The sequence below is a fragment of the Lithobates pipiens genome, unplaced genomic scaffold (genome assembly GCF_037356315.1).
Source record: "Lithobates pipiens isolate NorthernLeopardFrog02 unplaced genomic scaffold, aLitPip1_a1.2 Scaffold_3, whole genome shotgun sequence".
Taxonomy (NCBI): Eukaryota; Metazoa; Chordata; class Amphibia; order Anura; family Ranidae; genus Lithobates; species Lithobates pipiens.
The window spans coordinates 81,625,158-81,769,336 of NW_027507790.1; the positions used below are offsets into that span (position 1 = coordinate 81,625,158).

Sequence of the window (144,179 nt, forward strand, 5' to 3'; positions counted from 1 at the left end):
GAAACTGGCCATACTGTCATGTCTCGAAGGAGGCCACCATGAGGCCCAGGACTCACATGCAGAAGCGCAGAGACGATTACCTGCAGTTCATCAATAGCTTTACCGTGGCTCTGAGAGTCTGCAGTTGGTCTGAAGGGAGAAACACTCTTGCTTCCATGGAGTCCAGCAATAAGCCTAGGTACTCCAAGCGCTGAGTCGGTATAAGCACCGACTTTGAGGTTCAACAGCCACCCAAATTCCTGCTGGGTTTGCATGGTGATCGCCACATCCTCCTTTAATTCTGAGGCGGAAGCTGCTCTCAGGAGGAGATCGTCTAGGTAACCTACGATTGCAATCCCCCGTTGTCGCAACACCAAAATTGGAGCCAATACCTTGGTAAAGACTCGGGGTGCTAATGCCAAGCCAAAAGGGAGAGCCATAAACTGGTAGTGGGCCTCCCTTACTGCAAATCGCAGAAACCTCTGATGCCTGAGGCATATGGGTATGTGCAGGTACGCATCCTGGATGTCCAAAGATGCCAGGTAGTCCCTTTGATGGAGTGCAGCGAACCGATTCCATTCTAAACCTCTGTACTTTTACAAAGCAATTGAGGGCTTTCAGGTCCAAGATTGGACATGCCCCTTCCTTTTTGGGGACTACAAGGAGATTGGAGTAGAACCCCTGAAACCTTTCCGATTCCGGAACAGGCACTATCACCCCACGGCTTAGCAGGTCTCTTACTGCCCCCAATAGAGCCTCCCGGCGAGCCAGGAGTAAGGGTATGTTGGAGGGGAAGAATCTGTTTGGTGGCCAAGAAAGAAACTCTAGCTTGTAGCCAGAGGAAATCAGTTTGCAGACCCATTGGTTGGACAGCCGAGAGGCCCACCGGGCTGCAAACTCCCGCAGGCGACCCCCCCACCTGAGACAGGCAGGGCAAACCTTTATGCTGTATCACTTTTGCTCGCAGGCTTGTTAGGCTTGCGGGTTCAGGGACACTTTTAGCCGAAGTTCTGGACAGATGAAAAAGCCTCTTGAGTGGAAAATGAGGGCCCTTGCCTGCAGCGTGGCTCCTTAGTCTTCCTGGCCTGTGGGAGCAAGGTACTCTTCCCACCTGTGACATTCTTAATAATGTCATCCAACGAGGCTCCAAAGAGCCGCTCACCAAGGAAGGGTAGATCTGTCAAGGCTTTTTCAGAGGCCTAGTCCGCAGACCAGCATTTTAGCTAAATCAGACGGCACAGCACCACTGCTGACACTGAAGCCCTGGAGAGCAAAGTAAGCGTATCCAGGGCCACGTCACAAACGTACTTAAGGCCGTGCACTAACTGGTCTGCTAGTTCCACGCAGACAGGAGTAGCCTGCTGCTTCTCCAAGTCACAGTGCAAAAGTTTTGCTCATTCAGCAAGTGTGTCTGCGACACTAGTGCTGTGGCCAGTACTGGTCATATTGCTGACCCCACAACCGTAAATAAGGAACGGACCACTGCCTCGGCCTTCCTGTCGGTAGGGTTCTTAAATGCAGGAGTCCCCTCTACCGGGATCGTGGTTACTTTGTTTAACCTGGATACTGGGGGGTCCACAACTCAGATGAGCTGACCATATTTTAAGAAGGCTTTCCTCAAAGGGGTTAGCGCACCGCCATTCTTTTAGGGACCAAGAAGGTCAGTTGCGGGCTTCCCCATTCCTTGTATATGAACTAATTGAAATAAGTCAGATACAGACACACCTTAGGTGTACGGGCTGGATTGCGGGATCCAAAAGGGGCCGCTACTTCAGCAGAGGAACCTGCTGTTTCCTGAATTTTCAGGGTATCATGCACAGCTGTGATAAGTACTCCAACTAGCACTTTGTCTTGTGCGGACCAGGAGGGGACTCATCCTCACTGTCCAATCGGTCCTGGTCAGCGTCATCTAAACAGAGCAGGGGCCGTCAGTCTCAGTGGGGCCCGAGTCTGCAACAGAGCTCTCCCCGGAGGACAGGGGGGCAGGGGGCGCTTTTTACCACCTTTGCGCCCGCACACCACCTCCACCCTGGTAACAAAAGTTTCAAGGACCGCGATAAAGCATCTAAAGGCACTGCACCGTTTGCAGACAAGCCGGTTGCAATTGCAGGGAGTTCTGAGGAAGAAACACCAGTTTCTGAAGCCATGCTGACCCACCCCGTCTGCCACACTTGAGGACTTAGGACAGGTGCACTGTCCCACTGTCCTCGCTGCTGCAGACTGAGGGGACCCCACCGCTGGACTCACCATCCCGACCGAGTGCTGCGCCATTCAGTTACAGGTGTCTGCATCCAGTATCAGCTCCCAGGTGTCCCGAGCAAAAAAACGCACCGTTCTGAGCAGCAAGGACCAGCCCTTGAGATATAAACCATGCTGGGCCACAACAAAATGGCCACTGGCCGCCCTGTATAAGGGACACAATCACAAGGAAAATGGCCCTGACCATGCTTTCCACTGAGGCACACAAAAAATAGGCGACAAACAACTGTACACAGTGAAAGTACAGAGATAATGGCGGAAGAACAGCGATATGGCGATCAGCAAATGCAGACCTCCAGACACCCAGCAGGGAGACCACAGACACCCAGGGACACAGACACACAGCGCAGCCCCCAATCTAAGGTGAGAGTCTCCCAGAGGACCCCTGGCTACAGGTACATGCACCACTCAGCAGCCCGTCATGCAGCATCCCCCCATGGGGGGGGAGAATAGGGACAGGGAGAGAAGAGAGGGACCCGCAATCGACCTCCCAGGGAATGCCCAGCTGCTCAATCCCGCGAGGCAGGAAGAGCTGTATTTATCATCCGGACGAGCTGGGGACATCCCATCACAGACCCACTCCTGAGCAGTCCGGGGTGGCTGCTGGCCATGGCACACTGTGACAAGGACATCGGTAGTTTGGTCATATGTGTGCCCCGGAGCTTTGCTCTCACCGACCGCCCCTGGAGCCTGAGGGACATGTCGTGGCCGAGCCAGCGCATAGCTAGGGTCTGCACACGCTCAAGGGCCAGGCTAAGGAGACTACAAGGATCTAGATTATCCAGCCTGTCACCCAGCTGGCTGTTGATAGCAGATCACAGGATCTTAAAATCTTGCACAAAAGGCAAGCTTCGACCAAAAAATCTCAGGACCGGTGGTCCTGCAGGGAGCCTAGGTCCTCCTTCACTAGGCAGAAAAAAACTGAGCTGCAGGAAGCAAGCTGAGGGGTTATTACCAGAGGGACCGCCCCCTGGGCAGAACTGTAAAGTTCTGTTTATTACATGTTCTGCCTAGTCCTCTCCTGAAGGTGGCGTAATAACCCTACTGTCAAGATTACTGGAGCTGTCCATCAAGGAACGAAAGAGAGCCATATTTGATCATGCATAAGGATAAGGTGGTATTGAGGTCTCATCCTGAATTCCTACCGAAGGTGGTGACAGGTTTTCATTTATTTATTTTTTGTTTGTAAAATCGTTTTTATTGAGTTTTTCATTGGCATACATAATTGCCCACGCAGGGGCCAAACATTACCCACACAGGGGCAAACTTCCAAATGTGGCAACAGGCACATTACATAACATACATTCTGCCTCTGATGCAGCAACCAACCGCAACAGGGCAAATCAACACAAACATAACCTTGTCTATCTATACCCCAATGTGGGGAGAGGGTATTGTAGGAGAATTTGTGCAAAGTGTTATAATGACCGGATAAGGTGTCATAGGAGCAGTTGGGTCAGCCTATAATCATACTATATCCATAACGATGAACTATGGGTTATTCACTACATCCGTTGCTGTAGTGTTATCATCCAACCAGCAGTTCCACACCTTCTCAAATTTCTGTGGGCAACCCCTGCTTGAGTAGGTGGCCTTATAGAGGGGCAAGCTAGCGTTCACCGGGTTTTTCCAGAATTTGATAGAGGGGGCAGACGGTTGTTTCCAGGTCATGGTAATGGCCTTGCATGCATAGTACAGTAACAGGGATATGAGTGTTTTTCGAACCCTGAGGATCGACATTTGCTCCACTAGCCCCAGCAGACAATATTTAGGATCATAAGAAATACTAATCTCAGTAGTCTTAAGTAGACCAATTTGTCCCTGGCTGAAACCAAACGGGAGAACGGAAAATCCCAAACCTACCTCCAGTCATAGTCATCCAGCTCCGGTATGTCCACCACCCATTTCCTGCGGAGGGAGGACAGCTCGGGGACGGCAGCAACCAGTAGGGACCCGTAAATCTGAGACATGGGTTTCTCCAGGTCTTTTACCCGAAGGATGGATTCAAGCTCAGAGTATTCCAGTACGACCGGTTGTCCCAAGAATTGACATCGATAAGCATGTGCGATTTGAAGATATCGTAAATGGGCCCATGTAGGTACATTAAATCTATCCGGCAGTATATGAAAGGGAGTGAGTTCCCCGTTGGTAACAACATGTTCGAGCGTCAGTATTTTATACTTGGCCCAGGCCTGCGGGTCCGGGATGGTACTAAACTGCGGAAGGCTAGGATTCAGCCACAGGGGGGTGTGAGGAGACCAGGAGTTTGGCAGGGATGCCCTCAGTGCCTCTCCCACCTTCCATGCCCTTATAGTGGTGTGCATAGAAGGGGTGAGGCAGTGAGGTGTTTTTGGCCCCCTGAATATCAACCCCCTTAAGGCCTCTAATGACCCCACTATAGCTGCCTCCAGGACCGTTGCAGTGTTGGTCAGGTCCGGCCGCAACCACCAGTGTACGGTTACAAGCTGAGTGGCTAGGAAATATTTGTGACAATCAGGAAGAGCCAACCCCCCCACCACCCACAGGCCTGGTGAGAGTGGTGTATTTAAATCTAGGGGATTTGGGTCCCCAGATGAAGGAGAGGAAAAGTTGTTTCAGAGAATTAAAGAAGGTTTTAGTCAGCCATTGTGGGGAGTTCCTAAATATGTACGTAAGTTTGGGGAGGATCTTCATTTTAAGAAGGTTTATGCGGCCAATAAAGGAGAGGGGGAGATTGCTCCACGCCTTTAATTTGGACTTGATCTCTCTCAGAACAGGTTCAAGATTGAGCCGGACAAAGTCCTTGTTCTCTCTTGAAATAACAATACCCAAATAGGTAAACCTATCCACCCATTGAAATGGTAATTGTTGGTTATCCTCGCGCTACAATGGTTAACCAAAAGAGCTAATATGGTTGCAGCAAAACACAGACAGAGGTGCAAACCCTCCCCTGAAATTATAATAATGATAAAGAATGGTGTTGCGCTCCACACAAAACCTAAATTCAATCCAATAATAGTGAATAAATAATCGCATGCAAAATCTAAAAAGCACACCTATGCGATTATTACAAAACAATTGAGTTAAACTGTATCAATACCCTATATACATAAAATCATTATAAAGTGACCAGTAAAATATTCAGGTAGTACACATATTCCTAGTATCATTTATAGAGTGACCAGTATAGAAATTCAAGTAGTACACGTATTCCTAGTAAAGTGCAAGTGAAACAATAGGTAGCGGAATCGCAGATAATAATAATAATAATCCAAAAGAGTGTGCAATCCAAAATGTGTCTCAATCCATAAAAGTGCATCCAAGTGAACAAAATATATACGTTTAAAAAAATTTGTATAGAAGTAAGATCCAATAAATAAACAAAAAAAGTAAAAATAGATATAAAACACAATCCAAAAAAGATTCTTAAAGTGTCTCTATTTGTAGAAAAAATAGCAATCCGTATCAGGTCATGCAAATAAGTGAGTCCACACTGTGCTGTGTAATAGACTAATTCTGTGAACAAACACGGGATAGTTCCACCGGTGATTTCACAAATCCTCAAGACAGGTGCTCGCACACTGAGTGCAGTGGGTACCTTACCTCACTGCTGTCAGTTAAACAGCAATACGCTCCAATGGTTAAGGTGTATGTCCTCAGCTGATATAGACACGCCAGGCAATTCACTCCAGGTACTCAGCCATGGACCAAAGATCAAACCCGGAAAAAAGAAGAGGGGCTCCAATAGTGAAGTAATGTCAAACAGGTTTTATTGTAAAAAGGACATAGTCCTGGGTACTCACATTTAGTAGCACAATTAAGAGCGAAAATTACAGCTAAAAAACGAACGGACTCCTCGTTCGTACCCCGGACGTCGCTTCCGGTATCCTCCTAGGCCAATCCTACGCGTATCGTCATTGATCACGTGACTTCATCAGGGACTAAAGCATAGGAGGTGAACGAACGTTTAAATAGTATCTATAATTCGCGGCCATTTTCGTGTAGCCCGTAATGCCTATTACTACTAGCGATCGTAAATCTTGCCACGCGGCCGTTTTCTAATAGTCTCTAGTACAGATCGCTTCGCAGCCATTTTCTTATAGATTCTTAGGGAGTAGTAATAACTGTTCGGTTAGCGGTGGCCATTTTATCGTAGTTTCCTCATCCACACTCATCTTAATCAGTAGATACTACGTTCGCCGCCATTATCCCATTGTTTGAATGAAAGAAATGTAAATAAACACATATCCACTATTGTGGACTGGGTTCATTTCAATTTAGACGCCCTGTAGTTAAGACGATTCGGGGACATAACTAAAAGGGGATCCTACACTCCAACTAGATGGCTCTAAGCATCAAGAATAGTATTAATAAAAATAAATTTAAAATATATTTTAATTAAGAAGTTAAAACGAAGGGACCATATATTAAAATAGTCATAAGATAATTGGCTTAAGACAAGAGGTATTATTTAAAATATTAGTAGGTTCTTTAGTTTATAGATGAGAGCAATTATATCTAAAACAAAGTATAAATAAAACTATACCTACAGCCCTACATCCGACAGAAGTCGGTAATTGCTCCAAACTTATCACACATTCTAGTGTAAGGATAAGGTGACCCAGACGATTTATTTAGCGATATTTAAGGTATCAAAATCGAACCAGCACATATATATACATGCGATTTAGTAGGTGGATACCAGAAAAGAAGTCCAGAGTTCCCATATCTCCCTTCCAGTATACCATCCTAAGCATATTAGATAAAAGTATATAAAACTATAATAAAACTACAAAGATATAAAACTACAGTACATAATCAGAACTATCTAAAAGTCACTAATAAAACAGTTGAGATCAAACTCAATATTGAGCCCCTGAGGTGTAAAAGTATCTAAGGTAAAAATCCACTTTGATTCTAATTGACTAAGTGTTCTAACTTTATGACCTCCTCTCCAATGCTTCTTGTAGGGCTCAATACCCCAAAATGTGAGGTGAGTGGGATCTTTGTTGTGGTGTGTCAAGAAATGCCTTGACACACTATGTTTGTCAAATCCATTGATAATGTTTTTGACATGTTCCTTTATACGCACTCTCAGAGGTCTTTTAGTGCGGCCTACATATTGTAGGCCACAACTGCATTGTAGAACATACACAGCTCCTTCCGTGTTGCAACATATAAAGTCTTTGATATCATAGGAGTTCCCAGTACTTGTAGAGCTAAATTTGAATTTTTTCTCAGGTGGGCGTTTTGTTTTTGTACACGCAAAGCAACGTTTACACGGAAAAAAGCCTTTTCCCGTGAAGAAAGTCACACCATTATATGGTGGATCGGGGACATTCCTAACAATCTTATCCCTCAATGTAGGTGCCCTCTTGTACACAAATTTCGGGCATTGGGGTAAGAGGTCCTTCAAATGTACGTCTGAGCGTAGAATATGCCAGTGTTTTTTAATAATCGTCTCAATCTTTCTATATTGGGTATTATAATTCAATATAATTGGTACTTTGCCAGATTCCAGCTTGGGAGCTTGTTTATCTGTAATCATATCCATTCGATCCATGTTTTTGACTTCCATAATCTTCATCCTAATTTCTTCATCCTTATATCCTTTGCTGATAAACCTTTGGCCAATTTTATCTGCTTGTGTAAGATATTCTTCAACCATTGTGCAATTTCTGCGTAGTCGCATCAACTGTCCTTTTGGAATGTTGCACAACCAGTTTCGGTGATGGCAGCTCATGACTGGCAGGTAGCTGTTCTTGTCAACATTTTTAAAATGCGTTCTTGTGCGTAAAGTCTTGTTCTCTTGTAAAATTTCTAAGTCAAGAAAAGATATAGATTCACTACTGACTACCCACGACAGTTTGATGTTCCTGTCGTTGTGATTCAATGTTTCCAAGAATGCGATTAAACTATCAATATCTCCTTTCCAGAATATGAGGATGTCGTCAATACACCTCTTATACAACATTAATTCTTCAGGTTTGCCAGGGAATACCACATCCTCTTCCCATTGAGACATAAACAAGCATGCCACGCTGGGTGCAAACTTAGCTCCCATCGCCACTCCGTTTTTTTGATGGTAGTACTCACGATCGTACCAAAAGTAGCTATTCTTTAAGCAAAAGTCTAAACATTTGACTAAGTATTTCCGCTGGAAGCATGGCAATGTACCATATTTTCTTAGGCCCCATTTTACAGCCTCACAAGCCTGATGATGTAGGATCACTGTGTATAACGAAGAGACGTCTGCCGATGCCATAATCCATGGTCCTTCCTCTTTTGATAATCCTTCTGTGATCTGTAGTACCTGTTTAGTGTCTCTAAGGTACGCTTTTGTTTGCTTGACCACTGGTTGCAGATATTTGTCAATGTATTCCCCAATTCTTGAAGTTAAAGAATCGATCCCATTAACTATGGGTCTCGGGGGTGGATCCACTTTGTCTTTATGAATCTTGGGAAGCGAATAAATGATCGGGGTCCTACATGCCTCAGGGATCAGATACTTCGCCTCCTTTTTATTCAAGATATTCCTCTTCAATCCAAGGTGTACCACCTGCTCCAATTCTTTTCTGCATTTAAATACTGGGTTCCTAGGTAGTTTTGTATATGTAGTACTGTCCGCCAGTAATTTCTTCATACTATCTTTATACTGTGTTTTGGAGAGGATTACAATACCTCCCCCTTTATCAGCGGGTCGAATAACTATATCATTCCTCTTTATTAATTTTCTAATGCCACTCTTTATACACTTGGGTTCCTCTAATTTCTTGATTTTTAGACCTTTCAGATCTTGTAAAACTACTTTTTTAAAAACTTCAACATGTTCATTATTCAAAACTATAGGATTAAAAACTGATTTGTTCCTTAATTCGCTACATATGATACCTTGATCCTCATTCTGAATTTGCTTTTTAATCGGGTTACTAGCTAGATATTTCTTAATATTCAGGGTCCTTACATATTTCTGTATTCCTACATATGTCTCAAATTTATCTAGATTCTTCGTCGGGGCATATTTAAGACCTTTATCCAGTACACCGATTTCTTCTTGGGATAGGGGCAGGCCACTAAGGTTAAAAATCCCCTCCCCTTTTATTCTCTTCTTTGCCTGTATTCTTTTTCCGGACCTCTTTCCTCTCTTCTTACAGGACTTCTTCTTAGGTCTCTCTGATCGTTTGGACGTCTCTGTGGGTAATTCTCTATGCCCCTCCCTAAAAAAGGCCTATTTTGATAGTAGTCCTGATAGTAATTGTGGGATCTCCCATCTCTATTTTCCTCATAGTGGTCCCTTAAGGGAGCATAGTAATTGTATGTGGATATTGGGTAACGTCCGTCAGAGTGGGAGTGATCTTGGGGTGGGCCCCAATTATCTCTATGCCCAGTCCCATAGTTATATGGAGGGCTTCTACCTCGTTGGCCATATATTCCTTGGGGTGGACCTCTATTTTTCCCTTTGGTCCTTAGGGTCATATGGTGGCCTATTATAGTTGCCATTCCTCGTTCTTTTATAATTGTTATTTTTCCAATAGGATTTCTTACCCCCATTGTGTGGGGTCTGATTTGAATATGGTGGTCTCCTATCAGTTCTTTGTGGTGTAGAGTAATTATGATCATTCTCTCTCTCATTATTCCTTGGATGCCTAAGTGGCTCCGGCATACTTCCAATTTGTGGATCATTCCGTTCTGATCTATATTGGGTGTTCTCTTGTTGTGTGGTTTTCTCTGGAGTAGAGAATGTAGAAATCGGGTCAAGATTACCTCTCTGCCTCTGCCATTTAAAAACATCATCATTTTTAAAATCATTAATGTCCCTTGTGTATTTCTTACTTTTTCTAGTCTGGACTTCTTTATCCTTCTTGACTAGGTCTTTATTCAATTGTGCCATAAGGGAAGTGAGTTCAGGCTTGTCCTTGTGTATTTCCAGTTCCCCCTTAATTTCTCCTATGGTTTGATCTATTTTCTTCAATTTTCTCTGCTTTCTTCTTAGCAAGAAATTGAGTAATTCTAGACCTTTTGCATTAAAAAAGGTGAACCATTCATCGATTAACTCTTGGTCAACTAGACCATCATTTGGTGTAATATCCCATCTAAGCCGTCTAGGCACTATACTGTCTCTCAGGTACTGCTCAAAGGTGGTTATGTCCCACCAGAGACTCACCTTTTTCTCCATATTATGGCCCAGTTTCCGCATCAGGCTCTCCAAGCCCCCATTTTTTATTGTATTAGAGTCTGAGCTATTAAAAACTTGTTCTAAGTCAATTTTTCTTTTCTCCATAAAGGAAAACACCTCCATTATGGCTGCAAGGATAGATGGGTGAATAAATGGAAATGGTAATTGTTGGTTATCCTCGCGCTACAATGGTTAAACAAAAGAGCTAATATGGTTGCAGCAAAAACACCGGACAGAGGTGCAAACCCTCCCCTCAAATTATAATAATGATAAAGAATGGTGTTGTGCTCCACACAAAACCTAAATTCAATCCAATAATAGTGAATAAATAATCGCATACAAAATCTAAAAAGCACACCTATGCGATTATCACAAAACAATTGAGTCATGAGCTGCCATCACCGAAACTGGTTGTGCAACATTCCAAAAGGACAGTTGATGCGACTACGCAGAAATTGCACAATGGTTGAAGAATATCTTACACAAGCAGATAAAATTGGCCAAAGGTTTATCAGCAAAGGATAGAAGGATGAAGAAATTAGGATGAAGATTATGGAAGTCAAAAACATGGATCGAATGGATATGATTACAGATAAACAAGCTCCCAAGCTGGAAGCTGGCAAAGTACCAATTATATTGAATTATAATACCCAATATAGAAAGATTGAGACGATTATTAACCACTTGCCGCCCGCCCTATAGGAAATTGACGGCGGCAAAGTGGTTTCATAATCCTGACCGGACGTCATATGACGTGATCAGGATTATGAGCCGCTGCGCGCCCCCGCGGACGTGCATCGCGGCGATCGTTGTTGCGGGGTGTCAGTCTGACACCCGGCAACTACGATCTCGGTAAAGAGTCTCCGACGGAGACTCTTTACCATGTGATCAGCCGTGTCCAATCACGGCTGATCACAGTGTAAATGGGAAGAGCCGGTGATCGGCTTTCCCTCACTCGCGTCTGTCAGACGCGAGTAGAGGAGAGCCGATCGGCTGCTCCTCTGACAGGGGGGGTCTGTGCTGATCGACTATCAGCACAGCCCCCCCGAGGATGCCCACACTGGACCACCAGGGATGCCACCAGACCACCAGGGAAAAGGTAATAAAGGTCATAATCCTCCCTAGACCACCAGGGATGCCAGTCAGCACAATGGGTGCCAATCAGTGCCCATAATGGATGCCAATCAGTGCCCACAATGGGCATCACTGATTGGCATGCATTATTGTTTGGCACTGATTGGCATCCATTACTATAGTATAACACCGATGCCGCCTATGAGTGCCCACCTGTGCCGCCTGAGTGCCCACCTGTGCCGCCTAATAGTGCCCACCTGTGCCACCTAATAGTGCCCACCTGTGCCGCCTATGAGTGCCCACCTGTGCCGCCTATCCGTGCCCATCCGTGCCACCCATCCGTGCCGCCCATCCGTGCCAGCTATCAGTGCCAATTTGTGCCACCTATCAGTGTCCGTCCGTGTCGCCCATCCATGTTGCCCATCAGTGCCGCCTATCAGTGCCACCTCATTGGTGCCACATTGGTGCCCATCAGTGCCGCCTTATCAGTGCCCATCAGTGTAGCCCCATCAGTGCCCATCAGTGAAGGAGAAAACGTACTTATTTACAAAGTTTTGAAACTGAAACAAAAAAAACATTTTTTTTTTTTTACATTTTCGTTTTTTTTTTATTTGTAGCGCAAAAAATAAAAACCGTAGAGGTGATCAAATACCACCAAAAGAAAGCTCTATTTGTGGGAAAAAAATGATAAAAATTTCATTTGGGTACAGTGTAGCATGACCGCGCAATTGTCATTCAAAGTGCGACAGCGCTGAAAGCTCAAAATTGGTCTGGGCAGGAAGGTGTTTAAGTGCCCTGTATTGAAGTGGTTAAAAAACACTGGCATATTCTACGCTCAGACGTACATTTAAAGGACCTCTTACCCCAATGCCCGAAATTCTTCTACTACTCTTCTGCTACTTTCCACTGTATCAAATGCCTTCTCCATATCAAGGGTGGCAATGGTCCTAGTGCCTTATCATGGGGGGCATGAATGTTAGAAAACAGTCTACAGATATTGATGTCAGTGGACCTACCTGGCATAAAGCCTGTTTGATCAGAGTCAATCAGAGATTTGATTACTTTATTGAGTCTAGGGCCAGAATTTTGGTCAATATTTTTAAATCACAATTCAGGAGTGCTATTGGCCTGTAAGAGGCGCACTGCTTGGGGTCCTTATTAGGTTTTGGAATGAGAACAATATGGGCCTCTCTCATAGAGGTCGGCAGGGAGTCAGGTTGAAGACAGGCTCGGTACATCTGAGCCAGCCTGGGGGCAAGCAGCTCTACGTGGGCTCTATAATACTCTATGGGTAGTCCATCTGGCCCGGGGTCTTCCCTGTTGGGAAAGACCCAATGGCCATCACGACCACCTCTGGTGTGATCTCCGAGACAAGCAGTAGTCGCTCCGTGTCAGAGAGCCATCCCAGTGCTAGCGTATCCAACGAGGTCATTGGTGTGGGGTCAAAGGTTTCCGGGAGTGAGGAGACATACAGAGAGGAATAAAACCTGGTGAAGGCAGACAAAATATCCTCCGGAGAGGTAACCAGTGTCCCTTCTGCCGTGAGTATTTCCGGTATAGCTGCGTCAGCATAGCTAGTAGTTTGCTGTTCTTATCACCATATTCAAAGTATTTCTTCTGCTGTCTTGTAGACCAAGCCTGGTAGTGTCTGAGACATGGAGGTGCAATTCCCGCCTAAGTGATGAAAGGTGCTCGAAGTTGGGGACCGTTGCCGAGGCCGAGTACTGATTCAGAGCCTCCTCAACTGTGTGCTGCAAATCAGACACTTTGTCCCCAAGTTCTGCTCTAACAGCCGCCACTGCAGAGATATACTGTCCCCTACCATAGGCTTTGGAGGCATCCCATGTCATCCCCAAGGAGGCTGACCCCGCATTGCGCACCCAGTAGTCCTGTAAGGAGGGAGAAACTCTATCGTGGACTGCCGCGTTATTGATCCAATGGGGCTCTAGCCTCCAGAGGGCTTTATTCTTGATCTTGGTGGTCCTAACAATTAATTTAAGGGGGTGGTGATCTGATAAGCCGGAGGGAAGGTAGCTAGCCTCCTGGACGTTAGCCAGGAGGAGGTCATTAGCAAACACCAGATCAATACGGGAGGATGTTTTAAATGTGGATGAAAAACAGGAGTACATTCTATCCTGGGGATGAAGCCATTTCCACACCTCCTGGAAGTCTGTTGCCTGGGCCCACGTACCAAGATCAGGATTAAAAGTCGATTGTGGGGAGGGCCTATCTAGATCACGGGACAATGTGGCGTTGAAATCTCCTATAAACAGGACACATGCTGGGGAATGCGGAGCCAACCTCTCATACAAGTTATACAGGACGTGCATCTGGCTCGGAGGAGGCAGATAGACATTAACAATGACATATTTCTTATTATAAATGCTCAATACCACCATCGCAAATTTCCCCTGGTCCAAGTGAACCTCATGGAGCACACAAGGCACTCGCTTACTAATCATTACTGATACCCCTCGAGAGTACGAGGAGTAGGTCACATGCAGCGCCCTTTGCACCCAGGGTTTTTTCAGAGCCAGAACCTTACTACCGGTCAAGTGTGTTTCCTGCAGCAGGACTATGTGAGGGTTATGTAGTTTTAACTATTGAAATAGTAGTGAACGCTTGTATTTGGAGTTGAGTCCCCTGACGTTCCATGATATAATAGTCAGCGACTCGGTATCTGAGGGAGCCATCATGGAACCTCAGGGGGGAAACAAAATCAGGATGATCTTAGATAACCAGTAAGTGTAGGCCAACCCAAATTCAGTACACATATTTATCAATATTCAAGCAGCACTAAATGTAAACTTAGCTTTAAAGCAAGAAACCCCCTCCCCACAAAACACATAAAACCCTACCCCAACATCATACGAACCGAGGTCAATGACCAAAACATTAGGCCATCGAGCCATAAAAACCGAAGCAGGGTTTCTTCCCATAACTGTAGAATCTTCAGATCACTGAGACCCCTGGATGGTGGGCCACAGATGGGTATAGTCCTTCCCAGTAGAGTCCGTATCAGTTTCGGAAGGGGGAACCCAATCTTGGAGGGGGAAACGGGGGGGGGGGGAGTAAACAGGGGGTGCGTTCAACCAAAAAGTGGATTAAGTCAGTGGCTTTCAGTGGAGCTCCTCAGGCAGGAGTAACGGCAGTTTATCCCGCAATGCAAGACAAATAAGCAATCATTAACCAGGATTTAATGGGGAGGAAAGGGCTGGGGACAGAGAACAAATGGTGCCAGGGGTCCACTCAGGTCAATTCTTTTGATGAAGAAGAGGGATACTTGGCTACCTCCCGTCGATCACGCTCAGCCACTCTGTCCCCCCGACCACACATGATCAACGGGCATCCAGCCACGCCGCCGCAGCCTCCGGAGTGTCAAAAAAGCGGGTATTACCATCAGTAATGCGTAACCTGCTGGGATACAAAAGACCAAACCGAATTCCTCTTTCTCTGAGCTGGCGTCTCACATCGGTAAAGGACTTGCGTCTCTGCTGTATTTCCTGAGAGAAATCCGGAAAATATAGAAGTTTGGTGTTCTCATATTTGATTTCAGGCATGGTACGAGCCGCCGCCAGGATGCGGTCCCTGTCGCGGTAATTTAACAGCCGTAGCAGGAAGGGGCGCGGAGGTGCCCCAGGCCTCGGAGGGAGTGGTGGGAGCCTGTGGGCTCTCTCCACCACAAAGGTGGGTGGCATCTCCCCCAGGTTGAACAGGGTGGACAAGAGTCTCTCAGCAAACTCAGCGGGTCTAGGGCCCTCAGCCCTTTCAGGCAGTCCAACTATGCGGATATTGTTTCGCCTGAGGTAATTTTCAGTATCTATTGCACGGTCTTGTAGCGCTTTCACTTGGATCTGTAAGGCCTTCACCTCTTTGGAATCTGAGCGGACCGTATCCTCCACCGTGGAGAGCCTATCCTCCACCTCAGCGACACGTGAGCGGAACTTATTCATGTCTTGGCGGATGAGACCAACATCTACACTCAAGAAGTCGATCTTTGCTGTCAGAGTTTCTTTACAGGACGTTATGGCTGCTAGGATCTCTGCACCTGTGGGAGCCCCCACCTTCCCCTGAGTCCACGGTCAACCGCGAACCGGACGCCATCATAGCGGTGGACCGCCTTGTAGATGAGGCAGCAGCCAGCGGGGGGCACGAGGTGAGCTGGAGCCGGATTTGGAACAGCGGGTCTTAGGGCAGCCCATCCGAGGCTCACCCCGAGATGTAAGAGGGTCCTGGGGGATCTGCAAGCTGAGAACTGAGAGCCTGCGTTTCAGCAACAAAGTGAGGGCTGTATCGGTGGTAGTGGTCCGGGTCAGGAGCAAAGTCTCTCCACCAAGGGGCAGCAGTCCAGTGCCCGGGTGCCGGTCACAGGGTAAACTGTAGAGGGGTAGTCCACTGCCCACACAGGAATGGGGCCCTCAGCAGAGCACAGCCTTCATGGGGGGGGGACACAGGGAGGAGAAGGGTAGTTCCAGGGCACAGGGTGAAACACAGGAGGACACAGCAGTATCACAGCCCTGATCCTGAGGGTAGAGGATGAACCCGGGGGAGCAGGCCTCAAGATGGCGCCTGTGAGCAGGCTCAATGAATCCCCCCCAGTCCCAGACCAACCTTAACCCAGGTCCCCCGACAGAGGTGCAGGAATCCGATACCTCACCACCCGCAGATTGGTGGAGACAGGATAGGCCTCAAGATGGTGGTAGGCCCCAGAAGCGCAGATCCGGCCGCGGCCCCGCCGCAATCAATTGGTCGGCCGGGCTCCACAATATTAGATGGGATGGCTGTAACTGATGCCCAGCGGCCTCTAGGATGGGCCCGAAGTCCCCTCTGCTGTAAGGGAAGGGAGGATGGCTCTGGATGATCAGACCTCAAGATGGCGGTGGCCGCAAGCTCCCGGGAGTGGATACCACTTTTCCCCGTAAATCTCCAAAGCCTCCTCACTGTCCTGTATCCCCCAGGGGGGGGCAGCCGATGCGGATGATGCCGATGCTCCACGATGCGCCTCTCTGCTTCGCAGATCGCGGCACCCGAGCCTGAGGATCCCGGAGGCAATGTAGGCCGCAAGATGGCGGCGGATCCACAGAATGTGAAGCCAGCCACAGCCCTGTAGAGCCTCAATCGGCTGGCCGCTCTACACAATTTCTGCTGGGGCCTGTGCAGGAGACTGGTCTGGTTGTGTAGGGAGAGTTTGGAGACTCTCCAGGCGCTAAGAAGGCAGGATGGATGCGGATTATCTCAGGATCTGCGGAGCTCCTCTAAAGTACGCCTTCTTCCGGCTACATCTGGACACACCCCCCACAGGTTTTCATTTTAACCAGGATATTATTCTGCCTTCTTTTTTCCCAGAGCCTCGATCTAGGGAAGAGAAGGCACTACATTCCCTTGATGTAGTGAGAGCGGTCAAGGTCTATTTAAAGGAGACCGCTCAGATTCGCAAAACAGATGTTTTGTTTGTACTGCCAGAAGGTCCTAAAAGAGGACAGGCAGCATCAAAATTTACTATTTCCAAATGGATTTGTTAAGTGATTGTTCAAGCTTATGGTCTAAAGAAGAAAATTCCTCCTTTTCATGTTAAAGCACACTCCACCAGGGCTGTTAGTGCCTCTTGGGCATTGCATCACCAGGCCTCTATTGCTCAGATCTGCAAGGCCGCAACATGGTCTTGAGTCCATACATTTACCAGATTCTATCAAATTGACGCAAAAGGTCATGAGGATATTTCCTTTGGGCGTAGTGTACTGCAGGCAGCAGTACGAGTCCTCTAGCCTCTTAATGCCCTACCTTTTTTGTTGCGTCTCCCTCCCTTCAGTTGCCATTGCTATGGCACATCCCACATAGTAACTACTATGGCTGTGTCCCCTGATGTATGAAAATAAAAAAAAGGATTTACAGCTTACCAGTAAAAATCCTTTTCCTTGAAGTACATCAGGGGACAGAGAGGTCCCTCCATTCTTTGGTATACATGTATATTGCTTGGCTACAAAACTGAGGTACTTGCAGTAGTGGGAGGGGTTATATAGGGAGTGCACTTCTTGTCTTAGGGCGTGCCAGTGTCCATCACCTGAAGGTGGCCTATAACCTACATAGTAACTACTATGGCACTGTGTCCCCTGATGTATTTCAATGAAAAGGATTTTACAGGTAAGCCGTCATAAAAAATCCAGTTTTTACCATGTTAAATCATTTAATTGATTGGATTCTTGTTTGGAGATTCAAGCATTGTGAACATATACAATTCAGGCATTCTGAAACCTCTACAAAACCTGAAAATTATTGTTTTGAGCCAGTTGTATTTCAAATTTTTTACTATTTATAAACATTTTGAGGGCCAGTACACAACATAGAAATGGAAGTGCGGATGCGTTCCAAATGCTTTTCGGCATGCACGATTTTGATGCAGTCCAGTGCATTTTTTTCCCTTACTTTTTTTTTTTTTTTAAAAACCTTAACCACTTGCTTACTGGGCACTTAAACACCCTTCCTGCCCAGACCAATTTTCAGCTTTCGGTGCTCTCACAATTTGAATGACAATTACTCAAATTACCCAAATGAATTTTTTGTCCTTATTTCCCACAAATAGAGCTTTCTTTTGGTGGTATTTGATCACCTCTGTGGTTTTTATTTTTTGCGCTATAAATGAAAAAAGACCGAAAATTTTGAAAAAAAAAAACGCATATTTCTTTGTTTCTGTGACAGAATTATGCAAATTATTAATTTTTCTTCATAAATTTTGGCCACAATTTATACTGCTACATATCTTTGGTAAAAATAACCCAAATTAGTGGATATTATTTGGTCTTTGTGAAAGTTAGAGAGTCTACAAGCTGTGGTGCGAATCGCACAAAATTGATCACATCTGATGTACTGGTGGCCTATCTCGCTTCTTGTGACCCGAACAAGTCAGGAAAGTACAAATACCCCCCAAATGACCCCTTTTTGGAAAGTAGACATTCCAAGGTATTTAGTAAGAGGCATAGTGAGCTTTTTGATGTTATTTTTTTCCCACAATTCTTTGCAAAATTAAGATTTTTCATTTTTTTTTCTCCACAAAATTGTCATTGTAATAGGTTATTTCTCTCACGTGGCATGTGTATACCACAAATGACACCCCCCAAAAAATTCTGCTACTCCTCCTGAGTATTACAATACCACATGTGTGGGACTTTTTCACTGCCTGGCCACATAGAGAGGCCCAACATGCAGGTAGCGCCATCATGTGTTCTAGGAACATAAATTACACATCTAACTTGTTGACTATTTATTACACTTTTGAAGCACCAGGACGACACGTGACACTGATGACAGATGGCACTGATACGTGGCAATGATGACACTTATACGTGGCACTGATGACAGATGGCACTAATATGTGGCACTGATGACAGATGGCACTAATGACACGTGGCACTGAAGACACGTGGCACTAATACGTGGCACTGATGACAGATGGCACTAATATGTGCCACCGATGACAGATGGCACTAATACATGGCACCGATGACACGTGACACTGACAACAGATGGCACGTGACACTGACAGGTGGCACTGATACATGGCACTGATGACAGATGGCACTAATACGTGGCACCGATGACAGATGGCACTGATGACAGATGGCACTTATACGTGGCACTGATGACAGATGGCACTGGGGACAAATGGCACTGACAACAGGTGGCACTGGGGGCAGGTAGCACTGGGGTGGATGGCACTGCTGGGGGAGGATGGCACTTTTTTTTTTTTTTTTTAACTCGAGGCAGAACGGCTGCCGCTGCAGCCGTTCATCTCTCCTCTCTCACACTGTCTGTGGGAGGAGGGAGAGCGGCGCTGAGAGATGATCTCATATGTTTACATATGAGATCATCTCCCATTGGACACGCCGATCACGCTGTAAACGGCCGCTGTGATTGGCCGTTTACAGCGATCTGCGTTTGCCTGTCCCGGCGAACACAGAACTTCCGCGATGCGCGCCCGCGGCGGCGCGCATTGCGGAAGTAAACATCAGGACGTCCAGGGACGACCACCCGGACGAACGCGCCTGCTCTACGGCCGTCATTCGGCTATAGGGCGGGCGCGAGGTGGTTAAAAAAGGAAATGTGCGCGTGTTTGTTTTGGTTATTTGTGCATTTTACAGCATTCCAGTGCAGGAAAAATGCAGCATGTGTGAACTATGCCATTGAAAACCCTATAACCTACTTGCAATGTGCTTTTGCAGCAAAAAAAATAAATAAATAAAATAAAACGCAGTGGACTGCATGTGGTATGAACTGGCCCCAATATATAAAAAAAAAATAGGATTTTTATAACAGCTTACCTGTAAAATCCTTTTCTTTTGAGGTACATCACGGGATACAGAGACTCAGTAATTACTGATGGGTTATAGGGTCCCACTAGGTGATTGGACACTGGCACACCCTAGACAGGAAGTTCAGTCCCCCTTATAACCCGTCCCCCTACTGGAGGTACCTCAGTTTTGTAGCAAAGCAATAGTATTAGAAGAAGGGAGGGACCTCTGTGTCCCGTGATGTACCTCAAAAGAAAAAGATTTTACAGGTAAGCTGTTATAAAAATCCTAGTTTCTTTCTCGTACATCACGGGACAGAGACTCAGTAATTACTGAAGGGATGTCCCAGAGCAATGCTATCTGAGGGGAGGGGAACCACACAACATAGGGTGTAATCAGACCTGAGGACCCTATACCACTGCCTGCAGAACACTATGCCCAAAGGCGATGTCCTCATGCCTTCTAACATCCACCTGATAAAATTTGGTGAATGTATGGACTAATGACCAGGTTTCGGCCTTGCAGATTTGAGCCATGGAGGCCTGGTGATGCACCACCCACGAAGCACTAATAGCCCTAGTGGAGTGAACCTTGATCTGAAAAGGCGGAATCTTTTGCTTCAAACCATAAGCTTGAACAATTACTTGTCGAATCCATTTAGCAATGGTAGATTTCGACGCTGCCTGTCCTCTCTTAGGACCCTCTGGCAATACGAACAAAACATCCGTTTTGCGAACCTGAGCAGTCGTTTCCAGATAGGCTTTGACTGCTCTCACTACATCCAAAGAATGTAGTGACTTCTTTTCCATAGAGCAGGGATTTGGAAAAAGAAGGCAGAACAATATCTTGGTTTAGATGAAAACCTGAGACCACCTTTGGTAGAAAACTAGGATGAGAGCGTAACACCACTCTATCCTTCTGCATTATCAGACACGGTTCTTTACAAGAGAGGGCCACTAATTCTGATACTCTTCTGGCAGAAGAAATGGCCACCAGAAAAATAAATTTCCTTGTCAACAGAACTAAGGGAATTTGATGTATCGGTTCAAAAGGCTGCTTCTGTAAAGCTGACAGAAACAAATTCAAATCCCAGGGGTTCAGAGGCGCCCTAACTGGAGGATTAAGGTGCGATACCCCTTGTATAAAGCTTCGGACCAAAGAATGTGAAGCAAGTGGACGCTGAAACAGAACCAATAAGGCCGAGACTTGGCACTTGATGGTACTCAAGTTCAATTTCATCTCTAACCCGTTTTGCAGAAATTCAAGGATTCATACCAGGAGACATATGCTTTCCAGACTCTGTGATAAATCATTCTGGAAGCTGGCTTTCTTGCATAAATCAAGGTAGATATCACAGGGCCCGAAAGCCCACGATTCTTCAGAATGTGGGTTTCAATAGCCAAACCATTAAATTTAGCGTTTGTAAGGTAGGATGAAATACCGGTCCCTGGGACAGCAGGTCTGGACGGGACGGTAGGGTCCAAGGAGAGCCTACCACCATCTTCACTATTTCTGCATACCAAGCTCTTCTGGGCCACGCTGGGGCCACCAGAAGCACCAACTTCTTCTCCTGCCTGATCCTGCAAAGAAGTCTTGGCAGTAGCAGAAGAGGAGGGAATGCATAAATCAGAGAGTACTGATGCCATGGAGTTACCAACGCATCTGTCCCGCATGCAAGAGGTTCCCTCATTCTTGACACAAAGTTGTCGACCTTGTTGTTGAACCTGGACGCAAAGAGATCTACATCCGGAACCCCCCCCCCCCCATCTCTGGCATATGGCCAAGAAGACGTCGGGGTGAAGAGACCATTCCCCTGGGACTAATTGCTGGCGGCTCAAGTAGTCCGCCTGCCAGTTCTCTACCCCCGGAATGAAGACTGACGATATGCATGGCACATGTCTTTCTGCCCAGATTAAGATCTAGTTTACTTCTCCCTGAGCTGCACGACTTTTGGTGCCCCCTTGGTGATTGATATAAGCCACTGCTGTGGCATTGTCGGACTGGATCCTGACAGGGCAACGCTGCAACCTGAGTGTCCAGACTTTTAGGGCTAGAGACGCCACACAGGTCTCCAGATTGTTGATGGGTAAGGCCCTCTCGGTCTTGGACTATCTCCCTTGGACAGTCGACAGTTCCAGGACTGCCCCCAACCCAAAAGACTGGCATCTGTTATTACCACTGTCCAGGTAACTGGTAAAAAGGATTTTCCTTTCCGCAGATTTTCGGGTATCAACCACCAGCTGAGGCTCCGACGTGTTGTAGAGGACAGATGCATTGGAAAATCTAACGCCTGAACCTTCTTGTTCCAGGCCGATAGGATAGTGTTTTGCAGTAGCATTGAATGAGACTGAGCGTAGGGAAATGCTTTCAATGAAGCCACCATCTTCCCCAACAACCTCATACAAAGACGAATAGAAGGACCCTTTTTTGTCCTGACTACCTGAATCAGTTCTCTTATAGCACTGATCTTTGCTTGGGGTAGGAATACCCTCTGCTGAGATGTATCTATGACCAGACCCAAATACTCTAGCCTTCTTACTGGTTTTAAAGAAGACTTCTCTAAGTTGAGGACCCAACCTAGGCATTCCAGGTAGATGATTGTGGTGATCAAATTTTGGTCCAGGCGGGCTACCGACCGGTCTATCAAGAGCAAGTCATCTAGGTATGCCATTATTGTTATACCTTGTGCCCTTAATCTGGCCAGAGGAGGGGCCAAGATCTTTGTAAACACCCGAGGTGCAGTAGCTAGCCCGAAAGGCAGAGCTACAAACTGAAAGTGGCGTTTTTCTACTTCGAAACGCAGGAATTGTTGATGAGCAGGGAAAATGGGTACATGCAGGTATGCATCCTTGATGTCTATTGACGCCAGAAGTTCTCCTCCTTGTAGGATGGAGACTACCAAACGAATCGATTCCATGTGAAAGGACCGTATCTTTAGAAATCGGTTTAGATCTTTGAGATCTAGAATGGGTCTGACATCTCCGCTTGGCTTTGGTACCGTGAAAAGGTTTGAATAAAACCCCATTCCCTGCTCTTGCATGGGAACTACCATGATAACTTTTTGCGACAATAGTCACTCCAACGTTAGAAGAAGAGACTTCTTTTTCTCTGGGTACATTTGATCTGAGGAAACGAGAAGAAGGGAATTCTCGTTTGTAACCTAGAGTTATTGTGGAGACCACCCATTTGTCCTAAAATTCCTCCTGCCAGAGCCCCGAGAACTTTAGTAGTCTCCCCCCCACTCGAGTGAGCGGGGGTGCTCTTTCATAAGGAGGTCTTAGTGTTTTGTCTTGAAGCCCTTCTCCCGCAGGACTTCTTTTGTCCCTGGGTTTGACGTGACTGCCTGGAGGCTGATGACCCTGGCTCTGGAGAAAGCGACCGTTTAAGGCCGGGTTCACACCGCTGCGATGCGGGAACGCCGCAAATCCGCGGCGTTTTCCCGCATCGCATTACTCCCGCCGGCAGTTCACACTGCCCTATGCGGACCGCTGGGAGTGTCAATGATATGTTAATGACACCCCCAGATCCGTCCGCATATCGCAGTGCGATCTGCCGACTCGCACAGGAATCTGATCGCCTGGTGTGAACCCCCATGCGATCAGATTCTGTTGCGGACCAAAAAAAGGGTCCCGTGCGAGTTTGCTGCGGGAGCGATGCGAATTCAGCCATACTATCTGTATGGCTGAACTCGCATCGCTACGGAGATCGGATGCGATTTGCGGTGCGAATCACATCCGGATCTCCCCCCGCAGCAGTGTGAACCCAGCCTAAAGGAGGGAAGTTTACTCCTTTTCTTGACTGGTAAAAGGGTGCTTTTCCCACTAGAGATCCTTTGGATATAATTATCCAAATCCTCTCCAAACTGTTTTGCACCACGAAAGGGAAATCCCGCCAGGAGTTTCTTACATGGTGACTCGGCTGACCAATTTTTCAGTCATACGATTCTACGCATTTGTGTACCAATCCAAGCGTAAGGCGAGAGGTCTGAAGGATAGAATCTGATAGCATCAACAGCAAAACACAAAGCCGCTGGTAGGTTAGCTAACCCCCGGGCTTGCTGTTCAGGTAAAGCTGTAAGCACCTGTTTAATATGGTCTCTCAAATATTGACAGACTCCAATTGCTGCCATTGCAGGTTGAGCTACTGAACCTGCCAATGAGAAAACATTTTTTTATAGGAATTCCATTTTCTTATCAGTTGGATCCCTAAGCATCTGAGCGTTTTCAACAGGACAAGTCAGGCTTTTGTTTATGGAGGAAATGGCGGCATCAACTGCCGGTATACCCCACATCTTAGTAGATTTTTCCTCCATAGGATAAAGTGTAGAAAACTTTTTAGGAGGAAAAAAAAATGTTTATCTGGGTGATCCCACTCAGAATAGATAAGCTTTTCCAGCAAACCACGAACAGGAAAAGCATGTGCAGTTTGAGGTTTCAGTGAACCCAGAGAAGAAGTGGGATCTTTAACTGACTCAGGTACGGGTAACTTAAACGTGGAACGGACCAATCCAGCAAGAATTTGCACCAACATCTTCTCATCCTGAGAAGCTGAAGAGGGCCCTTCTCCACTAGATTCCTCAGAAGTGGAATCATCAGTCTCCTCCCGATCCTCTGATCCCAGAGTTCCTCACTCTGAGGGTCCTGGGTGACAGAGGGGGGCCTAGTGCGTTTTCTTCCACTGAGTGAAGATGCGATTAAGGCAACTAATCTTTCCACTAAACAGTTTATGCTTGAGGAAAAAACCTCATGTGTAATGTACACAGGGGCTGAAGTGCCAGAAGCAGCTGCAGCCCCTGACCCCGCCGGCTCACCCTGGCCAGCCTCCCTGGGTCCTGTAGGGGGGGGGGGGAGGTGCTGCAGAGAGGGGTCCTCAGACCCTGAAGGGGACCCCTTAGAGCCCCTATTCTCCAAGGTACTTGTACCTCTTCTACCCTTAGTGCAAAGCAACAAAAGGCAGAGGTACCACAAAAAAATGCACTGACTGCTGAGTACTGTAGTTCAGCAACTGCCGCTGCTACCAAGACTCAGTCTGGTGCCTAAGTAAATGCTGCCTGGGAATGCCTGTGTCTTCCACACTCACATGCGCCTGTCAGCTCTGTGTCCCTCCATAGGCTGTGTGCATCTGAAAAAGAGTGTACTTTTTAAAGCCTGTGTAGCCTAGTGCTCAGTCTCCCCCTCCTCCGACCACTTAAGCCCCCACACCCCGCTCGCTTTTTAAAAACTAGCTTTTCCCGCACGGGCAGAGGCTCTAACCCTGCTGGCAAGGATGGAGGGGAGGGGGGCAGAGGAGAGGGAAGGGCCGGTGGATGTGAAGCCTCTGTAATGGCGGCGATGGACGGCAGCAGGTGGTGCGGTATGTCTCAGTCCCCTAATCCGTGGATGGAGAATCCCAGAAGGAAAAAAACCCCTTCCCTTCCCATCCTTCCTGGAGCATGGCTGGAGGAGCATAGCGCGTGGACACCAAGCAGACAGATCAGGCATGAAAAGGTATGAAAAGGTATGTGCTCTTGGCAGCCCCACTATACCCCACTACCCACGTGGCGACTATAGGCATAGCATACATTTACTTAAAAGGAGAAAACCCACTAGAATTAGAAAAATTCTTGAGGCGTCTCCCTTACCTTATCCAGCTGCAGGGTCTGAATAACAGACCCAATCTTCACCTCTCACGGTGGGCTCCATTAGGAAAAAAACCTTCAGAGACTGGGGCTCCCTTGAATAGGGGGATCCACAGTTCTGGGCCCGTAAAGCAAACAGCCAGGAACATGGCTGAAAAAACAAAAACAAATACTGGGTCCCAGGGTCCAGCTCTCTAAAAAGAGAAGCGTTACAGGTAAAACCTAGTTTATTCGGACACGAAGCCCGGGTACCATCCATTTCGGCCTGGAAAAATAGGATTTTTTTGTACTCACCGTAAAATCATTTTCTCTGTAATTCACCGACAGACACAGCTCCTCTCTTAGACCATTGGGTTGTATACCTTTCCCTTTAGGAGACACTAGGCAAAGTTGTAACACAACACTCAGATCTTTCAGTTCCGCCCAGGGGGCAGTACCCTAGGTATTAACCCTCCACCCTGCCTTGCAGTAATCAGTACGTCAACAAGCAGTATAATGTAAAGATAAAAGGAGGGGCGGGTGCTGTGTCGGTCAGTGAATTACAGAGAAAAGGATTTTACGGAAAGTGCAATAAATCCTATTTTCTCTTATATTCAATGACCGACACAGCTCCTCTTAGATCATTGGGACGTCCCCAAGTAGTGGCAAACGAGGGGTGGGAAAAACAGCATAAAAACCTCATCCACCATGGCAAGTGGGAACTAGTAAAACTGTACCCACAAAAAAATAGTGCGTGGAAACCTCCACCACAAAATCAGGGTACCCTCAACAGGAGTGACTACCCACAACCGCACAAAAAAAAAAAACGTAAAAAAAAATAAACTGCGCAAGTAATGCAACAGTGCATTCTTAAAAGAACAAACATCAAGTCTGACTTCCGAAAGGGAGCAGTGGTAGACAAATACACTTTCAAAGCCTGAACCACGTCCAGAGCGTGAAGGTCCACCTCCTTAGAGTGTTTCGGCCTATTACAGAGAGATGGTAACACAATGTCCTCATTAATGTGAAAAGCCAAGACCCCCTTCGGTAGAAAGGACAGTTGCGAACGCAACACCACCTTATCCTTATAGATAACCAGATAAGGCGACTTGCAAGACAAGGCCGCCAGTTCCGAAACCCTCCTGGCCGAGGTGATGGCCACTAGAAAGACCACTTTCTGGGAAAGAGTCAACAGGGGAAACTCCCTGATATTTTCAAGCAGCGGGGTCTTGAAGCGCCGATAACACCAGCTTCAAATCCCATGGGGGTAACAGTGGATGCACCGGAGGGACTACATGACGAACCCCCTGAACAAAAAGGTACTCACTATGAGTGAGACGCCAGGGGTCGCTGAAAAAAAAAAAAAGACAGCCAAAGCTGAAATTTTTGCCCCTTAATAGTGCTTAACGCCATTTTCTGGTCTACTCCTTGCTGAAAAAACAGCAGGATCCTAGATATGGAAAAAAGAGCGCGGATGCCAACCTTTCTCCGCACACATGGAGATGTAGGCCATCCAGGAACGAAAATATATCTTCCGAGAAGAAAAATTTCCGTGCTCTCAACATATTTGGGATCACCGAGTCCGACAGACCCGGTTCCTCAACACCTGGCTCTCAATAGCTGTGAGGTTAAAGCCGGCGATGGTAAAGCAGGATGGAGAATTGGACCTTGAGACAGAAGGTCCTCTCGTAATGGCAGTCGCCAAAGAGCGTCTACCACCAGACACACCAGGTCTGCGTACCAGGGACGCCGAGTCCAATCTGGGACCACCAGTATTACTGGGATCCTCTCTGCTTCCACTCTGCGAATCAGATGTGGTAACAGCTTCAGTGGTGGAAAGGCATAGATCAGTTGGTACTGATCCCACGGAGCCACCAGCGCGTCTGACACATCTGCCCATGGATATCTTATCCTGGACACGAATCTTGGCACCCTCTGAGATGGGGCCAGAAGATCCACGTCTGGTGTGCCCCACCTCAGGCACAGTAACCTGAATATCTCCGGATGCAACGCTCATTCTCCTGGGTCCAGCATCTGGCGACTCAGATAGTCCGCCTGCCAGTTTTCCACTCCGGGAATGTAAATGGCTGACAAAACCAGTACATGTCGCTCTGCCCACTGAAGTATGTGAGCGACCTCCCGTGCCGCGGCTGAACTACTCGCCGCCCCTTGGCGATTGACGTATGCCACTGCAGTGGCGCTGTCTGACTGGACCCTGATCGGACATCCTTGCAGTCTCATTGACCATGTGAAGAGGCACAGCCTGATCGCTATCAGTTCGAGCAGATTGATCGGCAACCTGGATTCTTCCGTCAACCAGAGGCCCTGAGCTGACTGAACCCCCGTTACTCCACCCCAGCCAAAAAGGCTGGCGTCCTGTGTGATCACTGTCCACTTTAGAAATAGGAACGACTTTCCGGCCTGAATCACCAGGGACCTCAGTCACCAGATCAGTGATTCTCTGACTGACTGGCTCACCTGAATCTGAAGATCCAGGGACAACTGAGATCTGTCCCATTTTGACAAAATCTCCTTCTGCAGGACTCTGGTGTAGAACTGGGCAAACAGTACAGCCCCAAATGAGACCACCATGAGCTCCAGGACTCGCATGCAAAAGCAAAACTTTTGCTTCCATTGAGTCTAGCAGCAAGCCTAGGTACTCCAAATGCTGAGTCGGTACAATCACCGAGGTCTTTAGGTTCAACAGCCACCCAAATTCTCGCAGAGTCTGCATGGTGATCGCCACATCCTCCTCTAATTCTGAGGTGGAAGATGCTCTCAGGAGGAGATCGTCTAGATATTGCACGATCGGGACCCCATATTGCTGTAGCAACACCAAAACCGGAGCCAAAACCTTGGTAAAGACTCGCGGGGCTGATGCCAGACCAAAAAGGGAGAGCCACAAACTGGTAGTGGGCTTCCCCGACTACAAATCGCAGAAACTTCTGCTGTCACAGGCATATGGGTATGTGCAGGTACGTATCCTGGAAGTCCAAGGGCGCCAGGGAGTACCCTTGATGGAGTGAAGTAACTACTGGACAAACTGATGCCATTCTGAACCTCTGCACTTTAACAAAGTGATAGAGGGCTTTTAGGTCCAAGATTGGACGTACCCCTTCCTTCTTGGGAACTACAAGCATATATTTGAGTATAATCCCTGGAAACGTTCCGATTCCAGAACCGGTACAACCACCCTGCGACTCAGCAGGTCCCTTACTGCCCCCAAGAGGGCCTCCAGGCGAGCCGGGGATACGGGTATGCTGGAAGGGAAGACTCTGTTTGGCGACCAAGAGAGCAACTCTATCTTGTAGAGTAAGGAAATCAGATCGCAGGTCCATTGGTCGAAAACCGAGGGGACCACTGGGCTGCAAACTCCCAAAGGCGACCCCCCACTCGAGACATGGGTGAGGACAAACCTTTGTGCGGTAGCACTTACACTCGCAGGCTTATATGCCTTGCGGTTCCAGGGATGTTTTTGTCTGTCCGTGGTCATCCCGTCAGGCTGGGGACATAATACCGAAGTTCCAGGCGAACTGAAAAGCCATTAGTGAACGGAAAAAGGGGCCCTTGAATACGGCGTGGCTCCTTAGCTTTCCTGGCCTGTGGGAGTAGTGTACTCTACCACCGGTGGCATTTTTACTAATGCCATCCAAAGAGACTCCAAAGAGCCAAGGAGGGGGTGATCCGTCAGGGCTTTTTTTAGATGCCTGGTCAAAAGACTATCATATTAGCCAAATCAGGCGCCTCAGCACCACAGCTGACACTGAAGCCCTAGATACAGAGGGAGGGTATCCAGGGCCGTGTCACAACGTACTTAAGGCCTTGCACTAGTTGGTCTGCTAATTTCGCGGAGACAGGAGAAGCCTGTTGCTCTCCCAATTTGCGGTGCAAACGTTTTGCCCGCTCAGTCAGTGTCTGATACAAGTGCGGATGCCAGTACTGGTCGCACCGGGGACCCCACAACCGTAAATAAGGAACGAGCCACTGCCTCGGCCTTCCTGTCCATGGGATCCTTAAATGCAGGAGTTCCCACTACCGGGATCATGGATACTTATATAACCTGGATACTGGGGGGTCCACAACCGGAGGAGCCGACCACTTGTGAGAAGGCTCTCCTCAAAAGGGTAACGCACCGCCATGTGTCTGGGGACCAAAAAGGTCTGTTGCGTGCGACCCCACTCCCTGTAAGTGAACTTGCAAATAAGTCAGGTACGAGAACACCATAGGTGAACATGCTGGCTTGCGGGACCCAAAAGGGACCGGTACATCAGCAGGGGGACCTGCTGGCTCCTGAATCTTCAGGGTATCACACACAGCTGTGATAAGTGCTCCAACAAGCACTTTGTCGCGCACGGACCCGGACGGGGACTCATCCTCACTTTCCGAAGGGTCCTGCTCAGTTATCTGACAAGACAGAGCAGGGGTCACCAGCCTCCGAGCCAGAGTCTGTGCCAGAGCTCTCCCCAGAGGACGGGGGGGGGGGGGGGAACAGGGGCCACCTTATTGCACCCATCTTCCCACACACCGCCTCCATCTAACAATGAATGAGTTGAGGACCGCCATCAGGGTGTCCATGGGCACTGCACAGTCTGCAGGTGACCCGGTTGCCATTGCCTGGACTTTGGGGGAAGAAACACTAGTTTCTGAGCCATGCTGACCCTATCCTGTCTGCCACCCGAAGGGAACTTAGGACAGTGACAGTCCCACCCTCCCTGCTGCCGCTGACTGAGGGGCTCATTCCCGCCAGACTCACCACCCTGGGGAGTTCTGCGCTGTCCTCAAGTGGTGCCTGTAGTCCCTGAGTGCGCCCAGGTGCAGAGGAAACCAAAAACAGAGTTGGTGATAACTGCTAGAACGATCAGAACAAATGTTCAGGCTTCCGTAAATTGGCCGCTCAGCGTCCAGTACACAGATGGGAAACACAGGGAAAAAAGGATATGAGAGCACATGAGCCATGCTGCTGTCAGGGAACACTGAAATATGTTCAGGCTTCCAGAAAATGGCCGCCAGTGCCTTGATAGGAATCACATAGAAAATGGCCGCTGAAGCCCAGACAGTCAGCCTGCTCTGCACACACCTAAAATGACCGCCATGAGGTAGATATAAAAAAAAAAAACCTGCAAAGCCACAGCGCTGCACCATTCCCAGGAGACCCTCACAGGCACCTTCCAGGAGCATACCATACAGGTCCCAGGACCACAGCCATTCAGCCAGCCCCCCCCATGTCAGGTGAGAGCCCACAGAGCCCCTATATAGGCATAGGCACACACACACCACTAAGCAGCCACATGCAGCATTCCCCCCCGAAGGGAGGGAGGGAAGATAGGGACAGGGGAGAGAAGATAAGGAGGTGAGGGGGCCCCAGAATCGACCTCCCAGGGAATGCCCAGCTGCTCCGCCCCGTCACAACAGGGAGAGCTGTACTTACCAGTCCTGAAGAGCTGGGAGACATTCCATTGTAGATGTACTCCTGATCGGTACAGGGTAGCTACTGGCCTCGGCATACTGTGACGCAGACATCAGTAGCCCGGTCATATGTATGCCCCGGAGCATAAAAGCTCACGACCACCTTTGGAGCTGAGGTATGTCGTGGCCTGCCGAGCCGTAGCTGCGACCTGCACACGCTCGATGGCCGGACTGGGGAGACTACAAGGATAAGTGAACCAGCCGGCTGTTGATAGAAGATTCTGCATAAAAAACAGAGACCTATGGGCCCAGGGTTCCTAGGTCTGTCTCCTTCACTAGGCAAAATAAAACTGATTACTGCAAGGCAGGGTGGAGGGTTGATACCTAGGGGAACTGAAAGTTCTGAGTGTTGTGTTACAACTTTGCCTAGTGTCTCTTAAAGGGAAAGGTATACAACCCAATGGTCTAAGAGAGGAGCTGTGTCGGTTGGTGAATATAAGGGAAAGACACTTTGAATGGATCCGGTTGCATAGCTGGCCCCAGTAAGGATATTCCAGTGGAGCTCAGCACAGCACATCTTACTTGTGACCAACACCTAAGACACTGGCGAAAAAACTGAGGTACCTCCAGTAGGGGGGAGGGGTTATATGGGGGATTGAACTTCCTGTCTAGGGTGTGCCAGTGTCCAATCACCTAGTGATACCCTATAACCCATCAGTAATTACTGAGTCTCTGCATCCCGTGATGTACGAGAAAGCAACTTATTTTATAGAGGGTTTATCAAATGACTTTGATGTCATAAAGCATTATGGATTTAAAAAGGTAACGATGGATCAAAAGTAGTGACTCCGACCTTTTCCTCGCCATCTTAACAGTGGGAATTTTTCCTTTTTTTTTTTTTACTTGGCATACAGATTTTTTTTTTTTTTTCAATAAACCAATTCAAACAAACACTTATCTTGAATATAAAGGGAAAAATATACAAAAAACATTCATCACTTGTGCAAATGCAGCATACTTCAAAGTCAGTCATAAAATAATTTTATTTCACATTACACGTTATAGCCAAAGAAATCAATTCTTATAACACGCTTGTTTACAAATTCATGGGAAGACCAGTGATTAATGGGTTATGGCTTTTCATGTACTACTTTAGTTTAGAATTTAACTTAAAGTGTTACTAAACCCAGCAATATGAAAATAGTTCCTCTGCCCTCCCCCCAAGCTTATAAATCTTCTTTTTACATTAAAATATTGCCACTATATACCTTTTTGGCTGATCTGTATACCATGGTCACATGATAAACCGCACAGTTTCTCCAGTGCTGAGGCTTCAGGTAGGAGATTTCCACTTCAGCCTGAATACACGCCCACACGTGTGATGCCAATATCATGTGACCTGGCTAGCTCTGAGAACAAGTAATTATTCTCTCCAGCATAAGACATAACTGAGCATGTGCAGTTTGGCTGTGTTAGCTGGCCTTCCCCAGATTGACTTCAGGAGGGAAGGATCTGTGCATACAGGATAAAAGCCTTTTTACACAATGCAGGGGATTAACCCCTTAAGTTCCACAGTGATTATAACAAGCATGCTTTGCTGCATATACAGACCGATTTTACGGTTGTGGGTTTAGTAACACTTTAAGTTGGATGTGCAGTCTGTGACAGCATATACTAGTCAACAATTCTGATGCTTTTCAATTTAAAATCAGTCATATATAAATAAAAAGGTAACTTCACTCCGTGTCAAGGTATTCAGAAAAGCAGCAATACAGTAGAATATCATAACTGGTTGATTCGCTGCCAACATTCTTTTGTTAGTGCTTTCACTTCAAATATACAATACACAACCTAAACCATAAAAGCGCACTTGTCATTAGAGAACTATGAGGCCTGCCATTACTTACCACCACTGGAAAAGACAAGATGCCTGGCCGTCTCAACAATTTTTTTTTAACACACTGATCCATAGGGGCTTGTGCAATATATGCTATGTTCAGATCCATAATGTGTACTGATGTGAATGAAACTATGATTTGCTATGTACCCATATACACATCTCTACAATCTGAACTTGCATTTAGTGAACAAAACAAGTAAAACATTAAAAAAAAAAAAACTATATCCGCAGTCCTGTGTATGAACCCAATTGGGATGCAAATAAACATTTGTGCTAACGTTTACATGCGTACAGAGTTCCTATTCCTCAGTGCTGTCCAGGGTCAGCATGTCAATATCAACAATGTGTGCCCAGTGGCTGCTGTGCCACTCAATAAATGTTGGCCCTGAATGAGAGTTAGGCATGTGGTGGCAGCAAATGCGAGAAATGACTGAAGGTGTACTGTGTAATCAGCTGGTGACATCCACTGATTTCACACTATTGATGTGAAACATGAATAGTAACCTCCCTATGAATGAGTCATTCATGCAGAGGTGGAGCATGCGCAAAACGAGCTTGGCCTTCAATGATTACACACTATTGTTTACTGGTCAGCCCTGAGCAGCGCGGAAATGTACGGGGGCTGTGTGTCCATACGAGTGCAGATGCAGCACAGACTGCCAGCAAAATCCTATGGAAAACCATATGTTCATGAGTTGCAAATTAGCCTGAATTCCTAATGTTTATACTTGCTCCAAGTCCGTGATCTGAATCCAAAGCATCAGCATTACAGCCAAGCAGCTTGCATTTTCAAGAAGAAGGGTCAGCAAAGGCAACCAACATTTTCCCCTCAAAACAAGCAGTTTTTTTGTGGGGGAATAGCCCAGTGCACTATAGCACCATAAAGAATACAGTGGTTATGTTATGTACATTAGGGTCTTTCATTTTTCCAAAGATGTGATTTTCATATGACTTTGCTTACGCCCCGAGTCTCAGTGATGTAAAAGATATATATGCCAAATTTCAAGAAGATTGGATAATATTTAGGGATAGATCACTTTTATCACCAACTAGTGAAATTTCTAACATTGAAGTGCTTTACACTAATGGTCTTCTCATGTATTTCTTTCATCTTTTGCAGGTAATTGAACTTTAAAATGGGAACCAAAAGAGAAATTTGGCTGCTAGAAAAGGTGCCTAGTGGTGAGTTTTTAGAAGCTCGGCTCCCTTCAAAGGAACAAGTACTTTTCGTTTTTATTTACTATCACAAGGAACTGAAAGAAAAAATTTCAGATGCTGCTAAATCTACCAGTACTAAACTACAGAAAGAGTGGAGGAAAGCAAATATCCCTCTTAAGACAGAGGAGAATATCCGTGCTGGTATACAGAAGCTGTACAAAAAGTACCAAAATCTGGGTAAAGAGAAATCGAGAAACATGGATAAAGCAAATGTGAAACGGCAGATTTGGAAAGGTGATCTCATCAAGTTATTTGACATTTCCCGCCAAAATGTGATGAACATGAATAGCGTATCACAAGAAGATAAAAAATTTCTTAGGTCACAAAGAGCAGATCGTATGAGTTCGTCATTGAGTGGAGTAGACAAGGTTTTCGCCAAGAAAATAAGAACTAAGTGTACAAAACAAGAAAAAAAAGATTCATATAAGAACATTACAAAGCCATCGCTGACTCAATAAGACAGTTATACTGGAAGACTCCTCTCCATCATCACAAGCACCTAGTGACGAATAGGCTGAGTTTTCGCCTCCAGCAACAAAAAAATTAAGTTCAAGTCCTAGATTAAAACCTCTTGATCAGACACTCACGTCTACTTCGGATCGAGAACAGCTAGGGTTGTCAATGACACCGCAGAAAGAGGAATTGCTCTGATAAAGTATAACGAATTGGTCAGGGATTAACAACAAAAAATTCATGTTGAGGGCAGTCAATTATCACAGAAAAGTCATCACCATGCGAATAAAACAAGGGATTGTATCATTCAAAGTTGATAAATATAACACGTTTTGCCTATCATATGACCTATTAATCTTAGTGTATAGTTTTTTTAATAGTATTTTAAGTTTGTGATTTCTAGTTTTCCCAATAAAAGGAATTACCGTATTTCCCGGTGTATAAGACGGTCCCCTAATTTTACTTTTGAGTTTTTGCCTGTACTTACCATATAAGACGGCCCCCCCTTCCGACGCTTCATATTTCTTCCTTTTTGCTGGTGCTGGAGCCATATCCTTCCTTCTTGCTGGAGCCAATCAGAGCAAGCGATTTATTCTATTAATGAATACAAAGTCGTCATATACGCCGGAAAATACGGTAACCTTGAAAAATCATATTTTATTGCTACTTTTACAAAACAAATTAAAGTGTGCAACCTCTAAATATTATCCAGTCTTGAAATTTAGCATATATACCTTTTACATCACTCAGACTCGGGGCTTAAGTAAAATCTGCAAAAAATTTACAGTTTATATTTTTCCATTGGAAAACGAAACACCCTAATATACATTGAAGAGAAAAACAGACAGACATCGAAAATTCCACAACCCAAAAGCTTTGTAATTGTCATATGTTAAATATTCAAACAATATTTTGTTAATACGGTTAATCTCCGACCTCAAATCCCAAGGTGTCCATTACATTGCATATCTACATTAGGCACAGTGAACAAGATGGCTGCTCTCGTTCCCTTTTCAGTCAGCATTAGGTATGCTACACTGTGCCATGTGTTTCTGAGAACACATGACTGGAAAAAACATTACTTTAAAAGATAAAGCATACATCCTTTAGTGTATTAACAAAAATTCACCAGGAAACTTTGGTATGGTAGGGGGCCTGGGCCTATGGGGCTCATTAAAATGATCAATTGTGTGCATTTACCAGTAATGACTAGAGCAAAAATTTCAATTATCTGTGGTTGGTTGATGATTCTTACTGCTGTAACAGGAAGGCAACTGCAAAATATCTCTCATAAGCATATGATCTTTGTGGGAACAGACACACCCTTCATTTGAAAAAGACATCGGCCCATTTCACACAGACCAATCGGGCCTGCCTGTCAGTTTTTTACGTGGACCTGATCAGACCATTGACACCCGCCGACATACAATCTAATAAAAACAGACTGATAGGGATCTGTTCTACATATGCCTAGTGGATTGGATGGTCGTCGGGTATAAACAGACAGGCGGTCCGTCTACATCTGACCACCCATAGAGAACAAGCAGCTGTGTCTGCTCTGCATAAACAAAGAGGAAATGGACAAGCCATCCGCCTGCTCCTTGGAGATCAGAAGATTCAGCCCTGAGCTGGCGGAATCCGCTCCATGTGAAAAGGGCCATAATTGTGCAAATTATCTTATCAAATAATGCCAAGTTTGAGACACTAGGTTTGATTTAATAAAGGGAAACAGACTTTGCTTTGCAAGTGCACCAAAGCTTAGTAAATGAGGGGGAGTTCAATCACTAAATCATGTAGGTCACAATTGCTGTTTTTATTTTATTTTTTTCCTTGCATGTGATTGGGTATTCTTTGCAAAGTCAAGTTTCACCTCATTTACTAAACTCTGAAGCAAATTCCCTTTACAGAGTGCGACTGCACTTGCAAATTGAACAGTCCATTTGCCTTTAGTAAATCGACCCCCATGTATTTAAGCTGCCTTGTGTTTATTTCCTGCAACACAGACCACAATATTTTGCCTAATTCCATTGAATACTACTGTATAACATTTTCAGAAATGTAATATATTGATATAGGTTTCAGACTGCAAATAGTATTAGATCAGCTATGTAAAATTAAATAAATATGATCTAGCGTGGCTGCACTGCCTTTACCACAGAAGCCCCTGCTCTGCTAAAAGCTTTCCATACATCGGGATCAATGTTTTAGGTTTCTGTCATGCAGAACTAGACCATTGCAATGCATTTCAAATACACTATAAAGGCTATGGTGCCTTCCACAAGGTTTTGCATGTTGGAAAGTTCTTATTAAAATAGTTTTATTACAAACTAACTTTCAATACAGACTTGGCTACATTTTAGGTAGAAAACCATGTTGAGTGCTAAAAGAGGGTTCCTGCATAAAACAATCTGAGATGTTTAATAATATTCCTAAATAGGCACAGCTTATTTGTAATACTTGATTTTCTTGAATTTTTTTTTTTTCTAGTAATGCATAGTAGTTGATTAATAGCTTTGCAGGACCTCTAAGGCACCTTCGTTTTTGGCAAATATGTTCAAATTGTACAATCAGACTGACAACATACAAACAGGCAGCTATTTTGTGGTGCAGACAGTGTACCAAGGAATTGGGTATGGCCGTTCTTGACACAAGAACGAGTGATCTCACTGTGATGGAAGCCAGGCTCTACTCGCCACCTTTAGCCAGAACCCAGTTTTTCTGTTACTGCTCCAGTCTGGTTTTAAAACAATATTCTTAGGGGGTGTCCAAGTCACTGCTGGATTGTCCATTTTAATCCTTAGTATTACATTAGAGACAAGGCAGCATTAATGGCTTCATAATAATTTGTAAATGGGATCAGAATTGAGATAGAAGAATTCATTGGTTATTTAACCTCCCCCCCCCCCCACCCCAGTCCAATATAAAAATCTAATAATATTTCTGGGTTGGCCATTTTTTTTAAATTGAAGAATGCAAATCCATGTTTTTCCACTTTTCTTCTCTTGATTCCCACCTGCAAATGACTCTTGTTTTTGTCTTTTTTAGCTCTTGCAGTATGTCATGTGTGACGTTCACAAAAGGAAAATGTTTTCAGGCAGAGCAAAAAAAAATAAAAAAAGTTTATCAGCTATTCAGTGTGCAATATTGAGATTCTAGTTCAGTCACATGTGCTGTAGAGCCTCCTGGCCTTGTTCTGTGTAACAATCATCTCGGTTGAAATCTGACCAAGCACCAAAGGATTCCTGGAAGCTGGCGCTTTTCTGTGGTAGGGGCATCCGCCTTTTATCCCTTGAGAAAAAGCTAAATCTATGGGAGAGAAAACAAAAAATGTACACTTGTTTCAGTGACAAAACTCAACTTCATCCAAATCTAAAAAAATAAAAAAATAAAAAAAAAGGAATACACAGTCCTTTATTTAATCGAGTAGTGCACGAATGTTGACAAAAACACACAGCAATCAAATGTCCAATAAATGAGGTTAGAGAGCTCAGCAATGGATGAGAAATGCTGACTGGTCCATATGATATATTGCATTCCCCCCCCCCCCCCCTTTACATTGAGCTGAGTATCATACATCAAGACATTTTTAAAATACACTGCTTACATGTAATAAGCATAAATTATTTCACGCAGGTGTTAATAAGTGCATCACTTTGAAGGATGTAGAAAACTCATGCAACATACTTTGATGTAACAATATTAATTTATTTTATTTCATCCTTGAACATGCAGTCTTATAGATTCTATTCCTTACTCTAAGTGCTTCCAGTCTGCAGACAATATTCAAATGCAGTTTGAATTCTAAAACACACAGAGCCTTTGCCAAGATAAATTCATTGGGCTGCCAATGTGGACATTGTCTGGAAATGCTAGTTTCTTGGCTTTTATACTAGTTTATGAGCCACTGACATAGAACATGAATGCATAGCATAAGTTTGAACTACACAGTGCCTCGAAAAAGCATTCATACCCTCTGAAATTTTCCAAATTTTGTCATGTTGCAACCAAAAACGTAAAATGTATTTTATTGGGATTTTATGTTGTAGACCAACACAAAAGTGGCACATAATTATGAAGTGGGAGGAAAATGATAAATGTTTTTCAAAATTATTTACAAATATCTGAAAAGTGTGGCATACATTTGTATTCAGCCCCCTTTACTCTTATACCCCTAACTAAAATCTAGTGGAAGCAACTCCCTTTAGAATTCACCTAATTAGTAAATAGAGTCCATCTGTGTGTAATTTAATTTCAGTATAAATACAGATGTTCTGTGAAGCCCTCAGATGTTTGTTAGAGAACCTTAGTGAACAAACAGCATCATGAAGGCCAAGGAACACACCAGACAGGTCAGAGATAAAGTTGCTTAAAGCACTGTTTAATCAATCAATCATCTGAAAATGGAAAGCATATGGCACAAATGCAAACCTACCAAGACATGGGCGTTCACCTAAACCAGTGATGGCAAACCTTGGCACCCCAGATGTTTTGGAACTACATTTCCCATGATGCTCAACTACACTGCAGAGTGCATGGGCATCATGGGAAATGTAGTTCCAAAACATCTGGGGTGCCAAGGTTCGCCATCACTGACCTAAACTGACAGGCAGGGCAAGGAGAACATTAATCAGAGAAGCAGCCAAAGAGGTCCATGGTAACTCTGGAGAAGCTTCAGAGATCCACAACTCAGGTGGGAGAATCTGTCCACAGGAGAATTATTAGTTGTGCACTCCACAAATCTGGCCTTTATGAAAGATTGGCAAGAAGAAAGCCATAATAAGAAGCCCAGTTTGCGAGAAGCCATGTGGGGGGACACAGCAAACACATGAAACAAGGTGCTCTGGTTAGATGAGACCAAAATTTAACTTTTTTTTTAGCCTGAAAGCAAAACTCTAAGGCCGCGTACACACGGGCGGATTGTCTGCCCAACTTAGTCCGCTGAACCGTGTTTCAGCGGACAATCCGCTCATGTGTGGGCTTCAGCGGACTTTTTCAGCGGACAGTCTGACGGACTAAGTCTTTCGGAATTTCCGTAATTTTGTCCGTCCAAACTTGGTTTTGTCCGTCCAAACTTGGTTTCAGCGGACAGTCCGCTCGTGTGTAGGCAAGTTGGATGGACTAAGTATGGCGCATGCTCAGAAAGGATTTACACGGCCGAAGGTTGCATTGCAGTGTATTGGACGTCGTATTTCTAGTCCCGTCGTACGTGCTGTATACGTCATCGCGCAAGCTTTCAGCGGACTGTCTGTTCATCGTGTGTGGTCAAGTCCGTTCATTCAAAAGTTGAACACGCTGTCTGTCGGATTGTCTGACCAACTTAGTTGGGCAGACAATCCGCCCGTGTGTACGCGGCCTAACACTGCACATCACCCTGAACACACACCATCTCCACCATGAAACATCATGTCAGCATCATGTTGTGGGGATGCTTTTCTTCATCAGGGACAGGGTCAGAGTTGATGGATGGAGCCAAATCCAAAGGCAATCTTGAAATAATTGCTTGTTAGAGTTAGCAAAAGACTTGACAGGGGTGGAGGTTTACCTTCCAGCAGGACAACAGCCCTAAAAATACAGCCAGAGCTACAGTGGAATGGTTTAGATCAAAGCATATTCATATGCTAGAATGGCCCATTCAAAGTTCAAACCTAAATCCAATTAAGAATCTGTGGCGGGACTTGAAAATTGCTGTTCAAAGACGCACTCTACCCAATCTGACAGAGCTTAAAGTGGTGGTTAACCTACCAATTTTCATAATCTTTTTTTTTTTTTTACTTTAATGGCCCCCTGTGAATATGCTTTATGAAAATAATGCTGTATATAACTTGTTTACACAGCGCTGATCACCGCTTCTCTCCTCTCTCAGCCCGGCAAATGCAGTGGGCGGGGCTGGGGATCCCCCACTGATGTCAGTCAGGAGGGGAGGAGGAGAGAGGCGGCCTGCCTGCTGCATTGATTGGGCTGAGAGAGGAGAGAAGCGGCGGGTCAATGAGTGCAGATCAGCGCTCTGTAAACAAGGTATATACAGCATTATTTTCATAAAGTACAGTCACAGGGGGCCATTACAGTAAAAAACTGATGAAAAATAAACAGTAATTTGAGCAGCAGGACAGGAGGGGACTGCGGATGATGGAGGCACGTACTGATGACTCTGGTGTCAGAGCGCGGCAATCATGATATATCATAGTCAGCGTACAGGGGGGGGGGGTGCATAGCCAGGGAGGATTAGACAGGTATTACAGGGGGGCAAAATTACACAGCACAAGCACTGTGCTGTATAACATGCTTTAAGGGAACAGAATCTTTATTTTTTGGGTTTGGGTCTAGATGTGCAAAGCTGGTAGAGACATACCCAAAAAGACTTGCAACTGTAATTGCAGTGAAAGGTGGTTCTACAAAGTATTGACTCGGGGGGGGGGGGGGCTGAATACAAATGCACGCCACACCTTTCACATATTTGCACACAATGCTGAAAACCCATTTATCATTTTCATTCCACTTCACAATTATGTGCCACTTTGTGTTGGTCTATCTGTAAAATCCCAATAAAATACATTTACATTTTTGGTTGTAACATTACAAAATGTGGATAATTGTAAGGGGTATGAATACTTTTTCAAGGCACTGTACTTACAAGTGAGAATGACAACGTCCACCTTAAGCATACACTGGAAATTGCGGTGGCTCAGCAGGAGCCAGAGGAATTTTGGTACATGTGTACCCCTCTCTATCTAAAGATTACTTTTTGGTGAACAGTCAGAGGTTAGATATGGGGCTTTTCTCTAGAACATAAGGGCTACTGTGCACCAATCATAAATACAATATCTGACAAAAGTGAGTACACCCCTCACGTTTGTAAATATTTTATTCTTTTCATGTGACAACACTGAAGAAATTACACTTTGCTATGATGTAAAGTAGTGAGTGTACAGCTTGTATAAGTGTAAACTTGCTGTCCCCTCAAAATAACTCAACACACAGCCATTAATGTCTAAACTGCTGGCAACAAAAGTGAGTACACCACTAAGTGAAAATGAATGGCTGTGTTGAGTTATTTTGAGGGGACAGCAAATTTACACTGTTAGACTCGGTTCACACTGGGGCAACTTGTCAGGCAATTTAGCTGCCTGACAAGTCGTGCTCCATTCTGTACAATGGAACCATTCTAATAGGACCAACACAAGTCACTCCGACTTAGAAAAAGGTTCCTGTACTACTTTGGGGACGACTTCAGGCGACTTGCATTGACTTCTATACAGAAGTCATTTTGCAAGCCACCACTGAAGTCGGATGCAGGTCGTGCTGCCTCAGTTTGAACCGACCCTTAAGCCCCGTACACACGAGAGGACTTATGTCCGACAGACTTCCGAAGGAGTTCTGCCGGAGTTCCGACAGAGTTCTGACGGACTTTTCGACTGAGCGGACTTGGCCACACACAATCACACTAAACTCCGACGGATTTGAACGTGATGACGTACGACTGGACTCGAATAAGGAAGTTCATAGCCAGTAGCCAATAGCTGCCCTAGCGTCGGTTTTAGTCCGTCGGAATAGCATACACACGAGTGAATTTTTCGAAGGGACCGGGTCCGGCGGAGTTCCATCGGGAAAATTTGAAGCATGTTCCATATTCTAAAGTCCGTCAGACTTTGGTAAATCAAAAGTCACTTACGCCTCAAGAATTTTTACTAAAAACACTGAAGATTTAAACTTTATGAGGTGAATACACCTTTATAGTGATTCCACTAAGTTCAAAAAAAAATATATTTCTCTATTCAATTTTTGTTTATATATTTGCTCAACAATTATTTTTTCTTTTTTCTTCCTCTCCCCCTCTCTCTCTTCCTTTTTTGTTTCCCTCTGTGGAGAAAAGTTTTGTGTAATCAATCGTACCAATTTCCTCCTTTGGAAACGGTGATCTCCCTATTTGGGACACACTTTACGAAGGAATGTAAGTATCGAGTGGTTGATACTATATGGTATTAAATAGGAATGTTATATCCGCCCCCACATTGTGGTCTCAGGAAATTTCCCTCCCCCCCTTTTTGTTTTTTTTTGTTTTTTTGTTTTTTACACCTTAGTACCTTGATGGGTGATATAACGAAATATGTTATATATATTTGGATATATGTATTTTATTTATACGAATGTTTATAGATGTATGTTTTTTTCTTTCTAGTATTTTATACACATATATGTTTTTCTTCTTTTACTTATTTATATTCTCTCCTTAGAATTTAGAACATTATTATCAGCTCCTGAAGAAGTGTCATCGTAGACACGAAACATGTAGAGCACCAAAAATATATGTAATCGTTGACTGTATGATTGATATCCTTGATCCCACATTTGTATAGATATATATTTTGTTTTTCTCTTTCCCTTTTGGAAATTTGAAATGGATTTTACTATGTTTGATAGGATGTCAATTAGGTCTTAAAATGTGTAGTTTTAAGGAGGAAACATTTTCCTTTTTTTGTGTAAAAAGGAAATTGAACTTTTCCCTGTTCTTTTTAAAAAATTGTCTTTCTTTTTTTTTTAAAAATAAATAGAAATAATTCTTTTTGAATATACTGGTTGTGTTCACAACTTTCTTTATGCCTAAAAAGTCCAACTGAACCCACATTTTTTCTTCTGAGGTCTTTTATGTGAAGGTTCTTTTATTCCTTTTTTTATTTTTCTTCCTTACTCCCCCTTTTCCCTGTCAATATTTATATTCACAAAGTGATAACTAGGACGCGGCATTTTGTCTATCAGTGTATCCACAGACACCACCCTGTGATAGATACACACTTGTTCAATTTTTATAAATCAAAAGTCCGTTGCAGCCCACACACGATCGAATAGTCTGACGGAATCAGTCCGTCGGACTTTGGATGTTGAAAAGTCCGCTCGTGTGTACGCGGCATTAGGCTGGGTTCACACTGCTGCGGTGATGAGATCGGATGTGATTCGCACCGCACTGCAGTGCAAATCACATGCGATCTCTGTGCGATGCGAGTTCAGCCATACAAATAGTATGGCTGAATTCGCATTGCATCTGGCCCAAACTCGCACAGGACCCTTTTTTTGGTCTGCAGCAGAATCGGATCTCGCATGGGTGTTCACACCATGCGATCCGATTCCTGTCTGAGTTTGCAGATCGCACTGCGATATGCAAACTGATTTGGAGGTGTCATTAACTTTTCACTGACACTCCCAGCAGTTCACATAGGGCAGTGTGAACTGCCGCCGGGAGGCATGCGATGTGGGAACCCGCAGCGGATTCGCAGCGTTCCCGCATCACAGCAGTGTGAACCCAGCCTTATACAAGCTGTACACTCACTACTTTACATTGTAGCAAAGTGTAATTTCTTTAGTGTTGTCACATGAAAATCTAGCATAAAGTATTTACAAAAATGTGGCTTTTGGTTATTTCAAAGAGCTTATGACAGCCTCTGCTTAAGTGCTTATACCCAGTCTGGCACAAAACCCACTGTACAACCCACATGGCATAAACATAAAATCAAGTGTAAAACCTGTGAAATGCTTACATCCTGGAAATGTCATGCTTAATGCAACTCCTCAGCACTTCTTTGATCATGAAAATTTACAAGCTGATAAAAAATTGTCCATGTCCTTTATAAAATTGTGCAGCAAATGGCTGGACTGTGGGTACAATGCAGATGGGGCTCTTGGGACACCAAGTCACCAGCAGGCAAAGCACGCTATTTACAGTCTAACTTGCCATTGTAGTTACAAAGCAGTGTGCTAGCTAGAGCAACGTGCACTCAAACCAAAGTTTTAGTGAAAACCACTGGTCAGCATCATATATTGATACATTGATCTTCACTTTTTCAAATTAAATAGAAATTAAATAGATGCAATCTAAAATGTCGAAAGAGTGCTGTGGTTCAAGAGTTTATGACAGCTATAGTAACATGCTAATGGCAGCTGCATCAAGGTATACCCTTGTCTATTGGCAAAGCTGCTTTATTGATGGTTGATAATGCTGAATATAAAATAGTACATGGGAAGAAAAATTGGTCCAGCTGGCACATTACTTTTTCCTTTCTACGTTTTTTTTTTTTTTTTTTAGTTAAAAGGGTTTAATGTCATTAAAGGCTTGACATTTAAGGCATGTTCAAATGACTATTAGTGCATTTACAGTGCCTTGAAAAAGTATTCATATCCCTTGAAATTTTCCACATTTTGTCTCGTTAAATCCAAAAACTTAAATGGATTTTTTGGGGATTTTATGTGATAGACCAACACAAAGTGGCACATAAGGCTTCATGCACATGGGACGTTTTTACAGCCTCTCCTGAACTAGAGTGCAAAAATGTCACTCTAGATGTGCAAAGCTGGTAGAGACATACCCAAAAAGACTTGCAGCTGTAATTGCAGTGAAAGGTGGTTCTACAAAGTACTGAGGGGGGGCTGAATACAAATGCATGCCACACTTTTCACATAGTTATTTGCACAAAATGCTGAAAACCATTTATCATTTTCCTTCCACTTCACAATTCTGTGCCACTTTGTGTTGTTCCATCATATAAAATCCCAAATAATTAAATTTACGTTTTTGGTTGCAACAAGACAAAATGTGGAAAATTTCAAGGGGCATGAATACTTTTTCAAGGCACTGTATCCTTTTCTTCCCATTATCCCTCCCCCAGCACTTTCAATATATTATACTTGCCTACAACACTTTTTTCAAGATCTTTGCTGTCCAGCTTACCAGGAGTCTCTACCAGAGATCATTTTAAAGGGGTAAAAACTTTATAGAATTTAAAGCGCAACCTTCACTTTGAGCATTAGGTCATGTTCAAAGCTATGTTATGTAATGCACATTAGGTATGTTATTGCACTGAGATGCCATTTATTTTGAATAGAACCCTAACACACTAAACGTAAGGCACCAACTACAGCACATCACAACACACTGGGGGAAATTTACTAAAACTGGAGCACTCAGAATCTGGTGCAGCTGTGCATGGTAGCCAATCAGCTTCTAACTTCAACTTCTTCAATTAAGCTTTGACAATAAAACCTGGAAGCTGATTGTTTTGCATGCAGAACTGCACCAGATTTTGCACTATGCAGTTTTAGTAAATAACTCCCATTGTGTTGGGGTACAATGCCAGATTGTTCATAATGCACTAGTTGACTTCGCGCTAAGCATGTTAATGTGTAAAGTAGTATACATTATTTCACCACAGATGTGTAAACCTGGTCTCATCATTCCACTTATTTCATATCTTCTTAATCAGGCGACTGTCAGATTTATTTTGGGGGAACAAATTTGAGGTGAATAACGTCAAATTTTAATTTTTTTTAATTTTTAGCTTTGCTTTCTTCCTTACTAAGACCTCAGTAATAAAACTAAAGACTCATACACGCGATCGGATTTTTGGACAACCGTTCATCTGTTTTTTTTGTTACATGCTAGTCTCATGTCGAAAGTGAAGAGGTTACTCGCCATACAACTTCAGAAGTGATGTAAGGTGTTGAATAGTTTTGTATGTGTTCTTTCATTTGAGCATGGGTAGTCTTACGCTTAAGTTTTTTTAGCCAAAAACCGCACTGATTAAACGAAAATTGTATGCTTTGTTCACGTACGACAAATGTTTTATAGTCTGCACATCCAGCTTTTGTCCGGAGAAAAATTGGCTGTCTAAAGCACCATACTAACGATCCGAAAATTGTCAGGTTGTCCTTCGGATGAAATTTTACTTCCGATTTTCGTATCGTGTCTACGGGCCTTAAATGTACCCAAATCTGATACCAAATTAAAACCAGACTGTCTGAAAAAATCCCAAGACTGAAGTAGTTAAGATAAGGCCCAACCAAGGGCATAAGGTACCAAGGGCATCTGCAAACTCCCAGCTATGGCAAGTATATAACCACTTTAATATCATCTTTTGTAATGACTGAAATAAATGGTTATGCAGTTAGACACGTCTGCAAGCTCAACCATCATGTCATAAGCCATGGCAGTTTAGTAAGGCTACTTCACCTGACTTTACAGTTTTAAGCAGTCACTGAGATTCTGGTTTACTAAAGTATCCTAAATGGGCAATATATGATGATGTCTACCCTTCCAGTGTAATACCGTTATCTTTATGAGAATATGATGAATTGGAGGCCAGGGATACCGAATGGCTTTCTGATTGGCAGCCAAATGCAAAACCATTTCTTTGTAACAATCCCACAATGAGCCAATCAGAATGCCACCAGCAAGACAGCACAACATACCCAGAACATGCACAAAAAAAAAAAAAAAAAAAAAAAGACACAGCAATACAAAAGCAATGAAAATGAATCCTACAAGAGAGATAAGCCTGCTGATTGGCTGCAAAGTGGGATCATCAGCAATCAACCCAGCTGCTACCATGGGCATAATGGCTGTAAACATCCTAATGGAAAGACATAAATAGACATGATGGCAATTAACATATGGAATGGAAGTCATTATAAACCACATATATAAAATGTAGGTGTGTAAGCGTACTTATATTGGTATATATATTTATATCTGCTAAACAAACTGCTCCCATAAGTTCCTGGTATCTTGAATGAAAACTTGCCTTCAGCAGACAACATACAGGTTATGACTACATTCAATTATAATACATCAAGATGAGGTGGCTTGGACATCAGTTAAACCTAAAAGCAATGACCATTAGAACATGATGGTAGCTGTAGTAACATGGAAAATCAATCTTGTATACTAAACTGCTTTTGTCAAAGGAAACTGCCTAGCGTAAAAAAATTTAATCTGAAATATTGTTGCAAGTTTTTGGTTATGCAGAATTGCAATATCTAGTAGTAGGGAAGCGCCGACGTCACCAATCCCACATGTCCTAGAAGGACGGGTTCTGATTTGAAAACCAAAGGCACGTTATCAGCAGATGCAGCAAGTGCATTATTTTAGATTTAATAAAATGTTATAAGGATTTTACACCATGTGGAGCATTTTGTTTTTTTTTGGGAGATATTCTCACGTGTAGCATGGTGCCAAGGGGTGATCCCGTGTAGAAGAACAACCGGATCTGGAAAAAGGCCTTGGCTGGGCTAAAGCCATAATTGCAAAATTGATTCCCTTGTAATGAGAGATCTACAGGAGCTGGTAAGCAAGCCTTTTAGCTGTTGGTGGAGGCACTGATGTTTAAAAAGATCACTAGAAGGTTGTGGATGGTGAAGACTGACACCAGGAGTTTTACTCATCACATCATTTGTGGACGGTTCTAATTATTTGAAATATTTTCACTTATATTAATGTTTGATTGATTAGCGAAATCCTATTTATTTGTTTGTTTGTTTACTGTGTATGTATCTCACACAGGAGGTTTTGCTGCTTACACTGTATAATCTGAGTCATATATTAGCATGTTTTTTTCACATTTTATAATTGCTGACAATGACATACAGTATCTCACAAAAGTGAGTACACCCCTCACATTTTTGTAAATATTTTATTATATCTATTCATGTGACAACACTGAAGAAATTAAATAACTCAACACACACAGCCATTAATGTCTACAGTACACCCCTAAGTGAAAATGTCCAAATTGGACCCAAAGTGTCAATATTTTTCGTGGCCACCATTATGAGTTCACCAGAGCTTCACAGGTTGCCACTAGAGTCCCCTTCAACTCCTCCATGACAACATTATGGAGCGGGTGGATGTTAGAGACCTTGCCCTTATCCACCTTCTGTTTGAGGATGCCCGATAGATGCTCACTAGGGTTTAGGTCTGGACACAGGCTTGGCCAGTCCATCACCTTTACCCTCAGCTTCTTTAGTAAGGCAGTGGTCACCTTGAAGGTGCGTTTGGGGTCATTACGTTGGAATACTGCCCTGTGGCCCAGTCTTTGAAGGGAGGGGATCATGCTCTGCTTCAGTATGTCACAGTACATGTTGGCATTCATGGTTCCCTCAATGAACTGTAGCTCCCCAGGACTGGCAGCACGCATGCAACCTTAGACCATGACACTCCCAGTACCATTCTTGTCTGTAGGCAAGACACACTTGTCCTTGTACTCCTCTCCTGGTTGCCGCCACACACGCTTGAAACTAGCTGAACCAAATAAGTTTACCTTGGTCTTATCAGACCACAGGACATGGTTCCAGTAATCCATTTCCTTAGTCTTCTTGTCTTCAGCAAACTGTTTCCAGGCTCGTTTTTAATCATCTTTAGAAGAGGCTTCCTTCTGGGATGACAGCCATGCAGACCAATTTGATGCAGTGTGCGGTGTAAGTTCTGAGCACTGACAAGCTTACCCCCCCACCCCTTCAACCTCTGCAGCAATGCTGGCAGCACTCATACATCTATTTCCCAAAGACAACCTTTGGATATGACGCCAAGCATGTGCATTCAACTTCTTTTGTCTACCATGGGGAGGCCTGCTCGGAGTAGAACCTGTCCTGTTAAACTGCTGCATGGTCTTGGCCACTGTGCTGCAGCTCAGTTTCAGGGTCTTGGCAATCTTCTTATAGCCCAGGACAGGGATATGCAATTAGCAGACCTCCAGCTGTTGCAGAACTACAAGTTCCATGAGGCATAGCATGACTCTGACAGCCACAAGCATGACACCCAGAGGCATGATGGGACTTGTAGTTTTGCAACAGCTAATTGCATCCGCTAATTGCATATCCCTGGCCTAGGACATCTTTATGTAGAACAACAACTCTTTTATTCAGATCCTCAGAGAGTTCTTTGCCATGAGGTGCCATTGTGGAAAAGTGTAATTTCTTCAGTGTTGTCACATGAAAAGATAGAATAAAATATTTACAAAAATGTGAGGGGTTTACTCACTTTTGTGAGATACTGTACATATGTTTATAGGACTTTTCTAAATGCATATGAATAAAATTCACTGTAGATTTATCAATGTTTAGGACAGTGCATTTGGCTAATCTGTATTTAGAGAAAACAGAATTCTGTGTGTTCAGGGACAGATTAGATACTCCAAACGCATCTCAATCCATATAGATTGTACATAAACGCAAATACATTTAAGAGAACTCTATGTGGCAAGCATAAACCGTGTTTATACTAACCAGATAATTTTCTCCTGCATTTAAATTGCCCAAACACAGGAAGCTAGTTTGAATTTAGCATAATTGCATTCCTCTAACATGCTTGTTTATCCATATGAAAAAAGCACTTACTTATAAGTATGCTCTGCATTGATTAGATTACAGACTCATCTTCAACCAGTTCCCAAATAAAAAATAAAATAAAAAAAAATCTGCCATTATTCAACACTACGCATTAATGAGATAAAATGTGCCCTATGGAACAAATCCAAAGGCCCAACTAAAATAAATCAACCAGCCCTCTGAGGCATTCTTGGGATCCTTCACTAAAAGAACAAGCAGGTTTTACTGCACTATATAGAGCAGGGATATCTATTGCTCATCTTCAGAGGCCACAAGCAGCTCATACTTTCCACACTTCCAGAAAGGTGGACAGGTCTGTTAATAGGTTATACAGTCAAAAGTGTCCAATCCCACTGCTAGCAACCTGTCATAATCTGACAAAATACACTCCGACTGAATGCTGTACCAACCATTGGTCACAAGTGCCTAAACCCAATGCCTGAAATCTAACTGGGGTATAGTAAATTTGATAAAAGAACTTTAGTTGGATGGCTTTATTTACAAGACTTTATCACTGGAGGAGTTTGGTGCCTGCATACAAGTCATCCTGAGTTTGTGGCCAACTATCCTTAACCAATAAAGGAATCATGGCAGTCCACTTGCTTTGCATTCTCAATTTCTTTATTAAATCACCGTTACAGGATGAATCACATTCATTCATCACGTGATCTCTCACGTGCACACAATAAATTGGTTTTCTTTAATGGCCAGCTCGCCCAGAGTAGTATATTTTGAACATGTAGATGCATTCCTTTTGTGATTACTATTCAACTGTTGCAAGAAAATGCAATGAGTAATAAAAAAAAAAAAAAAAAAAAAAAAAAACAACAGGCAGCAGTTTTACACATGAATGTATAAAACTTATGAGGGTGATAAAACATATGACATCATACAGGTTGCACAAATTAAACTCATGCGTTTCAGGGTCATTACATGCTCAATGGGTATGAAGTCAATAGAAGGCAAAACGCTCAACATGTATGAAGGTCACTTGACAGCAAAGGAAGGCCTTTTACCTGGAAAATACCATCATGGAGAGAAGACAGACAAGCCATGATGTGAAAATAATCAAATAATTGTATGCTGGGTGGAAACCATTGCTAAAAAAGATGAAAATTTTTTTCAAGACTGAAATTCTTTTTTATTTGTTCCAGTTATTGAGAATACTTAGGAGACATTTTACAAGCAGACTAAAAATAGTTATATATGTCCTTTTTTCATGCCATGTATTATCTAATGATACCGTTCACTGCTTTATACTAAGGCCTATCTAATGATACAAGTACATTAACCCATAACACGGAAGATTAATTGTTAATTTTACTGCCCCAATCTGACAGTGAAATGCAACTGGTTGCCATCTAACATTGCACACAATTTATGGCTCTTTTTCTACCTTACTTCATAAGCCAGCTACATAGGAAACACAACTATTGCCACTCCATATTACTGAATCTAGTCAATTACATAAATATGCTGAAAAAAGATGTCTGCAGCATCATAGAGTGGCTTGAATGACTATTTACCCATTCTGACCGATTTACATTTTGTAATGTTACAATTTGGGATTAAAATGCATTTTTACTGGGACTTGATGGATTAGTCCACACAACACGCTTAACACTTTGAAAGGGCAAAATATTTTTATTATGGCACAAAAATAAAAAAAAATAAAAAAATAAAAAGGAGGCATTTGCTAACTGCACATGTATTTACCCATGAGTCAATATTTAGCAAAGCCACCTTCACCAGAATTTTTCAAGCATTAACACAATTTTTTTTAAATCCGTTAAGGTCGGCTTTGTTTTTACCCAGTTACCCCCCAGGCCATATAAGACAAAAAATACGATCGCGCTCCCCAGTAAAAAAACTCAACCCACTAACAAAAACAAATAATAGTGAGATAAAAATAATTGTGATACATATACACAGTCAGTGCATACACAATGTAAACAATTAAGGTCAAACAAATAAAAAATAATAAGAAAATTCATTGAAATAAGAATAAATTAAATATAGACATAAATAAATTCATACGATTAATAAAAATTCATTGAAATAAGACTAAACTAGATATAAACATAAATAAATTCATACACTTAAATAACTTGTAAAGTGCTCGAAAATGAAAATGTGCAAACAACAATTTAAAGACACAAACACACGTGCCCAATAAACGTTCTCAAATGAATGAAAAAGAATATAAGTGCAAAAGTCCGTCAGTTGAAGGCATCTCTCCAATTAGACTCAGTGCAGTGCATAGACTTCCTTCACCACCACTGTGCTGGTTGATAGTAAAAATGCGCGCTTACCAAATCCTAAAAAGATCTGGGCATGCAAGATAAAAAATCTCAGAGGACCGTCACATCAGGACAACATCTCATCTCTCCACACGAATTTCAATGATGGGATTGCTCATAGAATATATAGACAGAAACTCCCATAGTGTGAATCCATATAAAAAACTTTTTATTAAAACATAAAAACCATACTCCCAAGCAGAATCAAATAGCATTAAATGCCGGCCAGCAAAACGAGCACCCAAAAGTCATGTGATAGCGTCAACACGTCGAGACCACCCTACGTCCATTTCGTCACATATGACGTCGTCTGGGGTATGCGATACCCCAGACGACGTCATATGTGACGAAACGGACGTCTAATTGGAGAGATACCTTCAACTGACGGACTTTTGCACTTCTATTCTTTTTCATTCATTTGAGAACGTTTATTGGGCACGTGCGTTTGTGTCTTTAAATTGTTGTTTGCACATTTTCATTTTTGAGCACTTTACAAGCTATTTAAGTGTATGAATTTATTTATGTTTACATCTAGTTTATTCTTATTTCAATTAATTTTTATTAATCGTATAAGTTTATTTATGTATTTATGAATTTTCTTATTATTATTTATTCATTTGTTTGACCTTAATTGTTTACACATTGTGTATGCACTGACTGTGTATATGTATCACGATTATTTTTATCTCACTATTATTTGTTTTTGTTAGTGGGTTGAGTTTTACTGGAGAGTGCGATTGTAGTTTTTGTCTTACATGCTTTGTGGGTGTGTATCACACCAGACTAAATCGCTGCTTTTGGGTATTTCGATTAATTTTGTCTTTTTTGAAAGTTTAGCGCAGTATTTTCCCTTCTACCCCCCAGGCCAATTCTGACATTTTTCCCCTACATGTAAAGATAAGTATTTTTTTTTTTTTTTTGGTAGAAAATTACTCAGAACTCCCAAACATTATATATTTGTGCAGCGATTTTTTGAAGGCAATTTTGTTTGGAAAAATATACACTTTACTGAATTTTAATGCAAAAACACATATATAATCCAATGTTTGGTAAAACATTAGAGAGAATGATAAGCTGAGTAAATAGATAACCAACGTGTCATGTTTTAAAATCGTGAAATGGTGCCAAACTACAGTACTTAAAAATCTCCATAGTTGATACTTTACATATTTTTTCACAGGTTACCAGTTTAAAGTTACAAAGGATATCTAGCGCTAGAATTATTGCTCTTGCTATAATATATGTGGTGATCTCTCACGTGCAAGCACAAGGGAACAGGGACGCTATAAAAAAAAATTTCTTCTTTTTACACTGTCCCTTTTCATTTTTTAGTTCACTTTTATTCCTATCACAAGAAATTTAAACATCCATTGTGATAGAAATAAGGCATGACAGTTTCTCTTTATGGGGGATCTCTCTACCCTACCCTGGAAAGCACGAGATAAAAAAACAAAAACAAACAAACAAAACACCACACTGATTTCAGCTTTCCAGAAAAATAAATAAATAAATAAAAATGTCAGTGATTACATCTGCCAGAGCTGGAAGTGTCTTCATAACGTTGCTTCCAGCCTCACAAGATCAGAGATGGCTGGAGACCCTCCGGTCTTCAGCCAGCTCTGTGGTAACTCGCCACCACCGCTTTGATCAGATCTCGGTCTCTCAGGTCATACCTTAGCCCTTGTACACCCGGTCGGACATTCCGATGGAAAATGTCCGATCAGACCACATTGTCGGATAATCCGACTGTGTGTGGGCTCCATCGGGCTGTTTCCGTCTGAATATCCTACGGACAAAGTTTTAGAACTGGGCTATAAAAACTTTCCGACAACATGATCCGATCGGACTTTGTCCGATTGTGTGTAGAGAATTCCGATTGTACAAAGTGCCACGCATGCTCAGATCAAATTCCTAGACCAAAGCTATTGGCTACTAGCCTGAACGTAGTCCCGTCGTAACAAAATAATGTCGTCACGTTACGTACGATTGGATTTTCCGACAACTTTGTCTGATCGTGCGTATGCAACACAAGTTTTGGACAAAATCCGACTGATTTTGTTGTCGGAATGTCCGACCGTGTGTACAAGGGCTTAGAGCCACCGGTGGGCGACGTCTGCTCCCGCTGCCTGTAAAAGCAATCCAGCATATATTTATATTAACATTATATGTTGGAGGGAATTGCTGGCTGAAAAAATAAATAAAAGATATCGGGATGATGCTGGAAGCTGCAGGCATCATCCGGATATCTTCACTTCAAGTTCAGGACATCATATGACTTCATTGGGATGGGACGTGGTTAAACTACTTCAGTCTAGCTTTGACTGTGCCACTGTCCTGCTTCTCCAAATCGCAGGGCTCTGTTTGTTTACTAGAATGCCTCGCTTTCGGCCCCCAATCCTGACAAATTTTTCTGTGCCTGCCTGCCAATGAAAAGCAACTCCACAGCACAATGCTACCCACAATAATACAAAGTTAGGTGGTGATCAGGGTTAGCTGCAAGGAAAAATTTAAAAAGTTTAATTTTGGTCTTATTATAGTAGGACCCTTTTCTACATGTGTGCCGTGTCTCCTGCATATTTTCCAACAAACTGCAATGTAATTGGACATGGGTGTTACGTTTTGTTTTTGTCTTTTTTTTAGTAACTTCTTATCTTGTGACACTTCCACAAAGCCTGGCATTTGGGTCTCAGAGGGTATTTGCTAGAAGCTGTGGATCGCTTCTTGATCAGAGCTACCCCTGGGCAGTGGGTTACTCCTCTCAATAATCAGCTTCTCACATAGGCAAAGGCAACCAGAGAGTTACTGTGGTTGGTATTATCTAGGCAAAGATGCAATTGTTCTATATTCGATCTTTAATTTAATTTGGAAGCCGATTGGTTGCCAAGGACAATTTTCACTTCCCCCCCCCCCCCTTCTCCCTATTTTTTTTCATTTATAGAAGCGACTTGGAACAGCAACACTACCATTCAATCCTGAAACGGTCTGCTTTTGGTTTTACTTTTAAAATGCTGTTTGCATTATCTACATTGCATTAAAAGATTATCTCTAATGATCTCATAATCATTATTCCATTTATACTATATTCTTTAGGTTTCATATGCATGTACTAGAGCTGCACGATTCTGGCAAAAATGAAAATCACAATATTTTTGCTTAGGATAAAAAGATCACGATTCTCATGACGGAAAATCTTTCACAGTAGTGAAGTCGTTTCACACAAAAAAATAAAATAAAAAATAAAATAAAAAGGGCTATATATATATATATATATAATTTTAACTTGAAACCAACAAATGTCAGAAAAAGGTTTAGTGTTTAAACTTTTTTCACTTACACACAGTCTATATTCCATTGACAAATTGTTACAATGTTTATACTTAAGTTCAACTGATAAAGAAGGTTTCGATTCTTGGCAGACTGCCCAGTTTTTCTCTTCCTTTCTTTTGACTGCTGTGGCTACAGAAGAGCAGAGAGAATTCTTTGCATAGAAAAAATTGTGAAACACTTTAGTCAAGATCGCGATAACGATTCTTGACAATTGTGCAGCTCTAGCATGTACAAGTGTATAACAAGGGTTTGTTATACAGCAGAAGCAATTGCTCCTTGGATATGAAAACTACTCTTTGTGATGGTATTTTGCACCAGCTCATTTTATCTACATGCACCAGGGACTTCCTAAATTATGACTGGGGATTGTGAGTCTGAAAAAAAAAAAAAAAAAAAAAACCTTGTACCCTTTAGCAACCATACTTCACCTTAATATTCTACCTTGGTTGCTATAGAACTTTGAACACAGTACCTAATGAAGCCAAAAGCTTAAGCAAGTTTATTCTGCAGCATAAGCATTTGCCAAGCAATAAGCACTTGTCAAGCACAATAAGCTGCCAGGACTCTAAGGCTTATCTGAATGTAACATTTGTAGCTGTATATAGTACAAGGCAAGAAACTAGCACTGATCTGTGAGCACATCATTTCAAAAAAGGTTAAGTAGCCCGTATAACAAAAATAATCCATAGATATTATTCACATAAAGGTCTGATGTGCTTGTCAGTACTTCACATATAAACTATTTGTCATCTCTGAACATGCAATAATGGCCAATGCAAGTTAATGTAACCCTGCCGCTATAAAGAAAGTTTTAAAGCAAGCCATATCTGTAAAATAAATGCTTGCTTTCTTTCCTGCACCACCAAACTCCAATCCTAACAAATGTTTTGCTGAAAACACTTCTGTTAGTTCCAATCTACTGGGTCCTCCGCAGCTCTCCCTGGAGCTACCCTCTTCGCCTATTACTGGATAGAGTAGAGACGTGGAGGTCAACAGGAGGAACCAGTGAGAGCCCAGGAAATTAACACTTCAGGAAGTGTTGGTTTCAGTGTGGACTTCAGAAGTAGCTCTCTCAGCACAGGAGCAGAGCTCAGCAGAAGAGGCAGCAGGAGAGGCAGGCATGTCTAGTCTTCTTTTACAGGTACGGTTTGCTTTTCTTTTTTTTTTATTCTGTAGTGACAGGATCAATTTATCTAAATTCCATACTGAATCAATTATAGGGGTTGACTTTGATAATTTTCTTCTAAAAATTCAGAGATCCTAATCTGCATACTTCTTCCAGGTTACCGATTTAGAAAATACTGGGGTCAAAAATGGCAGTGTCTATTATTCCTTAGTGTAGGGTTCTTTTAAAGTTTTATGTAAAACTGCAGTATCTTACTCCTTTAAAACATTTTTGCCAAAAAATCTACTAAAATCATCATTGCTGTAAGTATATTTTTAAATAGAAACGATACAGAACCCAGCTGAAGGGCATTACTTACAGTCTTTTGATGCCAGATTCCTGTGGGTTGGGTGCTCTGGAATGAATAATGGGTGATGTTTGTGGAAGCTTGGTTTCCTCATCCGTTTCTTCGCTGAAAAAAAAAAAAAAAAAAAAGTCAGCATTTCAGTTAGGGTGGTGGCACATGTATTATTAAATTCCTTATGACTAGTGGTCCACTAGGTTTGCTCCAGTGCTGTGCAACTTCATCTCCTCTCCTGCACATCTGGCAGGGTTAGAATATACAGCGCCAACTAACTGAATAGACACATGAAATGACCACAACTAGACACAGGTAAAAGTAATTCTATATTCTTACCAAAAAACACATTAATGCACTGTATTACAAATATGACAAGGTGCCTACCCATATTGTCTAAGCACTGCTCAATGCTGCAATCTGCCAATGAAAACACTGATGTTCTGAAACGTGGTTTTTGCATAGGGCTTGGACACTAACCACCCATGTGAGATGACTTAATGCAGCAATTGGCAGCAGTGCCATGGATTACAACATAGTTTGGAGGGGGGGGGGGGGGTGGGATGGGAGACAATGTGCACGCTTTTCATATAGAAGTACAGTATAACAGGGATTGAGCAGAATAGGCTGATAAGAGCAGTTAGTCTATGATGCCCACTATACAGTGCATGTTACATTATTTTTTTATATTCTGATAGACTACAAAAGCTGCTTTAACAAGTGTTCATCAAACTGGTTACAGGTACAATAACTGTTAGAGCAAGGGATTGTGGACTGCGAAACTCTGGGAAAAAAAAAAATCTCTAAAGCTGACCATATATTACACAAATTTTCCTATTCACTTTCCTTTAGATTTACCTTCAACTATGTAGTGCAAGGATCTGCCCGACTGCATAAAAATTGGGTGTTTAGGTTTGACCTCATATTATATGGGTCATTCAACCCAGTTGGAGCCGCGGTTCTTTTGTGACTCCCCCCCGCTAGAACACTCCGGTCAGCTTGTCGGCTGCAAGTTTTCCAGCATACTCGTTCGACAGAAGCCGGCCAAACAGCTGGCTTTTGTCGGACCAGCTGCCTCACACATGGGCCGAATGTCGGCTGGTTTTAAAGGAAAATTGTATGAGATAATTGTATAATGTATGGCCAGCTTAAAACAGATAAAGAATCAACACTGCAATAGCTCAGGACCAATCACAACAGCTAGGGAATGATCATGGCCACAGCCAGACAGTGACTAATCCCACTACAGCCAATAACTAATCACTATTATGGTCAGGAAGTGACCACTATCTAGCACCCTAGAACTAGGGAATGACTGCCATATGCAAAAAAAAAAAAAAAAAAAAAACACACACACACACACACACACACACACTACAGTAAGGGTATAACCATTATAATAATTCCAGCACAGCCAGGGATTTCTAGAATTTATTTACTATAGAGTGGTAATGATCACCACCATTACTACAAGACCCACAAAGTGACAGTGAGTATTATCGCTAGAGTCAAGGAGTAGCTTTTGGAGCCACTGCCTACATTTAGACCACATGCATTAGGCTCTGTCTCAATACTACCTTTTATAGTAAGCAATTTCCTCTTGTAGCATGAAAACCTTGGCTTTCAGCTCATTCCTCTCATGCAAAACATCCCGCAGCTCTTGCAATGTAAACCTGGGCCGATTTGAATCTTTAAGGTCAAACAGCGTTTTGTCTGAATCAAAGATGGGGTCTTCAATTATGGCTTCAGCCTGAAGAAAAGGTCAGAAGGTATGCATTAAATATAGCACCAAAAATGTGTAACTATGGTATAAACATATAAAAAGTACATCTTAAGCTTTTTTTTTTTTTTTTTTTTTTTTTTTTTTTTACAAAAATTTTTTAAGAAGTTATCAAGATTCAACAGTTGCAACAATACAAATACAGTGGGGAAAAATAAATATTTGGTCCTCTGCAGATTTTTTAAGTTTGCCCATTTACAAAGAAATGAAGGATCTATAATTTTTATCATAGGTGTATTTTAAAAGAGACAGAATATCAACCAAAAATGCATACAAAACATGATACAAAATATTATAAATGGAGTTACAGTTCAGAGCGTAGAAGTAGTATTTGATCCTCAAGCAAAACATGACAATACTTGGTGGAGAAACCCTTATTGGCAAGCACCGAGGTAAGACGTTATTTTTAGTTGGTTACCAGGTTTGCAAACATCTCAGGAGGGATTTTGGTCCACTCTTCTTTACAGATCTTCTCTAAATCCTTAAGGTTTCCTGGCTGTCGCTTGGTAACTCGAAGTTTCAGCTCCCTCCATACATTTTCTATAGGATTAAGGCTACTCCAAGACCTTAAAGTGCTTCTTGAGCCACTCCTTTGTTGCCTTGGCGGTATGTTTTGAGTCATTGTCATGTTGGAAGACCCAAAAAAAAACAAAAAACCTCAGTGCAGAACCGCATTATTTGATCTCCTGTAGATTTTGTAAGTTTGCCCACTTACATGAAGGGTGTAGAATTGTTATTTTAAATGATAGAGACAGAATATCAACTAAAACACATGTGATAAATGTTATAAATTGAGTTGCACTTCAGTGAGTAAAATACGTATTTGATCCCCTACCAACTAACAATAATTCTGGCTCCCACAGACTGGCTACAGTATGTTCTCATGTGGTACACAGATTAGTCCTGTCAATTTAAGAAGGTGCTCCTAATGACAACTCGTTATGTGTATAAAAGACACTTGTCCACAGAATCATCTTCTTCTTCTTCTTCCATTCAAACCTCACCATCATGGGCAAGACCAAAGAGCTGTCAAAGGACGTCTCAAGGCACTTGGGATCACAGTCAGCAAACAAACCCTTGATAACACAATACACCGCCATGGATTGAAATCCTGCGGCACCCGCCAGGCCCCTTCCTCAATAAGGTACATGTAAAGGTTCTTATGAAGTTTGCCAAGTTTGTTTTTTATTTTTAAAAACCATGTCTTGCTAAAGTCAGACTCCCTTGTAGTGATTATGCCCGTTTTTCTGTCTAATTGATACTTTTAAAAATCATGCAGAATGTCATCTTGCTTGTGGGCATTTGATTCCTTCTTCCCTCGCATTAGAAGGACCAGCATTCCTTGCTGGTTCCCACGCATGCGCAGCGGCAAGTGCACCGAGCAGCATAATCATCAATGTTTCCATCACAATGGGTGGCGTCTTCGTAAGTTCCACCGTCACGCCGTTGAAATCACGCAAGATTTTGCATCGGACCTCCACACCGACTCCTGGGATGAATTACACAAGATCCCAGTAGACAGTGTGGCAATCACCGAATATGATGCGGATACCTGCAGAAACACCAAGCACAGCCGCAGGGACTAAAAACTCACATTTTAAACCTGAACAGGTATGATTACAAAAATAAAAATAAACAATGTCCATTGTGAACTCAATGCTGCATTTAGAAACGACTGAGCCAATCTTATTAAAATGTGTGCAGAACCGCTTTAATTCTGCCACTGTATAAATCTAGTCATTGCTAGAAGCTAAAATACTATAAAGGACCATTAAACCAAAAATATAGTGCCCACTTTAGTAGTTCATAGAATATATATTAGGGGTGCACCGAATGGGTTTTTTGGTGCCGAAACCGATACCGAAAATGAAAAATACACTAGGCCGAAAAACGAAACAGCACCGATACCGAAAATGACTGTTTTTAAAAAATATTTTCATACAGCAGATGGTCAGAGACTGGGGACATATTACAGGAGATGGTCAGAGACTGCAGGCATGGTAGAGGAGATGGTCAGAGACTGCAGGCATGGTAGAGGAGATGGTCAGAGACTGCAGGCATGGTAGAGGAGATGGTCAGAGACTGCAGGCATGGTAGAGGAGATGGTCAGAGACTGCAGGCATGGTAGAGGAGATGGTCAGAGACTGCAGGCATGGTACAGGAGATGGTCAAAGACTGCAGGCATGGTACAGGAGATGGTCAAAGACTGCAGGCATGGTACAGGAGATGGTCAGAGACTGCAGGCATGGTACAGGAGATGATCAGAGACTGCAGGCATGGTACAGGAGCTGGTCAGAGACTGCAGGAATGGTACAGGAGCTGGTCAGAGACTGCAGGAATGGTACAGGAGCTGGTCAGAGACTATATTATATATATATATATATATATATATATATATATATATATATATATATATATATATATATATATATATATATATATGCCCTTTTAAAAAAAAAAAAAAAAAAAAAGTTGTCAAATACTTTAACCGCTTAACAACCGGCCCATAGCTGAATGACGGCTACAGGGCGGTTGTTTAATTCTGGGAGGCCGTCATATGACGTCCTCCCAGAATTCCGCTCTCGCGCGCACTCGAGAGCATCCGTGACCACCGGGTCCACAGGACCCGGCGCATCACGGATCACGGTAAATGCCCGCTCATCGCTGCCGTTTACCACATGATCGCTCCGTCAAATGACGCCGGTTCCTCCCTCCCCCTCTCTGTACCGATTGGTACAGCGGAGGGGGAAGAGATCTGTGTCAGCAGCGATGTGGGCTGCATCTGCAGTGCCCACATCGCTGCTCACCGAAAATTAACCCCTCAATTCCCTGCCAACACTCTGCAACGCCCTGCAATGCCCTGCAACACCCGCCAATACCATGCAACACTCTGCAATGCTCTGCAACACCCGCCAATACCCTGCAATGCTCTGCAACGCCATACTCTGAGATACCCAGCCATACTCTGAGATACCCTGCAATACCCAGTCATAGACACCCCGCCGCCCTCCGGTGCTTCTACCGACTCGCCAATACGATCAAAGACAGAATCTTTTTTTTTCTTTCTTTCAGGCTTCCCAGCTTAGAGGTGAGATGTGGGGTCTTATTGACCCCATATCTCACTGTAAAGAGGACCTGTTATGCCATATTCCTATTACAAGGGATGTTTACATTCCTTGTAATAGGAATAAAAGTGATAAAAAGATTTATTTTTGGGTAAAAAAAATGTCAAAATAAAATAAAGTAAAATGAACAATAAAAAATATATTTTTTTAAAGCGCCCCTGTCCCCATGTGCTCGCATGCAGAAGCGAACGCATACGCAAGTCCCGCCCACATATGAAAACGGTGTTCAAACCAAACATGTGAGGTATCGCTGCGAACGTTAGAGCGAGAACAATAATTCTAGCCCTAGACCTCCTCTGTAACTCAAAACATATAACCAGTAAAAAAAAAAAAATCGTCGCCTTTGGGGATTTTTAAGTAGCGACGTTTGGCGCCATTCCACGAGCGTGTGCAATTTTGAAGAGTGACATGTTAGGTATCTATTTACTCAGCGTAACTTCATCTTTCACATTATGCAAAAATTGGGCTAACTTTACTGTTTTTTTTTTTTTTTTTTTTAAGCACAAAACTGTTTTTTTTCCAAAAAAAGGCATTCGAAAAATTTCTGCGCAAATACCGTGCGAGATAAAAAGTTGCAACGACCACCATTGTATTCTCCAGGGTGTTTGCTAAAAAAACATATATAATGTTTTGGGATTCTATGTAATTTTCTAGCAAATAAACGATGATTTTTACAAGTAGGAGAGAAATGTCAGAATTGTCCTGGGTGCTCCAGAACGCCTGATGGCGCTCCATGCATGTTGGGCCTCTGCATGTGGCCACGCTGTGTAAAAGCCTCACACATGTGGTATCGCCGTACTCGAGAGTAATGGCAGAATGTGTTTTGGCGTGTAATTTGTGGTATGCATATGCTGTGTGTGAGAAATAAACTGATAATATGACAATTTTGTGAAAAAAAAAAAAAAAAAAGTAAAAAAAAATCTTGATTTTGCAAAGAATTTTGGGAAAAAATGACAACTTCAAAAAACTCATCATGCCTCTTACTAAATACCTTGGAATGTCTTCTTTCCAAAAAGGGGTCATTTGGGGGGTATTTGTACTTTTCTGGCATGTTAGGGTCTCAAGAATTGAAATAGGCCGTCAGTACTTCAGGTGTGATCAATTTTCAGATATTGGCACCATAGCTTGTGGACTCTATAACTTTCACAAAGACCAAATAATATCCACCAATTTGTACTTATTTTTACCAAAGATATGTAGTAGTATAAATTTTGGCCAAAATTTATGAAGAAAAAATTACTAATCTGCTAAATTTTATAACAGAAACAAAGAAAAATTCATTTTTTTACAGAATTTTCTGTATTTTTTCTTTTATAGCACAAAAAATAAAAAACCCAGCGGTGATTAAATACCACCAAAAGAAAGCTCCATTTGTGTGAAAAAAGGACAAAAATTTCATATAGGTCCAGTGTTGCATGACTGAGTAATTGTCATTCAAAATGTGAGAGCACCAAAAGCTGAAAATTGGTCTGGTTATTAAGGGTGTTTAAGTGCCCAGTGGTCAAGTGGTTAAAGCTGATCACCTTGATGATAAACAAAATGTCTAGCAACTTACATGACTCAGGCTACATTTTTGAACGTGTGGGGCCCTTTGGTGTTCATATGCTATCCCCACCCTGCAACCGAACAGCCTGGGCAATTTGTAATTGCAGATCTTATCACCCAAGCCTGCAGAAACAACCCCCCCACCCTCCCAGGTTCCCATTTAATCCCCCCAGGAACTTTTAACCTCTCTCTCCCCTCCAACCCCCCCTCCCCCTCTTTCTTTTTTCCCCCTCCTCTCTCATTCTCGTTTTTCTTTCGTGTCTGGCTAGCCATTTCATTTATTTTGTTTCCCCATGGTATGCCCTAAGCCCGCGGGCTTGGGTAACTTACAAGGCCCATGGCTCCTACCGTGTGGTTGTCCAGTGGAAGTAGCATATTGCCAAAATGTTTAGTTTTTTTGTTGTATATCCCCTGCATGGGTGTTCAGTATTTTTTTTTTTGACTGCAATAAAAATGATTGTACCAGGAAAATATAGAAATTACTACTTGCTCAGAGTTCAGTTCATGCTACTATTACCTGATCTTTTTTCTCTTCTCCGTTCTGCAGCTGCTCTCCTCTCAGTCTCTCTCTTAGCTTTCCAATTTCCAGTTTCATGTTAGTGGCCTCTTGTTCCTTTGCTTGGAGATATGCTTCCAGCTCCACCTTCTGTTCTATTAGCGACTTCCCTTGTGCCTCCACTACTGTGATGCGGTGTCGCAGGTCATGGTTAATCTTCATGAGTCGACTCTGCTGTTGCTGCAACTGCGTGGTTTATAAGAAAAATATACTATAGAAAAAGCGAATTTTAGTCAGTGACCTGCTAATGCTTTCTAGAAAACCCATTTAATGTGCATTTTATATAATCCATTGCAGCCATGTTTAAAAAGCCTTTTTTAGAATGCTTCTGTGTAGAACTACAACCTCCTGTCATATGACTATGTTCTGTGTAAGACTCTTGCTGAGAACCATAGAGAAGGCTTGCCAATCATCATTACATTTACTGCCAGTTTGTAAAAATCTGTGATTTTTACAACTGTCTGAAGATATCAGGATCCGATTATTTGTCTTGTTGACTTTTTAAATGTAAAAACAGGGAAATTACATGTTATGGGTATTTTCAGTGTTTCAATATAGTTGATTATACTGTTTAAATATAGATGATCTTTGTTTTTAATAGCAGTTGAGGTTGTCAGTAAATAATGTGCTCTGTCAGTAATTTTCCCATGTTTTGTCTATTAAAAAAATGCTGGGGGAGGTTGGCAACACTACTATGGAGGTTGGCAACACTACTATGGAGGTTGGCAACACTACTATGGAGGTTGTGCTTAAACACAGTGGTCTGCATCCAGTGGGCTTTGTTTCAAGTCCATTCAGACAATAAGGGGAACAGCCACTAATAGTAGTGAGTGAGGCCACTCTTTAGAATAAAGAATTAAATGGTTATAACTTCAGCCACCTATATCTCTGGACCTACTGAGCACTTTGCCATGATGTTTTTACTGAAGGCAACTCTAAAAGACATGCCGGTAGGTTAATTGGCTCCTGTCTAAAATTGTCCCTAGTATACTGTATGTTTGTATGAATGTGAGTTAGGGACCTTAGATTGCAAGCTCCTTGATTGCAGGAACTAATGCAAATGTACAATATACTATATATGTAAAGCATTACGTAAATTGTTGGCGCTATATAAAAATACCTGTAATAAAATAACAAAATGTATTTATGCATTTTTATTTTTTGCATGGAATAAAATTGCCTAGGATTTGGCTTTAATATTGAAAGATAAAATCCTGTCCGCAATTAAAAAAAACAAAACAAAGACACAGCATACTTATTTTATTTGGTCAACTAGAGTTCAGCTTTAGGCAGGGGTCCGGGGCCTCCCTGTTCTCTGTTTAAGGGATGAATCAGGCCCTAATTTTTGCATGAATTCGGACCTGAGCCAAAGTCACACAGGACCCCCGTGCAATTCGCTCCACAGCTGCCCCCCGAAGATGTGTGAACTGGCTCCATTGAGAGGCGGTTACAGTCATGCGAATTGGATGCAGGAAAACCAATTCACATCGGTGTGAACCCAGCATTAGCAATGCAGTTAAAAAAAAAAAAAAAAGCAATGAGCAAGGAAGCTTTCATTGATGTCCCAAAAGCAGAAAGTAATAAAAATGCCCTTAAACTCCAGGGTATATTATTGGAATAATATTGAAGAATAGACCCAACATAAAAAAGGGATATCTAATCCCCAAAATGTTTTTGGGGATTTATTTTTTTTGGCCAAAATAGGAAAGGGTTCAAACACCTGCCAGAATATTTTTCATCACCTAGGTCTCCTTTGGGAAACTTCCCTTCACTTCTTGTCCTTTAACAGGAAGGTAATCTCGCCTATATGAGCGAAATCCTTTTAATTGCAGTGCAATAGGTGTCCCCATGAGAAGAAGATTTTCCCTCTATTCCTTTTCGGGTGATAAACAAATGTTGATTGTTCCTCACTTTCAGTCCTGGTCACTAGGAAAACTAAGGAGGTAAAATCTAACCAATGGGGTGACATACAGTAATACAAACCTGAAAAGGCGTTCTAAACTAAAATTACAAAAAATGCGGGGGCGTGTCCAAGATGGCCGACTGAGCGGACGCACTTGCAGAGAGCTCCGGCCGACCATCCGCTGAAAACAACTCTTAGCCCTGCAGATACCGCACGTGGAGCAGCCTAACCCCGCAAGCACGGTCCCGGGAGGGGGATGACCAAAGGTAGGGGCAGTTCCGGTTGCCGCAGGACCCCCGCATCGGCCAAATCAAAGCCGAGGCCTAGCTCCGGCCTGTCTCCAGACCCGAAGCCTGCGGCCTGCATGGCGTCTCCGCCGGAGGATCCGGACCCGGCGCTGTCGGAGCAGTCGAATTTTACGGCGCTGATGCAGGCTATCACCACCTGCCAATCTACCCTGACGGGCAAGATTGAGTCGGTGCAACTGGATATCAGCCTTATCCGTAGGGATATGGACTCGTTCCGCGCTCGGCTGACTGAGGCGGAGCGGCGGGTGGGAGACTCTGAAGACGTGCTGCGGGATCACTCTGGGACACTCAGAACGCTGCAGACCAGGGTGAAGATACTGGAAAGCAGGGCGGAAGATTCCGAAAACAGGAATCGAAGGAATAACCTTCGCATTGTGGGACTGCCTGAGGGGGCGGAAGGAGCAGACCCCCACACCTTCACGGAAAATTTGCTTCGCACACTCCTGCCCCAGGCACCTTTTTCAAGTTTTTTCACGGTGGAGAGGGCACATAGAATATCAAAACATAGTGTAGCGCTAAACAAAATTATGAATGACCTAATTAGTGCATCATCATACAGTAATTAACCCAAAACACCTTAAATGTGAAGATTCGTGTAAAAAATATATAGGAATAAAATTACAATTCCAAAGAATATAAATAGAAAAAGTCTCTGTGTAAGATGTTGATCCAATCCAAACGTGAAATACGGGTCACCATCCACCTTCTCAAGATGAAGCTAGCATGCAGACACCCTGTGATATTCCCGTCACCTTTAGAAATAAAGGCTTACCAGATAATATGGATCCAAACGAATATATATTCGAAGGATCATGCAAGCTTGTACACTTAGAAGGCGAGATTATAGATGTAAAATGTCCAGGGAAGTAACAAGTCAGACTCCACATAAAGATGTCCTCAACTAGTTGTTAAATCCTCATCGGTACACTCCAGCACAAAATGTTGAACTCATACAAAGGAAAATAAGGAGCCACAATAGTGTAAATCCATTTAAAAGAAAAAATTTAATAAAAAGGTAATGAACTCACATGTAACCAAAAGAAATCAAGCGCTTATTCCATAAAAACAGTGCTACAGCAGTAGTCCCGACGCGTTTCGTCCTCTACAGACGTCATTCTTTTAAATGGATTTACACTATTGTGGCTCCTTATTTTCCTTTGTATGAGTTCAACATTTTGTGCTGGAGTGTACCGATGAGGATTTAACAACTAGTTGAGGACATCTTTATGTGGAGTCTGACTTGTTACTTCCCTGGACATTTTACATCTATAATCTCGCCTTCTAAGTGTACAAGCTTGCATGATCCTTCGAATATATATTCGTTTGGATCCATATTATCTGGTAAGCCTTTATTTCTAAAGGTGACGGGAATATCACAGGGTGTCTGCATGCTAGCTTCATCTTGAGAAGGTGGATGGTGACCCGTATTTCACGTTTGGATTGGATCAACATCTTACACAGAGACTTTTTCTATTTATATTCTTTGGAATTGTAATTTTATTCCTATATATTTTTTACACGAATCTTCACATTTAAGGTGTTTTGGGTTAATTACTGTATGATGATGCACTAATTAGGTCATTCATAATTTTGTTTAGCGCTACACTATGTTTTGATATTTGTTAATTATTCACTGTTTTATCCTTGTGATTGTGTTAGCAGCTTTTTTCTGTTTTTTGGATAGCGCAGTGTCACAGGGAACGTTTTTTTGTTTATATATTGAGAGGGCACATAGAATGCCTGCCGTCCGGACCATTCCGGGGGCTCCTCCACGCACATTCATTCTCCGCCTTCTCCACTTTCGGGACCGCGATTTGGTGCTGCGGGAGGCACGCAAGGTGGAGGCCCTTACCTATGAGGGGGCGCGCTTGATGATCTTCCCGGATTATTCCATCGATACTCAGAAGCTACGTCGGTCCTTTGATCAGGTTAAGCTGAACCTCCGCAATAGACGCATTAAGTACAGCATGTTGTTCCCGGCCCGACTTCGTGTGCAGGATGGTGAAACGGTTTGTTTTTTTACATCGCCGGAAGACGCTGCGACCTGGCTGGATACTTTGCCAAGGAACAGGGATGATCGGTGAGCTGCCCCTGGGGTGCTGTTTGTTTGCTTTACACCCATATCCTACATTCAATTTACGCGGCGCCCCTGCCGGACTCGTTGGACATGGGCCGGCTTGCGCTCCGCTTCGAGGCAGAGGGGGTGTTCTACTGTTTTATTTCCCGTTTGATTGCCTACTGTTTTTGATGTGCCTGAGCCTACCCTGACTCTGACTTTCATTTGTTGATGGCGCTCTGTCCCCTTTGTTTTGCAACAGTTCTTCCTTCAAGATTGTACCCCCGGCTCTTGCCGGGTGAACTTAGATAATCATGCCTCTGCAGGGCCCTTTTATCTGACAGATGGACTGGGCCGGACTTGCAGTGCTCAGACGGTTGCACTCATGGTGCTCATCTTTCCATGCACCCCCATGGTAAATGCCAGGGCGGTTTGGTTTGGGGTTAGGACACACCGAAGTTTGGGGGGTGGTGTCGGGGTGGGGGGTGGGGGGTTACGGTTATTGTGTTCAGGTACTTCTTTTGTATGTATTATTCTCCGTTTATATGTATATTGCTGGGGTCAGATTCTTGGTATAGGCTTGCAGTGTCAAAGGAGGAATTTTGGGAATGTCTATTTACTGCTGTGGGGGGTGGTGGTTCTCTGTGATTTTTACAACTGTCTGAAGATATCAGGATCCGATTATTTGTCTTGTTGACTTTTTAAATGTAAAAACAGGGAAATTACATGTTATGGGTATTTTCAGTGTTTCAATATAGTTGATTATACTGTTTAAATATAGATGATCTTTGTTTTTAATAGCAGTTGAGGTTGTCAGTAAATAATGTGCTCTGTCAGTAATTTTCCCATGTTTTGTCTATTAAAAAAATGCTGGGGGAGGTTGGCAACACTACTATGGAGGTTGGCAACACTACTATGGAGGTTGGCAACACTACTATGGAGGTTGTGCTTAAACACAGTGGTCTGCATCCAGTGGGCTTTGTTTCAAGTCCATTCAGACAATAAGGGGAACAGCCACTAATAGTAGTGAGTGAGGCCACTCTTTAGAATAAAGAATTAAATGGTTATAACTTCAGCCACCTATATCTCTGGACCTACTGAGCACTTTGCCATGATGTTTTTACTGAAGGCAACTCTAAAAGACATGCCGGTAGGTTAATTGGCTCCTGTCTAAAATTGTCCCTAGTATACTGTATGTTTGTATGAATGTGAGTTAGGGACCTTAGATTGCAAGCTCCTTGATTGCAGGAACTAATGCAAATGTACAATATACTATATATGTAAAGCATTACGTAAATTGTTGGCGCTATATAAAAATACCTGTAATAAAATAACAAAATGTATTTATGCATTTTTATTTTTTGCATGGAATAAAATTGCCTAGGATTTGGCTTTAATATTGAAAGATAAAATCCTGTCCGCAATTAAAAAAAACAAAACAAAGACACAGCATACTTATTTTATTTGGTCAACTAGAGTTCAGCTTTAGGCAGGGGTCCGGGGCCTCCCTGTTCTCTGTTTAAGGGATGAATCAGGCCCTAATTTTTGCATGAATTCGGACCTGAGCCAAAGTCACACAGGACCCCCGTGCAATTCGCTCCACAGCTGCCCCCCGAAGATGTGTGAACTGGCTCCATTGAGAGGCGGTTACAGTCATGCGAATTGGATGCAGGAAAACCAATTCACATCGGTGTGAACCCAGCATTAGCAATGCAGTTAAAAAAAAAAAAAAAAGCAATGAGCAAGGAAGCTTTCATTGATGTCCCAAAAGCAGAAAGTAATAAAAATGCCCTTAAACTCCAGGGTATATTATTGGAATAATATTGAAGAATAGACCCAACATAAAAAAGGGATATCTAATCCCCAAAATGTTTTTGGGGATTTATTTTTTTTGGCCAAAATAGGAAAGGGTTCAAACACCTGCCAGAATATTTTTCATCACCTAGGTCTCCTTTGGGAAACTTCCCTTCACTTCTTGTCCTTTAACAGGAAGGTAATCTCGCCTATATGAGCGAAATCCTTTTAATTGCAGTGCAATAGGTGTCCCCATGAGAAGAAGATTTTCCCTCTATTCCTTTTCGGGTGATAAACAAATGTTGATTGTTCCTCACTTTCAGTCCTGGTCACTAGGAAAACTAAGGAGGTAAAATCTAACCAATGGGGTGACATACAGTAATACAAACCTGAAAAGGCGTTCTAAACTAAAATTACAAAAAATGCGGGGGCGTGTCCAAGATGGCCGACTGAGCGGACGCACTTGCAGAGAGCTCCGGCCGACCATCCGCTGAAAACAACTCTTAGCCCTGCAGATACCGCACGTGGAGCAGCCTAACCCCGCAAGCACGGTCCCGGGAGGGGGATGACCAAAGGTAGGGGCAGTTCCGGTTGCCGCAGGACCCCCGCATCGGCCAAATCAAAGCCGAGGCCTAGCTCCGGCCTGTCTCCAGACCCGAAGCCTGCGGCCTGCATGGCGTCTCCGCCGGAGGATCCGGACCCGGCGCTGTCGGAGCAGTCGAATTTTACGGCGCTGATGCAGGCTATCACCACCTGCCAATCTACCCTGACGGGCAAGATTGAGTCGGTGCAACTGGATATCAGCCTTATCCGTAGGGATATGGACTCGTTCCGCGCTCGGCTGACTGAGGCGGAGCGGCGGGTGGGAGACTCTGAAGACGTGCTGCGGGATCACTCTGGGACACTCAGAACGCTGCAGACCAGGGTGAAGATACTGGAAAGCAGGGCGGAAGATTCCGAAAACAGGAATCGAAGGAATAACCTTCGCATTGTGGGACTGCCTGAGGGGGCGGAAGGAGCAGACCCCCACACCTTCACGGAAAATTTGCTTCGCACACTCCTGCCCCAGGCACCTTTTTCAAGTTTTTTCACGGTGGAGAGGGCACATAGAATATCAAAACATAGTGTAGCGCTAAACAAAATTATGAATGACCTAATTAGTGCATCATCATACAGTAATTAACCCAAAACACCTTAAATGTGAAGATTCGTGTAAAAAATATATAGGAATAAAATTACAATTCCAAAGAATATAAATAGAAAAAGTCTCTGTGTAAGATGTTGATCCAATCCAAACGTGAAATACGGGTCACCATCCACCTTCTCAAGATGAAGCTAGCATGCAGACACCCTGTGATATTCCCGTCACCTTTAGAAATAAAGGCTTACCAGATAATATGGATCCAAACGAATATATATTCGAAGGATCATGCAAGCTTGTACACTTAGAAGGCGAGATTATAGATGTAAAATGTCCAGGGAAGTAACAAGTCAGACTCCACATAAAGATGTCCTCAACTAGTTGTTAAATCCTCATCGGTACACTCCAGCACAAAATGTTGAACTCATACAAAGGAAAATAAGGAGCCACAATAGTGTAAATCCATTTAAAAGAAAAAATTTAATAAAAAGGTAATGAACTCACATGTAACCAAAAGAAATCAAGCGCTTATTCCATAAAAACAGTGCTACAGCAGTAGTCCCGACGCGTTTCGTCCTCTACAGACGTCATTCTTTTAAATGGATTTACACTATTGTGGCTCCTTATTTTCCTTTGTATGAGTTCAACATTTTGTGCTGGAGTGTACCGATGAGGATTTAACAACTAGTTGAGGACATCTTTATGTGGAGTCTGACTTGTTACTTCCCTGGACATTTTACATCTATAATCTCGCCTTCTAAGTGTACAAGCTTGCATGATCCTTCGAATATATATTCGTTTGGATCCATATTATCTGGTAAGCCTTTATTTCTAAAGGTGACGGGAATATCACAGGGTGTCTGCATGCTAGCTTCATCTTGAGAAGGTGGATGGTGACCCGTATTTCACGTTTGGATTGGATCAACATCTTACACAGAGACTTTTTCTATTTATATTCTTTGGAATTGTAATTTTATTCCTATATATTTTTTACACGAATCTTCACATTTAAGGTGTTTTGGGTTAATTACTGTATGATGATGCACTAATTAGGTCATTCATAATTTTGTTTAGCGCTACACTATGTTTTGATATTTGTTAATTATTCACTGTTTTATCCTTGTGATTGTGTTAGCAGCTTTTTTCTGTTTTTTGGATAGCGCAGTGTCACAGGGAACGTTTTTTTGTTTATATATTGAGAGGGCACATAGAATGCCTGCCGTCCGGACCATTCCGGGGGCTCCTCCACGCACATTCATTCTCCGCCTTCTCCACTTTCGGGACCGCGATTTGGTGCTGCGGGAGGCACGCAAGGTGGAGGCCCTTACCTATGAGGGGGCGCGCTTGATGATCTTCCCGGATTATTCCATCGATACTCAGAAGCTACGTCGGTCCTTTGATCAGGTTAAGCTGAACCTCCGCAATAGACGCATTAAGTACAGCATGTTGTTCCCGGCCCGACTTCGTGTGCAGGATGGTGAAACGGTTTGTTTTTTTACATCGCCGGAAGACGCTGCGACCTGGCTGGATACTTTGCCAAGGAACAGGGATGATCGGTGAGCTGCCCCTGGGGTGCTGTTTGTTTGCTTTACACCCATATCCTACATTCAATTTACGCGGCGCCCCTGCCGGACTCGTTGGACATGGGCCGGCTTGCGCTCCGCTTCGAGGCAGAGGGGGTGTTCTACTGTTTTATTTCCCGTTTGATTGCCTACTGTTTTTGATGTGCCTGAGCCTACCCTGACTCTGACTTTCATTTGTTGATGGCGCTCTGTCCCCTTTGTTTTGCAACAGTTCTTCCTTCAAGATTGTACCCCCGGCTCTTGCCGGGTGAACTTAGATAATCATGCCTCTGCAGGGCCCTTTTATCTGACAGATGGACTGGGCCGGACTTGCAGTGCTCAGACGGTTGCACTCATGGTGCTCATCTTTCCATGCACCCCCATGGTAAATGCCAGGGCGGTTTGGTTTGGGGTTAGGACACACCGAAGTTTGGGGGGTGGTGTCGGGGTGGGGGGTGGGGGGTTACGGTTATTGTGTTCAGGTACTTCTTTTGTATGTATTATTCTCCGTTTATATGTATATTGCTGGGGTCAGATTCTTGGTATAGGCTTGCAGTGTCAAAGGAGGAATTTTGGGAATGTCTATTTACTGCTGTGGGGGGTGGTGGTTCTCGGGGGGGGGGGGGGGGGGGGGTTGGAATTTGTAGACTATCGGGTGGACTCCTGGGTGGCGGGTTGTGGTTCTGGGGAGGCCGTGTCCTTTTATATGAGATGAGTTTATGGCTCCTTTAACCATTCTGTCCTGGAACGTGCGAGGCCTAAACTCGAGGCTCAAGCGTTCCCTGGTATTCACGTATCTCAAGCAGTACTCTCCACAGATCTGCATACTGCAGGAGACTCATCTGAGGGGTGGGAAGACGCTGGCCCTTAAGAAACCCTGGGTTGGGGCATATTATCACTCTACATACTCGGTATATGCCAGGGGGGTCAGTGTTCTGGTACACAGATCTCTCCAGTTCAGCCTTTTGGATCTCCATTTGGACCCGGGTGGCCGATATGTGGTGATCCATGCCATGTGTAATGGACTGGAGATGCTGTTGATCGGTGTCTATGTTCCCCCGCCAGCTACCATGGAGCTCCTCAACAAGTTGACCCCTATCATGGCATTGTACCCTGGTGCTGCAATATTGTTGGCAGGTGACTTCAATATGACCCCGAACCCCTCTTTAGATAGGTTTCGGGTGGGGGTGGGCCAGAGCTCCTCACTCATGGCCTGGATGGACCTCTATGGGCTCACTGATATCTGGCGGTGGAAACATCCTACTGATAGACAATACACGTGCCATTCTGCCACTTATGCTTCCTTTTCGAGGATTGACCTGCTGCTGGCAGACGCCTTGCTACTGCCCCGCACAGTCGGTGTGGAAATCCTGCCTAGGGGTATATCAGATCACGCTCCTATGCTGCTGCGGCTAGAGGTGGGCCCCAACCTGGGGCCCGCCTTGTGGCGGCTTTCTGGTTACTGGGTGGCGGATGAGCGGGTTGCCCCGGAGGTGGAGGGGGAGTTGGGAGCTTACTGGGGGGTGAATGCTGGCACCGCGACGTCCACGGTGCTCTGGGACGCTTTTAAGGCCTACGCTAGAGGTAAATATCAGATTGCCATTTAAAAGGCCAGGAAACATTCTAGGCTGGCACTGGCGGAGGCGGAGAGGAAGGCGCAGGAGCTGGAGAGAGCTTACACGCTGGGGGGTAACGGAGCGTCCTATACTGCCTTACGATCGGTGCACAGGGAGATCGCCTTGCTCAGGACAGAGGGTAGTAGAAAGATATTGTTGGCCCAATCACAGCGCATTTTCGAACAAGGGGAGAAAACGGGCAGACTCCTGGCCTGGTTAGCAAAGGAGAGGGCTTCTGTGGCGCATATCGCCAGGATTAGAGGGGAACAAGGTGAGGTGATATCGGACCCTTCTCAAATTAATGCTCGATTTGTACAATATTACAAGGCCCTCTATGCTCCCAGGGAGGTTTTTACTCTGGAAGCACTTGGTCACTTTTTGGACCGAGTTGACTTCCCGCAGCTCTCTGGTGGTGACCGTACCCGCCTGGAGGATCCGATCTCTCTTGAGGAGGTTCAGGCGGCTATTGTCTCCCTCAGGGGTTCGAAAACTCCGGGCCCGGATGGCCTACCGGCAGAATTCTATAAAACGCACGCTGAAACACTTGCGCCGCGGTTCCACGCCCTACTTCGCACTATGTTAACAGAGGGGAATCTGCCGCCCACTATGTCCGAGGCGGTGATAGTCGTTATCCCCAAGCCAAATAAGGACCCTGAGTGTTGCTCCTCCTACCGCCCAATTTCTCTGCTTAATGTCGACGCAAAAATCGTGACAAAGATTTTGGCAAATCGGCTCAATTCTGTTATCTTGACCCTGGTTCACGGTGATCAAATGGGCTTTATGCCGGGCAAGGGCACTGACATTAACATTAGACGCCTATATACCCACATTTCTAGGGCTAGGGTTGGGCAGGGACAGGGAGTAGTTGCGTCGCTCGACGCAGAAAAAGCGTTTGACTCTGTCGAATGGCAATTTCTCTGGGGAGTTTTAGAGCGCTTTCACTTTGGCCCTAAATTTATCTCCTGGATTCGGCTGCTTTATAACCATCCCGTGGCCAGAATTCGCACCAATGGTACGGTGTCTGCGGAGTTTGCGCTGGGTAGGGGCACGAGGCAGGGGTGCCCTCTATCCCCTGGCCTCTTCGCGCTGGCAGTAGAACCCCTGGCCATACTTTTAAGGGCGTCGGAGGAATTTGTAGGGCTGCGGGTGGGCCCCCTTAGAGAAAAAATTTCGCTTTATGCGGACGACGCACTTCTGTACCTCCCGGATGCATCTGTCTCCCTACAAAAGGCCCTGTGTATCATGGAGGAATTCGCTTCCTTCTCGGGGATTAGGATTAACTGGGATAAATCCTTGCTGTTCTCACTCTCTCAGGATCCTCGGGACGAGATCACGCCGACGCCACTGAAATTTGTTCACGGGTTCCGCTACCTGGGGATAGTGGTGCGAGGAGATCCCAAGCAATATCTAGCTGACAACGTGTACCCCATCTTAGATGACCTGATTGTCAAGTGCCAGATGTGGAAGTCTTTGCCCTTATCACCGGTGGGTAGAATCAACCTCTTAAAAATGACCTTTTTGCCAAAGTTCTTGTATGTCTTTCGGAACACCCCTACCCCGATCCCAAACTCCTTCTTCCTCAGGGCGGATCGGGTGATCACTACGTTTATTTGGGCCGGAGCGGTACCCAGGGTGGCGAGGCTTGCCCTTCAGCTGCCTCTTTCGGCTGGGGGGCTGGCCTTGCCGTGCCTGAAACAATACTATTGGGCGGCGGTGCTGGTGACGGTGAGGTGGTGGTTTGTACAATCGAGGTCCAATCCGTCGGTTAACCTGGAGGCGGCCATTCTGGGGTCCTATGATGCGCTTAGTAATTTGGTATTTAGGGGCCCTAAAGCTCACCCTACGGTCACGTCGACCATGGCGACGACGGTGCGTGTGTGGATGCAGGTGTCGAGGAAACTTAACGGTCCTCTGGAGGTCTCACCCCATACGCCGTTGTGGGGCAATCCGCAGTTGCACCACTTCAACTCTATCCCAGATCCTGCACTGTGGGCCAAATATGGCATTACGACCATACAGCATGTTATGCCTAGGGGGGTCCTCCTCAATTTTGATACCCTCAAGACGGATTTTGGGTTGCCGAATAAGATGTTTTTTCGATACCTGCAGCTGCGCCATGCGACACGGGCCCAATTCCCTACCCCAATCTCTGTCTGCTCGCACCAGATTGAGAAGTTTCTCATTTCCAAATATGCGGATCGTGTCCTCTCCTCCTTGTACCTCAGGCTCTCCACTTCGGAACCCGTAGAGGAGTCTGCGCTTTTTCGCAAGTGGAGGTCTGATCTTCCATCTGAGTGGGGAGGACTGGCAGGAAGGCATCCAGAATTATATCCCCCGGATGATCTCTGCGCGAGATAGATTCATTCAACTGAAGTTTCTTCATAGGGCCTACTACACTCCACAGAGACTCTCAAGAATATACCCACTAAGCTCCGATAGATGTCCGAAATGTGACGTGGCGGTTGGGACATTTATGCATGTAGTGTGGGAATGCCCAGCTATTCAGACCTTCTGGAGGGAGGTGGTGGGGGTTCTGAATTCGGTAGGGGGTCTCTCGGTGGGGATGGACCCTGTGGTCCTGCTTTTAGGGGTGTGTGACGGAGTGGTGGTGGGTACACATAGGCAATTGTTTGTATTTTATGCGGCATTTTATGCCAGGAAGACCATTCTCCTTAATTGGAAGAAGGCGGACCCCCCTGGGATATCTCAATGGAGAGGGTTGATTGACTCCGCTCTTCCACTATATAAGTTGACATATATGAGTCGGAAGTGCCCGTCTAAATTCGACAAGATTTGGGGTTCTTGGGTGGGAGTGTAGATGGTACAATCGTGGGGTGGTTGGTTATGGGATCTGGGATGTTCTCTTGCATTTACTTGATCAATAATGGATACTAGGGGAAGAATGTTGTATTGCTGTGGCTTGCCTATTCCTATGAGCTCTTTCCGGAGGCATGGCTTCTGGTTTCTTCCCCCCCCCCCCCCCCCTCTTCCTCTCATCCTCCTTTTTTCCTTTTACTCAATTTCCTCTCCTCTACTTTTTGACCTGCACCAGTTGATATGTAAAGTCTGATTGACCGACTGTACACTGAACACTATGTTATGTTGTGATGTACGATGCACTGTTGTATTGTACCAATGTCTGTTTATTTCATTCAATGGTGATAAATAAAAACTTACCTGTTAAAAAAAAAAATTACAAAAAATGCATTTAGCTTTAGATACACGTTGGGGGAGGAAATAAAACACAAGTTCTTGACACCTGTTGAGAGTTACTCTTACAAAAGTCTCCTGAAATTTCAAACAAGGACATGTACTCTAGGCTGGCCACCGCCAAACCATATTATGATATGCTCTGATATTGCTTATTGCATCATAAGGCCTGATTCACACCTATGCATTTTAGTGCTTTTTGCAGATTTGCACTACAGTCTACTCAACATGGTTTCCTATGGAATTCGTTCTGTAGTGCAGATCTGCACAATGCACGAAAAATGCATAGGTGTGAATCAGGCCTAACACACATTATACTAATTGCAAATTGTGGAAGCTTCAAGTTTTTCATCAAACTCCTTCAAGTCCACTAAAATAAATAAAAAAATTTAAATAGAAAGACAGCTTAAAAAAAACACATTCATAAAACGTGGTGTGCTTTACAAATGTGATTTGCACTCCACTAGCATTGGGAGTCTGAAATCGGTGAAGCATGGTTTGTATTTTTTGACCCAATGTACCAAACGTTTTGAAAAAGCAAAAACTGCACCTGAGCAACCAAGCAAGGGTATGTTCACATTTGAAAGCAAAATTAGGGTTGAGAAAAGAGTTTTCTGAATTGGCTCTTTAGGCTTCTTCTCCCTTTATTCCTACAGGAAGTATTCCAGTATTCCAGTACTCACCGCTTCTACATCCTCGTTTTTAAGTACAAGCTCTCTGTCTTTTGCTCTTATTTCATCTCTCTGTTTATCCACCACCTCCTTTAATTTTTTCATCACTTGCCTTTCTCTCTCAGACATGCCTAGAAGGAAAGAAAATACTTGAAGTTAGAAAGCAACCAAGCTGCTGCCTGTTCACTTCCTGGATTTACAAAGCTCTGCTGCTCTCATTGGCCCTCTTATGACTCATCCCCTCTCCCTTCCTGGAAAACTCTCACAAGAGAGAGAGAGCTGTGCATGATGTCATAACGCCTAAGCTAATTACCAGACAAGAAACAGGAAGTGGGTGGTATAAGGTATTTACTGTCAGAAAAAAATAATGTTTTTACTATCCAAAGTTAAAATAACAAAAAGGGCAGAAGATTTAATAGATGGAAAGATAAAAAAAAAAAAATTACTGAAGTCCTGCTTAACCACTTGTTTACTGGACACTTATACTTCCTTCCATTTCAGCACTGTCACACTTCGAATGACAACTGTGCAGTCATACAACACTGTAAACCCATATTCAATCATTTTGATCCACACAAATAGAGCTTTCATTTGGTGGTATTTAATCATCACTTTTTTTTTTGTTTAGAAAAAAACAAAAAGTTTTTCATATTTTGTTATAAAATTTTGCAAACAGGCAAGGTTTCTCCTTCACTAATGGGTACTGATCAGGTGGCACCGACGAGGCTGCACTGATGGGTGGCACCAATAGGCAGCACTGATTAGCAAGACTGATGGACACTGATAGATAACAATCGGTCCCCTTGGTGCCCACCACTGCTAACAGAAGCCGGTTAATGCTTTTTTTTATTTTCCTTAGGCTGACAGTTTGAAGCAAAAAATAAAAAAAATAAATAAAAAGAAGAGACACCGCTAATAACCGGCTTCTGTTTACTTCTGCAAATCAGCCGAGGCCCAAGGGCCCCAGGGGGTGCTCCCGCAGCGCGAGAACGGGAGGACGTACATGGATGCCCTCCTGGCAGTTTAAGACTGCAATGTAGTAGTCTTTCAGGTATAGCGTGCACAAAGTGGTTAACCTTTGTCGCCGCTGGCCATCATACGATGGCTAGGCTGCGCGGCTCCCGTTTTGGGTGGGCTTCATATGACATCCGTCCATTTAAACAGGAAATGCGCTCATCCATGTTCCTTCAGTGGCGGCGTGTTACGGAGACGCTGCTCGTCACGAGGGGGATGAACAGCCATTTGGCATGGCTGTATACCACGTGATCAGCTGTGATAAAATCACGGTCGATCACAGATGGTACTGCCCAATTTGCACAGCACATGTGCGCCACGCGTGCACGCCGGTGGCGGCATGTTCCCGGGAACACTGCTCGTCACGGACGCTGGTAAACTGTCATTGGACGGCGGCTGTTTACCACATGATCAGCTGTGATCCTTTCACAGCCGATCACTAAATGTAAACATAGAGCGGTAACGAGATGCTACCAGGTTCTCCTCCTCACACCAATCCTGTGTGAGGAGATTCCGGTAACATCTCGTTACCTCTTACAGTGTACACCAACACACACTGATTGCCCCCCCCCCCTCCAATAAAGAGGACCTGTCACAGTCCATACGAGTACCCGACGCAGTACATACGAGTACCCGAGTACCCAACTATCTGACGCAGTCCATACAAGTACCTGTCACAGTTCATATGAGCACCGAGTACCTGTCACCAAGCCATCAGAGTACCTGTCTCCAGGCCATCAGAGTAACCAAGTACCTGTCACCAGGCCATCAGAGTAACCAAGTACCTGTCACCAGGCCATCAGAGTACCAGAGTTCCTGTCACCAGGCCATCAGAGTAACCGAGTACCTGTCTCCAGGCCATCAGAGTAACCGAGTACCTGTCTCCAGGCCATCAGAGTAACCGAGTACCTGTCTCCAGGCCATCAGAGTAACCGAGTACCTGTCACCAGGCCATCAGAGAACCAGAGTACCTGTCACCAGGCCATCAGAGTACCAGAGTACCTGTCACCAGGACATCAGAGTACCAGAGTACCTGTCACCAGGACATCAGAGTACCAGAGTACCTGTCACCAGGACATCAGAGTACCTGTCACCAGGACATCAGAGTACCAGAGTATCTGTCACCAGGACATCAGAGTACCAGAGTACCTGTCTGCAGCTCATCAAGCTACTAGAGTACCTGTCTCCAGCCCATCAGAGTACCAGAGTACCTATTTGCAGCCCATGCCTCATAGAATATATGTTGGGGTGTTTGCTTTCCAAAATGGGGTAATTTTGTGGGTAATTCCATTGTCCTGGTGCTCAAGGTCCTTCAAAAGTGTGATAGGTAGGAATGAAATTATATATGTAATTTAAGCTCCTAGATAGCCTGAAGGTACTACTTCAATGTTGGGCCTCTGTATGTGGCCAGGCTGTGTACAAGTCTCACACATGTGATATCACCATACTCAGGAAGAGTAGCAGAATGCATTTTGGGGTATAATTTGTTGTATGCATATGCTGTGTGTGAGAAACAACCTGATAATATGACAATTTTGTAAAAAAAAAAAAAAAAAAAATCTTAATTTTGCAAAAGAATTGTGGGAAAAAATTGCAACTTAAAAAAAAAAAAAAAAAAAACACACCATGCTACTCAATACCTTGGAATGTCAACTTTCTAAAAAGGGGTCATTTGGGGGGTATTTGTACTTTACTCACTTGTTAGTGTCTCAATAAATGAGATACACCTGATGTACTGAAGGCCTGATCAGATGTCATAAATTGTGATCAATTTGCAGTGATTGGCACCATAGTTTGTAGACTCTATAAATTTCACAAAGACCAAATAACTAATTTGGGTTATTTTTACCAAAGATTTTGGCCAAAATTTACGAAGAAAAATGACTTATTAGCAAAAAATTGTGACAGAAACAAAGAAAAAGGCATTTTTTTTAGTCTTTTTATTTATAGCACAAAAAATAGAATATTAAAAATGCATTAAATAGCGTTTTTGGTTTGTGGTGCTCAGATGCAGTGTAATTCTGCTTCAAGAATGGTAGTCTTTTTTCAATTACAATTTTTTCCTCCTGTTTCTCTTGTTTTGCTTCCTGACTGTACTAAAGACATTAACCACTTAAGTCCCGGACCAATTTGCAGCCAAAGGATCAGGCCCCTTTTTGCGATTCGGCACTGCGTCGCTTTAACTGACAATTGCGCGGTCGTGCAACGTGGCTCCCAAACAAAATTATCGTACTTTCTTTCTCACAAATAGAGCTTTCTTTTGGTGGTATTTGATCGCCTCTGCGTTTTTTAATTTTTGCGCTATAAACAAAAATAGAGCGACAATTTTGAAAAAAAAATGCAATTTTTTGACATTTTGCTATAATAAATATCCCCCAAAAATATATAAAAAAAATTTTTTTCCTCAGTTTAGGCCGATACGTATTCTTCTACATATTTTTGGTAAAAAAAAAAATCGCAATTAGCGATTATTGATTGGTTTGCGCAAAAGTTATAGCGTTTATAAAATAGATGATAGTTTTATAGCATTTTTATTAATTTTTTTAACTAGTAATGGCAGTGATTAGCGATTTGTATTGTGACTGCGACATTATGGCGGATACATCGGACATTTTTGACACATTTTTGGGACCATTGTCATTTACACAGAAATCAATGCTATTTAAATGTATTGATTCCTGTGTAAATGACACTGGCAGTGAAGGAGTTAACCACTAGGGGGCAGTGTAGTGTTATGTATGAAGTTATGTTTTTTTTCTTTAAGTGCTCCCGACCCATGGCTGGGCACTTAAAGAATCACGTACCGGTACGTGATTGTGCCCAGCCGTGCCATTGTGCCGACGTATATCGGCGTGGGGCGGTCCTTAACCACTTCCCACCCGGCCAATGCACATATACAGCCGGGTGGGAGCCGCCTACTCCTGATAGGATGTTCAGGAACGTCCATCAGGAGGAGCGGGTTCGTGCCCGCGCAGCGGCGCGATCCCGATGCGCCTGTGTCACCGGGACACGGCGCATCTCAGATCGGTAGGAGGGCTCTGTGATTGGCCCTCCTGATCACATGACGGCCGTGTCCAATCACGGCCGTCATGTGATGTAAACAAACAGCCGGTTGCTAGGCAATCGGCTCCTCCTCTCCTCACACAGAAGTCATCGCTGAGGAGAGGAGAGCAGATTGCTGCAGCCGGCTGATGATCAGTGAGTATGAGCTGTTTTTTACAGCTTTTTACTCACTGATCTTCAGTCTAGTGTAAACACACAACACACCACACAGTGTAAACACAGTCCCCACATATGTCCCCATAACACACATGTCCCCAAAACATACATGTCCCCAAAAAATAAAAACACATGTCCCTAATAATAAAAAGATGTCCCCCACATATGTCCCACTAAAATCACTTGTCCCAATGATTATGTGCACACATATGTACGTGATCACCTGCACACATATGTACATGATCATTTGCGTACATATGTCCGTGATCACACAAACCAATTATTATACACTTAACGGAATTTTTTTTACCAAAAACATGTAGCAGAATACATTTTGGCTTAAATTTATGACAAAATTTGATTTTATTGGATTTCTTTTAAAATAGAAAAAAGAAAATATTGTTTTTTTTCCAAATTTCCGCTTTTTTGCGCTTATATCGCAAAAAATAAAAACCGTAGAGGTGATCAAATACCACCAAAATAAATCTCTATTTGTGCGAACAAAATGATAAAAATTTCATTTGGGTACAGTGTAGCATGACTGTGCAATTGTCACTGAAAGCGCTAGAGCGATGAAAGCTGAAAATTGGGCTGGGAAGGAAGGGGGCGAAAGTGCCCGGTATTGAAGTGGCTAAGTGGTTAAAGGGATTGTAAAGTAATTTTTTTTTTTTTTTTTAATAAACAGGTTATACTTACCTCCACTGTGCAGCTCGAGTGGCCCTCGAACCTGCTCTTCTGGGGTCCCTCAGCGGCTGTCTCGGCTTCCTCCCACAGGTACTTCCCAGGTTCATGCAAACTCCCTCGCATGGTGAGAAGCACCTGCGTGTGCGCTCCCATGATACAGCCGGCGGCTATAGCCCCTCGCTGTATCACACGGCCCCGCCCCCCTGGCGCTCCGCGTCAGTGGATGTGATTGACAGCAGCGCAAGCCAATGGCTGCGCTGCTTTCCATCCATCCACTCCAGCCAATCAGCGGCCAGGCTGAGTGGTGAAGAGGACGTCGGGGGCGAACGCGGGATTTTCGAGGGGTGAGGCAAGTAAAACGGGGGGGACTGGGGGCGCCGGCAGTGTCAGATGTTTTTTCGCCTTAATGCATACAATGCATTAAAGTAAAAAAACATTTACCTTTACAACCCCTTTAAGGCATCGTACACACAGGACATTTTTGGAACTCTCCCAAAAGCCTTTCCTCCTGGTAGCAGGCTTTTTGGCAGACAAAACACACCCGACACCTGTATAGATAAAAAAAAAAAAAAAAAAAAAAAAAAAAGTGTAGCGCATTAAGGCGCGTTAACAGGCGTCAAGCACTTGAGTGTTAATTCATTTAATTTGCCAGAATATTAAAGTGATTGTAAACCTCAGTCATGGAATCTGAGCAAAGCACATACAGTATAAAAAGCAATTGGTGGTCACTCTGACAGAGCTAGTAGCTAGCAGTTTACACATACCCTAAATATGTGGTGATGAACGCAAGAAACAGACTCCAAAACGCAGTTAAAGCGGTTGTAATAAAAAAAATAAAAAAAATGTTGTTCCTGTCCTATTAAAGCATGAAAAACATTACAGTGCTTGTGCTGTGTAATTTGTCCCTTTCTATAATCTAAAATACCTGGTTGTTCCTGCCTTGTGCTGTCCTCCCCTCTGTAAACTGACCACAATTATTGTGGTTGCTGATCCATGATACCGTGGTCAGTTTACATGCATCACTCCGCTGTCTCTCCTCTCCCTTCCTGTCAGCTAGTCTCTGCCGATCTGCTCCCTGCCCCTCCTGCTAGAATACCAAATACTGATAAAATAACTGTTTTATACCTAGAATCCCCTGTTACATAAATGTATGTGCCCCAGTGTATGTGCTTTATTATAATATGCATCTTTATACCTCATTTCAGAGAACCGCTCTATGCTCACGTGACCGCCCACCGCTCTCCTCCCGCGTGATGTCAGCGGGAGATCCTCAGCCCCTCAGATCAGGGGAGGAGAGCGGCAGGCGGTCACGTGAGCGCCGAGAAGCATTTTGAAATGAGGTAAAAAGCTGCAAATTTCTTATAAAGCACTTACACTATGGCACATAACTTAACTAACACACTGGATTCTAGGAATAAGACAAATGTACGACCACTTTACATTTTGAGACTGTTACAGAATAGGACATTTTTCTGTAACTTGTACAGCCCATAAAATTTTAGCTTTTACGGCAAATATTATAGATGTTTTAAATAAATTAAAAATCACATTCTAGCCTGACTCCATGTGACTCCCATCCTATTGTGAAATATCACCTTCCAGATATTTAATAATGCTAAAGCAGACATCCTGCTGACAGTATTAGTGACTCATCTGTATTCCCCATCAGGCAAACATGCTTCACCATTTCCAAACCAGGCTGTTCTATTCTAAGTAAAAACACAGACACGGAGATGTATTTCTGTCTAGAACAGATGAATGACCTAAGGAAGCACAGCTAAATTTAAATCCTCAGAATGGGTCCAATACAAGGACGACACAAATACAGTTTTCAGGGCCATACATGGTATTTAACCACTTCAGCCCCGGACGATTTTACCCCCTTCCTTACCAGAGCACTTTTTGCGATTCGGTGCTGCGTCGCTTTAACTGACAATTTTGCGGTCGTGCAACGTTGCACCCAAACAAAATTGACGTCATGTTTTCCCCACAAATAGAGCCTTCTTTTGGTGGTATTTGATCATCTCTGCAGTATTTTTTGCGCTATAAACAAGAGCGACAATTTTGAAAAAAAAAAAACAAAAAAAAAAAAACACTATATTTTTTACTTTTTGCTATAACAAATATCCATTTAAAAAAAAAAACTAAATTTTTTCCTCAGTTTAGGCCAATACGTATTCTTCTACATATTTTTGGTATCGCAATAAGCGTATATTGATTGGTTAGCGCAAAAGTTATAGCATCTACAAAATAGGGGATTTTTTTTTTTTTACTAGTAATGGCGGCGATCTGCGATTTATTTTTGTGACTGCAACATTGTGACAGACATATCGGACACTTTTGACACATTTTTTGGGACCATTCACATAGCGATAGGTGCTATAAAATTGCACCAATTACTGTGTAGATGTGACTGGCAGGGAAGGGGTTAACACCAGGGGGCGCTGCAGGGGTTGTGTTCCCTGGGAGTGATTCTAACTGTGGGGGGAGGGGACTTACAAGGGGAGGAGACCGATCAGTGTTCCTCTGTAATGGGAACACACCATTGGTCTCAACTCCTCTGTCAGGAAGTGGATCTGTGTGTTTACATACACAGATCCACGGTTCTGCTGTGTTCCTGGGCAATCGTGGGTGCCCGGCGGACATCAAGGCTGCCGGGCACGCGCACTGGGTCCCAAGCAACGCCGCGGGTGCGCACGCACCCTAGATGGTCGGGAATGGGAGGACGTCAAATGACGCCCGCCCAGGATGGGAGATCCCATCTGCGGGCGTCATATTACTATGGGCGGGTAGGGAAGTGGTTAAAGTGCACTCAACCTGAACCACACGTGCCAGATGAATTAATGCATACTTACCTCCAGACTAGCTTTTAGCTGTCCTCTAAAGGTAGCTGCGGTGGAATCACCTGGTTGGAGGTTACAACCCTCAAAAGGCAAGGCAATTATAAAATTAGGGAACAGTTTAAAGTGAACCAGTACTCAGATCACACACACACACACACACACACACACACACACACACACACACTCTACAGTATTTACGTAAGTATTTACATATTATGAAAAAGCACAAAAATATCTACCTTTTACTACAGGTAAGCCTATAATAAGTCTTATCTGAAGCTAACCCGGATATCTCCTAAGAAATAACTCAAGGAGCCATGTCACCCGCCAAAGCGGTGTACGCGGACCGCTGCCGGGGCTTCCATCTAATGCAAGTAATTCATAATGAGCTAGCATGCTATGCATACTACTAGAGCATTATGCCTTTGTCTTACAGGGTTTTTGTTTTTTTAGTTAGTGGGTTTACATCCACTTTAAAAGCAGTAGTAAAAACAATACAGCAAATTCAGGAAAAAACATATTACAATATAATGGACTTTCAAAACACAATGGAATGAGCTACAGAGTGCCTTATAGGTGTTCTTACTATTTCTGCAGCTTATTTGCAATTTTGCCAAAACCTGTTAGTTTTTTTCAGTACTTTAATATATAAATATCCTTAAAAAAAAAAAAAAAAAAAAAAAAAACACAAGTCCTGATCGGGATTGATGGTCTCAGAATTTCTTATAGCTCTTGGATACTCAGCTGGTTAGATATATTCAATCAAATTCTTGAGTCTGTACACCTGCTGTGGCTATTAGGCCGGGTTCACACCGCTGCGATGCGGGAACGCCGCAAATCCGCGGCATTTTCCCGCATCGCATGACTCCCGCCGGCAGTTCACACTGCCCTATGCGGACGGCTGGGAGTGTCAATGATATGTTAATGACACCCCCAGATCCGTCCGCATATCGCAGTGCGATCTGCCGACTCGCGCAGGAATCGGATTGCATGGTGTGAACACCCATGCGATCCGATTCTGTTGCGGACCAAAAAAAGGGTCCCGTGCGAGTTTGCTGCGGGAGCGATGCGAATTCAGCCATACTATCTGTATGGCTGAACTCGCATCGCTACGGAGATCGGATGTGATTTGCGGTGCGAATCACATCCGGATCTCCCCCGCAGCAGTGTGAACCCAGCCTTAGGTGGATGTTATATTACAGAAAATGGAAAGGGAGAATTTGGAACACCCAAAAGGTGAGTGGGAACAACCAAAATGATCAAATAACCAGTGTCAAGTTATGGCAGGGAGATCTCAGTGGTATGGTAGCCAAGCTATATTGGGGCAGATTCAGCCCTTTTTGGTCCACCTATAATTTAAACATCACTTACCGGTGGAATGATCCTATAAGTAAAGGAGAAATGGCTACCTGCCAGAAAAAAAAAATTAACACTAGTTGTGCTTACCTTCATGCTTCTGAAACTCCTCATCGGTTAAAGTGACATCTTTTGAGGACAGGTTTGATAGTAGTTGTTGGTTTTCCTCTTGTAGCTGAGCTATTTGACCCAGGAGGTCTTGCGCTTCGCCCCTCCATACATCTTCTACCAGTTCCAGCTCCTGAAAGATCATACTATTACCGATACAATACTTTTTACCATGGACATGTGCATGTGTGGGTATACTGTCCAATTTCCAAAGCTGGATTCTGGTTTAAAGGCTGAGAGCCTGAGCCAGGTGCTGGTCCAAGCTCCTGGGTTGATCCCGACCATACGGTCATGATCCTTCCCCAGCCTGGACAGGCTATGTTTTATCAGCCGACAGCAGGGTTCAGTCTGCTGTTGGCTGAAAACCGGTCACAGGAGTGCAGAACGAACTTCACTTCAGTGATCCATAAGAGAAGTATAGCCAAACGAGTTGTGTCTGTACTACTACGTCTTTAAAAGATGTGTACATTTGTACTTTACTATAGATTACTATTCCATATGAAATAATATACCTGGCCAAGGTTAATGTGTTCATTTTACTGTGAAAACTTTTAATGTGACAGTTACTTACATAATAACTGACCTTTGCAAAAAAAAAAAAAAAAAAAGGCTTTATAGGTGACAATTTTTATCTTTGCTTTCTTCAAGCTAAGGGCTCGGGGGAAATCGAATACTTCCAGGTATGTAAAATGCCCCAATCCATATTGTGGTTTCACCCTCCAGCCCACTGTCACTACAAGGCATAGTAGTCATGTAGGGGCTACTGGGAAGAACCAAAAACATGGAACCAGGTATTCAAATCACAAAAAAAGTGCATTAGATGCAGAAAACTTTCCAAATCACAAAGAAGTGTGTTGGATGCAGAAGACTGTTCAATAGAGTGAAGGTATGTAGCACAGTTAAGTATTTACAGTGTTGCAGTTTAACTTAGCAAAAGGAGCATAAACATGAACATTTTTGGCCAAACTGGTGGCCCGTTAAGGCAGCAGGGGAAAACAGGAAAGCCAAGTAAAGACCCCAAAGTGTCTCTAGAGTAAAGTGGGCCTCTTACTTTGCCCAGTATGGACCCAATAAAATATAAAGATGTATGTTAGTATAGATCTGCTTAGTTTTATCAGATATGGACTAGCTATCTGGGCACCATGTCTGATACACTTGACGGCTTTTTCCCCCTTGGTTTCCACCCCCGTATTAGCGTGCCTATGGACAGCAGCATTTTAAGTCTGGGGAAGGGGAGTGTTAGATGCACTAGCAGTTCTGGATACACTAACAAATTGAAGCCAAACTCTTCAGTTACCAAGCAGTTTTAGCAACAGTGTTTTTTTTCCCCTTTTGGGATAAAGGTTTTACATGAATAAATAAGGCCCCTTTTACATGGGCACTCCGATCAGGTCTGCCTGTCAGTTTTTCAGGTGGGCCCGATTGGATGCTCCATTGACGCCTATGCGAGCGGCGGCAGCTTCCACATACGAAAAAATTGGGCACAGCCAATCACAGCGGCCATTTAGCACTCGATCGGCGTGTCCAATGAGAGGTGATCTCATATGTAAACATACGAGATCATCTCTCATCGCCGGTTCTCCCTCCTCACACAGGCAACGTGTGAGGAGGGAGAGATGAAGGGCTGCAGCGTCAGTGAGAATAATACACATAGTGAAACACACACACACGCCCACCTATCCCCAGTGCCACCTGTCAGTGCAATGTGTCCCCAGTGCCACCTGCCGCACGTCATCAGTGCCACGTATCAGTGTCATTGTCACGTGTCATCAGTGCCATCTGTCATCAGTGCCACATATTAGTGCCATCTGTCATCAGTGCCACGTATTAGTGCCATCTGTTATTGTCCTGGTGCTCCAGGGCCTTCAAAAGTGTAATAGGTAGTGAACAAGTTAATTTATGCTCCTGGAACATGTGACGGCGCTCCCTGCATGTTGGGCCTCTCTAAGTGGCCAGGCTGTGAAAAAGTCCCACACATGTGGTATCGTAATACGGAGGAGTAGAATGTATTTTGGGGTGTCATTTGTGGTATACACATGCCATGTGAGAGAAATATTACAATGACAAATTTTGTGGGGGGGGAAAAAAAAAAATCTTCATTTTGCAAAGAATTGTGGGAAAAAAAATGACAACACCATAAAACTCACCATGCCTCTTACTAAATACCTTAGAATGTCTACTTTCCAAAAAGGGGTCATTTCGGGGATATTTGTACTTTCCTGGCTTGTTCGGGTCGCAAGAAATGAGATAGGCCACCAGTACATCAGATGTGATCAATTTTTTATGATTTGCATCACAGCTTGTAGACTCCAACTTTCACAAAGACCAAAGAATATCCACTAATTTGGGTTATTTATACCAAAGATATGTAGCAGTATAAATTGTGGCCAAAATTCATGAAAAAAATAAAATGTATAATTTGAAATTTTTTATCAAAGAAACAAAGTAAAAAGTGTTTTTCTTCAAAATTTTCGGTCTTTTTTCATTTACAGTGAAAAAAAAAAAAAAAAAAACGCAGAGGTGATAAAATACCACCAAATAAAAGCTCTATTTGGTTGAAAAAAAAAAGGACAAAAAACTAAATTTGGGTACAGTGTTACATGACTGAGTAATGGTCATTCAAAGTGTGAGAGCACCGAAAGCTGAAAATTGGTCTGGGCAGGAGGGGGTTTAAGTGCCCAGTAGGCAAGTGGTTAAGTGGTCCCTAAACAAAAGACCGATGTTCATTCTTTTGATCTAAATATATGAAGTGTTACAAGGTTTCGCCTTATCTCCTACTCTAAAGTGGGGTACACACTATAACAAAATCGGGCGAATGATCATCAGATTTTCCTGGTTGTTTCACAACAAATCGGAACCGATTAAGGGTCCTTTCACACGGGGCGGATCAGTTCTGATCCGCCCCGTGGATGTCCGTTTGCTCAGTGGGGATCACTCCGCCGATCCCCGCTGAGCAGGGAGATGACAGCTCCGTCTCTGCACACTGCGCAGGGACGGACCTGTCACAGCGCCGCTCTCCCCTATGGGAGATCGGATGATGACGGACCGCAGTGCCCGTCGTCACCCGATCCGATGACGGATGGAAAAATAGCTTTTTCCTCCGTCACACTTTTTCGGATCGGAGCGGGTCGGATGTCAGCGGACATGTCACCGCTGACATCCGACGCTCCATAGAGCTCTATGGAGCACCCGTTCAGGTCCGCCTGAAAAACTGACAGGCGGGCCTGAACGGATCGTCAGTGTGAAAGGGGCCTAAAGAAAATTTGTATGAAAATTCTCGTACGACAAAGGCCCCTTTCACACATGCTGACCGTACATTAGATCAGTTCAGTCACGTTTTTTATCATCAGTTGTTGTCAGTTTTCATCCTTTTCATTTCAGTTTTTCATCCGTTTTTCATCAGTTTATGTCCTTCTTCATCCATTTTTTGTCAGTTTTTCATCAGTTTTTGTCAGTTTTTATCCGTTTATGTCCGTTTTTCATCCGTTTATGTCAGTTTTTCATCAGTTTTTGTCAGTTTTTCATCAGTTTTTGTCAGTTTTTCATCCGTTTTTGTCAGTTTTTCATCCGTTTTTGTCCACTTTTTTAGAACCGTATGCAATCATTTTTTCATGAATTATGTGGATTTTCCCATGATTCCTTGTTTTCCCCAGCATGCATTGTGCTTCCCATGCTGCTTTGTGGTTTCAGCTGGCTTTGTGCTTCCTGATTCCTTGCTGTAGTGTATGTGCTTATTTAGCAATGGATTTGGACAGATTTTTTGAGCATGTGACATTATTTGTCATGCTATCTTATTTGAGGAGACAGAAACGCATGAGCAGGAACAAATCTGCAATAAGACGCAGGTACTGGACACATCCCATGCTGCTGAAGAGGCCCACTGAAGGGTTTTTTGCTCTGCACTATGCAGATCTGCGACAGTTCCCGCAAAAATTTTTGAATTTTACGCGAATGTCTCTACCAACGTTTGAATTTTTATTAGAAAAGTTGCAACCCCGTTTGGAAAGGATGAACACGGATATGAGACGTTGTGTGCCTCCTGAGGAGCGACTTCTACTTACCCTGAGGTAAGCCAGCCAGGCTTTCTGCTTATGTCCAGCATAATGTAGGGTTCCTTTTATTATTTGTTCTACTCTTCCCAGGTTTCTGGCATCTGGAGTATCCTATACGTCCCTAAACCACTACTTTTTGTTGGGAATCTCTACAATTTCTGGAATTGTGCACGACACCTGTCAAGCAATATGGGAGGAGCTTCGGGGTACTGCAATGCCTGTTCCAGATACATCTATGTGGCAAGAAATTGCAAATGGGTTTTGGAATAAGACCCAATTCCCTAATTGTGTTGGAGCCCTGGATGGGAAACACATCCGAATTCAGATGCCACCTGGATCTGGCTCACAATATTTTAACTATAAGAAATACTTCTCCCTTGTGCTTATGGCAATCTGTGACAGTAATTATAAGTTTGTAGCTGTAGATATTGGGGCGTATGGATGTACTGCAGACTCAAGAGTGTTTACATCATCGAAAATAGGGAGAAGACTACTTGAGGGCCACTTCCATTTGCCATCAGACAAACCTCTTCCAGGAACTGTGGGGCCAGATATGCCACATGTACTTGTAGCTGATGAGGCATTTGCACTTTCTATGAATCTCCTAAGGCCTTATGCCAGGCACAATCTAACTCCCCCCAAAAAAATTTGTAACTATCGGTTGAGTCGCGCAAGGCGACTTATTGAATGTACCTTTGGCATTTTGACCAGCAAGTGGCGCATATTCCATACAACAATTCAACTGAGCCTGAAGAATGCCGAACTAGCTATACAAGCATGTTGTGTCCTCCATAACATTATACGTGAAAAAGAAGGAATTACTGTTGAGGAAGAGGACGAGATCGATTTACCTTCTGTACGGTTTACTGGACTGCGACCCAACAATTCAGTTGTTACCATGCGTGATACGTTTGCAAACTATTTCATGTCCCCAGAGGGAGAGGTTCCGTGGCAGTATCAACATGTGTAAAAACACTCACCAGGCACTTTATTGGGTATACCTTTGTTAGTACATGTTTGACCCCCTTTTGGTACCCTGCATTGTATTTGTTTTCCCACATAAACTGGAAATGCAATAGTTTTAAGAAATAATGCATTTTCATGTTAGCAGTATAGCAGTCTTGTAACTGCTATCAGTGTATAAAGCTTGTAGTTTTCATTCTCCTAGTGCCAAGATCAATAACCATTGACCCTATGACCATCACATTCTTTTGTATCAGTTGTTTTTTTGTTATATAGAGTACAATAAACACAATAAATTATTCCATGCAGTCCATTATGTTTAATAATGTCAGTGACGACAACATAGAAACGCAAAAAAAAATTAAAATCGACAACCATATTTACAAAAATATATATAACCCAAAAAAAAAAAAAATTGCTGCAGTGCAAACTGGGTGGCCAACTAGAATGGGGGAGGCAACATAAAATGTTTTTTTTTTAAAGGTCTTGGTAATAAGGACTGTGGGAAGTGGGATAGGGATTGGATGACTGGGGAGAACTAAGGTAAGAAGTGGCCGGGGAACTGGAGGGTGCCACTTGAGGTGGGGTTGCAAAATTTTGGGCAGTGGGGGCTGGAGCACGTTGGTGATGGGGAATAATGCCTGGGTGGTGATATGGATGGGGATAAGGATGCTGCGGAGCTTGCTCACCATATGGACGTTGGGGATGGGTAATAACTGGTGGCATGGGATCTCCAGATAGTGCAGCCCTTACGCACACACCAGTGAAATTGAAGATGGCCATGTGAACTTCCATTTTGCGTGCAGTCGGAACCTTTGAAAGGTGGTGATATAGGTTCTTCACAAAGCTTGCATCTTCATTATTGGGGTCTGCAAAAGGATCGTTGCTATCCGCCCGTCTCATTGCCGTCATCTCTTGCATAAAGGACAGCATAGCTCCATCCATGTCAGGCCTATGCTGTCCGTGTCGTTTGCTTCTGGAAGCAGTAGTAACAGAACGAATCTGAGGGTTGGAACATTTATTAGTACATTTTATTCTATCAACATTTCAAAATGGGACATTTTATATAGGATACTTACAGGCACACGTTGTGGCACACGTCTTTCAAGCGTGGCTGTAGATTGTGAAGATGGCATTTCCTCAGGAGCTTGCTCCCTACCACCAACTCCAATGTCTTCCTCTGCCGCAGGCTGGGTATCCACTGCACCTCCCTCCTCTTCTGTATCAGAAATGTTGCTGGTGGTACTGTAAAATATTTGTTAATAGATGGATTACAGGTGAGTACAGTAGAGTTATTACAATACATGGATCCATGAGTGTCATTAAAGTGGACCACTTATACATATAGGTAGGTGCAAGAAATATCCACTAAACCTACACGGTTTGGAGATATTAGCAGAAAACCCGTAGACAACGGCGCCTAAGCGTGCCGTTTCTGAAGACGCTTGTGCCATGACTGGTGGATCCCACGTGCATGACGTCATTGTGGCTAGGGCCAGTCACAGTACCGAAGCCATGATACGCAGAAGTCACTCAGGGAGTGATGGCGGCAACGGAGGAGGGGAACGGGGACCACAGCGGGGGCTACCATCACAGGTAAGTAATTCATAATGAGCTAGCATGCTTGTACTTTTCTTTACTTTTGTACTTCCTCTTTGGAGTATATCATTTTTTTTACTCGGCCAAATAATTTAATATAGGGGAGAAATAATGTATTTACTTACTTTCTTAAGTTCATAACACTTCTCAAGAAGTCCAGTGAATCAAAAAAGGGGCTTTTTTTTTTTTGTTGATGGTCCTGCGCCGCTCCGGCTTTCACTTGCCTCCTCCTTTAGCTCCCGTCTGTAGCGGTCTCTAAGGGATCTCCACCGTGTGATGATTTTATCACCTGTATAGAAACAGTAGACACAATGAACTGATAGAACTCCAACATGACAATTACATATAATTTGAGGCCACGTTGCCTCGTGATCATGTGGCCACGTGACATGCCAAATGAAATGCCACGTGACATGCCACATGAAATGCCACATGAAATGCCACGTGACATGCCACATGAAATGCCACGTGGCCACGTGACATGCCACGTGACATGCCACGTGACATGCCACGTGACCACGTGACATGCCACGTGACCACGTGACATGCCACATGACCACCTGACATGCCACATGGCCACCTGACATGCCACATGGCCACGTGACCACCTGACATGCCACATGGCCACGTGACATGCCACATGGCCACGTGACAACGTGACATGCCACATGGCCACGTGACATGCCACATGGCCACGTGACAACGTGACATGCCACATGGCCACGTGACATGCCACATGGCCACGTGACAACGTGACATGCCACATGGCCACGTGACATGCCACATGGCCACGTGACAACGTGACATGCCACATGGCCACGTGACATGCCACGTGATTACGTGACATGCCACATGGCCACGTGCCATGCCCCATGGCCACATGGCCACGTGACAACGTGACATGCCACATGGCCACGTGACATGCCACATGGCCACGTGACATGCCACGTGATTACGTGACATGCCACATGGCCACGTGACATGCCCCATGGCCACGTGACAACGTGACCTGCCACATGGCCACGTGACATGCCACATGGCCACGTGACCACGTGACATGCCACATGGCCACGTGACATGCCATATGGCCACGTGACCACGTGACATGCCATGCCATGAAATGCCATGTGTTTAACTATGCCAAGCCACAAACTGCTTACCACGTATCCGACGTTGCTTATTACTAAACGACATCCAGTTCGGTGTGACCTCTTCAAAAATTTCCTCCCATTTCATGCTGGTGATATGGCGGTCACTGTATTCAGCACATGTTTTGTCCCATAAGCCAGGCCTGGCATGCACGAGCTGAATAAGCCTTTCATGTGAGACATCTCTGGCCATTTTTTCTCTTCTCTCCAGGCTGCTCTCCTCTCTCTCTCTCTTGGCAGGTCTCCAATCTCCTGGCAGGTCTCCTCTCTCTTGACACGTCTCTTTAAAACACACAGATTCAGGCAGCTTTCTTTCTATACACTCTCCTCTCCTCTCTCCACTCTCTCCACTAGCAGGATGTGGTTGTACATGTGACTGACCACTACCTGGGTCAGAGGTCACCTGTACATTAATATATATTTTTTGCTCAAAAACGGATGTCCGCGGAACGGATCGTCCGCAAACGACCGCTTTACGTCCGTTCCGTTTTTTGGACGGACGAGAAAAAAGGATATTCTTCCGTTCGGAAAAATGGAGCTGAACGGACCGGACGTAAAACGGTCGTTTGCGGATGGTCGTCCGCAAACGTCCGCAATGCCATTGACATGCATCCGAAAACGGATGTAGAGAAAAACGGACGAACGGTCCGCACATGTGAAAGGGGCCAAAGGCTTTTTTTTTTGTTTATCGTTTCTGACCATGCGCAGTCTTTCTGATTTTTCTTGTACGAAAATTGTTCATCTGTTCCCATACGAAAACATTTTTTTGCAGTTCATCCCTTCGGGAATTTTCGTACGAAAATTCGAAATCAGCTGTCGAACGTTGTGTACACATACTACACAAAAATTCTTTGGGCGAAAACGTTTGTCAAATTTTCTTATAGTGTGTACGAGCCTTAAGCGATGTTGTGGGAAACTTGGCAGGCTGCCTGTTTTTATTTTTTAGACAGCTTAGGCTCGGTTCACACAGGGGCAACACGACTTTCAACACGACTTTTGGAGGCAACTTGGACACGACTTGAACACGACTTTAAGTCGTCCCAGACCAGGCGACTTTTGCCGTGGCCAATCAGAGAATGAGCTCTCAAGGGGGAACTCCACGCCAAAATTAAAAAAAAAAAAACAAAAAAAAATAGCATGGGTTCCCCCTCCGAGAGTATACCAGGCCCTTAGGTCTGGTATGGATTTTAAGGGGAACCCCCTACGGTGAAAAAAATGGTGTGGGTGTTCCCCCCAGATCCATACCAGACCCTTATCTGAGCATGCTACCCGGCCGGCCAGGAAAGGAGGTGGGGACGAGTGAGCGCCCCCCCCCCCCTCCTGAGCCGTACCAGGCCGCATGCCCTCAACAATGTACCCCTACCCAATCACCTGTGGAAAAAAATGTAAAAAAATAAAATAAAAAAACACAACACACAAGGGTTAAAATAGTTTATTGCCCAGCTCCGGGGGTCTTCTCGCCAGACTATCTTCTGCTAGCTCTTTTACTAGCGGAGGAGCCTGGCTTTCTTCTTCGCCGCCGCCCTCTTCTTCCGACTTCGGGGACTGTGACATCATAATGGGCGGGGACATCATCCGGTGATGTCCCTATATAAGTTGCCGCACGCCGCGTCCCTGTCATTGTGAGCAGAGACAGCGGCAAGGCAACAGCTCCTGAAGAGAAGAAGAGAAGACGGCGACAGAAGACCGGGCCACCGCTTGTAAAAGAGCTAGAAGAAGGCGCGGTGGCCCGGCAAGAAGAACCAAAGAGGGGACAAGACCCACGAAGTCGGAAGAAGAGGGCGGCGGTGAAGAAGAAAGCCGAGCTCCTCCGCTAGTAAAAGAGCTAGCAGAAGATAGCGGAGGAGTCCGGCGAGAAGACCCCAGAAGACCCCCGGACCTGTGCAATAAACTATTTTAACCCTTGTGTGTTGCGTTTACATTTTTTTCCACAGGTGAATGGGTAGGGGTACATTGTACCCCATACTCATTCACATAAGGTGGGGGGCCGGGATCCGGGGGCCCCCTTATTAAAAGGGGGCTCCCGGATTCCGATAAGCCCACCGTCCGCAGACCCCGACAACCAACGGCCAGGGTTGTCGGGAAGAGGCCCTTGTCCTCATCAACATGGGGACAATGTGCTTTGGGGTGGGAGGCCCCGCGGCCCCCCTACGCCATTTTTCTGGTGTAGGGGGTTCCCCTTAAAATCCATACCAGACCTAAGGGCCTAGTATGCTCTCGGAGGGGGAACCCACACCAATTTTTTTTTATAAATTTGGCGTGGAGTTCCCTCTTGAGAGCTGATAATTCTGTGAGAGTCGCCTCCGTATAGATGGAAATCCGACTTGGAGGCGACTTCCATTGAAATCAATGGGTACCAGTCGCCTACAAGTCGGTTTGAAGTAGTACGGGAACCTTTTCTGAAGTCGAAGCGACTTCAGTAGTGTGCATTAAGACGGCTCTCATTCACTTACATTGATTTTTACATGTAGCGCAACTTAAGGCGACTAGGGGCGACCTGAAGTCGGATCCGAGTCGCCCCTGTGTGAACCGAGCCTTAGATCGTGAGGTGGGGGGGATTCTTTAACGATTATGTCATGAGAAGAGGAGGAGGAAGAAGAGGAAGAGGAAGAGGAAGAAGAGGAAGAAGAAGAGGAGGAAGAGGAGGAAGAGGAAGAGGAAGAGGAGGAAGAAGAGGAAGAGGAAGAGGAGGAGGAGGAAGAAGAGGAAGAGGAAGAGGAGGAGGAGGAAGAGGAAGAGGAAGAGGAAGAAGAAACTTATTGGCCAGATCACCAGGTGAAAATTAATGGAAAGAAAGCCTAACAAAAAGATAATGAATGCAACTATCGTATCTAAGAATTGGTAAGCTGCAATATAATAAATGTTTGCTTTTGGGTTTATTTCCACTTGAGGCTTCATGCACACTGGACGTTAAAATAATGTTATAAAAAACGCCAGTAGCTTTGCAGTGAGTTTTTTAACGTTTTTTGCAATGGTGTTTTTCCGTGTTTTTTTTGTTTTGTTTTTTCAAATGGATTCAAAACTTCAAAAAAACGCTGGTGAGCCACGTTTGAGCGTTTATCGGTATTGATCAGCGTTTTTCGACAGAGTGTTTTTACAGCTGAAAACTCCTCTCAGAATCCACTAGTTTTGGGTTTTTTTAAAGCCAAAAACTGCTGAAAACAGCCTATGTGTGCTTGGACTTTTTTAAAGCAGCTGTTTTTGGCGTCATACATCTATGTCCAGCGACGTCCACAAGTGTCTCGGTCGTCCGAGACTCTCCCTCCTGATTGGCTGAGACACAGCAGCTGGGCCATTGGCTCCCGCTGCTGTCAAAGTCAGCCAGCCAGCCTGCCTATCAGGAGACAGAGGGGGCAGGGCTGGGTTGGGCCACAAGCTCTGTGTCCAAATGGACACAGGGAGCTGTGGCTCGGGTGCCCCCATAGCAATCTTCTTGCTGTGGGGGCACTGAACAGGAGGGAGGGGCCAGGAACACCGAAGAGGGACCCGAGAAGAGGAGGATCCAGGCTGCTCTGTGCAAATCCACTGCAACAGAGCAGGTACACAGAACTTTTTATTTTTTTTATGAAAATAAATACAAAAGACTTTACAATCACTTTAAACCTCCCCAATTGCTTAGGTTTGAGGCCTCAATACACATGTGCATAGTTCAATTACTACGCACATACATGGGATCATTTAGACAGGAGCCAAAGAACCTACAAGCATTTCTTTCGAATGTAGGAGGAAACCCAGAAAGAACATGGAAACTCCAGACAGGGTGCCGGATGGAATTTGAACCGAGAGCCCCAATGCTACAAGGTATGAGTGATCACCCACTGATCCACTGTGCTGCCCAATATAAAAAGATAAACACCATTTAGCCAAATAATGTATTGATTACAAATTGAGGAGGAACTTCAGCTTTTTTTTTAAATATATATAGAAACGTGGCAGGCGACAACTAAATCTGGGTGTTCTATTTGCTGAAGAATGCTGCCTTCTGAATTTTTGATCAAAAGATCACTGGATTGATAGAACTGATGATGTAAAAGCAATACTACTACTTGTGTGGGTGAGGTAGCTGTTACTATGCAATACATAGCTACACTTTTCTCGCCCCCCACCCCATCTAAAAAAGTAGCTTTGCATTACTTTCCCATTATGCTCTGCACCCAGAAGGCTGTGAGTGGGTATGTCTTCCCAGAAAGTGTGGAAAGTGGACACTTAAGGACTACATCATCAATTGACTTCTTTTATACACTGGAGGGACCAGTTTAAAAAGTATCTATATCCAAACATTTTTACTTCCGTGTTCCAATATTAGAGATTTTCCTTCACTTCCTGTTCGAAGACACAACCTTTTTACCAGACAGGAAGTGAAGGAATCTCTCCAAAAAGAACCTCCGATAACAGTATAACCTGACAGGAGTCCCAATCCTTCCCCATTTTTTCTAAACTAAAAAACTGAGAAGAAAGACAGGGTGGCCACACTCAAGCTTATGTTCAAAAACATTTAATATTTGTCCATCCTCAAATGAGGCAAGAGCTGCAATTCTCTTCCTGAATCTGACAATGTTAAAGTGTTACTAAACCCAACGCAGTAAAATCAGTCTGTATATGCAGTAAAGCCCGCTTATTATACTCAATGTGTTACCTAAGGGGTTAATCCTTCTCATTGTGTAAGCGGACTGTTTGATCCTTCCCTTCTCCCACTGTCCCCAATCCATCTCCTGATAGTACAGAGCCTTAGGGGCACTCAGCACATGCTCAGTTTGGTGTCTATTGCGAGGGATTATTTTTTTATTAATTTTTTTTAGGGAGGGTCCATATGATTAGCACAGGACCAGCACTGTCCAGACTTAAAGGGGACTTTAAAGCTTAAAGGGGTAGAGTTGATTCTCCTTTGACTAATAGAATAATGAAAGGAGAATAAACTCTCCCCCTTTAAGCTTTAACCAGTTGCCGACCGCCGCACGACGATGTACGTCAGCAGAATGGCACGGGCAGGCATATTGGCGCACCTGTACGTCCATGCCTGCCCACAGGCAGGAGGCCCAATCGGACCCAATTTCTGATCTCTGCATTAGTGTCACAGGTGACGCTAGTTAGGCAAGTAGGTATTTAGGTTCGCCGTCAGGTACCCCCATATACTACCTAATAAAGGTTTTAACCCCCTGATTGCCCCCTAGTTAACCCTTTCCCCAGTGATCACTGTTACGGGTGACGCTGGTTAGGTTGTTCTTTTTTTATAGTGTCAGGGCACCTGCCGTTTATTACCTAATAAAAAAAACGCAGTGTTAACGGGATCAGCCCAGCCCACCCAAGTGCAGTATTGATCGATCAATCACTGTCACTTACAAAACACTAAACACACATAACTGCAATGTTCTCAGAGTCAGGCCTGATCCCTGCGATCGCCAACAGTTTTTTTGGCAGCGTTTTCATACAGTCGCTGACAGTCTAAGAGCTTTTTTACCTGTGAGTCTCACTAGTGTACCACTAAATTTAGAGCCCAAAATGGCAAATCGAATGTACACTAGTGAAGCGGCCTACACGTTTGAGCATGACAGATAGTGAAGAGGAAGTCACTCATCTGTCAGATTCAGGCTCAAAATATGATCCTGTATACGACAGCGGCTCCATGACAGATAGCTCTGACGACGGCGTTGTGGTCCCTGCCAAGGTCAGGCGTACTAGACCCCGATCATCTTCTTCTGTTGTTGAGGTGCAAGAACCGCAGGTCCCTCGTATGGAGCAGAGAAGCATTAGCGCCGCAATTCCTTCTGGTGAACTGGCAAGCACCAGCAGCCTAGTACACCCTGGTCGTACATCCAGCACTGCAGTATCACGTGGTGACGTGGCGAGTCCCATAAGTGCAGTTTAAGCTGGCGAGGTGGCAAGCACAAGTAGTGTCCCGCTGCCACCAAGAACACAAAGACAGGCTTGTCATGCCCATAGTGCCCTTCCTGCTGCATTCTCCAATACTAATTGGGAACCCACCACTTCTGCAGCACCCATACTTACCCCATTCACTGGCCAACCTGGCATTCAAGTGGAAACAGCTGATTTTACGTCACTTGATTTTTATTTGCCGTTTTTCACCAAAGATCTCTATAGATCTATTGTGGACCAAATCAATAAGTACTCTGGTCAATACATCGCCGCTAATCTCCAGTCCTCCCTTGCCAGAGATTGGAGACCAATTACTGTCTCTGAAGTTAAGATCTTTCTGGGTCTTTCCCTCGACATGGGCATAGTTAAAATGAGCATGTTGCAGTGATATTGGTCCACTGAAATAATGTGCCATATGCCCCTGTTCCATGACCAGGGCAAGATACGAGCAGATTTTGCGGTTCATGCACTTCAAGGACAATGAATTCTGTCGTCCTCATGGAGACCATGAATACGATCGGCTCTACAAAACTCAGCCCCTCGTAAACCACTTCAACCAACGTTTTGCAGACTTGTTTACTCCCCATAAAATTGTCTGCGTTGATGAGTCCTCGATTAAGTTTTCTGGCCGCTTGTCATTCAAACAGTACCTTCCCAGCAAGCGTGCCAGATATGGGGTCAATATGTATAAGCTCTGTGACAGGGCCACAGGCTATACATTTAGTTTTATGGTTTACGAGGGCAAAGATAGTCACGTAGAGCCGACAAACTGCCCTGACTACATAGGAAGCACTGGCAAGATTGTGTGGGACTTGGTGTCACCCTTATTCGGAAAGGGGTACCACTTGTACATGGACAATTATTACACGAGCGTGCCACCGTTTAGTCACTTGTTTGAACAAATTGGAGCATGTCGCACTTGTGCGACCTAATCGCTGGGGCTTTCCCCAGCGGCTTGTAGATTCCCGTCTAAGGCTGGGGGAGAGAGCCTGCTTGCAGTGTAATAAAATTGCGCGCTATGAAGTGGAGGGATAATAAGAATGCTTTCGTTCTTACCTTCCTTCATGCAGACACGACGGTGCAAATTACTACGGTGACTGGTGTTGTGGAGAAACACCTTTGTGTCCACGAATATAACCAAAATATGGGAGGGGTGGACATCAACGACCAGTTGTTGGCGCCATACCAAGTTGCCCGTAAGGCCAGACGCTGGTACAAAAAAGTGTCTGTTTATTTCAATTGGCTTTGCTGAACGCTCATGTGCTATACAGAGCTTCAGGGTGGACTGGATCCTTCCTTAAATTCCAGGAAGAGATCGTGAGAGCCCTTCTGTATCCAGATGGTGCTCCACCTCACCATCCCCAACCAAATGCAGTAAGGTGGCTGCATGAGAGGCATTTTCCTTATGTCCTCCTGCGCACCCCCTACCCAACGAGCCCCCCAAAGAAAATGTGTCTGCAGAAAGCGCGGATATAGGCGTGACACCCGTTATTGTCCCCGCTGTCATGACAATCCTGGTCTTTGCATTGCTGAATGTTTAGAAAGCTACCATGCACTAGTTAAGTATTAGCGTAGGGTACAGCATTGCACAGTCTAGGCACACTTTCACAGGGTCTCCCAAGATGCCATCACATTTTGAGAGACCCAAAACACTGGAACCATTACAGTTACAAAAAAAAAAAAAAAAAGAAGTGTAAAAAGTAAACACAAAAAATATATAAAATAAAAAAACAAAACAAAAAGAGTTGTCTTTTTATTGTTCTCTCTTGCTCTATTGTTCTGCTCTTTTTTACTGTATTCTATTCTGCAATGTTTTATTGTTAACCATTTTTTGTTTTCAGGTACACCATTCAGCTGCAGCACAGATTTATTTATCTTGATAGCAACAGCGTTTGCTCCCATGATACATAAAGCCATGACTCCAGCTCTGTCAGAGGTGATTTCACCAGTTAAAAAAAAAAAAATAAAAAAAAGGAAGAAGAGCATATACGCCGAAGCATGGGGGCAGCAGGGGTGGAGGAGCGATTTGCTCCTAACTTTTGTGGGAGGATGCCCCCATGCTTCTGCATATATAAATTTTAGGCCCAGGTTGCGTTAAAAAAAGTTTTATTTTTTACTATTTTTTTGTATTTGCTTTGCAGGTATGGCAAGTTTTACTGTTATACTGTAATGTTACTTTGTTTTAATGTTAACCATCATTTGCTTAGCAGGTAAGCCATTCGGCTGCAGGACGGATTTATTTATCTTGACAGCAACAGCGTTACATAAAGCCATGACTCCAGCGCTGTCGGAGGCGATTTCACCACCACAGTTTAAAAAAAAAAAAATATGCATATATGCCGAAGCATGGAGGCAGCAGGGGAGGAGGAGTGATTTGCTCCTTCATTTTGGGGCGGATGCCCCATGCTTCGGCATATATAAATAGTGCATGTATGCCCATCATTAGAAGTGGGTGGATGAAGGGAGGTATTCTAATGGTGGGCATACCCACTGATTAATATCTTTTTTTTTTTTTTTTTCAGCCCACAGACTGCATGAACAAAAAAAAAAAAAAAGAAGGATTACAATACATGCCCAACAAAGACCAGCAAGGCACTGGTATGTTGCTGAACTTTGAGCGGTTATACCAGAATGATGTCTGCGGGTTTAGGTATCATCTTAGTATAATTCTTTTCAGCCAGCGGACGGCTTTCATGTAAAAGCAATCCTAGCAGCTAATGATCCTCTAGACTGCTTTTACAAGCAGTGGGAGGGAACGTCTCTTACCCCCCCCCCCACCGTCTTCCATGGTTTTCTCTGGCTCTTCTGTCCCAACAGGGAACATGAGAATGTAGCCGGTGTTTCCGCCAGATGACCATAGAGCTGATCAGAGACCAGAATGGCTCCAATCATCTCTATGGCCTAAGAAACAAGAAGCTACGAGCATTTCATGACTTATGCTGCGTATACACGATTGGAATTCTCGTCGAAAAAGCTCTGATGATTTTCCCGACTGAATTTGTCTCAAGCTGTCTTGCCTACACACGGTCACACCAAATTGCGATTGTTTATAACGCGGTGACGTACAACACGTACGACGCGACTAGAAAAAGGAAGTTCAGTAGCCAATAGCTTCTGTCTCGTAGTTGAATCTGAGCATGCGTGATTTTTGGCATGTCGGAATTGCATACACACGATCGGAATTACCGAAAGTTTTTCCGTCGGGAAAATTGAGAACATGCTATCAATTTTTGGCTGGCGGAAATTCGGACAGCTAAATTCCAATGGAGCATACACACGGTCACATTTTCCGATGAAAAGCTCTTATCTGTCTTTTTCTGTCCGGAATTCCGATCATGTGTACGCGGCATTAGATTTCGCTGGATGTAAACAGCGCCATTGGGAAATTGGGAAAGCATTTTATCTTACCGATCTTGGCGATTGTCTGGATTTGTTTCCACATTTTATCTCTCATAGTTGAGGTATACCTATGATGACAATAACAGGCCTCATCTTTTTAAGTGGGAGAACTTGCACAATTGGTGGCTGACTAAACTACTTTTTTGCCCACTGTATTGCTCAAACATGCCATGGGCATATGTGAAATTACACCCCAAAATACATTCTGTTGCTTCTCCGGAGTACGGGGATATCACACGTGTGAGACTTTTTGGGAGCCTAGCTGCTTACGGGACCCCAAAAACCAAGCACCGCTTTCAGGATTGCCTATTGCAGATTCAGGCTTCCCAGCCTGGTGCAGGTCTACAATTTTGTTTCTGGTGTCCTTCGACAGCTCTTTGATCTTCACCATAGTGGAGTTTGGAGTGTGACTGTTTGAGGTTGTGGACAGGTGTCTTTTATACTGATAACAAGTTCAAACAGGTGCCATTAGTACAGGTAATGAGTGGAGGAGAAGAAGATACAGGTCTGTGAGAGCCAGAAATCTTGCTTGTTTGTAGGTAACCAAATACTTAAATTTTCCACCATAATTATTTGCAAATAAATTCTTTAAAAAAAATAATAATCAGATAATGAGATTGTCTGGCTTTGTTTCCACATTTTGTCTCTCATAGTTGAGTTATACCTATGATGACAATTACAGGCCTCTCATCTTTATAAAGTGGGAGAACTTGCACAATTGGTGGCTGACTAAATACTTTTTTGCCCCACTGTATGTATGACATGCTTGTTATTTAAAAAAAAATAATAATAATAATAATTTATCGGAAACTTTAAAATCACTTAAAGCGGTGTTCCACCCACTTTTACAACTTTGTCTTAAAGAAAACCACCCTTCCTTTTTGGATAACTATTTTTTTTTCTTCTTCTTGCTTGCCTTTTCTAAAGTACATAATGTACTTCCATCCTAGGCCCAGGGCATCATTTCCTCATTCTCCCCCGATGCCTTCTGGGACCTGTGTGTGTCCCAGAAGACGACAGGGCCATTCAGAAGGTGCCGCGCGACTCACGCATGCGCAGTAGGAAACCGACTGTGAAGCCTGAAGGCTCCACTATCAGTTTCCCTTAGTTAAAATGGCGGGGCCAAAACTGCATGCTCCCTGGATAGGAACATTTTTTTTGGGCTGGAAAAACACTTGAAAGGGGCTGTTCTTGTCCGGCATTTTGGGATCCCGGGCCATCCCAATCCATAATTGCTGCCACCATTCCACTCGCGAGCCAAATTCGCACTGCAATAGTGGCAAAACGCACCACGTGTTTGGGCGCCCTTCATTTTTAATGACACCTAAACGCGGTGCAGCTTTGCTGCGATAAATCACACTGCAAACCGCATTGCACAACGCCTGTTGCAAAAAAAAAAAAAAAGGGTCCTGTTCCTTTTTTGGTGACCAGCTTTGTGTGATGTGGTTTGCCACAATTTATCGCAGCAAAACTACTTCATGTTTAGGTGCCATTAAGAATGAATGGCACCTAAACAAGCTTGGGACATTTTGGCAGTATTGCAGTGCAATTTGGGATCGTGGTCAGAATGGCAGCAATTCTGCCCAAGAACCCAAACTGCTGGATGTGAATGGGGCCTCAAGCTGTGTATCACCACCCCAATCCCACAAAAACATCTATCGCCCTCTAAACCAGGGGTTTCCAAACTGCAGCTCGTGAGTCACATCCGGGCCACAGCTAAGGTCAGTGGCATACCCACATATGCACAGATTGAGGATTCCGGTCAGCAGAGGCTGCCTATAGTCTCTGCTTCTCCCCTCCCAACCGCTTTTTCATGTCCTATTGGATATACCGCAGTTAGCCCTGGTCCACACCAGTGCAGCCTTGAAATCACGCTACTTCAGCACGACTTCAACGCCGAATCTCAGTGTGACTTCATGTAATAGATGTGAATGCAAGTCACACTGAAATTGCACAGAAAGTGCATGAACCTTTTTTAAAGTCAGCAATTTGAACAGTTCAATTTCCAAAAATGGGGTGAGACTTGTCATGTGAACTTTGAACTGTCAAGTCACATGACAAGTCGCACTGGTGTGAACCAGGGCTTCATGATTGAAAAATTGATTTACCAGGTTGCCTGTTTTTTTTTTTGCTTTTTTTTTGCAAATCTCATACAACATGTGACTGCTACAAACATTGTGACCAACATGAGCAACACTAGTTTTATGATCAGCCTAATATGACACGACTAGCTTTGTTCTTCTTATAGGACAATGAAGTGTCAAATGTGAGCTGAACTGTACGAGACAAATCCAAGCTGGATTACTCAGTGCTGTAAACTGAGAAAAACTGCTGATTGTAAGCAATAACAAGTGCGGGCTCTGTAATGATGAGCAGGCTGAGCCTGTCACAGAAGTCATGGGGTGGATTTACTAAAGGAAAATAGACAGTGCACTATGCAAGTGCAGTTGCACTCCTTTTCCCCAGAGCTTAGTAAATGTGGTAAAGATCTGCTGATCATCATCATCCAATCATGTGCAAGCGAAAAAAAAATTAAAATTCTTTACAAAGTGAGACTTTGCAAGTGCAGTTGCACGTTGTAATGTACACAGTGTTTTTGCCTTTAGTAAATCAACCCCACAATGTCAGTATAATAAACTTTACAGTATCTGAGCCAGAGAGAAATCGATGACTACAGCTAGAGAGAACAATGTTAGTGTATACCAAGAACTCATAGTGTCACTGTACTAAATGTTAAAGAGGGATTCCGCCAAAAAAAAAATATTAAAAGCCAGCAGCTATAAATACTACAGCTGCTGACTTTTAATAAATGGACACTCACCTGTCCCGGGTTCCAGCGATGCCGGCAGCCGAGGCCGATCGACCGCTCAGGCCTCGGCTGCTGCCGCCGCCATTCTAGGTGAGGGAATCAGGAAGTGAAGCGAATCGGCTTCACTTCCCGGTTCCCTACTGCGCATGCGTGAGCCGCGCCGCGCAATAGGAAATCTCCACGCTGTCACTGGGACCCGTGTGTGTCCCAGCAGACAGCGCGGCAGGGCAGGAAATGGCGTAGACTCCCACGGGAGTCTATGCCCGGAAGTGGGTGAAAATACCTGTCTTTGACAGGTATCTCCACCCCCCTCCCCCCTGAAAGGTGTCAATTGTGACACCGGAGGGGGGGGGGGGGGGGTTCCGATCAGCGGAGGTTCCACTTTAGGGTGGAATCCCGCTTTAAAGAGTCTGAGCCAGCCTGAACTCTATGAATACAGCAGGAAAGAACAAAGCTTGGGCTTCGTTTAGACTTGCAGATGGGGGCTCAATTGTGCATTTGAGCAAAGCCCCCCCTCAAGCTGCAATAAGCAGCGAACAGGGATGTTTACCTGCCGTGGGTGTGAAGCTTCGTGCCTGTGGCAAACTTTATCCAACAAGGCAAGCCCTCCGAACACTACACATTCAAGTACATAGGGACTCCCCGCAAACGTGTGAAATGCACGTGGTCAGAAGTTCCATGCAAGTCTAAGGGCAGGCAAATGTAAACAGACGTGTATCCATTTACATATGTTCACCTTCGAGTTAGTCCAGATCCAGAAAATAAAAAATGGATCAAGTCTGCATCTTTTTTCCAACCTATTCAAGATGGATCGCATGTCTAGTAAAAGTCGCATTCACCGCTTCATCTTATACCCCTTGGTATCGGACAAACGATTGTCCGTTTTTTTTTAGGGTTTTTTGCACGCTAGTCTCGTATTGAAAATGAAGAGGTTACTAAACTTACGGAAATTCTCATACAACTTGGGAAGTGATGTAATGTGTTGTATTGTAATGCATTTAATTTCCGAGCATGTGTGGCCTTGGTCACTTTATTTTTTTTTCAGACAAATACTGTACTGATTAAAAAAAATAAAAAAAACACACAACACACTATCTGGTTTCGTATGAAATTTTTTTTTTTTCTGTCCCTTCGGATAATTTTGCATGAACTGCAGTGATCAGCTCTAAAAAGCTGTGTACCAACGATCAGCTTATCCTACGATCAATTTGAAAGCGGTATTTTATGTCCGATTCTCTGATTGTGTGTACTAGGCTTTAGCCAGCCTGAATTACATCCAGGGAGAACAATGTTAGCGTATGATGAGGGGCTATCATTGTACTACACTTGACAGTGTCTGAGCCAGCTGAAGCTCTATGACTTCAGCTGGGGAGAACAATGCTAGTTGTTGTTAGGTTGCCATTACACTACAGTGTTTGAGACAGCCTAAACAAAAACTAAAGCACGGGGGATCAATGTTAGTGTACGAGAAGAAGTCACGGTGACATTAACCTGCACACTATGGTGTTGAGCAAGCCTGAACCCCAACTACAGCAGGGGGATCAATGCTAGTGTATAAAAGAAGTCATGGTGCCATTAACCTGCACTCTACAGAATTTGAGCCAGGATGAACTTTATGACTACAGTTGGGGAGAACAACGTTAGATTTGTTGGGTTGTCATTATACTGAATTTTACAGTACCTGAGCCAGGATGACCTCTATGACTACAGCTAGGGAGAACAATAAATCATGGTGTCATTCATTGTACTACACGTTACAGTGTCTGGCCCAGCCTGAACTCTACGATTACAGCTTGTCAGAACAATGTTAAGCTGGTCATACATGGAGCTTCTTTTTTAAACTGATTCCCCATCCACACATTTGAGGAGGATGAAGGAATCCTCCCAACTGTGGTATTGTATTCGGACAGCAGGACTCCTCCGCTGTGGGCGAATCCTTTGGGTGCATGTGTTTAAATGACAGTGAATGTCAGGGTTGTCAACCTCCCGCAGCATTTTTTGTTACTGACAAAACATGGAAAATTTATTGGCGGATCGCATTTTTTTTTACTGGCAACCTGAGAAAATTACAGAACTTCTATTGAAAACTAACAAAGTGAATATTTGAACAGTATAAACATGATAGGGAAACACTGGTAATGCCTATAACAAAGTAATTTGCTTGATTTATACTTAAGTCAACACAGCATCAAATTACCCCTATATTTAGTGGCAGTTGTAAAAAAAAAAAAAAAAAAAAAAAAAAAAATTATATATATATATATATATATATATATATATATATATATATATATATATATATATATATATATATATATATATTATATATTCACTGGATTTTTACAAACTGTCAGTAAATTTACTGGAGGTTGGCAAACCTGGTGCATATCTGGTGAAGGGTGCATACACTGCTATATACCCATTGGGGACCAAGTCAGCCTGAACTTTCCCCTGGATGACAACAGGAAAGAACAATGCTTGGTTGTCATTGTACTACACATTACAGTGTCTGAGCCAGCCTGTACTGACTACAGCCAGGGAGGACAATGTTAGGTTGTCATGATCCTGCACTGTACAGTTGCCTGTTCCAGACTGGGGTTGGGAGAATGGAGTATATGACAGGAAGTCATCCTGATGTCATTGCAGACTTTGCAGTATCTGATACTGGAAGATCTATAGAGAGGAGAACAATGTCATAGTGTGACAACATGCATTCGTCATAGTGTGACAACATGCATTCCACAGAATACTGGTCTGACTCTATCCTGGCAGGAGTGATGATGAGGAGTTGTGTGATGATAAGAGTTGTGATCCCCCCTTTCTCACCTTCTGGTGTTTCTTCTCCTTCTCTATCCTGTCCATCCTCTCCAGTCTCAGCCTGTCCAGCTCCAGTCTGAGCTCTTCCATCTCTGGGTTGATGTTCCTGCTGACCAGGACTTCCAGGATCTCCAGCACCCTCACCACTTTGGGCATCAGCCTGCCTATGGCCTCGCAGCCATACTGATCAATTACTCTCTCAAACTCCTGGCCAACCGCAGAGGCGATGTCATACACATCCATGACCGTCAGCTCGGCCACATTCTTCTCCAGGGCTGAGATCTCTTCCATGGCTTCTTCCCTCCTCCCAACCTCCTTCCTGCCCTCAATGCAACCTCCTCCCTCCTGCCGCTGCTGGATGGCCGGGGGAAGGGCGAGCTCCTTGTGCGGAGAGAGCTCAGATCATGTGGGGGATCTCATATAACATGACGGACTACATCGTCCTCACCGCTCCCTCCAACCTACACTGGCCTTCTAATCAGGGCAGGAGAGCTGCCAGACAACTCCAAGCCTACCAACACGCGATCTGGATACATGACACCAGAGGGCGCTACTGCGCATGTCCAGCCTGGCATCTTCATTAACCCATTCACTGATTCAACTTTGTGCCCAGGCTTATCATGGCTCCCTGGAAACTTCCCAGCATTTGGAATGGGGAATGTTGGCTTCTACTACCTACTACGTAAGTGATCGGAAAGTTATTTTCCCAGCATTATAGTGTGTCTAAACCCAGAAACACAAATCTAATATATTCCAGCTTATCAATTTTATTTATTTATACCAGTATATTTAACCACTTAAGGACCAGGCTTTTTCTGGCACCTTTTGTTTTAGAAAATTACTTAGAACCCCCAAACATTATATAGTTTTAAAAGCTCAGGCCCTAGAAATAAATTAGTGGGTTTTGCAATTTTTTTTTTTTGTGCGCAGCATTTTTTCACCTTTTTAAATACACCTTTTTAAATACAAGAAATAATAATACATAACCCATTTTTTTTGTGAAATAAAAAAAAAAGATGATGGTACACCAAGTAAAATATAAAAGATGATGTTACGCCAGGTAAATGCGGGACTGGTACAAGTGTTCGCCTTTGCGCACAAGTACAGTGGAGGCGGGGCACATACCTTTTATGTGAAAAAAAAGTATCACTTTTATTGCTGTCATAAGGAATGTAAACATCCTTGTGACAGCAATAGGTGTGTGACATATGGGATGGGAGAGCCTATGCAACCCATGGAAGGCAGTGGGGGGGGGCTTGGCATTCACTCTCACTGCTTGTAAAAGCAATCGGGCGGCTAGTTAGCCGCTCCGATTGCTATTACAAGAGAACCAACAACCGGCTCTAAAAAAAAAAAAAAAAAAAAAAAAAAAAAAAATGGTACTGGGGTCATCCCGGTACAACCATTTGAAGACCGATGACATACCAGGTACGTAACTGATCAGCGATTGGATATTCAATATATTCAATTTATTATTATATTTAATAAATATATATATATATTTTAGAGCTGCACAATTAATAGTCAAGATTGCGATAAGGATTCTTGACGAAGTGTTTCACAATTCTTTCTATGCAAAGAATTCTCTCTGCTCTTCTGAAGCCACAGCCTTCAAGAGAAATGAAGAGAAAAACTGGGCAGTCTGCCAAGAATCAAAACATTCTTTATCAGTTGAACTTAAGTATAAACATTGTAACAATTTGTCAATGGAATAGACTGTAAGTGAAAAAAGTTTAACCACTTAAACACTAAGCTTTTTTCTGACATTTGTTGGTTTGAAGTTAAAATCATTATTTTTTTTTTTGCTAGAAAATTACTCAGAACCCCCAAACATATACATACATATATACACACACACTTTTTTTTATTTTTTTTATTTTTTTAGTACACCCTAGAGAATAAAATGGTAGTTGTTGCAATATTTTATGTCACTCTGTATTTGCGCAGCGGTCTTTCAAAATGCAATTTAAAAAAAAATAAAAAATTACCTTAAATTAATAAAAAAACAAAAAAAAACAAAAACAAACACTAAACAGTAAAGTTAGCCCATTTTTTTTTTTGTATAACGTGAAAGATTTTACGTTGCGAGAATCGTGATTTTTTTTTTTCCAAGCAAAAAAAAAAAAGATTGTTATCCTGGTTTTGGCCAGACACACACACACACACACACACACACACACACACACATATACAAACACACACACACTATGGGACGGTTCTAACCCTGGACAGTTTCATTTTTGCCATCCGTTTCCCTTTGGGGAGATTTCCCTTTACTTTCTGTCCCATAGAAAGGAAGTGAGAAGAAATCCTTCCAAAGTGAGAGAATCCCTGAATGTCACCAGAACTAGTGTCTCCATTTAAAGATTTCCCCTCTAGTCATGTTCTGGTGTCAGCGCAAAATTTGGTATTTTTTTTTTTACTTTAGGGACTCATTCATATGTGCGGCAGCCCATTGCCACCGCTCTGAAAAGCGGTCAGTGGTGTGGGGCAGTTGCAGCACTAGTAATTTTCACCATGTTCTCCCGGCATGGATGACACCCAGCAACACACCCCCCCCCCCCCTTTTCTGCCAGGAGAATACAATAGCTTTGCTGGAGTTGCAGGAAAAAAAAAAATTAAAAAAAAAAAAAAAAAAAAAATCGCATCATCTATGGTCTGCCTTACTTTAGTGCATGATTATCTTTCACAGCCGGTGCAGCAGACTGGAGATTTGAAAGTTGTCGTCTTCTTCACATACATTCCTTAGGATTAGAACCTCTCTGATCCATCCAGGAAGAAGAATGGATCAAATTCCTGTACTGCTGCACCAGCTGTGTGGACAGTGAACGCTAATCATTCACATAGGTGGGGGGGGGGGGGGGTGTAGGGTGTTAGTTCACATTTTCATACTTTGTGAACAGGTGAAGGTATACTTTAGCCCAAGAACAAAAATGTAAAGTATTGAATTGTACTAGTCCTTAGATATGGTGGCCCCATTACTTTTCTTTTTTCAGGCATATTTCACTTTATTTTTGCCTAATGAGCCTGCCGGTAACACTTCCATCCTTTTGTGCCCACTCATGGTGCTGTATATATCAAAAGGAGCAGTGTGGTCTCCCTATGACAGGAAGTGTATTAGAACTTAGGGTACACTACGATTGCTTGGGTAATATTACTAGATGCACATAACTATCATTCTCAAATACCAATAAGACCAGAGGCATTTTTTTTTTACTAGACAAAACTTTAAATGGCTGGCAGTGGCGCATTATGAGAGTGGAAAATATGCAGCACCGTCACATGGACACAGTGCACTCTAGTATGAAAGGACAATAATAGAATAGCCTAGGATTTGGAGAGATGTTGATTGAGGGGATACCTATTCACACACATAATCCTCATGTTGTGACTGATTCAAAAAGAACAACAAATCCACTTGAAAACAGGAAAAGGAAGTCTCAGACTTTTTTTTGCCATTTTAAATCTGCAGGAAAGACCAGGCAGAACATTTTAAACATACAGTCAGGTTCATAAATATTGGGACATCGACACAATTCTAATCTTTTTGGCAATATACACCACCACAATGGATTTGAAATGAAATTAACAAGATGTGCTTCAACTGCAGACTTTCAGCTTTAATTTGAGGGTATTTACATCCAAATCAGGTGAACAGTGTAGGAATTACAACAGTTTGTATATGTGCCTCCCACTTTTTAAAGGGACCAAAAGTAATGGGACAGATTAAGGGTCCTTTCACACGGGGCGGATCAGTGCTGATCCTCCCCGTGGATATCCGTTTGCTCAGCGGGGATCACTCCGTCTATCCCCGCTGAGCAGGGAGATGACAGGTCCGTCTCTGCACACTGCGCAGGGACAGACCTGTCACAGCGCCACTCTCCCCTATGGGAGATCGGATGACAACGGACCACAGTGTCCGTCGTCACCCAATCCGATCCGCAGACGGATGGAAAAATAGCTTTTTCCTCCATCACACTTTTTCGGATCGGAGCGGGTCGGATGTCAGCGGACATCCGACGCTCCATAGAGCTCTATGGAGCATCCGTTCAGGTCCGCCTGCAAAAACTGACAGGCGGGCCTGAACGGATCGTCAGTGTGAAAGGGGCCTAACCATCATCCGTCAAACTTGCACTTTTTAATACTTGGTTGCAAATCCTTTGCAGTCAATTACAGCCTGAAGTCTGGAACGCATAGACATCACCAGACGCTGGGTTTGATCCCTGGTAATGCTCTGCCAGGCCTCTACTGCAACTGTCTTCAGTTCCTGCTTGTTCTTGGGGCATTTTCCCTTCAGTTTGGTGTGCTCAATGGGATTCAGGTCAGAGGATCAACTTGGCCATTGCATAACATTCCACTTCTTTCCCTTAAAAAAAACTCTTGCTTGCTTTCACAGTATGCTTCGGGTCATTGTCCATCTGCACTGTGAAGCCCCGTCCAACGAGTTCTGAAACATTTTCTTCAGAATTCATTCTGCGGCTTTTGTCAGCAGTCAAATCATCAATAAATACAAGAGAACCAGTTCCACTGGCAGCCATACATGCCCATGCCATGACACTACCACCACCATGCTTCAACGATGAGGTGGTATGCTTTGGATCATGAGCAGTTCCTTTCCTTCTCCATACTCTTCTCTTCCCATCACTCTGGTACAAGTTGATCTTGGTCTCATCTGTTCATAGGATGTTGTTCCAGAACAGTGGAGGCTTTTTTAGATATTGTTTGGCAAACTCTAATTAGGCCTTCCGGTTTTTGAGGCTCACCAATGGTTTACATCTTGTGGTGAATCCTCTGGTACAGTCTTCTTTTGATTGTTGACTTTGACACATATACACCTACCTCCTGGAGAGTGTTCTTGATTTGGCCAACTGTTGGTAAGGGTGTTTTCTTCACCAGGGAAAATAATTCTTTGGTCATCCACCACAGTGGTTTTCTGTGATCTTACAGGTCTTTTGGTGTTGCTGAGCTCACCGGTGTGTTCTCTGTTTTTAAGGATGTTCCAAAACAATTGATTTGGCCACACCTAATGTTTTTTGCCATCTCTCTGATGGGTTGGTTTTGTTTTTTTCAGCCTAATGATGGCTTGCTTCACTGACAGTGACAGCTCTTTGGATCTCATATTGAGAGTTGACAGCAAAAGATTCCAAATGCAAATAGCACACTTGAAATTAACTCTGGACCTTTTATCTGCTCCTTGTAAATAGGATGAGGGAATAACACACACCTGGCCATGGAACAGCTGAGCAGCCAATTGCTTCATTACTTTTGATCCCTTAAAAAGTGGGAGGCACTGCACTGAAAGTCTGCAGTTGTTTGTTTCATTTCAAATCCATTGTGGTGGTGTATAGAGCCAAAAAGATTAGAATTGTGTCGATGTCCCAATATTTATGGGCCTGACTGTAGCTCTCCTGTTAAAACATATCTAAACCCAAGCGGAAGCTGCTTACCAGTCCTTACATGCGATTGTTGCAATGTTTATTTTCCTGGCTTTTTTCCTTTTATTTTAACCTGGTAAACCTGCCAGTAACACACTTCTTGTACTAGGATGTCAAGCCTCACTCACTGCACTGTGTTTATAAGGAGGAGCAATAGAACAGGATGTGTTTTAGGACTACAGAACAAGTTTCCCCCACCGTTTCACTCCCATAACATAGGGAGAGGGGATCTGCATTTAGCACCCTCTACCTAGGTAGGTGCTAGAGTAGTTTTTTTTTGGCAAGTGTAGGTAAATTTAGGCAGGCCTGGCTGGAAGGCCTGTTTGTTTTGTTTTTTGTGGGCTGAGAGTGGCTCAGAGTAGCAGTTATGACTCTCAGACAGCATCACCTCACTGTTACCTCCCTCTTTTTTCTAGATCAATAGGATTCTAGGAGAGGAGAGCCTGGCTGGGGAGGAGTTGTCGGGTGGAAAAACGGAGGATGGGGTACTAGGGCCCTTGAGGGAGCTCCCCAGTCTGTGGGGGGGGGGGGGGGGGCGATGTTGGGCAGGACGAAGCCCTTCAAGAAAGCATAAAGGACCTGAACAGGAGGAGTCAGTGAGGGCAGCAGGAGCTAACATTGCCAGGCATGTCTTCAGGAGTGAACCACTGGTGGGCTGGTGGGTGACATGTGCAGTCAGGAACGGCATGCCAGAGAGGACTGAGAGGAAACAGTCAGAGCTCGGTGTGGAGCCAGTAGGCAGAATTGCAATGTTATGAGCAGCGGAGTCAGGCAGCTGCAGCCAGAAGGGCTGGTAGGGCCTGAAGAGGAGGGACTGGGAGCAGTAGTCCCCCAGAAGGAGAGATAGCATTAACAAGACTTTACATATTTTCTGCTACACTATAGGGACCGTGGTCCTACAAGACTAGCTTAAACCTGTAAAAAGGCAGAGATAAGGACCCTACAGCTCTCTCCTGTTCATCCCATAACCTTTCTCATGAAGATCAGAGTATCTGTGTCACTTTTCCTACCATTACCATTAGTTCATAGTCTGCTTGGGTTCAGACTTTCCTAGTCGCAGTCCCACACTTTTCTAACCAGAAATGTTTTTCCTCTTTGGCATGGCATCTATCTTCTGAAGGTACACTTTTTGTGCTTTCCCTTGTTTTTCCATATTTCCCCTGCTCATGGTTCCTATCTGACTGTCCTCCATTTTCTCTGGATCTTTTTGCCATCTTCCTGGCCATTTTGACCCTTGACATGCTGTCTTACATGTCCTCCTCACACTCCCTTTCATGTGTGCTGCTTGTACACATGGGAGGTCTGACTTTAGGTTACTGCTGCCTCATACACAATGTCTGGATGCACCAGATGTTCAGCACATGCAAACTGTGTCCTGTGTCTCTGACAGCCATCTTGTCTTGGGAAATACTTTCCATGGTATGGCACAACACAAGGTGCAGATCTAGTGCATTGATGCACTTCCAACTGCAGTGTTTAAAGCAGCCATTGTGGGCACAGACTAGATCTTGTTGTTTTGCAGTAGGGATGAGCTCAGGCGTGTTTGCATGGAACACGTGCAGAGCCCACCAGGAAGTCGGCGCAGCGCTGCGCTAATCACAGGCAGTGAGATATTGCCCCGATGTGCGGCCGCAGAGATCGGGCAATGTCTCACTGCCTGTGATTAGCACAGCGCTGCGCCGACTTACTGGCGGACTCTGCACGTGTTCCATGCGAACACGCCTGAGCTCATCCCTATTTTGGAGCAATTGCTTTCAATTGGGATTATCTTTGTTCATGCTGCCTTGCCCATTCGGGTACTTTTTCATGCTACCTTTCTGTATGTATCTTAAGGCCCGTACACACGATCAGACTTTTTGAAAACAAACCTGCAAATTAGCTGTTTTAAGGCAACATGCAATCATGTGTATGCTCCATTGGACAAACTTTTTCGGTTTTCAGCGAACTTTTGTTGGCTGTGCGAACAGACAAACTTTTCGACAACATAAGTCCGATGGAGCAAAGTCCGATCGTGTGTACAGAAAACCATCAGACTTTACAAACACGCATGCTCAGAACCAATGCAAAAAGATCAGACAACAATACAGAAGTTGACCAAAGGTGGCGGTAAAAGAGCAGAAAAAACACGTGATTTGGTGAAAGTTGGCTGAAAAAGTCCAATCGTGTGTATGCTTAACAAGTTCAGGGCCAACGCCCTTTGTACAAAAGTTTACAGGAAAGTTTGTACAAAGTCCAATCGTGTGCATGAGACTTTACTTTCATGCTTTACCTGCCCCCACCCTTTCCAAATACTTTTTCTTAGGCATTCTATGTGCAGCAGCTTCAATGTGTCTGCTAACCATGAGCCAGTCTCTATAAATACAAGACCCTCTTATTCCCAGGTAAAAGACCATAAGTTAAGGTAAGAATTTAGATTGCATTCTTACTGGCTGATTTGTATGTTTGTTTGTTCAAGCCCTGCTTACTTCTGGTCCAAAAAATAAATAAAATAGAGGTTGGTTGCAGAACAAGGAGGTCAGAAGACAACAGCAAAAGCTCTTGTAAATTGAGCAGTTCCTCTTGCCCCAAGCTCTCATAGCTACCAAAGGGCAAGATGTGTTGGATCTAAGGGGTAGTGCCTTTGTCAGACAAGCTTGTTCGCACTTACTATCTAAGAGATACAAGTGTAAACGTGCCCAAGAACCTTATGTCACATACCCGTTAGGGAAACTTGAGATGAAGGTGGCCATTTGCACCATCCTGACCAAGCACCCCTGGTGTTGGAGACAGGGACTCTAGGGCAGAGGAAAGGTGCAGATGCCAGGAGGTTGGTGCAGCAAACTTGGATGAGCAGAAGTGATAAATCAGGTTACAAGCCAAGTTCAGTAACAGCCTGACAGATAGGTACAGAATCATGATAAAAGTCCAGGTCAGAGACTGGCCAGGGTTTGCAACAAGGTTCAAAATCAGCAGGCAAAATCAAAACTACAGGCTGGGGTCAGTAACATGAATTAATAGCAGACATAAGTAGGCAAAGGGAAACCAAAGAAGAGTGAGATGGTGCCAAGTCACTAACAAGATAGCACCTACAGTAATTGTGAAGTGGAAGGAAAATGATAAATGCTTTTCTACATTTTTTACAAATAAACATCCTGAAAGGTGCCAATTGTGGCAACGGAGGTGGTGGGGACAAATGAGCAGAAGTTCCACTTTTGGGTGGAACTCCGCTTTAAAAGGACTTGTCAAAAACCGGCTCTTGCATTTACCCGATACCCATTCACATGGGGGGGGGGCGGGATCTGGGGGCCTTGTCAATGGGTGCTTCCAGATTCTGATTAGCCCCCCGCCCACAGATCCTGACAACCTCTGTCCAGGTTTGTCGGTAAGAGGCCCTTGTCCTCATCAACATGGGGGCAAGTTGCTCTTGGGTGGGGGGGGGGCGCAGCGTCACAGGAGGTGGGTAGAGGGACAGGTAGGGAGCAGTGTCAAAGGAGGTGGGCAGTGGGATGCATGCATCACAGGAAGTGGGCAGAGGGACAGGTGGGGGGCAGCGTCACAGGAAGATGGCAGCTTCACAGGAGGTGGGCAGAGGGACAGGTAGGGAGCAGTGTCAAAGGAGGTGGGCAGAGGGATGCATGCGTCACAGGAGGGGGGCAGCGTCGCAGTAAGGGGCAGAGGGATAGGTGGGGGGCAGAGGGGAACCTCTCCAGCACTTTAGGCAGTGGTGGGGCCCATGCAGTGCAGTGCCAGTTAGGGAGGTGAGTGGTGGGGTGGGGGTGAAGTGGTGCTCATAGGCCAGGGGTGCGGTGGTCAGGAGGCGGAGGGTTTTAGGCAGGTGTCCAACTCCAACAGCTGCTGAGCTCCTCCTTCCTATCTTCTCTCAGTGAGAAAGCTGAGCCACAACGTGCCGCTCGAAAGATGAGACCTATGCCCTCATACCTCACCTCTGATGCTGGCTCCCCCCCCTCCTTCCCACTGCCTCCAGTCCGGTCTGACTCCCGCTCCATCCAGGCGGCAGGACGTGCACTCTGAATGCATCATCCATCCATCTGGGGGCTAGGCTCCCTGCTGCTCACTCCTATCTGGGAGCAGCCTCATCCCTGCACACCCGACCACCCGACCTGCACAGTGTGCGGGGGATCCTGTACAAGTGATGATGCATGTTATGTCTCCACTGCCCCATGTTGGTGTCCTAAGGCAAAGGTGCAAACAGTGTTTCCGAGCTAAATGAAGAGTCACCTCTGCTGCCCCCCTCAACTTCGACCTGGGTCCCATGTATCCTTCGGGATCTATGGTAGGGCCGGCCCTGCCTACAGTGAAACATGGTGGTGGCAGCATCATGTTGTGGGGATGTTTTTCAGTGGCAGGAACTGGGAGACTAGTCAGGATTGAGGGAAACATGAATGCAACAATGTACAGAGACATCCTTGACGAAAACCTGCTCCAGAGCGCTCTGGACCTCAGACTGGGCTGAAGGTTCATCTTCCAACAGGACAACGACCCTAAGCACACAGCCAAGATAACAAAAGGAGTGGCTACCGGACAACTCTGTGAATGTCCTTGAGTGGCCCAGACTGAACATCTCTGGAGAGATCTGAAAATGGCTGTGCACCGACAGTCCCTATCCAACCTGATGGAGCTTGAGTGGTCCTGTAAAGAAAAATGGGAGAAACTGCCCAAAAATAGGTGTGCCAAGCTTGTAGCATCATACTCTGTAATTAGTGCCAAAGGTGCTTCAACAAACTATTGGTTGTGAATGCTTACTGTATGTACATGTGATTTTATTTTTATTTTTTAAAAATAAATGAGCAAAGATTTCAAACAAACTTCTTTCACATTGTCATGATGGGGTATTGTTTCTAGAATTTTGAGAAAAATAATGACTTAAATCCATTTTGGAATAAGGCTGTAACATAATATGGATGCACAGTGAATACTTTTCAGATGTACTGTAGATGAAGCATTTGCAATCTATTTATAGAAGAAGCAAGTGCAAACCAGTTGTGGAACTACCAGGATCAGAAAAGTCACGCTTGCAACCTGCCCTGGTGTTCCGCCACTGTGGGGGCCCCAAGCAGTGTTACCAGTAAAAAAATAAAAATAATAATAATAATAATAAAAAGGTGCACTTTTCTGCTGTCCGTAAAAAAACAGCAGAAAAGCGCCAGTTACTTTTCTGCTGTTTTTGACGGACTGCAGAAAAAAAGTGCCCATTATTCCCTTTGAAGAATCAGGAAATTTCCTATAATATAATCACACATTGGTACTGAACCCTGTCAATTTTAGCTAAACTATTTCCCAATAAAAGTCTGACCGCTGTTGGCGCTGTGAGTAATATCTAGGCACCATTTTCTATATCTTTTGTGGGAATGCTCCGAGCTTCAAACCTATTGGCAACTAGTCCTTTGACTCATTCATAAATTTACAGTCATACTTATCCTTACTCCCCTATCGAGGAAGCATTATCGCAAATCTCTTTTCAAACACCTAATACACGGGCATGCATACCGAGCCAGTGGAAACAGTCTGCCCCCTATGGTGGCCCAGTGGTTTGCAAGGGTTAATGCTATTGAACAGATAGAAGATCTGACTACCACCATTCGGGATAAATCAGAGGAACATAAGACCAGGTGGTTTTATTGGGACATTTTCTGCTTCTTAGATGAAAACCTGCATTATGCATAGCTTTGCCTGACACTCATATTGCATGATGTACACTGATGTCCCTCACTCCCTGGTTGGAACTCTTCCTCCCATATAACCTCCCCCTCTTTCCTTACCACCCCCTCCTCTTTTTTTTTCCCCTCCATTTCCATTCCTTTCTCAACTCAATTTCCCCCCCCCTCTTTTTCTTCTTCTATCTCTGACTTCCCTTCTCTCATTGAAACTCACGAAAATATTGGTATGCCCCAACCCTGGTTGAATGCCTCGCATCAGACTTGCTCCATGTTCTGGTGACTTCTTCAGGTAATTGAAGGGACTCCTCCCCACTGCAGGGCAGGTACTTACACAACCCGCCCAGAGGGGTCCATATACTCGTTACCTGATTGCTTGGCTCCTGCCTATTTTTTGTTTCCTCTGGCAACTGCTTTAAGTGATCTTATTTCAGGCAGGTTGCATATCACCAAGAAAAAAATAAAAAATATAAAATAAAAAGGGGGGGAATAAATCTTACTCCATCTTGGAACACACTGTACTCCCAAAATCACCCTGCATTGTTTAAAAATCTAGGGGCAAACCTGACAAGATGGTCGACCCACCATCGTGGTTTGGCAGACTACACTCGGTCAAAATTAACGTGCTACCGAGAATATTGTATCTCTTTAGGACACTACCAGTGGCACTAGCCAAACTGGATCTGAAATCATTTCAAACTAAACTCCTGTTATTTATCTGGGGGGAACAAGAGACCTAGGGTGAATATATGCACGTTACACCCCCCCCCCCCCCGCAAGAGAAAAGGCGAATTGGGCTTTCTAGATTTGTTAAATTACTACTATGCTGCACAATTGGCACACATTACTAGATTCCATAGCTCACGACCACATCCAATTTGGATGCAGATAGAAGCTGAAACCTATAAGACACACCCAATCTCTTCCATTCTTTGGTTGTCTCCTAAGCCTCCAGAGACCCCCGATTCTATGTCCGAGACTTTCTCTCACTCTGAGCATTTGGGACAGATTACTTAAATCACGCAAATTCCAATCCTTACATATTCCTTTAGCTCCACTATTGGGGAACACGAGGTTCATCCCGGGCCTCTCTCCTAGAAAGTTTGAGTGGTGGACGAACAAGGATCTACTGAGAATAGCAAATATCTGCAATCATAGGGGCATCCTAACGAGAAGGGCACTAGAGAACAAGCACCAGTTACCGATCTCAGAGTTCTTTAGATACACACAGATAGTGCATTTCTTGTCTACAATATCAAAAATTCAGATATAGCTACGATGACCCCTATGGAATATTTCTGCATGCAAGATGATAAAAATCAGAGGCCATATCTCTGAAATATACACAGTCCTCCCAAATTGTACTAAAAAGTTGGAATATATGAAGAGATGGGAGGCTGACATCTGGACGAGTGGCACAAAATAGCCCAAGGGGCCACAAAATCCATCATAAATACTTCACTAATGGAAGCAATTTTCAAAGTTTTAATGAGATGGTATATGGTCCCAGCAAGACTGGCGACCTTCATTACCGAGGCATCCCCTTGATGCTTTCGTGGCTGTGGACAACTGGAGACGATGTACCACATATGGCGGCAGTACCCCAAGGTGAGACGCTATTGGATCAGGGTGTACAAATTTATATATACCCTCACCCAGGTAAACTTAATTAAATCCACCAAGACAGGCACTGCTAGGTGCCAAGATAGATTCAGCTTTAAAATCTCACAGGCGTCTTATAACGTTTGTATTTACAGCAGCGAAAATTACAATAGCTAAATCATGGAAATCGGCAGTGGTGCCATTCGATCAGCTCAAACACAAGCTCTCCTGGATCATGCTTCACGAATGAATGACTGGGATCTTACATGATAAAATGCAACAGTTCAAAAAATATAGAGACCCTGGACCCGATACTTAACAAAAGATCCCAGAACTATATTGATTTAAAGGGGCCACCGGGGATTGGGGTATGGGGGTCACTTTCTAAAACTAACTCTTGCCTTCTTCCTTTAGGTACAATTACCTCTTACTGCCATCCCTAATTGGTGTGACCCAAAAAAACTAAAAACTAAAAAAACAAAAAGGGGGTCCTAATGCTGAAACCTAAAAATGTCAATTTAGCCTAGGCGTAGACTCCACTTTAAAAACACAAATGTAGCAATAATATCATAAATGACATCTCAGTAGGCAAAATGTTAGTACCATATTATAGAAAGTTTATATTTGTTATAGCTTGTGATGCTGTAAATACCACTACGAAACGGTTTACAAATTTTATACTTCTGTTTTACTATGGAAAACTTGAAATAAAAACCATTGAAACCAAAAAGTAAAAAAGTCCCCACTGAAAACTTCACTTGTATCTGAGCTTCCATACATTAGAGTCAGCACAGTTCCACATTGCAAGGGCAACTTTGCAGATTCTGATGTAAGGGGGAACTTCTTAAGTTTATGAGTTTAGTGCAGTTAGGAAAATCTGAATCTTCCATATAACCCAACGTGCATCTCTCCAGACTGAAAGTAGAGTGATTCCTGTACCACATAATTGCATTTTAGGATTGCAGCAATACTAGATCAGACTTGTAAATTATGCCAGGAACTGCTGCCCCTTCATGTTACTATATATAAAAAACAGGGCACGTCCAGTTTTTCTGGATAATCTTCTTTACAGATTTGGCCATATATAGAGATGGCTAAATCTGAATGATCCCAATAAGTGCACAGGCCAAACCTTCAGAGCATACAAGGATCTTCCAAAAAATAATAGAATGTTTATAGCAGCCTTTTCCAACCAGGGTGCTGCCTGGGTTTGTCAGGGATGCCTTGATAAAATGACTAGAAATTGCCCCAAAATTTTGTATAAGCCTGTGGTGGATCAAGCCTGAGCGTTTGTTACACAAAGCCACAGGATTTTATTGTGGAGCATTACACCTTTGGGCATTTTGCAGACCAGCTACTGGTGTCCTAACAACCAATTAGGTCATTGGTTGAGAAGGAGGACATTGAGCGTCTGCTCAGCATCCTTGGTTGCCCCTCTCCTTCTACACTTTAGCTTAGTGAGAACAACAGAGGAACCGATAAATGCTGGAATACTAGCCAGTACCAGTGTGCAAAGCTAGGTTTGGTTTGTAATAAATCACCTCCAATGCTGTGGGGCGTCCTACGCATAGATGCTGCTATGTGTAAAGCTCTTAGTTTTGTTTTACACATCACTGGTTTTAGGGTAACTAAGAAAACTAACCAGATGTGATAATCCACAGTTTCTACCATTATGTGAATAGATACCTGCATGCATCCAAATTTGCCTGCTCCTATTCACAACCCAGTTGTCAGTAAATTAAGCAGGTAAAAAAAAAAATCTCATGGTTCACCAGACAGTACATGAACTTTCCAAAATTTTTCTACTGAGGAAACAATGCATGCAGTTTCTAGTAATTGGCTTAAAAGGTTAGTCTGGGCTAAGCACTTGTAATCATCACTTATTAGGGCCTTTGGCGCAGTTAAATGCATGTGAAACTGCCAAGAAAATGTAGACACTCTGTGCCAAACTTGTCAATTAGACTGCAGGAAGGAAGGGTAGGAGAAGAGTAACATTGACTGTGATGACTAGTGGCAGCCTGTCCAAAGAGGGTGCCCAGGCACCGCCTCCCCTATCCATGTGTCCGGCCCCCTGATCTACATATCAAATCACCAGACCATGGATTCCAATGCGGGGTAGTTTTTTTTTGCAGCACCTGATTAGAGCCAGAGGCTATAATACGCTTAAAAAAAAAGAGTGGCGTCTGAGCGCAGAGCATTGTGCTCCAATCCCACCCTGTTGTGTGACGATAGCAAATACATTTTTGTTATTTTCACATTAAAGTTATTCTCCACCAATCAGGAGGCAGGTTGTGAAACCCGTTTCCCGATTAACCAAAGCATCAGGCATTCCTATTGGATGCCTAGGGCTCTGGTGGAAGAGAAGACACACGGCGGAGGAAGCTTGAGAACCGCCAATGCCCGCACTCCAGGAGAGGACACCACAGCTCCGCCACACAAGTGGGCAAGTGCCGGACTGCCCAAGTGCTGTCAGTGCCATGCCGCCCGGTGGGCAGGGGGGGGGGTGGTGTTGCTTATTTGTCACCTCCCCAAAAGAAAATAACCCACCAGCCGCCACTGGTGATGACACGGATATATATCATTGTGCAGTGGGTTTGTGGTTTCAGATACATTTAATTGTAATGCTGGGTTCACACTGGTGCGATGTGGGAAATCCTGCAATTGCTGTGCGGGTTCGCACATTGCACCTGAATCGCAGGCGGTTCACACGGACATCTGCGAAACCGCTGCAAGTGTCAATGTAAAGTTAATGACACCCCCAGAACAGTCCGCAGATCACAGTGCAAACTGTGAAATGATACAGGAATGAAAACCCATGCGATCCGATTCCAGTGCAGACCAAAAAAGGGCCCTGCACCATTTTGGTGCGAATGCGATGCAATTTCAGCCATACAGTTTGTATGGCTGAGTTTGCATCGAACAGACATTGCCTGTGATGTGCAATGCAGTGCACATCACATGCAATGTCTGTGATTGCACCAGTGTGAATCCAGCCTAAAGCCTCGTACACACGATTGGATTTAAAGCCGGGAATTGTGTGATGACAGACTGTTGGCCTAAAATCCTGTCATTAGTACGCTTCATCAGACAATTGTTGTCCAATTTTCCGCCAACAAATGTTGGATGGCAGGCTAGTAAATTTTCGGCGGTCTGTTGTCAGATTTTCCTGTCCTCTGTACACAAGTCAGTCTAACAAAAGTTTAAAGTACAAACACGCATGCTCAGAATCAGTGCTCACCAGTGGCGCTCAAGAGCTTAGTATGTAGTATGTCCCTACATTTGTGTTTGTTGGCCGACAATTGTGTACCGTTTGTATACAAGACAAATTCCTGGCACACACCCTTTAGGACAAAAGTCTGACGCTTTGTTGGCCAACAATCTGATCCTGTGTACGAGGCTTAAGGGTTATCTCTTGGTGTAGACAGTCAAAATTTTAGGAGTGTACAAAATAACAATGAGGGGATTTCTGCACTGGACAGCTAGTTACCTAGCACAGGCGACGTGTGGGAATGAGTCCAACTTAACCCTAGGCTCACATCTTTGTGGTTGATGTGGTTTTCAGGTGCGTTTTGTGTTTTTTTTCCCCCCCTCTAACAAAACTGTGTATAGCTGGTTAAGGAGCGGGCTGGGAAGCCGGATGCCATGTCCTTAAAGGGTTTGTTAACCCATTTGTAAAAGTCTAAGCCAGTCCCTCCATTAGTGGCTGGCATAGCACACTGTGTTAAGTGTTGTAAATACTGATTTTTAGCTGTCTTCAGGCCGGTCACATGACTCGCGGCCACTTTCCAGCTCAGATGATGCCAGCGAAAAAAAAAAAAATAATAATAATAATAATAATAATATCGGCAAAATAATAGTGTGGGGTCTTCCCCCAATTGATACTAGGCTCTGCGGTCTGGTATGGATTTTTGAGGGGAACCCAATGGTAAAAAAATAAATAAAAAAACTGAAATGGCGTGGTGTCCCCCCCCCCCCCCAGATCCATACCAGACCCTTTTTCGAGCATACAGCCTGGCAGGTCATGAAAGGGAGAGGGCGAATGAATACCCCCCTTCTAAACCATAGCATGCCCCCTGCCTGCAGACCCCTACAACCCCCCTCCAGGATTTTGGGGAAAGAGGCCCTTGTCCCCATCAACATGGGGGGGTGCTTTCGGGTGGGAGGGCTCTGCTGATGGGGACAAGGGCCTCTTCCCCAAAACCCTGGAGGGTGGTTGTAGGGGTCTGCAGGCAGGGGGCTTAGCTGAATCTAGAAGCCAAGGGGGCCCCCAGACTCTGATAAGGATCTGGTATGACCCCCGCCTTTTTTTTTTTTTTGCCAATCTGTACCATGTGATTAGCTCATGGGCAATCACAGCTAATAACAAAAGAAACAAACTGAATGAATCGATTTCATTCTGTAAAGTGCTTGCATATAGCAATGGAATTCAAATATATGGTAACATTACATTGCTCTGGTAAAAGTGTGTTAAAAAAAATTATATTATTTATAATTTATATATTTTGATCAGTGTCCCTGATCACTGCCACAGCCATTGTACGATGCCGCTATACTGCACTTTTCAGATATATACCATAGTTTGTGCACTCTAGAACTTTCACACTGACTAAATAATATACACGGATTTGGGTTATTTCACCAAAGAAATGTAGCAGAATACATATTGGTCTAAAATTCATGAAGAAAGATTATTTATTTGGAACATTTTATGACAGAAACAAAGAAAACATTTTTTTTTCTTTTCAACATTTTCTGTTTTTTAAAATTTAGCAAAAAAATAAGTAAAAAAAAATAAAAAAAAGTAGTGATTAAATACTAGGGGTGTTGAATAAAATCCCAGCATCGGTATATCGCGATTCAGACATTCCCAATGCTGCCAGTTGGGCGAATCGATTTTGATGATGTCATCTGCTGCTCCGTGCAGTGCTCTGCCTCTCCGGGAGAAACAGAGGCAGAGCCTGCATGGTGGATACAGTCCCCTTCCCTTCACAGAGGCAGAAAGTAAGCTGATGAGCTGACAGCCAGCACAGTGCAGGGGGAGGAGCTCAAGGAGACCCGACATGAGGAGAGGCTTCACTGGAGGCACCAGAAGGGGGGGGGGAAGAAAAAAAAACACACACACACACACACACACACACACACAGCAGCATGGAGGAGGAGGAGGAAGAATCGACTGACACTAATAGCAGGCGAGTGCCAGTGTCACAGATTCTATCCCTCCACTACCATCAGTGGCGGAAGTGTAGGTGGTCACTGCGGTCACCATGGCAACTGGGCCCCATGCTGCAGGGGGCTCCTTTGAGGGCCTCCTGTATGCCTCGATAGGCAGAGCGTCAAGAGCAGCTGAGACCGAGCTTCCCGATTCTCAGCCGAACTGTAATGTAATTGGCACTGTGCAGGGAGCCCGTCACACTGATTACATCTAAAGTGCAAGCACAGTGTGTGCTGTGCTTTTTGTCTCCCCCTACAGTGCAGTACCCGGCAGGAAGAGGTAAGGTAAAGGACTGCCGTTTTTTAAAAGGTTTTACATTTATAGATGCGTGTTTAATTCTGACCCCCTATATGTGTACAATCATAACTGATTGTTTTTTCTTGTTTTTTCTTGTTTGTTCATAGTACCAGCGAAAAAAAAAAATGCTGTTCCTCTGAAAAGCGATACATGCTCAGATCGTTTTTCAGAGGCATTTGACAGCCGGTAAAGAGGCAATATGTTGCCTCCTGACCGCCTGTTTTAACCCCTTAAGTGCATCCTCACTATGCTGCAACTGCATGCAATGCACACAGTTGCAGGATGGTTGCAGTGCAGCCCCATTCACCTAGGGGTATACTTCAAGGGTGGCCTGACTGGAAAAAATTGAGATACACTGGCATAGAGGAACGGATCTCTCCATTTTCCTCCTGCAGGCACTGAATGCCTGCGGGAGGGAGAGGAGGAGAAGAAGGGGGAAATGGAGAAATCGGTTCCTTTATATGCAGCCACCCACTTGCGACCGGGTCCTGTTGTTCCACCACTGGACTCGAAGCAAAGGGCCCTGTCCGGGGGTCAGAAGGGCCCATCATGGTTTCTTGCATCGGGGCCCTGAAGGTTCTAGTTAAGCCACTGACTACCATCACCCCTCTGCTTCATCCCACCAAGCCTCTGATCCCACCATCCCTCTGCCATTGGAGAAAAATTTTGTTTTACTGACTGCTTTTTTTTTTAATAAAAAGTTTTAAACCATACGCACTTGCGCAGTAATCGAGATGCAATTGAGGAAAAGATAATCATAATCGAATCGTGAGACCAGTGAAGATGCGCACCCCTATTATATACCACCAAAAAAAAAAACAATTATAAAAATTTAGTTTGGGTACAGTGTCGCATGTGGCAGCGCTGAAAATTGGCCTGGGCAGGAAGTGGGTAAAAGTGTCCGGTATTAAAGTGGTTCAAGGATGGGGGCGTGGCCGCGGCATGGAAGAGAGCAGACGTGTTTGACCTGAGCTCCGTCTGACTCGCTCCACGCAGCGTCGCATACAGCAGCATCTAGCCCTAGAATAAGACCCACAGGGTGGAGGAAGCAATCCCCAAAGCCCCGGAGGACCCCCCCCCCCCCCGACTCTGTTTCAGCTCGCTGGAGGCATATTTTACCAGCGTAAGCCAACAGCATGAGGCCGAATCCAAGATGGTGCCGGGTGAGCGTTCTCAGGCCGCACACGCGGCATCCCCAAACCCCTCACCGCGCCATCCACCTCCACCCTCCTCACCGGATTACCGGGGAAGCCCTTTCAGCAGCCCAGGCCGGCATGGTGACAGGGAGAGCCACAGTAATACATCCCACAGGCCACCTAAAGGCTCCAATATAAACGCTGCCATCCATCCCTCCTGCAGCCCCCGGATCCCCCAGCACGTTCCCTGAGCATAAGGTGACCCTCGAAAATGGGGATCTGAGGTCCCACATCTTAGCCCTCCCACCTGGGCTGATCTAGAGGGCTTCATGGCCCAGATGGAGAAGGCCTTCAGGAAGGATATTGGAGGACCTGCAAATCAGATACAGCTCATATTGGGGGCAGAGTGGAGGCCTTAGAAGCCACAGTAGAAGACATGCAGCCCACCTTACAAGCCCTACAGACATGCTGCACGGTGCACGATCAACGTATTGACTCTCTGTTAGACCAACTTGATGATGTGGAAAACAGGAAACACAGGGTTAATACCTGTATACTCGCATGCGCCGTAGACAGTGGCACGCATGCCGCTGCTAACGGGATATGCCGTTAGTGGAGGCTCCTGTGCGCATGCGCAGGAGTGACGTAATCACGGCTCCGGCGCACTGATTGGCACAATACCCGGAAAGAAGATGGACGTTCCGTGGAAGAGGGGACAGCGGTGACATCGCTGGCTCCTGTGTCAGGTAAGTGACACATAATTATGTTTTACCTTTGCAGGGAAACAAAGAGGAAGTAAACCCACCGGGTTTACTTCCTCTTTAAAGTATTTAGGTATCTACCTTCCAGCCAAGTATGCGCAACTATATACATGTAACTTCGCCCCCTTATGTAGCACAGGCTTAGTATTGCCTCTGTAATATATGCAGAATATTGCTCTCTGAAACATTGCATTGCATTTTCTGGCTAAACTGATAGCTGCAGGATTGAAGGCAGATTGGGTCCTGCTGTAGCTAAGAAAGAAGCCCACCCCTAACAAAAACAATGAAAGACAGGATTGGATAGCTGCCCAGAAGAGCTGTGATTGGGGGAGAGAGAGGAGGACACAGGAGGAGAGACAGACTGGCATTGTGGCAGGCAGACAGAAAAAAGTATCCCATGTGTTTATCTCTTGAGCACTTCCAGAGCCTGTGACTCTCCTAAAGGAGGGCGCACACTTGAGAGGGGGTTTGCAGTGTGTTATTCTGCCTGATTACTGAAGATGTGCTAACAGTGCAGAGAAATCTAGAGACCAATTTCAGTGCTGCAGCAATCATCATCATTATCCTGTTTGGAGGATTCTGTGGCATGTGTTGCTCCCATCACCATCCAGTCAACTGAGACAGCGATCAATCTACCAATTGCTGGAAGGAAGATATATCAAGTGCATCTAATGGTGAGAGATCTTCTGCCATCCTTGTGTATGTGGATCTAGCTGCTAGGTACTATTTACTGTTAATGCAGCTTTATCTGAAGGTGGATCTCCACATCTGTTAATCTTTGTGACACTTTGTGAAGATACCCCTTTCCATTCTGTGGATTACAAATATTACTTCACAAAAGTCTGAGTACTCAAACACAGGATTTAAAGGGCCCCAAACGCTGGCAGACTCTGTGTGTGTTTGTGTGAATAGAATTCCCACTGGCCAGTGGTTAGCTAGAACCTACAAGACCTAGGTAGGATCTTATAGTCAGTAATATCACTTTTGGGAAATTATTGAACATTATTCTTTGTATTGTATTGTACAGTTTGTTCACCACTTCTTCAGTGCATTTCAGGCAAGGCCTCCCACTGGGGGTTAAAGTGAATGAACACAAATCCTGTTTTCCTTTACTGAGAAGTTGTAGTATATTATTGCACTTAATATTTGTATTCTGTTAATCAGTTTATCTCTTTTCAGGGCTTTTTGCTAGTTCTAATAAAGCCCAGCTAAAAGTTTAAACTGTTTTGGCGTTACTGAGATCCTGGGGAGGGTGAGTCATCACTGGTGTGGGACAGAAGACCCGTATATTACAGTGGCCCTTGCGGGGGGTGGCGCTACACTTACTTAACATGACTAAAGCAGACCTCTAGCAATGGGATCGCACCACTTTCTCATGGATGGACCGAGTCAATATCCTGAAAATGAATATACTGCCAAGAATTCTGTCCCATCTTCAGATGGTGCCTATAGCGCTTCCCAGATCTTTCGTCTCAGTTTTAAAGAGCCTGTTCATAAAGTTTATATGGCAGGGTGGGGTGCCCCGCTTTGCCTTCCGTACACTGCAACGTCCAAAGAGGTTCGGGAGCTTGGGAGTCCCCTCCATATGTAGGTACTATGAAGCGGTCGCCCTGCAAAGGATTTTCAACTGGCAACATCATACTGCTACGAAGTCCTAGGTTCCCCTTGAGAAATTCTGAGCTGGCTATAACTTCTCTCACGCCACATGGCTCCTCCGGGACTGCTGAGGGCTCTCAAATTTTGTGGCTTCGATCTCTGTCCATGTGCTGAGGTTAGGGATACACGGGAGCTGCTATCGCAACCGGTATCCCTGCTTGCACCTCTGGGGAACACCTCTCCTATTTCCGCATGTGGGTAAGAGACAGGGAGACGCGATGTAGGAGGTTTATACACAAACAGGGCCTAGTCTCTTTGGACTGGCTACGCTCCCAATTCGGCGGCTGGACGAGTGGCGCTATAGACAATTACAACACTTTATCAGTAGCCTGCCCCACCTTGTCAGACCTCCTTCCTCCATGACCCAGTTTGAAAAGCTATGTCCGTAAACCCCATCCCTCACTCAGTGCTTTATGAGACATTGCAGTCTGTGGAGTCCCGAGGTAAGCCAATATACATACGAGAATGGGAGAGAGACCTGCAGCATACATTTACACAGGCCCAATTGGGTCATCTATATCATCTTACTCACAAGAGCTCAGTATTAATTATTCAGGGGTTATATAGCGCCAGCAATTTACGCACCGATTTACAATATAAAAGGATACAATACAGTTACAATAAAAATACAAGAGGATTAAGTAGACACTAAGATGCAAGAAAATAGCTTTAAGCTGCTGACTCAATAGTACAGAGTCCCAGCGATCTTGGCTAGGATATATCCGACAGCTTCTGCTGCATGTTGGAGGGCCTGTGGGCTTCAAGGCACCTTCCGAAACATTTGGGAGTGCCCGTGGCTGCGGCCCTTCTGGCAGGATATCAGTTTACAGATAAAAATTATTTTGGATATAGATCTGCAGCACTCCCCAATGGAATTATTACTGCACGTGCCATCCATTCCTCTAAGCCTTTATAGCAAATCAGTTCTCCCACACCTCTTAAACGCCCGGCATCGGGTTGCTATACATTGGAAGTTGACCCATGTCCGGGGTGACTTGATTGGGTGTGTCCACTCAATTCTATCATGGCGGCGGAGGAGTGGATGGCGAAGTGCAAGGACAAGTATGATACATTTTATGATATATGGGCCACTTGGATACATTATACGTCTACTAAAACACAGACACTATCTGTTGCCACCCCTGGGCAGACAGGTTAGTAGACCACATAATTACGTGGAGGACGAGACCAAAACACCTCAAACCCCTAAGATCCCTACATCAGTTACTGACTCACACCTACTGCTGCCAAGCTAGGTGATATGTTTCAGGTATGCCCATCCCCCCTTTCCCCTCTTTTCCCACCATTTCACTTTGGGTCATGCTGGATGCAGGACGTGAGGTGTTGTACCCTATCACTGAAAATGCAACCCTCACTGGATACAGTGGTTCCTGATTCACAAACCCCCTTGTGGTTGGGGTATAATTTGATGAAATCACATGAGGCTAGATATCTGAATGTATCAGAGGCTTTTTCTACGCATGTAACCCAATGCCCCTTATTGTTGTTCCTTTTATTTCTTTGGTCTGTTTTGTTTCACTCTGTTTTTCTTGTAATGTGCTATTCTGGAAATATAAAATAAAGATTATATAAAAAATAAATAAATAAATAAAATAAAAATGTGGTTAAAGGATAAGTTCCCCTTTGGAACATGTTACATCTATACTTAGAGGGGTTGTAAAGGTAGAAGTTTTTTTTTAATCTTCATGTATTCTAAACACAGAGATCCCAGTTCTGAGGGGAGAAGTGACAGATCATCTGCTCATACAAAAGTAAGAACAGCGATCTGTCAGCTCCCCTAGTCATTCCCCTCCCCCCTTCAGTTAGAACACACACTAGGGAACACAATTAATCCCTTGATCACCCCCAAGTGTTAACACCTACACTGCCAGTGACATTTTTACATGTGTCCGCCATAATGTGGCAGTCAGGAAAAAAAAAAATTATAATATATATATATATTATAATATATATCTCAGATCGCCGCCATTACTAGTTTAAAAAAAAAAAAAAAAAAAAAAATGCTATAAATCTATCTCCTATTTTGTAGACGCTATAACTTTGCGCAAACCAATCAATATACGCTTATTGCAATTTTTCTTTTTACGAAAAATATGTAGAAGAATATATATCGGTCTAAACTGATGGAAAAAAAATTTGTTTTTTTTATATATTTTTGGGGAATATTTATTATAGCAAAAAGTAAAAAAATAATGCGTTTTTTTTCAAAATTGTTGCTCTTTTTATGTTTATAGCGCAAAAAATTAAAACCGTAGAGGTGATCAAATACTGCCAAAAGAAAGCACTATTTGTGGGGAAAAAAAGAATGTCAATTTTGTTTGGATGCAACATCGCACAACTGCTCAATTGTCAATTAAAACAATGCAGTGCCGAATCGCAAAAAGTGCTCTGGTCAGCAAGGGGGTAAAATCTTCTGGGGCTGAAGTGGTTAAATAAAGGTATTGGACAGGGCATTCCAATGAGAAATAAGTTTAACCACTTAAGCTCTGGAAGGTTTATCCCCCTTTCATGACCAGGCCATTTTTTGCGATACAGCACTGCGTTACATTAACTGACAATTGCACGGTCGTGCAACACTGTACCCAAATAAAATGTATATCTTTTTTCCCCACAAATAGAGCTTTCTTTTGGTGGTATTTGATTACCTCTGCCATTTTAATTTTTTGCGCTATAAACAAAAAAAAAAAAAAAAAAATAAATAAATTATAAAAATGTACACACACACATATATATATATATATATATATATATATATATATATTTTACTTTCCGCTGTTAAACATAGAAATGTGTGAAAATCTCGCACTAATTATAATTGTAGACTGCTGCACCTTTATCACTCCTTGAATACAAGGATATAATGAAAAAAATTTGAAAATTTAAAAGATTGTGCTGTCTCATAAACAAAGAAAAAAAAACGTATCAAAAAATATGGCAAAAACTGTGTATCAACTAGTTATAAATAAAGAGTTCAATAAACAAGTGTCCATGTGTATCAAAAATTATTGCATTAGTATTCCCAGTGATAATAAAGTATAACAATCCAGATGAAAATTAAATTGGCCTCTTACCAACTTCCAATGATCTCTAAATTATAAGAGATCATCTTATGCGTGAGTTAAGAAAATGCCCAATGCCTGGCCACATCCTCTGTGTTTCTCCCAACCTCCAAGATGGATGGATGGATCCGACAGCTCCAGGCTCACCTTCCCAACACCTCTTATTCTGGGCTCTGGCTCCACACTGAAAGTATATTCCACAGTGTCACAGCACAGCTTGCCTCACTCAGGATGATCACTGTGCTTCACTCAGGTGTGTGTGCAGGATAAGGGAACACAGAAAGAGAGCTCATTGCATAGTATGTAAAAACAGGGGGCTTATTTAAGCTAAAATATGCACTTACAACAGAGATAATAATATTAGGCAGTAGAGAGAGAATGATCCAGCATGGAGACCGCCAACATATCTGGATGCTCATCATGTCACAGCTCCTGTCTCCTTCTACCATGTTTCCCCTTAACAGGCTACGTCTGGGAATGGAGGATGTTAAACACTCAAAAAAAAGTAAAAAATCAAATGTCTTCATCAATTTGGGACCATATGTATTCTGATAAATATTTTTGGTAAAAAAATAAAAATAAAATCCCAATAAGCATTGATTGGTTTGTGTAAAAGTTATAGAGTCTACAAACTATGGCAAATATTTGTGGAATTCTTATTTATTTATATATTCTTTTTACGAATAATGGCAGTGATCAGTGACTTATAGCGGGACTGCAATATTGCGGCAAACAAATCAGACAAATTACACTTTTTGGGCACCAGTGACGCTAATACAGTGATCAGTGCTAAAAAAATATACAATCACCGTACTAATGACACTGACAGGGAAGGGGTTAACTGTAAGGTTGATTAAAGGGTTAAATGTGTTCCTAGGGAGTGCATGCTCACTGTGTGGGGGTTGCTTGTACTGTGGGAAGGCAGAGATCCAGACATCGTGTCCGCCGGACCCACTGATTGGCCAATCACAACAGAATTGGGTTGCCTGTCACCCCAGACTTGGAGGTACAGAATCACGTAGAGGTACGGGATATTGCCCAGAGCGGCTGCCCTACCACAATAAATGTACATGGGGTGGTCAGCATCTGGTTAAAAAAGCTAATATGAATCTGGGTGGCTAAACTCTTACGTAAAAATTCATATAAAAAAAAAAAAAATGAGCTTCAAAAAATATATGGCTGTTGGGGGGGGGGGGGGGTTGACGGTCATTGTCAGCATTCCAAAAATAAAAGAAATGCAATAGTAAATGTAAGAGCACAATCAGGTTATCTCAAATAGATCACAAAAGGCACAGAGGGTGGAGGAGAGTAAAAAATAAAAAAATAATTTTTTTGAATATATTAACAGTTAGGCCCCTTTCACATGGGGCAGATCTGTTCAGTGGACTCAGCCAGCTCAGAAGGAGATCACTCTGTTGATTCCCACTGAGCCAGCAGATAACAGATCCATCCCTGCTCACTGTGCAGAGACAGACCTGTCAGAGTGTCATGGTCCTACATACCTTGCAGACAGCCAGGTGTGGTCACGCCTCAAGTGGCTCTGGGTGGTATTGAACTCATGACTATCTGTTAATGCTCCTGTTTCTTTACCTCTAAGCCACACCTCATATCTTTTCACCCTGCTTTCCAGCCATGCCTAGTTTATCATGAAGTACTGTGGGCGATACTCTGTACCTGTCCACTCCTGGATCAGCTGAGGCAGGTTACCTAATTAGCTGGGTATAAAACCCTGTCTCACGCTGAGGGCTTGGTCAGTTCATTTTCTCATGTTTGCCAAGTCCTCCTGTCCAGTGTTCCAAGACTGACCCCGACTTCTGGAATCCCAGACTGCGGCGTAACCTTGACTATCCCTTGGCTATTCCTGTCAAGACTCCGTGTACAGATTCACAGCCCAGGTAGCTTATCCCTTTGTTACCGTGGGCTGTGTATTTGCAAGGGTGAGCGTACCTCTCTGCGCCATAGACTCCAACCTAGGTAAGCCCTTACACAGATCCCCGCTCTCCTCTATGGGAGATTGGATGCAAACGGATCTGCCTGTCTGTTTTTATCTGATCCTATCCGATCCGCCTGACGGTTTTGAGCGGATCTCATCAGATCTGATGGCAAGCACCACTGATATCTGCCTGCCCATAGAAGTCAATGGGTGGCCTGCTCAGATCTGCTTCAAAAATGGACAGGCGGATCCAAGCGGGCTTAAGGTGTGAAAGGGACCTAAGGAAGTTAGGCCAGAACATATTGGCCCCATAAAGGATGATGAAGGGAATTTGGTTACAAAAGACAAGGAGAAGGCAAAGATTTTAGATGCATTCGTCTCCTCACAAAGGAAAGGGTGGGTATAGTTACCAAGATTTTGCAAAGACATTTGATACAGTTTCACAGAAATGTTTACTGTATAAACTGAGGTCTGTCGGCATGGACCAAAGGGTGAGTAACTGGATTGAGAACTGGAGCAGGTCCAAAGGGTGGTGATAAATAGCAAATACTCTGAATGGTCCGGTGGGGTCCCTCAAGGATCTGTCCTGGGACCAATTCTGTTTAATTTATTCATGAACGATATAGAGGTTGGGATAAATACTGTATTTATCAGCGTATAACACGCACCCCAAATTTAGGAGGGGAATTTTAAGGAAAAAAACTTTTAGGAGGGAAGTTTAAGGAAAAAAAAATTAGATTTAAATGCCCATCAATGCAGCCTTATCAGTGTCCATCTGCTGCCTTGTCATGCAGCCTTGTCCATCATTGTCAGTGTCATATGCAGCTTTGTACATCATTGCAGCTGTCAGTGTCCTATGCAGCTTTGTCATGCAGCCTTGTCCATCGTTGTAGCCTTGTCCATCATTTGCAGCCTTGCCATTTAAAAATGTCACCGCCAAGAAACAGAGCCGGATGTCCTGTGTATCTCGGCGGCGCTCAGTAGCTCTCGCCAGCTTTCGGACGTTCTCGGCTGTTTTCGGCCGAGAAGGGCGAAGGCGGCTGAAAGACGCCCACAGGCTCACAACGGCAGGGTATCGGCGTAGAAAACACACACACACACACACACGCACACACACGCACACACGCGATTTTCCCTTGATTTTAAGGAGATAAAAGTGCGTATTATACGCCGACAAATACAGTAGCTCAATCTCATAATAAAAAGAAACTTACAAAAAAATAAAAAATAAATAGCTCAATCTCAATATTTTCTGATGATACAACGTTAAGCAGGCCCATGACTTCTGGACAGGATGTGGAAACCTTACAAGAGGACCTAAATAAAATAATAGGTTGGGCAACTACATGGCAAATGAGGTTTAATGTTGAAAAATGTAAAGTAATGCATTTGGGTGCTAAAAATACGAACGCAAGTTACTTGCTAGGAGGAGAACCTCTGGGGAACATTTAGGATGGAAAAAGACCTGGGGGTCCTAGTAGATAACAGGCTCAGCAATGGCATGCCATGCTAATGCAAGCAAAGCCAACAGAATATTGATGTGCATTAAAAAGGGGATTCACTCCAGAGATAAACTGATAATTCTCCCACGCTACCAGTGGTGACTGGTGCTCAAACTTTTTTGGGGGGTGCAAACTGACCCCCCCCCCCATCATATGCAGCCACATGTGCCCATCAATTGCTCCCACTGTGCCATATCAAATGCTGCGAGTGTGCCGCCCGCCGTCTGCACTTACCTGTCTCCGTGGGACGGCTCCTCAATGTCTTCTCCCATCCTCTCTTCCCATCCTCTGTTATGATTGGACGCCTCTCGTTTAAGCCAATTAACAGATCGGAGCACCTGATTGGCAGAGAGGTGGTTTAGTATTTAGTATTCATTCACTTTTCTAACACAGCTGCGTGACCTGCGAGCGCCCAGCAATAGCGCTCACAGTTCACCTTTTTTGACGCCTATTAGAGCCTAAGGCCGCGTACACACGGGTGGATTGTCTGCCCAACTAAGTTCGTCAGACAATCCGACAGACAGTCCGTCCAACTTTTAAATGAACGGACTTGACCACACACGACGAACAGACAGTCCGCTGAAAGCTTGTGCGATGACATGTACAGCACGTACGACGGGACTAGAAATACGACGTCCAATACACTGCAATGCAACCTTTCGCCGTGTAAATCCTTTCTGAGCATGCGCCATACTTAGTCCGTCCAACTTGCCTACTCACAAGCGGACTGTCCGCTGAAACCAAGTTTGGACGGACAAAATTACGGAAATTCCGAAAGACTTAGTCCGCCAGACTGTCCGCTGAAAAAGTCCGCTGAAGCCCACACACGAGCGGATTGTCCGCTGAAACGTGTTTCAGCGGACTAAGTTGGACGGACAATCCTCTCGTGTGTACGCGGCCTTAGGCTCTAATCGGGTGCTGCAAAACCACCCCGCCACTGTAATTCAGGAGCCCTGAACCTGAAAAAAGGGGCCGGGCGCCTGAATAGAGGGTGGCAGCGGTGGCCATAGATTCACGCAATTCAGGAATCTATTGGTGATAGAGGGGATGGCAGGAGAGAGAGGGCGGTGCCTGTGCACCCTTATGGTCGCACCGCCACTGCACGCTACAAAACTCTGGTCCGGTCGCATCTTGAGTTTGCCATCCAGTTGTGGGACCAGTCCTCAAGAAGGATGTGCTGGAACTGGAGAGTCCAGAGAAGGGCAACAAAGCTAATAAAAGGGACTAGAGTATCTCAGCTTTGGGGAAAGACTACAAGCATTGAACTTATTCTCTCTCTGAAGAAGAGACGCTTGACAGGGGATATGATAGCGATGTACAAATACCGTACTGGTGAGCCTAGCCTAGGGGAAAAACTTTTTGGTGAAATGAAGTTTAAAAAGACACGCGGCCATTCACTGAAATTGGAAGAAAAGCGTTTTTTTTTTTTTTTTCTGTTAAATCTTCTTTATTATTTTTCTTATAACAAATACAGCGAACCAATACTTTCAATCTTAAGACATTTGGGGTTTACACATATACCCCAGTATCTTCACAATCATACATTCCTTTACATATCCATGATAACATTATATGGTGGCTCTAGAGGGGGGGGGTTTGTTGTAGCGGAGATGTTCTGTGGAGAAACAACAACAAAAAAAAAAAAAAGAGAGAAAAGTTTTTGTGTTTATCCTTTCTCTTTCTATAGCCTTCCTTTGGTGCGTTATTTATACTTTGTGCAAGAAAGAGAGAAAAAAAAAAAAAAAAAAAAAAATAATAATTTTAGTGATTGTGACATTTATATTAATGTCTCCGCATATGGTCATCTCCGCTCTTCCCCACTCCCCCCTCCCCAAGCCCTTTCCAATCCTTTTTCCACTTCCCATTTATCTTAAAACATACTACAAACAATAACAATACAACAAAACAACAAAATTTAACGGTTGTGGTTCGGTTCTCATTTCCCCCTTTCCCCTTCCTTCCCTCTCCCCTCCCTTCCCCCTTACCCCTTCCACGGTGCACCTTTAGGGGATACGAGCTTACTCAGCAACTTCTTAAATACTCTCTCCTTCCCTTCCCCCCTCTCCTCTTGGAGATCTCTAGGGGGGGTTTAGGTGGGATTATCTGAATTTTTAATCTGACATGGCCTATTCTTACTCTATTTCTCGAGAATAGTGCTTCCAGCCTGCCCACATATTTTTATGTTTTTCCTGTTGTTCTTTTATACTGTATATCCATTTTTCAGCTTCCATTATTTTATCTACCTCTCCCTTCCATTCCAATAGTGTGGGACATGCTGTCTGCCTCCAATATCTAGGTATTAATAATTTGGCTGCATTCAACAAATGTGGTGTGACACCTTTTTTATATAATTTGATGGATCCTTCTGTACCATGAAATAAGTATTGTAGGGGTGTCATTTCTATAGGTTTTGTTGTTATCCTCCCTATCCATCTAGCTATTCCCTCCCAAAAATTCTTAATTTTTGGGCATTCCCACCATAAGTGAAGATATGTCCCCTTATCCTGCCATCCAGTTGTGGGACCAGTCCTCAAGAAGGATGTGCTGGAACTGGAGAGTCCAGAGAAGGGCAACAAAGCTAATAAAAGGGACTAGAGTATCTCAGCTTTGGGGAAAGACTACAAGCATTGAACTTATTCTCTCTCTGAAGAAGAGACGCTTGACAGGGGATATGATAGCGATGTACAAATACCGTACTGGTGAGCCTAGCCTAGGGGAAAAACTTTTTGGTGAAATGAAGTTTAAAAAGACACGCGGCCATTCACTGAAATTGGAAGAAAAGCGGTTTAACCTTAAACTGCGTAGAGGGTTCTTTACGGTCAGAGTGGTAAGGATGTGGAATTCTATTCTACAAGCAGTAGTATCACCAGGGAGTATCGATAAGTTTAAAAAAACGTATTGGGCATCTTTACGATCACAATAAACAGGGATATACAATGCACTATTGACATAAAAACAAGCACGCACACACACCACAGGTTGAACTGGATAAACTGGTGTCTTTTTTTTTTTTTCAACCTTACCAACTATGTAACATGTTTCAGCTCCTGTCTTCTTTCTCCTCCCCACCCACTGTGACAGCAGGCAGGGGAACTTTTACCTGCACCCAATGTCAGAATTTAAAAACTATGTGGCTGTGTGGGGCTCCACCACGCCATTCATTCACAGAATTCTATTGCCACAGCCTTGCAGTTCTCAATGAACTGTGAGGGTGGTGCTGGTGAACGCTCTCATAGTCCATTGAATCTTTCTGGCATTCAGTAACTGTCTGCCTGTATTGGAGGTACGAGCAGACAGTGTATTGAGAGTTTGCAGAATCCAGGCATTGCACCCATGATTGTGTTTTTTTTTTTTTTTTTTTTACCTGCAAAAAGATGTGCATTTTTTTTTTTTTTTTTTTTTTTTATAAAAGGTGTCCTACAGGAAGTCCAGGGACCTTTTGCCTGGGTTGATATTTGATGACTGAGATAGTCTAAGCGCCAATTGTATAGACCCAGGTTGTACACCTTGGAAAGGACCTCTTCCCCTCACAGCAAAAGACTACCTGATCTTTCATGAATGTTAACGTACGCTATTAGCCATGAAGTAACTGGGGGGACTCTTTACTTGGTAATCCTAAAGATAATTTTTATCATGTTTGCTTTGCAGGTATGTAATTCTTTTATACTTTGTTCTATTATTAACCATTATTTTGATTTATTTATCTTGAAAGCAACAGCGTTTGCTCTCACAGTATGTAAATCAGCGACTCCATCACTGTAGCAAGGGATTTCACCACCACAGTTAACAAAAAAAAAAGGGAGCATATATGCCGAAGTGTTGGGGCATGGGTGGAGGGGCGATTTGCCCCCAACATTAAGGGTGGATTGCCCCCCCCATGCTTCAGCATATATTTTTTACTCCTTTTTTTTTTTGCCACAGATTGTTTTCTTGAGCTAATGTTTTATTGTTACATTTGTTTGCTTTTCAGGTACGCCATTCAGCTGCACCATGGATTTATTTATTTTGACAGCAGCAGGATTTGCTCTCACGATTTGTAAATCAGCGACTCCAGCGCTGTAGAAGGAGATTTCAACACCACAGTTAAAAAAAAAAAAAAAAAACGGTCCATTATGCCCATCATTAGAAGTGGAGTGGGTGGATGCAGGGCAGTATTCTAATGGTGGGCATACCCACCGATCAATCTTTTTTTTTCGTTCAGCCCACAGAGTGCATGAAAATATAAAGACATTACAATATATGCCCAACAAGGACCAGTGGAATGATGCCTGCAGGTATCATCTTGGTATCATTCTTTTCAGGTGGTGGTTGGCTTTCATGTAAAAGCAATCATATTGGCTAACTAGCAGCTAGACTGCTTTTACAAGTAGTGGGAGGGAAGGTCCCCCCGCCCCCCATCTTCCATGGGTTTTCTCTGGCTCTTCTGTTCCTCCGGGGAACCCGAGAATGCAAGCGGTGGTTCCGCCAGTTGACCATAGAGTCAATCGGAGTCCAGAATGGCTCCAGTCATCTCTATGGCCTAATAAAATGGAACCTACGAGCATTTCATGACTTAGGTTTCACCGGATATAAACAGCGCCATTGGGAAAGCATCTAATCACACTGATCTTGGTGTGGTCAGATGCTTTAAGGGCTGAGGAGAGATCTAATAGTTTACAAATTAAAATAAAAAAATATATAAAAAAATAAAATAAAAAGTACCTGTCACTACATATTGCTATCATAGGGGATATTTAAATTCCCTGTGAGAACAATAAAAATTATGAAAATAAATGAAAGGGACAGTGTAAAAATAAAATAAAAAGCAAAACAAATAATAAAAAAATAAAGCACCCCTATCCCCCTGAGCACGCTCGCAAAGGTGAACGCAAGCGTCAGTCTCATGTCGTATATTAACAGCAATTGCACCATGCATGTGAGGTATCACTGAACATCAGATCGAGGGCAGTAATTCTAGCAGTAGACCGCCTCTGTAAATCTAAAGTGGTAACCTGTAAAAGCTTTTAAAAAATGTATATCGTTTGTCGCCGCTGCATGTGTGTGCATAATTTTAAAGCATGTCCTGTTTGGTATCCATGCACTCGGGATAAGATCATCTTTTATATTTCTCCAAACATTTGGGCAATATAGGTTGTTTTTTTTTTTTTTGAGCATTCAAATTTAAAAAAGTGTTTTTTTTTTTCCCACAAAAAATTGCATCTGAAAAATCGCTGCGCAAATACTTTGTCAAAAAAAAATTGCATCAGAAACCATTTTAATCTGTAGGGCTTCTGCTTTAAACATTATATATATATATATATAGTTTTGGGGGTTCAAACATTTTTTTTTTTTTTCATGTTAACAAAGTGTCAGAAAGGACTTGGTGGTTAGAGTGGGTGATGCCAGGTCAGTTTATACTCTGACCCCTTTTTGGAGAGTGGACACCCCAAGCTAATTGCTGAGAGGCATGTTGAGTCAATTTAATATCTTGCCACAAGTTTCAGAAAAAAGGCAAACTTCCTTTTTTTTTTTTTACTTTTTTTTTTGCACAAAGTAACTACTAAATTATATATTGCTCAAACATGCCATGGATATTTGTAAAATTACACCCCAAAATACATTCTGCTGCTTCTCCTGAGTAGGATTTTTAGCAATCTAGCTGCGTACAGGACCCCAAAAACGAATCACCGCCTTCAGGATTCCTAGGGGCGTAAAATGGGGATTTCGCTTCCTCGCTACCTATCAGTTTCGGAGGCCCTGAAAAGTCAAGATAGCACTAACCCCCCCGTGATTTTTAATTTTTTTTTCAAAACTTTGTGACAAAAGCGAGATCTGCAAAATACTCAACATGCCTCTCAGCAAATAGCTTGGGGTGTCTACTTTCCAAAAGAGTAATTTTGGGCGGGGGGTGTGCGTATGTCCTATCTGGGCATTTCATGGCCTCCGAAACTATGTAATGAGCAGTGAATTTTTTTTTTTTTTCAATTTTCAAAACTTTGTGACAAAAAGCAAGATCTGCCAAATACTCAACATGCCTCTCAGCAAATTCCTTGGGAGGGGGTTGTACTGCCCTTCCATTATAGCACCTCAAGAAACGAGAGTCAGTCAAACTAAAAGCTGCGTAAATTCCAGAAAACGTACCCTAGTTTGTTGACGCTATATCTTTTGCGCAAACAAATAAATATATGCTTATACTGAATATTTTTTATTTTTTTTAC

The 144,179-nt window shown here is 43.8% G+C and overlaps 1 protein-coding gene across 3 annotated transcripts; it reads right to left on the minus strand.

Moving 5' to 3' along the window:
- Positions 1–31,779: 31,779 nt before the first annotated feature.
- RILPL1 (Rab interacting lysosomal protein like 1) lies at positions 31,780–110,258 on the minus strand. Of its 3 annotated transcripts, none has more exons than XM_077461919.1 (8): positions 109,724–110,258; positions 87,036–87,186; positions 77,842–77,960; positions 63,530–63,754; positions 58,140–58,312; positions 56,584–56,676; positions 50,489–50,572; positions 31,780–37,631 (listed from the first exon to the last, which is right to left on the minus strand). In XM_077461919.1, exons 1-8 carry the CDS (start codon positions 110,003–110,005, stop codon positions 37,487–37,489), a joined length of 1,272 nt encoding a protein of 423 aa, XP_077318045.1. In that variant the 5' UTR covers positions 110,006–110,258; the 3' UTR covers positions 31,780–37,486. The 3 variants fall into 3 exon arrangements, with proteins under 3 accessions (XP_077318045.1, XP_077318046.1, XP_077318047.1); XM_077461921.1 differs by lacking the exon at positions 50,489–50,572 and adding an exon at positions 46,633–46,720 and having other exon boundaries at positions 37,493–37,631; positions 109,724–110,257; XM_077461920.1 differs by lacking the exon at positions 50,489–50,572 and having other exon boundaries at positions 109,724–110,257.
- Positions 110,259–144,179: the final 33,921 nt, after the last annotated feature.

What these genes read in the sequence shown, in the direction of transcription:
- RILPL1 (XM_077461919.1), bottom strand. Translation starts at nt 110,005, where the DNA reads ATGGAAGAGATCTCAGCCCTGGAGAAGAATGTGGCCGAGCTGACGGTC. An exon ending in AGGAGAAGAAACACCAGAAG is followed by an intron (nt 87,187 to 109,723) that starts GTGAGAAAGGGG and finishes ATGATCTTTCAG; the next exon opens with GAGCTGGAACTGGTAGAAGA. An exon ending in GGAGTTTCAGAAGCATGAAG is followed by an intron (nt 77,961 to 87,035) that starts GTAAGCACAACT and finishes CTTTCCTTCTAG; the next exon opens with GCATGTCTGAGAGAGAAAGG.